The 137,759-nt window shown below is 45.4% G+C and overlaps 1 long non-coding RNA gene and 1 pseudogene across 1 annotated transcript; both read right to left on the reverse strand.

Annotated features, from left to right (window-relative positions):
* Nucleotides 1–43,226: 43,226 nt before the first annotated feature.
* Nucleotides 43,227–108,684, reverse strand: LOC120093544 (uncharacterized). The gene is made up of 5 exons (XR_015625186.1): nucleotides 108,507–108,684; nucleotides 48,082–48,240; nucleotides 44,935–45,256; nucleotides 44,682–44,780; nucleotides 43,227–44,549 (listed from the first exon to the last, which is right to left on the reverse strand). It is a non-coding gene; the product is annotated as an uncharacterized LOC120093544 (long non-coding RNA).
* On the reverse strand, nucleotides 68,421–100,665 carry LOC148004592 (small ribosomal subunit protein uS13 pseudogene; annotated as a pseudogene).
* Nucleotides 108,685–137,759: the final 29,075 nt, after the last annotated feature.

The raw sequence follows: 137,759 nt of genomic DNA on the forward strand, positions 1-137,759 counted from the left end.
CAAAGCAAAAGAGACATACAATGGAAAGCCATGCTTGAAATCCCAGTGGCTCAAAGAACAAATATAAGACAACTATAGCCACTACAACCCAGAGGACCAAGCCCCAGAAGAGAAAGGCAGTGGAGCCAACGACTCCCCTCTGTGCATAAGGCCTGCCTGAAGCTTTGACTGAGCCCTGAGTCTCTGGTGCATAAGGCAAAACCCAAAAGCCCCCAGAAGAGTGAAGGAATTGGGGTGAGGTCAGATACATCCCCGCAAGGGAACGAGGGCTGATCCTTCATGTGCAGCCAACGTCAGTGCCCAGAGCAGGGGTCAGGGAATGAAACACACCTTTTACAGAATACACTCACAACATGGTCCAGGGTTTGTGCTCTGACCTAAGATTGACCTCTACACAAAGACATGGGCAAAGGCAATGTGTTTTCAGAAGAAAAGACAATCAAAACAGGATATTCTGGCTACCCCAAGATGATCTGGAGATTAGAATGAATGTATAAGGATCCTATTCAAGGTTTGAAGTTTCCGGTACATTTATCATTTACTTATTCAGTGTGAGTATGGGAGGGCACGCACCGCAGCACATGTGTGGAAGTCAGGAGTTCCCGCCTTCCACCAGGGAGGTTCTAGGCGGCATCGAACTCGGGTGCTCGGGCTTGGATGCGAGTGCCTTTACCTATTGAGCCATATTGCAGGCCCCAGATAAGGATTTTAATGTTTCTGTTTCATTATATTTAAGACAGAAACAGGTGGATATATAATTCCGCCATCATATTTGGGTGCTTTAACACATCCCTCTCTGAAATTGGTAAAGCTACATAAAGAATAAATAGTCCACCATAGTGCCCCATGTCTTCTATCCCAATGCTGGAGAGGCAGAGGCCCATCTGCTCTAGACAGTGAGTTCCAGACCAGTCAGTGGGGAATAGTAAGATCCTGGCTCAAAGAAAGGCAGGGAGTGGGTAATCTACAGACTAAATTCCCATCAACTCTCATACTAGGAAAGAATGCTGTACTGACTTGCTAGTGTCCACAACAAAGTCCCATAGATCTGGGGTTGAAACACCAGGACCCTCTTCTCATGATTCAGGTAGTAAAAAGCTGTGGGTCAAGATGTCACTGGGCTTAAATACCTGGCTCTACAGTATGCAGGAGCTGCTTTCTGCCTGTGACTTCACCAGGTCATTCCTTTGTATCTCTGCCCTAATCTTCCTCTCACACTGACATCATATTATTCAGCCATCTTGCATTAGGGCCAACCCCAATAGTTAGATGAATAGATGGTCCTATTAACATGTCCCCTTTTCCCAAACTGATCAATTGAACCAAGAAGTTGCCCTCATACCTCCTGGGTTCTATTGACGGGTTTTACTTGTTTGTAGAAATTGACAAGTATATTCTATAAAGTTAATGGCTGACTCGTCAGAGAAGCAGGAGATGGAGAAAGTGACACATGGCTCCGTGAGCAGAAAGGTCTGCCAATGACTACTGAGTCTACACCTGCAAAAGCAGTGAGGTTTTGCTGAACTCCACCCTCATAAGTCAGTCTGCCAAAGTGTCTTGGATGCCATCAGAGGTCTCGAGACACTTGGGTCAGGGATAGTAGCTCACCCTTCACAGATACGGGACCAGGCAGAATGTCAGCATTCATGCCGATTCCTGGGGGACCAATGGCAAATACATGAGCCATGGGTTGCATTACATTACAAGAGAGCTAACCTCTTACAAGGCACTGGCAACCCCAGTTCTGTTACAATAGACAATAAGCCTAACTGGCCTTTGGCTTAGAGAATCACAGAATGATGACTGTGTACACTACTTTACTTGTAAATAAACCACCCCCTTCCTCTGGAGGGATACACTGTATCTTCCAGGACCACTCACAATGCAAACAACCTTGGGAAAAGCCTATGGAATAAACACAGTAGTCACCACTGCTAGGCCCAGCCCTTACATATCAATCATTAATTAAGAAGAGCCCCCCTCTCCCCCCCTCCATGAAGACATGCCCACAGGCCAGTCTAATGGAGGTGATTCCTCATTCCCTGGTGACTAGTTCCTGTCGCATTGACAAGAACTAACCACCACAGTCTTTACTCTCTCAATTCACACGCCTTTTCTTGACTCTTTAGATTTGCTCTTCCTGCTATTCAGACCTTAGGGAAAAGGTATTTCTGGTCATTTCCATAAGAAAATGCTCTCAAACTTACCACAGGTTTCATCTTCATTGAAAAGCTCAAGACATTTTGCTGTCCAGAGGGTTTATCAGTCAGGTCTGTCTTCCTAGTAGACAGGGAGGGTTTAGGACCTTCAGTCTTTTGCTGCTATGCCTCTTGGTGGCTGTCTGTCTGTCTGTATCTATGTATCTGTCTATGTGTCTTTCTCTTTCTCCCTCTCTTCCTCCCTTCCTTTCTCTCTTCCTTCCCCCTCCCCCCTCCTTTCCTTCCTTCTGTCCCTGAAGTAAACAGTTTTATTCCACTAGGAAAACTCCCTTGAAGGTTCAAGTCATGATCCTGCTGTTTTGCTGCAAGCCCAAAGCTGTCAACCAATCATAGATAGAAACCTTCAAAACCTTGAGCTGAAATTAATTTTTTCTGTGGCATGCTTTATACTGAGGAATAGCACATTGCCCAACAGATAGATTTCTTCAAGAATAAACTGTCATGTTTAGGCTGATGAGATGGGAGCTCCTAGCTCGTACTTTGAGATCTAACCTTTCCCAGGTGTGCTGAAGCAAGATGGCATGCCATCTCCAGCTCTTGGACTCAAGGGACAAGAAAAACAGCTCCATCCAGGGCCTGGAGAGATAGCTTAGCAATTAACAGCTCATTACCCGGGCTGGGGATTTAGCTCAGTGGTAGAGTGCTTACCTAGGAAGCACAAGGCCCTGGGTTCGGTCCCCAGCTCCGAAAAAAAAAGAACCAAAAAAAAAAAAAACAAAACAAAACAAAACAAAAAAAACCAGCTCATTACCCTCTTGCAAAGGACCTCTCTTCAGTCTCTAGCACTCATGTTGGGTGACTTATGTCACTCCAACTCCAGAAAGATGTGATGCCTCTGGATTCCTCGAGCACCTGCATTCACACATGTATATATTCATAATAAAATAATAGAAAAGATAATTTTTAATTGTTCTCTTTTCCCTTAAACACAATGCAACTTTTCTTTAAGACACAACTCTGTTTCTGAGTTTTCTCTCAAAACATGTGGTGTATATAGTGGCTTCTAAGTGAGTAACAGTGACAATGATCCTGTTGTTCCTACTCATAAGTATCACATCCTGATGACTTGAGGAAGGTTCATTCTTCAGGGAGAAGAACAAATTCCAAGTTGTTGTGGAATTCCTATACCAACCCTGGCAAAGAAAATGGGGGAAGGAGTGAAAAATGGGCGCCTGCCAGAGTTTCCCCTTCCGTGACGCCAGAAGGAATTGATTTCTTACAGAGAAAAATATCATAGGCACATGGAGTGCCTCTGGTGGATTATTTTTCTGCTCGTGTGTGTGGGTTGCCTTCTAATGTGTGTCTGTTAAAGTGACTAATAACACGCCATCAGACGGAAGACATTGCTGATTCCTGGCAGGCTCAGGTCATTTCCCCTTTCTCACGGAGCAGGTATCATGAGCCCAGCACTCACCACAAATGGGATAAGGGAAGGAAAGAGGGAAGTAAATTTTAGGATACATTATGTGTTAACTATTCTCACTGCTGTGAAAAAATACTAGAAGAAATTAATTTATTTTGATTGACAGCTTCAGAGGCATCAGTCCATCCAGGTGGAGAAGGTGTGGCTGCAGAGCACTTCAGTTATCTAGGAAGCAGAGAGACAGGAAGAGGTGGGGCTAGATACCAGCAAGGACCTCCCAGTAATCTATTTCTTCTGCCTGGTCCTAAAGCTTAAAAAAAAAAAAGCCTAAAACATACCACTGGCTGAGGACCAGGTGTTTAACACAGGAGCCTAAGGGGGACTTTTTTGTGTTCAATCATAGATACTATGTAGACTATTTCAAACCAATTTTTTTTTCATCTAGTCATTAATTCATCTCATTTCTTGTTATTCTGGAGTCCTCCATTTGTGTCAGGCACTACGTTTAGGTACTGCAACTCAGGTGAGGACAAAAATGATATTTTCCTGACTAAGAAGCTCTTAATACAGCTGGGAAGTCATCTAGAAACCATGAGTCAACACCCTTCATAGAGGTATGAACAGACAAGCTGTCCTTATGCTTGGGGGACCCAGTGAGACTTTAACCAAGAGAATGGTACTTAAATCCAGTCTAGAAGGATTACACAAGCAAAGAGGAAAGGCGGGTACATTCTGTGGTACCGTGGGGGAAATGGTGTGGGGGTGAAAGGAAAGGAACTAAATGCTGACAGAAACCTGGTGAGGGTAGTTAGCAGTAGTGTTCTGCTGAAGCTGAGGTAGAAATGGCAGGAGAGAGGGAAACACCAGTCCAATAATGAAGGGACCAGTGGGATCAGGGTGGATTTGAGGAAGCTGAAATTCAGGGCAGGGTTAGAATAAAGTGCAAAGCCAGCCTGGCTTCCTATCTTTTCAGGTTTGAAGCCAGAACCTTCCACTGACTTCTGGAAGCCAGGATTAAGGGCAGCTATTTCTGTAGAGTGGTGATGTTGATGGGCGCGGGCCCAGAGCCGAGCCTATGTCTTGGGTAAGCACAAACAGTAGGCCAGACTGTGTTGGTCCCAATTACCCACCTGGGATTCGCAGAGCTAATTAATCATAGTGACAGCTCCCTGGATGCTGTCAGAAGTAGCCTTTCTTTCCTGAATGCTGCTACTTTAACCTGCCCGAGGCAAGACTGCGCTTCTTGACACAAGAATAAAGCCTGGCTGAAAATGATGAATGCCTTTGGGGAAGAATAACATTTTGATAAAGAACCACCCAGTCAGCCCCCAGGTTACACAAGAATGCTTTTCCTTGTGCATTTTCACAGTCATCGTACAAGAAAGCCAGCTCCATCTTTGGGGCTCCAAACAGGCTAACCTAAAGGAAGCTGTCTATGAGGACAAATCAAACACACACACAGTTGGTTCTGGCATCTCATGAAGGATTATGGCTGGAGCAGCCCCTGAGGTCTCAACTTGCCTCCCAAACTCTGTATCTCATTATATCTGCTGCTGACACCCCTATCCCTGACAGCATCCCCCAACCTCAAAGAGCATGACTTGGATCCCGTCTACTCACGGGGCCCCTCCGCTGCTCAGAAAGCAGATGTTGCAAATGCTTTTGGAGCCTTTTGCTACATGTTGTCATGTTCTGATTGTGTGTGTTTGTTTACAGTTGGCCTTTTTCTTATTTGCATAAGTCTTTATCTTCTTATTAGGAAAATGCTTCTGGATGAAAAAGAAAATCAAAATGTTGGAGAGCACTCATAGAAGTAGCCAAAAAATAGTTGGGATAAGCAATATATGAATTGCGATAAATGGGATGAATGGGTAGAAATTCGGTCATAATGTGCTACCAATTTTTTTTCTTTAAAAACTAAAACCCTATATGAAAATATCTGAAAGGCAGACCAGAAAGTAATCAACGAAGATAGACTGGTGGGTTTGTGGGCCATTTTAATGGGTTATCTTTAATTGATAATCACATATAAATTGTGTGATTCAGAGAGCTAAAGAGATAGCTCAGAGGGCCTTGTGCAAGCGTGAGCTCTGAATTTGGATCCCTAGAACCCATGTAAAATCTGGGTCTGGTGGAGCATGCCTACAGCCACATTATTGGCAGAGTGTGAGACAGGTGGATCCAGGGGTTCTTTAGCCCAAACTGCTAGGACCAGAGAGAGACTGCCTTCCAAAACTATAGTGTAGAAGCAACTAAGGAGATGTCTGATGTCAACCTCTGCCTTCCACACGTGCCCCTATGGGTGAGTATATCTGCATATATATGTGTATATACAACACCTTCATGCACATGCACACATGTGCGTGCACACACACACACACACACACACACACACACACACACACAATTTTTAATGCTAAACCAGTTGTTTAGTTTACCCATAAAAGCATATCTGAGTTAGGTGTAAATATCCCTAAAATTAGCGATAACTCATAGCTAATAAGAGGTTGGATTTGTAAGTTTTCATCAGTCATAAGCGGAAGCTACCAGCTCATATTCTAACCACAAGAGGATGTGGCCCATGCTCAGCACCATGTAAAGACCAGGCCTTCAACCAAAATCCAGGTCAACCTCTAATAAAGACTGAACAGTCTGTAAGTGCCCACCCAACATTGTGGCAGCCGGGACTTGGGGCTCCTGTTTCACCAGACCCCTAGCTTCCCAGAAGGCTTGTCTCAGGGGACTTGGGTTAACAGTGTCTGAAGAACACGAGCTCTGCGTATAGAGTTTCAAAGTGGGAGAGGTATAAGCCAGCTAAGGAATATTCTGATCCCTCTATAGGAGAGAACACTGCTTAGTTAGTTACCCAGGGAAGAATCAGAGAGAGCCCAGGACCTGAGGAGCTGAGATCATTTCTCTTAAAGGTGCAGGTAATGTGTTTCATTCTTCCAGAGATGGAAAGAAAATATCCAGTCTTCATACGACACCAGGTAGCCCACATGCTCTTAAAGCTTTGAGGTTTAGCTTTCCCTGCTCACTTCTTCTCTAATTATTGGCATGACAAATGCCTGCCAGCCTACAGGTCAAGGATAGGAAACGGCTGTCCCTCTTGCACGACTACTCAGAAGGCAGTCCAGGTGAATTAGTGCTGCTGTGTGGAACACAGGAGCTGGAGTCTGAGGTGGAATCTTGAGATCGAATCTGAGCAAAGAACTTCATTTGATTCACCGGCACATCGGCAGCACGCCTTGAGAGAAATGTGTTGTCAGGATGAACAGAGAGAGTTAGCAGGTAGCCTGGGGCTACCATTGTGAGAGCTATGTGGAGAGCGGAACTTGTAGGAGTCCTTAAGACTCTGCACCCAAGGCCAAGTTCTGCTGGCACTTTTAATCCTCCTCCCATGATCTTCTCACTGCCCCTATTTAACTCTCTGTTCTTGTTTCCTTCTCTCTGATGGGCTCCTTGTGGCCCACTGTGGTCTTGAAGCTCCTGGTTTTCTCAAGGCATTGATGTTTGATAGTGAGCAATGGAAACACAGTACATCAATGGCAACACGTACTCGGGCTCGAAAAGACATAAAGTAGGTGGGAGTGCTATGGGGATGCTGGCAATGGAAAGTAGGCTACCATTCCAAATAGGATAGCATAGGATAGGATAGGATAGCATAGCATAGCATAGCATAGCATAGCATAGCATAGCATAGCATAGCATAGCATAGCATAGCATAGCATAGGTTAGGATAGCATAGCATAGCATAGCATAGCATAGCATAGCATAGCATAGCATAGCATAGCATAAAAATAGAATACAGGGCTGGAGAGATGGTTCATCAGTTAAGAGCACTGGCTGCTCTTCCAGAGGTCCTGAGTTAATTCCCAGCAACCACATAGTGGCTCACAACCATCTGTAATGAGATCTGATGCCCTCTTCTGGTACATCTGAAGACAGTGACAGTGTGCTCACATACATAAAATAAATAAATAAATAAATAAACCTTAATTTAAAAATATTTTAAATAAAAAATAGAATACAATAATAATAGAACAGAATAATAATACAAGAGAAGAGAATAATAACAAAACAGAGGAACAGAATAGAATAGAATAATCATAATAGAATAGAATAGAAGAATATGTCACTCACTGCAAAGATAAATCTGAATAAAGAAGCTAAGGAGGCTTCTTTTTTTTTTATTAACTTGAGTATTTCTTATTTACATTTCGAATGTTATTCCCTTTCCCGGTTTCCGGGCAAACATCTCCCTAATCCCTCCCCCTCCCCTTCTTTATGGGTGTTCCCCTCCCCATCCTCCCACAATATCCGCCCTCCCCCCAACAATTACGTTCACTGGGGGTTCAGTCTTAGCAGGACCCAGGGCTTCCCCTTCCACTGGTGCTCTTACTAGGATATTCATTGCTACCTATGAGGTCAGAGTCCAGGGTCAGTCCATGTATAGTCTTTAGGTAGTGGCTTAGTCCCTGGAAGCTCTGGTTGCTTGGCATTGTTGTTCATAAGGGGTCTCGAGCCCCTTCAAGCTCTTCCAGTTCTTTCTCTGATTCCTTCAACGGGGGTCCTGTTCTCAGTTCAGCTGCTGGCATTCGCCTATGTATTTGCTGTATTCTGGCTGTGTCTCTCAGGAGAGATCTACATCCGGCTCCTGTCGGCCTGCACTTCTTTGCTTCATCCATCTTGTCTAATTGGGTGGCTGTATATGTATGGGCCACATGTGGGGCAGGCTCTGAATGGGTGTTCCTTCTGTGTCCATTTTAATCTTTGCCTCTCTATTCCCTGCCAAGGATATTCTTGTTCCCCTTTTAAAGAAGGAGTGAAGCATTCACATTTTGATCATCCGTCTTGAGTTTCATGTGTTCTATGCATCTAGGGTAATTCAAGCATTTGGGCTAATAGCCACTTATCAATGAGTGCGTACCATGTGTGTTTTTCTGTGATTAGGTTACCTCACTCAGGATGATATTTTCCAGTTCCAACCATTTGCCTATGAATTTCATATATTTGGTTGTGAGCCTAGCCTTTAACGGCTGAGCCATCTCTCCAGCCCTGAATTTCATAAAGGCATTGTTTTTGATAGCTGAGTAATATTCCATTGTGTAGATGTACCACATTTTCTGTATCCATTCCTCTGTTGAAGGGCATCTGGGTTCTTTCCAGCTCCTGCCTATTATAAATAAGGCTACTATGAACATAGTGGAGCACGTGTCTTTTTTATATGTTGGGGCATCTTTTGGGTATATGCCCAAGAGAGGTATAGCTGGATCCTCAGGTAGTTCAATGTCCAATTTTCTGAGGAACCTCCAGACTGATTTCCAGAATGGTTGTACCAGTCTGCAATCCCACCAACAATGGAGGAGTGTTCCTCTTTCTCCACATCCTCGCCAGCATTTGTTGTCACCTGAGTTTTTGATCTTAGCCATTCTCACTGGTGTGAGGTGAAATCTCAGGGTTGTTTTGATTTGCATTTCCCTTATGACTAAAGATGTTGAACATTTCTTTAGGTGTTTCTCAGCCATTCGGCATTCTGAGGAGGCTTCTTAAACTCTTAAGTAGCCCAGCGTCCTCATCCATCCAGCGCGGTCAAGCTCCTTGTAGTTTGCAAACATTGAATGCAGTTCATGGAAACCAGCAGCATCATTCCCAACCCCAGAAAGGTCCCAACAAGCACTCTTCTCTACCTTCTTCCTCTGCCTTGGGTCCCTAAGCATGTTTTCTTATCCACAGTTTCAGGATTAAAGCCCCTTTAGCATTTCCTCCTCCCCACTATTTTGTTCTTGCTCCCCGTGCCCTACACTCCCACATCAACACTTCCCAAACCTTCTTGTTTGATTGACTTTAAAGCACCAATCCTCTCACTGAATTGTGACCAACATCATGCTCAACGGTGAACCTTCATCACCAGATTCAATTAAAACCAGTGTAGGAAGTAGATGTGGAAGACGTGAGAGACTTGATGGATGGCATTTCTATTGTATCGTGTCCTTACAAATGTCCTAACAGATGTTCAGAAATACAGAGTGGACCCTTGTCGTCTCAAGAATATTGATTGCAAGAACCATTGTTTTTACCAAAGTCTAAGGATACTCAAGTTACATATACCAAAAAAAATGCAGTCTTTGCATAATCTATACACACCCTCCTGTCTTCACATAAACTGTACACACTCCCGTGCATGCTTTAAATCACCTACAAGAGTTCCAACATCCAACGCAATATACATGCAAGACAGATAGTTGATACGCTGTATTCATTAGGGGATAACAAAGTCACCTACAAGAGTTCCAACATCCAACGCAATATACATGCAAGATAGATAGTTGATACGCTGTATTCTTTAGGGGATAACAAAGGGAAACTTGCACATGCTTGGTCACAGGCACAGTTATTGTGTGTCTGAATTAGGTTGACTCCACAAATACAGAACCCCAGAGACAGAGGGCCGGCTATACGTACACACGTTTACATGTCTTAAAATAAGGGCCATGATTCACTGTTCTGTGGACTGCATCTCTTGCCGTGATGTTTGAATGTTTCTGAAATACCATCAGTGCCAAGACATGCCTTCATTTTGCATATCACTAAGACATAGCAAGTGTTTCTTATTAAAGCATGACAATACTCTCCACTTCTCATTTCTTTACATATGTGCGTGTGCTGGGAAGTAAAGCCAGAATGGCTCACACATTCTCGGCATTCACTCTGCCGCTGAGCTAGATCTACAACCCTTCAAGTCAATTGTTTGAGGCATGGTCTCTCTCTGTGTAGCCCTGGCTGTCTTGGAATAGACTATGTAGTCCAGGCTGTCCTCAGACTCATAGAGACTCATCTACCTCTGCCTCCACATGCTGGGATTAAAGGTGTGCATCACTGGGCTTGGCAGGAACCTTTTTTTTTAATTTTTGAGAGAGCCCCATCAGGCAACATCAATCACTCAGTTTCCCTCTCCTTGAGCCCACCCTCCTATCTGATTGCTCCATGTTAAAGGGTATTCTGGAATTTTCTGCAGCTTGTTCTTTCATCCCAATACCTGTTGCTCACTTTGCCATCTCTCGCACTGGCATTCTGATGCTTGCCCAAGCACAGGCAATGGTGGCTGCATCTGTCTAGGGAGAATTGAGGCGATTACAAGTTACTGTTAATCACCAGATGTGTCCGGTTGCAGCAATGTTAAGGTGGTTTAAGTATGCATCTTAGGAATACAAGAAATATATTATAAGTGTTCATAAGGGCCTTCAATGATCTCCTGCATGCCTGGCTTAATCCCTAATGTATAGTTCTGGGGGACAAATTATGAACACAGGAGGATTAGGTTTAGTATGGATCACACTTTGTTCTATGCAGCCTGACTCGGATAAATGTCTCCCAAGAGCGCATGGTTTCCAGGTGTAGTCACAAGCCTACGGCACTCAGATGGGAGGAGTTACATCACTGACGGCACGTCTTGAATGGGTGGGTCCTTCATGGTCTTTCGTGACTCCCAGCTGACATGGTTTGATCATCTTCCTCCACCAGGAATTCCCACACAGGATAAGCTACCTCATCCCAGGCCCAAATGTGACAGAGTTAACTAACCATGGACCAAAGCCTCTAAAACCATGAGCTGAAGGAAACTTCAAATCCTTATAAGTTGATTCCCTTGAGTATTTTATTATTGTAGCCAAGGGCCGACTAACACACGCTCCGCAGGGATCCAGCTACCTCACTTCTACAACTCCGTGAGCATTTAGTATTGTTGGTTAACGAAGAAAATGAGTGAGGGCATAGCAAAGTTAAGATGCACATTCAGGGGATGCAAGTAGTAAATAAAGGAATCATAAACAAAGTTATTTCGATGCTAAAGACTCTAAGTGCAAGCTAAGCTTCTTAGACTGTAGCAAGGGGAAGAAACCATGAATGAATGAATGAATGAATGAATGAATGAATGAGTGAACGAGTGAAGGACGAAAGGAAGGAAGGAAGGAAGCCTGAATGACCATGGGAAATTGGCTCAGCCATTTCCCGTACAGACTCAACCCAAGAGGGATGGGAAATCTTTCCTTTGGGGTCCCAGTGCCCCATTCCCCCTCCCTGCATGCTGTGCTATACCTAATAAACACGCCAAGACTCTGGGTTGCCAGCAGTTATAGGCACCCGCCATTGGAGTGCACACCACCACCTGATTCCAGACGTCTGTGGCTGCGTTTCCTCATCCCTTTGCTACCCCTAGTTAGAGTCCCAGGACCCAAGCACTACAGGTTACTGTGTCAGCCATTCTACAGTGGAGTTCCAAGAAGCGTCTCTCGTTGAGCCAATCATAATCTGGTGGACATTAATGACGTTTCTACTACTTAGAAGGCAGCAGGATCATTCTCGCGATTGCCATCAAAAGTGACCGTTTCCCTGGGATAATTTCACAGACAGGTAACTGTTAAGTCTAAGGTAGGAAAGCCTGCAGATATCTCAATATCTGTGCCAATGTGTTCTCCACACAGAGACTTTTAACCATATTCCTGTCGATGGTGAGTGACAGACCCCGCCCCTCATATAAACCTCAGGTATTATTGACTTCATTTTTAAAAATAAGTACTATAAACCAATTCGGTGAGAAGCAAATGAAAAGTCAGGATTGAGAGATTCTCTTAGGAGTGAGGGAAGTGGCTCAGTCAGTACAGAGTCTGTCATGCATGCATGAGGAGCCGATTCAATCCTCAGACCCTACGTAAAGCTAGAGACGTGTGTCTGTGGTACCAGTCCAGTGTTCCGGTGAGATACTAAGAACTCCTGGAACCCTGAATGCCAGTTAGCCTGGCATACTCAGCCCCAAACAAGAGACCCTGTCTCAGACAAGGTGGAAGGCAAGGACTGGCACCTCAGGTTGTTCTCTTAGCTCTACACACAACTGTGACACGCACACATGTGTGCAGACATGTGCATGAGAGCGTGCATGCACAGACACACACATATGCATGCACACAGAGCTTCCCTGCTCTTTCTCTCTGTCTCTGTCTCTGTCTCTATCTCTCTGTCTTTGTCTCTCTGTCTCTCTGTCTGTCTGTCTGTTTGTCTGTCTCTCTCTCTCTCTCTCTCTCTCTCTCTCTCTCTCTCTCACACACACACACACACACACACACACACACACACCCAGAGTCCTTAAAAATCACATAGTCTTCTCCCCAGTCGAAGGATGCTCAGCTTCTGAGCTGTCTGTCTGTCTGTCTAGCCCTTGCATCGGGGCCTATCTCAGCTTTCCCTGTGATCAATGGTTCTCAAAAATGGGTGACACGACTGTGATCTTAACCCAGGAGCTTGACTCCAGCCTCTGGGCCTCCTGAGTGGATCTTTCTGGGCACAGCCCGGGCTGCAAAGATGTGTCGGAGCCACCGTTTGGCAGATTCATCCATTCCGTGATCCAGCCTGGCTTCAGAGAGGGTAACAGTGAGTCCACTGGGCACCATCCGATGTACGCATCAATGCATACTGCATGGAGGAGCACCATGAAAGAAGGAGCATGGGACCGGGAAGGGAAGGGGCAAGAACAGAGCCACCTCCAGTGCCATGTCACCTGTCCACAATGTCACCTGTCCACAGCACTGACTCCCTACCTGTGCAAGTACCTGGTAAGGGACAGTCGGGGCGCACACTTGCTGAGCATGTAGCTAAGGTCAGGCACTCTTCTGAGACTAATGTTAATATATTATATATAAAATATATATAAATCTCCCTTCTTGTAACCCATTCTACAGGTGAGGAAGCAGACACAGCAGTTAAGTCCTCTGCTCACAGCCACACTCAAACAGGCTTAGAGATCCGTGCTGTTGCAATGCTATGGAAAGCAATCAGTGTATTACAGTAAACAAAGCAGAGAGAGAGGGAGAGGGGGGAAAAGAGAGAGACAGAGACAGAGACAGAGACAGAGACAGAGAGAGAATCATGCGTGTGCACGCACACACACACACACACGTACACACACTGGTTCTCATGTAGCTCAGTTTACTAGATGAAAGGAATAATAAACACCCAAATCTAGAGGAAAGGCTCAGGGCACAAGACAATAGCTGGACACTTTCAGACAGCAGAACTAGTGAGGGCAGCAGCCACAACGTAAGACCACAAATGAACAGTCATGGACACGTAGACAAATGGTGTCTCGGAAACAGCGGCATGCCAGGCATGCCTAAGGATAACGGAGATGTTTGCACACTTCCTCATGGATGAAACTGGAGGCCACTGGGATTTGTGAAATAGGCCAGCTGTAGGGCTGGGGAGACTGGCAAAATGCCTGCTACACCACCACAACTATGAGGACCAGAGCCAGATCTCTGCACCCATGTAAATGACAGACATAGCGATGCAGACTTGTGATCCCAGAGATGGAGAAGCAGAGGCGGGCAGATCCCTGAGGCTCCATGGGCAGACAGCTTACCATACATGGCTAATTCCAGGCCAGTAAGAGACTCTGTCTTAAAAAAAAAAGGTGACTGACTCCTGAGAAATGATACTCTGGTCTGTACACCATCCCAGGACCTCCGTCCAGGAGGTGGCTGCAAGGCCTTGTTCCTTACTTAGCAGGAAACCTGTGTCTCTTGTCATGTCCTTGAAGGTAAAAGGAGCAGCTGAGTTCCTCAAGCTGGCCTTGTTCTTTATCACAACAGAGCACCCTTCCATGCCTGTGTGCCTTGCTATATACCTCTCTCTGCAGAAGACAAAGAAGGAATGGGGCAGGACTGTGTCCTCTCTCTTCCGGTTAAGTGCTCTGAATGCGTGATGGCACCTAGCACATGGAAGTGGTACCCATAAACACAGCTACCCTTCATCCTTGGCTGAGCACTGAGAGACAAATGCGTGTTGGGAGCTGTTTTCTCCCGACTTCCTATTCAGAACCTTGGAAGTGGGTTCTGGTGCTGCCTCCTTTCACAGAAGCTGAGGAGCCACGAGAGGGCTCAGTGGGGAGAGGCACTTGCTGTCAATGCCTGCAACCCACATGGATGAAGGTGAGAACAGATTCCTACAGGTTGTCCTGTTACCTCCACATGTGAGCACGTCACACTCTGTTTCACAGGTAATAGACTATACTGGACACCCATCAATGAAATGTACACACAGAGACACACACATATACACACACATGTACCCACACAAACACATACACATACACACAAATACACACACAAAAACACACATTCACACATGTACACACATATACACACAAACACACACATACACAAACACATACAAACACACATGTTCATACACACACATACACACATAAATACACACATATACACACACATACACACATGTACCCACACAAAAACACACATACATATATGTATACACACATATACACACACATACACAAACACATACAAACACACATGTTCATACACACACATACACACACAAATACACACATATACACACACATACACACATGTACCCACACAAAAACACACATACATACATGTACACACACATATACACACAAACACACACATACACAAACACATACAAACACACATGTTCATACACACACATACACACACACAAATACACACATATACACACACATACACACATGTACCCACACAAAAACACACATACATACATGTACACACACATATACACACAAACACACATACAAACACACAAACACACACATGCACAAACACACATGTTCACACACATATACATACACAAACACATGTACACACACATGTACCAACACAAACACACGTACACACATATACACACACAAACACACATGTTCACACACACACATACACACACACATTTTTGTTTGTTCATTCATTTTGGATAAATCAAGCGACCCACTGGCTCCCAGCTCTCCCACATGCTAGGATTCAAGCTCCCCAATCAGATGCATGACTTTCTTATTGCTCGTTTGTGATTCCCCCCACCTCCCTCCCTTTTGCTAAGGTAAATACACAAACGTCCTGCAGACCAGAGAGCTGAAAGCACTTGCCCAAAGTCTCACAGGGACCCCTAGCCTGTCCTGAAGCTTCAGGTCTGCTGCTCCTCTCGTGTCCCTCCAAGTGCACAAAATCCTACTCCATGAACAAGGAACTCAGTTTAGTGACACATCCTGAGGTTGTAAAAGCAGAAAGACAGAGTAATCTTCAGAAACCAACACTCGGGGCTCCAGGAAGATAAGCCTGTCGGGCACCTTGAATCGGGCAGGTTGGCCTGGTGCTTCTCATCCTTCCCTCCTGAAATTATGCCACCGACAAAAGGAAGGCTGGGGCTGCCCCTGTCAGAGAAATGCGGCGTGAGCTGGCACTTGCTGGCTGTAATTTACCAGTCTAAGTAATTCCTCCACACACCCCGTTATCTGGGAGTCGGGATAAAGCCTGGTGTCTGTGGCCCCAAGGCCTGGTGTTTATCAACACAGACAGGATCACTTCCAGGAGGACTGATTTCCATCTTTCCTCGGGAGCTTTCCTTGTCTCTGGATAAAGATAACAGCTAAATCCACCCCCTGGGATTAACGTGAAGCCTGGGTGAGTTATTAGGTGAAAAGCGCCTGGACCAGTGACCGGTGTGTGCTGCTGGTATGTCGCCGATCAGGCCTGCTCCTTCCACACAGTCAGCATTAGCATGCGAGACTGAGAACAGGGGCAGCTGTATCTATGCCCTGATTAGAAACGAGGAAGGAAGAGGGCAGAGGTGGAGGCTTCTTTTACCCTTCAGTTCCTCAGTCTGGTTCCTCATTAAGGGGAAGAGATGGGCTAGACTCAGGAAGCAGATGCTGCTACAAGGCCTGGTAGCAAACAGTTTGAGGTTAGGATACGATGATCTTTTTAAACTCTACAACTGTAGATCTACCCTAAACAAACATCAGCCGTGTTGGCAAAGATGAGAGAATTACCAATAGGTGAGCAGGCACCGGCTAAAAGCAAAAGGTGCTGCAGCAGAAGGTGGGGTTTGAAGAGACATTCTGCAGCTTGGAAATCCCCAGGCACAATGTGTGATATGGGATAGAGCCTTGTGCTCTGTCCTGGTGCCAGGCAGAGGAGAGTCAAGAAGGTGATGGCCATTCCAGTTGTACTGGATACACATCAAAGAACACTTATGACCATATGTATAGGTATCACGGCCCAGGTGTCCCCAGGGCTCAGAAGTCCAGGAAAACATCCTCAAAGCGCAATACAAGTATTCTGGATAAGTCTCAAGACATAGAACTCAGGATCCCCGAGCAGCATCGCGGGTTTGTTCCGTGTGTGTGTGTGTGTGTGTGTGTGTGTGTGTGTGTGTGTGTGTGTGTGTGTGTGTGTCTCGGATTTCCATCCACGTGGGAGAAAGTGAAGGGGCTGTAATGTTTCCTTTCCACAACCAGGGCGGACATGCAGACCATTCGGAGGCATAAGCAGCACTGGAATTCAGTGAGGGCCTTTTGACAGCCCCTGAAATTTATGTCTGGCTGGAGTGAGATAGCGCCCCTCATATTTAAACAGTTTTGGTCAGAGGAGAAAAATGTAAAAAGGGTCCCTAGCTAATGAGGCCCCGGCCTTCCTTTTATGGCGCTTTAGTATGTAATTAGAGTTGGCTTCGTGTAAACCACCAGCACGCTCGGACTTTTAACAGCCTTATGGATGTCAGGAGGGAAAATAAATAGTCCCCTGTTTGTACTTGGACCGTGGGTGAATTATTGTGATGAACAGCTTGGGCGCAGCAGGTGTGACTTCTTTGGGCTTCCCAATGGCAGCAGGCACTGATAGCGCCAAACTGATGATGGAAGAAAAACCCAGTGAAAAATCAGACCGCAAAGTAAGTGCCGGAGCCCGACGGGGCTGGACTGAGAAGCACACAGACTTCTCAGGGCTTGGGACTGTGGAAGAAAGTAATGTGTATCCAGTTGGAGGAGCGCCTACGGGCAGAGTAGGGACGGAGGTCTCAGAGATGGTATAGTGGCTTTAGAAAGGTCTCAGAACCACTCATGGGTTCAGAATGGGATTCTAGAACTCCGAGTCTGGACCTGGTGCCAAACCCCTAGTCCCTAGTGCTGGGTTAGCTGTGGGACTAAAACGCATCGGGAATATGAGTGGGTGTGGCCAGAGCAGTCAAGTAGTCAGAGTGTTTTCTCCTCCTCGTATCCTTATTATCAACAGAAGGACACCGTTTTCCTGTGGAGCGAGAGCCCCTGAATCACTGGGAAGCCATCTAAAGAACACAGTGGCAGTTGTGAGACTAAGATGTAAAGAAAGAATGAAATTGCAGGGGTGGGAGCCTGGAATTATGGGAGTCTGGAACTGCGAGAGCCTGGAACTGTGGGAGCTTGGAATTGTGGGAGCTTGGAATTGTGGGAGCTTGCTTGTTATAGCGTCTAGCACTGTCTTACTCACTATATCTAGATGTTAGATCTTAACTTTGATATTCCCTCTCACTGAGAGTCTCCCAAACTGTGGTAGAAGCCCCTGTTACTGCTCCCAGACACCCCCATTCTGATTCACTCGGTGACATCACCATGCTGTGCTGTCACCAGTTCTTCATACAACTCCTTCTCTACTGGACAAATGTTTCTAGGGTCAAGACTGTCTTCCTCTTGGCTGGATTCTGTGATGTGTCACCCTGTGGAACTAGAGCCCTGAGCATTTCTTCAGCTTTTTGAAGCTGTTTCCTTCTCTTTCGATTTGAGAAGACTGATGTGATCATTTACATGGCTTTCATCTACAAATTTATGCACATTATGCATCGAAGGGTGCATAAATACGATTGACACAGGTACCTATTTTAGTTTTCCTCTGCCCTTCACATGGGGAAATGACCACGTCCACTTCACATGGTTCTGATGGACTTAAAACCACCAAGATTTGTGTCATCAAGCCCCTTGGAAGTCCCCACCTCTCACCACCTCAGAACTGGGACAATATTCCAGAATGAGCCCTTAAATGAAGGGTTTATCTCCTTCAACATAATGGTTGGTCAGGGACAGAAACAAGACTCAATACAAGCCTTTTCCTGGAAAATTATTACAAACCAATAAATAATATGTAAAATACATGTTTTTAAGTGTGCACTGAAAAATGTAAACTTTTTATCTGCCCTTGTCTAGAGGTCATGCTGAAATGATGTATATATGGGACCCCTAGTGGCACTCTACCCATTATTAGAAAGAGAATGTCTGTAAAATAAGCATAAGCTTAAGGCCCAAAGGGAGTCAAAGTCAGATAGATGAAGAAGAAGGGGAGAGGAGAAATGGGAAGAAGAAAAAGGGGAAAAAAGAAGGGGAAGAAGGAGAGAGGAGGAGAGGGAGGGAGGAGGAAGGGGAGGAGGAGGGAGAGGAGGAGGAGGGAGAGGAGGAGGAGGAGGAGGAGAAGAAAGAAGAAGAAGAAGAAGAAGAAGAAGAAGAAGAAGAAGAAGAAGAAGAAGAAGAAGAAGAAGAAGAAGAAGAAGAAGAAGAAGAAGAAGAAGAAGAAGAGGAAGAGGAAGCGGAAGCGGAAGCGGAAGCGGAAGAAGAAGAAGAAGAAGAAGAAGAAGAAGAAGAAGAAGAAGAAGAAGAAGAAGAAGAAGAAGAAGAAGAAGAAGAAGAAGAAAAGAGGAAGAAGAGGAAGAAGAGAAAGAGGAAGAAGAAGAGTCCAATAGCATTTAACAAGATAGAGCTACCTAAAGCCAACCACCAATGAGCTTCCACATGCTTTGAATTTACAAACTGACTAGAACTTACACCAAATCTTAGATTCTCTCATCTAAATCTAAAAGGCCCAGAGTCGTGGGAAAGAGTAGACTCTGAGGGTTCCAAATAAGGCATAGCCAATGTGCACACCACTGTGTGTGTAGTGTGCACACAATCAGCTGCTGACTTGATGTCAACAGTACGTAAAGTGTGTGGCTGGGGCTGGGGGGATGACTCCGTTGGTGCCAGGCAGGGTAGTGTGTGCTTGTATCCTCAATGCTGGTAAGATAGGCACAGAAGAATCTCAGGGCTTCTTGTCCAGCAGCTTAGCCTAATAGGAGGGATCCATGACCAAGAGAGAGGCCTTGCCTCAAAAAACCCAAGGTAGATAAACCTGAGAAACAGCACTCAACCCTGGCCCGTGGGCGCCGATGCATGTACGCCCACACACTTGTGCACACGGCTCAAATGCCTGTCACAGAATCTAAGTTGTGTACTTACAATGTTGCTTATAAAAATGAATACATTTCAAAACATTTGCTCCATTGTGAGCTATAAGAGCAAGCCTGGAGAGCAGTTAATATAATTTCAAAGGACTGGAGAGCCCTTGGTGATATGAGCACTTGTTTATCTGTTATTTCCACGAAGTATAAAAGGAAGGCAGTTTTTAACGAAGTTGGACTGATTTTCCTTGGAAAGCTGAATTGAGAGTGGCCTGTGTCACCCTACTATCCCTCTTTTCATACACTTAGGCTTTGAACTGGCTCGTGTGTTTGAATACCTGGCCCTGAGCTAGTGGCACTGTTCAGGGAGGTTGTGCAACCTTTTAGGCACAGTCTATTTTGTAGACATAGGTGAGCCCTGAGGGTGACATAGCCTATTCCTACCTCTGGCCCAAGATTTCTGCTTCCTGTATGCCGCTATGATATGCCAGTCACCCCCATAATCCTCCACCACTATGAGTAAGCCAATCACCATATCACCCCTGCTATGGTAGACTGTACCCGTGGTAATGTGAGTCTGCCCCAGAAATAGAGATACCTGCTTGTGCCTCTCAGGGACCGTGTTCATTTCTACCTTTCTGATTCTCAAGTGTCTCTTATCCCTCCAGTCCTAGGGGATCTCCCTACATTTTGTTTGGATGCTTCCCTGCAGTTAGTTGACATTTTTCTGGCAAAGAAACTTCCCTAGTTTGGCCAGGGTAAACGTGTATCAGATACCATTACATCTGGGTCGTCAGTCAACTGCACCCACTCCCAGGAGTTTCCTCCTCTGCTGCATCTGTATGGAAGGCCAGCCCACCATTTGTAGCATCCTGCAATCGACCTACCTTTAGGCAAAGAGTCACAACTATTTTGCAGATATATAGAATAGCATCCTGACTCTGTTGAGAGACCCTCTGTCAAACTTAACCATTCTGAAATAGGATTTCAACTCACCCTTCACATGCTCTCTCTGGCTTGTTGTGTTTTTTCACTACGTAAATTACTCCTCAGACAGGTTCCACTTCTACCCGGACAGAAGAGCTCTCTGTTGGCAGCTTAAAATATTGGTTTGTCCTTGTTTCTAACCATAAAGATTTAGAACCTCTTGGCCATCAGACCCTTGACATGCTTGGCCTGGAAGAACCCTTATGCACAGCTTTCGTGGAGCACCAATTTGTTCCAAGAGAGACACTGATCCTTCATTCTCTTCCAACTCTGCACTCCTTCCTCCATTAAGGATGTGACAGCTCCTTTGAAGCTTCTGGCCTCCCCTAGGTCACATGACACTGGATGTTAGCCTGGTCTTTGCTTCTTCCAGTCTCTCCCAGAAAGTTATTGCCAAGGAGAGCAATCTAGAGTAGAAAAGCCTCTCTGCATCTCCAGGCTCCTTCTGGACATCTGGCCTTCCTCAGGCAGCTGAGGTGGACAGTCCACATGGCAACCAGAAAATAGGAAACAGGCCTGAGCCCGGGTGGTCTGCTGCTTGTTGCCCACTGCTGGCTAAGGAATATAACCACTGGCCATGTAGCTGTCCAGCAGAGACCAGTCAGTCCCCAGGGCAAACAGTGGCAGCACAGACTCCCCACTTGGTGGCCAGTATACCTGCCTTCTGGCCATAGCAACCCCCAAATGCTGCCAGAAACAAGGGACACAGGAGACTGTCTTCACTGGCAAAGCAAGGGGTGCAAGTGTCTGTCTTTACTGAGCCAGTTCGGCCACAGAAACTGCCTGAAGACAGAGGGCATAATTGGGGGAAATCTTTGAGCCTGAGAATCCACATCCAACCCATCTTCCCACAGTAGTTGTCACCGAGATGCACACAGGCTGAAAAAGAGGACTGTGCAATGGCTGGCTGGGTGCAGAGTGTCTAGTCACAGTACAGAATGCTTGGGGTAGGAGCTCCCTAAGTTTTCCAAGGTTTGGAAGTTGAGGTACTTGGACTTGACTGTGTGATAATAGAATTTTGGGAAATAGGGTGCGTGCCGGGGCAGCCCTCTCTCATTGCCAAGTAGGGAGAAAGTCATTCCATGTATTCTACTTGTGTTTATTGTGCCTCGCTGGGTACCAGGCAATGTCCTGGGTGCAAGAGATGAAATGGTGAATGGCATTAGATCCAGTCCCTCAGCTTAAGAAGATGGCAATATAGTAGGAGACATGAAGGGCCGGTGGCTGGATATCATGCAAAGTGAGAGCACTGTGTAGTGAGACTACATCTCCAGTCATCCTAATATAGTCAACAAAGCCCTCCAGGAAGGCCTCTACATGACTCCAAATCAGACAGGACTTGGTAGGATGAGGGAGAGTAACATCAGAGAGAGGGATAGAGAGAGAGAGAGAGAGAGAGAGAGAGAGAGAGAGAGAGAGAGAGAGAGAATATGCAAGGCCCCTAAGCAGAAGAAAGTGCAGACTAGGGAAAGTGAAGGCACCAGGATGTACTGGCAGGAACAGAGAAAAACAGGTAGAGAGTGGAGAAACAAGAAGAGACCAGAACCAGAGGCAGAGGCTATCTAGGAAGCGCACTAAATAGATTTGTACTTGGCAGAATGTGAAAATGATACACAAGACCCCCATGCTGTTCATTCTTCCCCCTGGGCTTCACTGGGCAGGACTACAAACATAATGGAGTACCAATTCTAGGGCCACAGTACACTGAGTAGGGCAGTTGCAAACACATTAGGATCACCAATCGGCAGTCTTTGACTTAAAGGACAGGGAGCTTATTCAGGGCAAGATTTACGTGATCGGATGGGAGACTCTCCTCTGGTGACATGGAAGGGAGAAAGAGTTGTTTTGGAAGGTGTCTTGAAGGTGGCCCCTGGTACTGAAGATGGGCTCTGGTGTGAGCATCTAGCTTCCAGGACCTCTACCCCATAGCTATCAACAAATGGATCTTGTCACCGGCTTGAAATGAGGATCTGAAGCAGCAGGTGAGACCAGAAAGTGGATTGTGTTTAAAGTTGCAGGCAAAGAGGGTCTCATAAAATCCTGAAATTCCTTCAAGGCACCTTCCTATTGGCAATGGGAATCACACAGGTTCTCAGTAATAACGCATCTCAACTTCTACGGCCGCTTACAAGTGTCCACACCTTCCTGATCCACAGTTCACTCCTGAGCCTTACTGTAAGCCTTACCAAAAGCAGCCATCAGTAACCATGCCACAACCCAAGCATTATACTGCGTTACAATTCTCTTTCTCAAGTTAATTAGTACGTTGGTTTGTTTGTTTACATTCATTCTACCTTAGTTCTTCAGAGCACAGACCGGGTGCGCTCAAATTCTTTGCCGGAATGTAATACAGATGCTGTTCCAGTTGTATTTTCTTCTATTGTAATGAAATACTGCCCCAAAGCAACTTGAGGAAAGGGACGATTGCACCTTACAGGTTACGGTCCATCCCTGAGGCACTCCAGGTGAGAGCTCAAGGCAGGAATCTGGGCCCTGGGTTTTGGATATTGACGTAGCAGAAGCATGTGGAGGAAGAGAATCATTAACATCACAGTGGACAGGAAACAGGGAGAACACCTTTTGTTTTGATTAACTGTCCCATGACATGTAAGAGTCCTTTAAGTAATATCAACACATAACATTTACTAATGGTATTGGTTTGGGTTGTTTTTCTTACAATCTATACTCACTTAGCCCCCGCAGCCTTCTCCTGTGGTGAGACCTCAGGTTCTCATGCACACCTAGGCAAACCTTCTACTGCTTAGCTACATCCCCAGACCTCGGCTTTGCTACTTATGCCTTTTAATACATACGTTTTAAATTTAATAAACTCATTTAACTGGTGTTTGTTTCTTTATTCTGAATTGCTTTGGAGTTTTCTGTGTCCCCAAGGCTACCAAGGTGCTCACCCTTGCTTTCTTTGAGACTTGAAACGCAAGGGTTTTCAATTTTACTTGTTAGGGCTAATATCTCTCCCGTGTGCTTGGTATGACATCAGAGCCATATTTTTACTCTTTCTTTTCATGAATATGTGTAAGTATGATGACACAGCCAGGTGTACAGAAACACCTAAAGGGACCACAGGGTCGGAGACCACCACTTTTGCTTGGCTTGGTCTTATTTCCATGGTAACTACTGAAATGAGAGTGACTCACACGTAATTCAATGGCAGTGAGGAGGCTCCTGCAAAGTGACCAAATGCATCGCCACCAAGGACAGGAAGACTATGGATGCAAAGGACGGAAGACAGTGGACCTGAGGTAGGAGGCATGCTGTGTCTCCTCTAATGAGTGAGAAGAGGACTGTGGAAAGTTTGCAGCCATTACTGTCACACATAGAAGCATGAACCAGAGTGTAGGGGCTCCTGGGACACTAGTCGTTCTCTCTGAATTCACAGGTCTGACACATTGCTTTGCTCTGTCGTTTTAGTGCTTGTTATTGTTTTTCTAACATTATGCAGTCATTGCATTACACACACACACACACACACACACACACACACACACACACACACATTTACCCAGGATACTGGTAAAACAGATAAGTAAGATGGAAATCAGACAGGCAGAGGAGTTATGGAAACGCTATGCTTAAGTGCATATACATTAGCATAAGTTGCATATTGGGAAAGAGTTTCTAGGAGTTACAGGTGAGGAAAACCCACATCAAACTGAGGCTAAATAAGGTTTAAAGACGTTTTCTGTGTCGTAAAAGGATTTGGAGGTACTTGGTAAAAGATTGGCTTGTCATCAAGGGTCTGGATTTCTTTCATCTTTCTCCCCTGTATCTTGTAAAGAGTTGCAGCCTCAGAATCGATGCTGCAGTAACTCCAGTCAGAGCCTCCAAAATTCTAGACACAAGAGGGAGCAAAATACAAAAGCTCCATGCCTCAGTCTAGGGCTGCAGGGTTCACTGAACAACTTCCTGTTGCATATCAGATCAACCCTCCAAGCAAGCTGGTGAGTTAGCTTTTCACTAAACACACCTATTCCCGAGCGAAACCTGGTGTTTGTAAGCACAAGGACAGAACCAATGTTGGGTAGACAAACGGCAATAGGCACCCCTGGAAAAAAAATTGTGAACACCAGACACCAACTGGAAGTCCAAGAATAAGGTCGTAAAAGGAGTTGTGTGATGAAGTTATACATGGTTGGATGTGTGATTTCCTCTATCGTTTTCCACGTCTTGGTCAACTTTGATTAGGGCAATATAATTGATTGATGGATTGATATTGATTGATTGATTGATTTGGAAAAAGTGATTTCCTTCTCAAGCTTCTATACCAGTAAACAAGACAAGAGGACACCCCCACATAGGAAGTGCATCTGGAATTCAGCCCTTAGCAAGGAATGGCTGATTGAGAGAGATATGTGGACCTTGGCATGCATGATCTTGAACTTGCCCCTGGTCAACATCCACTCACCTCTGTTCAACCTCAGCCTCACACTTCCCATTATAAATCCAGACCCTAGCAAGCCGGACACGCTGGAATTTCAACCCAGCTGCGTCCAGAACCACTTAGTTTCTGTTTCCCCCTCAACAACCCTGATTGTGCCCAGCATAGGAGTGAACTGGTCTGCTTTGGGTACCTCATCCAGCCTCACACAGACTTTAACTACAGCCCCAAAGACTCCTGTATGATCTTTTCTTTACCAACGTCTGTTCATTTTATAACTGCTCGCTCATTCACAGCCATCAGGCCCCATGTGGCTATTTCAATTGAAATTAAAAAAAAAAAAAAGTTACTGTCAGCTTTTCATTTGCATGTTTGAGTTGGGGGCCGGGGGTCTCAATGTCCAAATTGGATGGCAGGAGCACTGACTGTTCCCATCAGTGCCACAAATACTGAGCACTGGAGGGCAGGGATCATGCAAAGCTCACCCAGGTACCCTCAGTAGCTGACACCCCTCGAGGCCCGCACTGATTGAATGGGAAATGAACGCACCATGCAGTACATCAGATCTAACAGGCTGATACTGGGTGGGAAAGGCATCTGGCGGGAGATAACTTTTCAGCCAAGTCCCCTAGGTAATTATACGAATGGGTGGGTCAGGAAGAGCAGGGCACTTCAGAAGAGGAACTGACATTGACCAGTGGCAACTTTGCAGGGAATTGGAACCCGCCCGCTACTGTTCCCAGGCCCCCTTTCCCCTGCCAGCTAAAAGTCATTTGAGGCTGTGCTCTCTTATCAGGCTTCCTCCAGTGTGCACATAGCCTGCCTTGGGACTGTAAGGTCTGATTTTGACTAATTGGACTCTTGGCAAATTGACAGTCGGGCAATTTTTAATTTTTTGATTTTTTTTGTTTGTTTGCTTCATTGGTAAGTTTTGCTTAGAGGTGAAACTAGAGGGCACCCCAAAGAATCACAAAGAGTTTTCCTTGAGATTTCCAGCCACAGTGCCCAAGTGGCTGTGAAAGTGGGTGTGTCCTCCTGGTCCGGAAGCGCTGAAAGACATCTGAATTCCTCATATAAACTGTTCAACCCCCAGGCAAAAGATTCCCAGCCACGCCCCTCTGAGTTGCTCCATATCTAGACTCAAGAATCACCTCTTTTTTTCCCCCCTAATCTACTATTCACCCAGACTTATAGGTTGAAACCAAGCCCAACCATTCGCCAGTTACATGAGACCTCTGAGCCTAAGTTTTCTTTTCTATAAAATGGGTGTAAAAAGAGAGTCGGAAGCATGAAACAAGCTAATGGAGGCAGAGTCCCATGGTAGCCAACTGCATGTGTCAATTTAGCTAGGTCATAGGGAAAGTTCATGTCCAATGTAGGGAGGGAAGCAGGCCACACTTCCCAATGACAGTGGATATTTGTAATCTGCCCAAGGTCTAACAGATTGAAAACCCAGAAATGTGCTCTCTCTCTCTCTCTCTCTCTCTCTCTCTCTCTCTCTCTCTCTCTCTCTCTCTCTCTCTCTCCCTCCCTCCCTCCCTCCCTCCCAGCTGGCACAGCCCTCTTCTGCCTCCAGACATGGAATCCTGCTAGAACCTATGCGGTTGGCTGTCCTGTTTCTCTGGCTCTCAGCCTCACACTGAAATGATGCTGCTGGCTCGCCCAGATGTCTACCTTATCCGTGTAGATCATGGAACACAGCCTCTGTAGTCCCACAAGTCAGTCCCTGTACTTACCACCCATCGGTTCTGTCTCTCCAAGGAACTCCGACAGACGTGCTGCCTACTCCAGTGCCAGGCCTCTGAAAGGCACTGTGTAATGGTTTGTTACATGCATGAATAATGATTAAAATGTTCTCATTTTGCCATATCACAGATATTTCTATAGTTAAGCCATGCCAAGGCTTGAAGGAATAATGATAAGAACAATCATCTTGATGTTTAGTCTCAAATTCTGGGAAACGGCTGAGGAGCATATTTAATATATCCAAGCGGACCTGACCACTAGATTTTCCAAGCATCCTTCAGTCCCTACCTGTTTACAGAGACCTCCTGGCTGGCATCACTCCCCCTACCCCACTCCTAACTTAACTTTCCAGTCCCAGGGCTGACCTGCCCCCCACCAGAGGCTCTTCCCAGTATAATTCAACCCCTTTGGTCATCTGCTTCTTTTGTACCTCTGCCTTCTTGTCTCTTGCACCTCGTCTCCCTCTCTCCCCACTCCCTTTCCCTCCCTGTCTTCTCACACAACTCAGGGTCCCGTCTGGACTCTCCCAGGCCTGTGCTCTCCCACATCCATAATAAACTTTCTCCTCCACCATACCTAGGAGAGCTCATGTCCTTCCCTTCCCTTGTTCTTCTTCCCTCATTCACATATTAGCTGCTAGTTGTCAAATTCCTCTCAACACTAATCCTTTTTTGTTTGGTGAATTTGGTTTGGTTTGGCTTTGGTCTTTTTGGTTTTTCAAAACCAGGCTTTCTCCGTGTAGCCATGAATGTCCTGGAACTCAATAAGTAGACCAGACTCACAGAGATTCCCCTGCCTCTGCCTCCCAAGTGTTGGAGACTAAAGGCATATGCCATCACTTCCTAACACCTTTCTAACAATTCAGAAGTGTCCCCCTCATTACCTGCTATTTGCCTCCTTCCTTTCCTGATCACTCGATGCTGGGACTAGTGCGGTGGCCCCTTGTCTGTTCCACCCATGTCTGGCCCTCCATACGGCACTAAATCCACTCTCTTAAATAGCAAATCAGAGCCCATCTCTAGCATACCCGATACCTGCCAGGGGCTGCCCATCAGACAGGCTGAAAAAGCCAGATCCACAATCCATCCCCAATAACAACTCTTCAGAGGTTCACTCTGTCCATTCAAGTGTGTGCTGTCATCATCCCTTCACCTCGCCAAGAGTAAAGAACTTGTCACAGGCTGCCCAGCAAGTCGGTGACCCCACTGAATACGAGGACCTTTATCATAGAGGTACTCGGCCCATCTGCAGGCTGGAGGCCTGGGAGGGTCCACACTGTTCTCTCTGTCTGGCTCCCTAGAGGTACCTTTCAGAAAGGAGAGCTCATGATGTCCTCTGGTAGAGTGTGTTCTCTCTACTCCTTAGAATGGCAAAGAACTCAGCCCCCAGGGAGCACTCCCATAAGCTTCCCTGTCACCCTCCACCCTGTCTCTGCCTGATGTTCCCATGACCTTTGTCTCCCTTTCCCAGAATGCTCTTAGCCTTGTCATGAAGGGCATGCTTCACCGTGGCGAGCATCCACCTCAGATACCTAATGTTCTATGACTAATGACCGAGCTGGAGCGACTTGTTAAGATATGCCCCATGGATTCTGTGTTCCCTGGTCCTCCTACAGGCCAACTTGGGAGTTAATCTGCTCCAACCTCCAGAATATAGCTCCTGCCACTTTGGTGTCTTCTGGCTACTAATCATCTAACATTTTAAGCTGGCATCACATGGATGGGATTCATTCACACCTTAACCTTTTGAACACCTGCCTTCTTTGGGAGGACTCCCTACTATGTGAACTACGAAACCAAAGAGAGCTTCCCCTCCTGTCTGACCTGAGAAGAGTTAGCAGGGTGCTTAAGCTCTGGCTATGACTCTTACGCAGGCCACGCAATGGCATGGAGAATCCAAGCTCTATGACACATGTCAAGGTTTGCTGCTGAGACCCTGACATCAGCCACGGAGATGGACCACTTTCTGCAGAGGGCCTTTAGCTGTGTGTGGCCTGACTGCCTCCAGGGTGTACTTCCTGGGTATGTTCTCCCGTTTTCTACAAGTTTTCAAAACTCGGCCATTACCTTTGAATGCCTTTTCTCGTTAAATCTGTTGCTTTCATCCAGCAGCCTTGAGTGGTACCCACAGAGAAGCAAGCTCGGGAAACACCAAGACGGCACACAGAGCTCCATACAAAATTCCCAGACTGTCCTGACTTGAGTTCGTTGCAAGCTGCAAAGGCTAGAATGACAAAGGTATCTTGAGTTGCTTACGGAGAAGATCCATGACAGAGATCTTAAGAACTGGGAGCCAGCCAGGTTCTTGAGTCCTGCAGACTTATGTACATACCATATACTCTAAGGCCACATAGACACAGCCTGAACACACAAGCAATTCATTGCATACCAGGGCCAGTCTAGTAGGGCATTGCGAGGTGTTCAGAATCCCTTAATACACAGCTAGTGCCAGGAAGACAGGGAGGCAAGCTGGGGGCAAAGGTGGCTCTAGGGAAGGCTATGTCAGAGCTTCCTCACATGTAGCAAATGCCTTGTGGCTTCTGTAATTTCAGAGTCTTGGAGAAGCCCCACTGCTTATCAGATCAAAGGGGCACAGAAAATCGGGCTACTGGTAGACTCTTCCAAAGCCTTCGACCTCCCTGTCTCCCTCCTTCATTGAGTCTCGTAGTTAAGTTGCACGCATGGGCATTAAATCATTTACTTTCAAAGCAATTCCCAAGAAGGCCACTGTTTATCATCTTCATGTTGTTTATTTCGAAAATGAGGAAGCTTAAACTCCAAGAGGCAGGCAGGTATAAAGAGCTGAGACCAGACCCTCCTGGCCCCAAACGTCACATTGTTTCCACTAAGTAGGGGCTGTTTTCCTTTCCAGGGCAGTTGTCAAGAGCCCTCACCATGAAGGGCTGACAGCTAGGTCCTCTGACAGTAGAATGGACAGGAAGTCCATGGTGACTGCAAGTGATAGATGTATAGGGGTGGCTGCCCATGAGATTTGGGTATGTCAGAACTGGGCTGGGCTGCTGCCGATGCAGAATGATTTCTGACTGAGATGTTTTCTCAGGAAGTCCTGGTAGAGACATTATTCCAGGAGGAGGGAGGAGGAGGAGGAAAGAGGAGAGCGAATGAGAGCAGAGAGAGAAGGCTAGAAAAAGACAGAGAAGGAAAGGATAAAGGAGGGAAGAAAGAGTTGAGTTAAGGCTTTACCTTCATTTGTATCTTCATTCCTGTTCTGAATGGAATTTTCTAGAAGCAACAAGCCTTTCAAGATGTCAGCCTCCCTTCAACTTCCAGCTGTGGCAAAGCCCCTTGACCATTCATATACATCTGCTGGGCAGGAACCTCTGAGGATCTGTTCAAGATAGCACAGCTGTGTATAAGTAGGAGATGGAAGGGCTTTGACGCCCTGAAGAGAGCATCCTTGAAAATGAGTCAGGTCTTGTGCAATTTGCTTCCTTTGGAGTCTTCTGAGGGTCCCACCCCCACCTTGTCCACCACAGCCCTAGGAGCATGCCCTAAGGGGCCAACATTGTATAGAAAGAGAACCTTCACGGAGCAGCAGAGCCGTCCTGCCGGTGGGTCATCTCCACTGATGGAAGAGCCATACCCAACCTGGACTGTGGTTAACTTGGACAAAAACACAGAAAAATATGTTTGTTCTCCCCGCCCCCACCCCCCAGTGATGCTGATCTACGCCAGGATGGGATTTCTGCAAGTCTGGCCTCTTGTCCCACATGTCACTACTCCCTGGACAGCCAGAGCAAAGTACATGACTAGTAGCAAGGAGCCACTGAGGTAGAGGGTTGGATCTCAGTCTCTCTGTCTTCGTCCTAAAAAGTATACGGTTTGGCAAGTTTCAAGCACCCCTCAGGCTGGAGGATCCCATGGATCAGTCTATGGTTCTGTGGGAGGTCAATAGCATAGCCACGTCAGACTCTTGCTGTGGGTTACTTGCTTTGGTCACATGACAGACTGTGTACCTAGCTCTTTCGTCTCGGTTCAGAATCAGGAGTGAAGGAAAAGATCTGCTTGTGTCCTTGGAAAATTCAGGGAGCAAAACACACAGCCAGTATTTTTAGTATCAACTCTGCCTTTGTTCAGAGACAAACCTCTCAGTGAGAAAGCAAACAACAGGATTTCCATCTCCTGGGAATCGGTCACATGTCGCTTTTACCACTACAAGTGGCTTCAAGAGCTGCACCTGTCTCACTCACCCTGATGTTTCCTCACACTTTAGCACTTGACCCCCATCCCCTGTCACATACCCGCATGACTTCCTGACTTCTTAGCAGATCAGCTCCACCTTCAGAAGCAGCATAAAGAGGTCACTTCCAGTACAAAGAGAGCCTGTCATAAATAATGTGGGACTCCCCATTGTCCCCTTGTCTCAGGCCAGGGTCTTGTTAGGTCAGCTTGGCAAAGGTCTGCCAAGTACTTGGCAAGTGAGAGGGTCTCACCCATGAGCCTGCTTGGTCTCTGGGGTATTTACAGATATTCCCAGGCATTGGTGTAAATGTCTTAAAAGAACAGAAGGCATCCAGGGCAGGCAGCATATATCTCTGTGTGCACACAGCAGGATGGATAGCTGCGTGAACACATGAATCTTGTGTCTGTTCCCTCGACGCCTTCTATGGTGCAGTGTGACTGTTTCCAACTAAGCTTAAACCACTAGGTTTGTGAATTAGCAGGGAACTGAAAGGAAGGGATTGGTTGCCACACAATGTCTGTCAATAAAGACTTGTGCAGATGATTGGCTGGAGATGGGAGGGGAGAGTTGAATGCATGTTTGCATAAGACTTTGGAAGACATTGAGGAAAGCCTGACTGAGTAAGGAGCATGGGGTCCTTGTGGAGATAATGGGGTTACTTAGAACACCTCAATGCTGCATTTCCCTCGATACTAACATGACTGGGGGATACTTCCCAATGTCATTGTGTGCTGTCACTCATGAGATCAGCCTGAGTGAGCCTGATGCCCCTCTGGCTTGCTCCTCTGCACTCTGTGTGTTTCTGTGTGTGTTCTCCAGTTTTCCAAGGTAAGAACAGGAGCTGTCACATTTGCAACTCAGAACTTGGCTCATGGTAGGTGCTAAGATGATATCATAGAATGGAGACACTTTTCTGTTCAGAGTGGAAAGTTCCTCTGTCCCCTGGGACTCCACTGTTACTCCTCTAATATATATAGCTCCTGTGGAAAGCCTGCTGTATACTTCCTGTTGAATTGCTGATGTTCCAGAGAAATACAGGAATCTACCAATCCTCTGACATTTCCATCCCAAATGAGAGAAGAGAAACCCTATAAGGGATTCCAAACACTTTTTAAAAGCAGTTACCCCCCTCCCACTGCCCAGCACACTGTCGCTTAAAGGAGCGAGCGCATATTATTTCACCCCTGACTTTGTCGAGAGCTCGTAAGACAATCAATAATACATGGAATGTCTCCACAGTCAAAGTTTGTGTAGTGTGGGCAGTGGTGTCCAGGGTTCTTTCTTTTTTGCCTCAGGCAAATTCATAACCAGATGACGTGAAGCCCACATGGTCTAGAATGGAAGGAAGGGCCCCCACACTCAGGCTAGCAGCATACAAGAAGCCAGGGTAAGCAACCTGCGCGGTCACGGCAATGTGTAAGCGGGTCAGCACCTCAGAGCTAAAAAGACTCCCTGGAGCAAGTGGAAACTGAGGTGAGCCTATGAGGGAAGCACTAGAGTTAGCTGAGAGTGGGCTCAGGGCCTGTGGTAGAAGAGCAGTCTCATGAGAACACACAAGAGGAAGCATGGCCCACTTGAGGAATGAGGGAAGGCAGTCATCATGTCTACACATGGAACAGGGGTAAAAGTTGAAATATAAATATTCTTCAAGTTTTCATCCAAAGGCAAAAACATACCACTGAAGAGTTCCAACGGAGAAACGTTTAACCAGCTAGACATCGAAAGACAGCAGTCTACCACGACTGCTGCTGATGGGTGATGACTAGGGGATGGGGGAGGGGTAAAGGGGAGTGATAAGAGGCTTGGTGAATGGAGGGATGTAGGGTTGGCAGAGGAAAGTCAAAACCAAATGCTAGCTGGAGAGACTAGGAACATGGCATGGATGGGCTCTGGTTTACTCTGGTCAGGGGATCTGGGCATGCTCCAGGACAGACATTATGAAGGGCATCCTCACACTGAGTCCATGAACCTGCTGTTATGGCTCCCATAGAAGTAGCTATGGGTGGATAAATAATAGATTGCTTAACACACCTACCCTGGCTTCCGCGAAAGGTGATAGAATGCCTGGTAGTGCATTCAGATTCGGGCTGTACCGCAAAAGACCCACCATGGCTATACCCCAAAAGACCTACCATGGCAGTAGATATCTGGGGAAAGTATAGAGAAGGAAAAAGGTATGTTGTCTGCCCAACTACGGTGTGAGCGTTTATCCCCAGAACTGAGATCTCTCTAGTGAGAGAGAACAGTCATGTGCCAGCCTCTTACTCCAAACATCCACCTTTATTTATTTTTGGGATCCTAACAGTGGTGTGGGATCAGCTCTGACACACAGAAGAAGCGATAGAAAGCAAAGCCACCATGATACCATGTTTCCCTATTTTCCCCTAAGGTTCCTCTGCAGGGCTATGCTGATGGGAGTTGTTGTGTTTTATAAAGAGCCAAGACTATGTTTTATAGAACACAGTATGATGAGGTGGGAGGGGTGCCTCAGTGGGCCCATACTGACACATCACTTTCCTCTAAGGTACCAGTCATACAATGGGTAGAGTATAGATTAGAGTTTATTTGGGGGCATGGGAAGGGGTTAGAGGGGAGTAGAGGCAGAGGCAAAAAAAAAGGAGACTGAGGGGAAAGAGAGAGTAAGAGAGGAAAAGAGAGACCAGCCAGGAACACATGGAGTCGGGGGGGTGGGGAGGAAGGGGAGAAAAAAGGGTTAGGGAGAGAAGAGAGAAAGAGGAAAGGATCAGAAACAGCGAGGAGGGGCCAAACAGCCTCTTTTATAGCAAACCAGGCCTACCTGGCTGTTGCCAGGTAACCGTTGAGCGGAGCCTAGAAAGAATGCCAGCATTCCTCCATTTTGGTTTAATTAAAAAAGGAGAAATTAGAAAGAGGTTATGGTGAAGCAGGCATAGGGTCACTGTGGTCTTTAGCTGCTTCCTGCTGACTTTGGGGGCGATAGAAAACCTAAGGAAATGGGGATGGGGATGTTGATCCAATCTTAGGAGAGCGGGCTGTTTTCTTGCTGTCCATGGTCTATGGAACCATCTGTGCATAGGAAGGAGCAGGTCCAGTAGAAGTGAATGTCGGTGAGAGTAGACTGGAGCTTCTGTGGGTTGCTTCTTTGGAACTGTCCTCTCTCTCCCTCTCTCCCTCTCTCCCTCTCTCCCTCTCTCCGTCTCTCCGTCTCTCCCTCTCTCCCTCTCTCTCTCTCCCTCTCTCCCTTTCTCTCTCTCTCCCTCTCTCCCTCTCCTCTCTCCCTCTCTCTTCCTCTCTCCCTCTCTCTCCCTGTCTCCCTCTCTCTCCCTCTCTCCCTCTCTCCCTCTCCTCCCCCCCCTCTGTGTGTGTGTGTATGTGTGTGTGTGTGTGTGTGTGTGTGTGTGTGTGTGTGTGTGTGTGTGTGACAATAAAGTTTAGTAGGTTTGGGAGAAAAATTTTTTCTTAGGTGTACATTTGAAACCCCCTCAGGTCTTTGTGGTCGTGATGAGAGGAGCCCCAATCCCGGGGAACAAGAGAGGAGTCTCGCCCTCACATCAGGTAACAGGTAGAAACAGGCTATTGAGTGGCAGGTGTACTTTTCCAGATGGAGTCTGTTTGGTCTGTGAAAGGTGGAGCTGAGTAGGTTTCCTGGAGCTTATAAGTTTATAAACGAGGTAAGTTGTTAACAGCGTGAACAACCATTAAGGTGAGCTCAGGGACGATAAAAATCCTTCTATGGAGCAGATGGAGCAAGAAGGGCTTTTTCCTTTGTCTAGGAGACTGGGCATATATAAATTTAGCATAATGAGAAACATTTTAAGTTTAAAATTATACGACAACTAGAGGAAACTCGAAAATTTGCTGACCTTGTGAAGATAATGGTTGATCATGTAGTTTAGCAATGAGAACAACCTGAAGTCTATAGTTAAAAGGCAACCAAAGGGAACTTATGTTTCTGATTGTGACAGCTGATAGCATAGATAGCATGAGAAACACTTTAAGTCTGTGGTTAGGGGACAATCAAAGGAAACTTATGATTTGGACTTGCGATTATAAAAGGTGGGTTGTATAGTGGAATGTTTTATTAGAGATAGGCTAATTTCTAAGAACTCTATTGGTTAATGTTGGGACAGTGGCCTGATAAAGGCAGGAAATGTGAAACATTTAGTCACTGGAAACTGAGTTTAGATAAGGAAGTAGCAGCTTGCATCTGTGAAAGCTTACATAGGAACTCATGGATCCTTTATTGCGAAGCCGGTGAGCAAGGCAAGTCTGTCTGTTTGACAAGAGAGCTGGCAGTCTTAGCTAGTTAACAAGTTGACTAATTAGCCCATACAGTGGTGGGTTACCTCGGGGTAAGGAGCTAGAGGTCTGTTTTCTAACTGTCAAGCTGTCAATGTAATCAGAAATCTGGGAAGAAATAAATTATATTCTAGATGCTGTATGTTAATTAAAATGACAGAAGTTAGTCTATTATCCAGTACCTAAACAGTTCCCCTGTGGTCTCCATGGCAACTTGAGCAGAGTCAGTCTGACCATCAGGGCCAGAAGATGAGCTTTTTCCTGTGGGATAAGAACATAGGAGAAATGGCCCACCTTGTCTTAGGAAACATGAGACATTTAACTCTCTGGGTGTCCTCTGTTTGTCCACAGTTTAGGCCAAGGACAAGTTAGCACAGTTTAGCAGACAAGACAATGAGGCAGTGTTTCCCATTGGTTATCATACCACAATCCAGGCAGTCTTGTCATTGTGCCCACATCTTCTCAGAGACTTGGTATGGGGGTGGTGGGGGTGGTGAGGGAGTCACTGTTAGGCTTTGGGAGCCTCTGTCATAGTAAGTTTAAACATTTAACATTATATTTAGCAGATTTCTGACAGGATTGAGAACTAGTATCTATTATGCATATCTGAGTTAAACAATCTGTGTTTGTTTTTACTTATTTGTTCTGCATGTATCTGTTAAACGAAGAGGTTACATTATAACTTAATGACAGTAGCAGAAACAAGGCTAAACACACCTTTAAGACCGTGATCTTTAACCTTTTTTACTGTTGTAAATCTTTAAATTAATATTAAAATCATTATTTTTTTATCAAGGCAAGATAGAAATCATATCTTAATTTAAAAATGTCTTTGGAGTCAGACTGTTCTAAAGAAGGCAGTTAAGTGGGAACTGCCCATAACAAAAATGGCAGATAGTCATGAGACTGACTTTAATCAAGGTGGCACTGAAGCTATAGCCAGTCATGTGACCAGCCTTAGCTAAGATGGTGCTGAAATGATAGTTCCACCTGTGTAGGAAAGTCACGTGCTATTCCTAAGCATGGAACCGCAGAAGTGTTGCTATGTGTCAGCAGAGACATATAAAGAGACAAATAGACACGTCTTGTCTGGTGGACAGTAGGTCTCTCCCTATCACCACAGGCAGCCTCTGTCATGGTGGCAGGTCTGAGCTGTGCACAGGGATTTAAGACTGCCCACCGGAGCCAACAGCAGGCAGCAGTCATGGCGGCTCGGGGTTGCGGAAGCCTGAGAATGTGGGTGCCTGCAGCTATGCTCAGGACTGCCTACTTCCCAGCAACTCTGTTCAAGTGCAGCATGTCGTGTGTGCTATGGGGTCAAGTCGCGTAGGGAGCAAGAGAGCGGCCAGGAGGGGTGAAAAGCAGAGAGCAGAGTATTAAAGCAGTTGGGAGCGAAGGTGGGGGAAAGCCTACATCGAAATTGTTCTAATTTCTCGATCGCTTGAGAGAGTTCTAGAAGGTTTTTGTTTGTTTCTTTTTTCTTTTTTTTTTTAAGCTCTGCTAAGTGGCCGTTTAGAGTTGTTATCTAGTGGGCATTGGGGCCAAATTTAGCCTGTGAATTTGGAAGCCTTGAAGACCAGGAGGCATCCCAGCTGGGAGCCTGTAAGTGAAGACATTCCCTTTGAGTGAGAATGGAGTTATCCCAATGGGGAGCCTAGAGGTACAGACGAAAGCAAGATACAGGCTATTAATACTTTTGCTTTCAGAGTCCCAAGTGTTGGTATTCTGTCTAAGCTCCACCCCCACAGCTACCTGGCAACAGCCAGGTATGCTCCACCCCACAGTTGCCTGGCAACGGCGAGCTGTGCCTGACACTGTATAAGGGGCTGCTTGGCCCCTCCCCTCTCTATGGCTCTTTGCTCTCTTCTCTTCCCTGCTCTCCTCCTTTGTCCCTTCTCTCCCCATCCCCTCCCCCACTTCCCTCCATGTGCTCAAGGCCGGCTTTTGTTCCTCCCCTCTTCTACTCTTCTCTCTTTAAGCCTTTCTACGTGGAACCATGTTGGTTTGGTGTGCTCTGTCTGTACACGGGCTAAGATTTAAACCCCAACACCAAGGATAAGTTACTAGTTAATAACGAGCAGCCAGGCTACATTTACCAGGTCATCACGAAGTAACCTAGTGGTTGAGCTGCAGGCCCAGTGCCCAAGCTGTGGGCTCAGGGCCAGAGGGAAAACAGTTTATCTAGGCCTAGGATATTCCAGCAGCACAAGAGAGAAACCGTCTTCGAAACCATCTCAAAGGGAGAAAGCAAGCTCTCTCAAGGGTAGAGGTCTTAAAACAAGACTGTGAATATGGGAAGCTTACCAATTTGCCAGGGTTTGGATGGAGAGTTCTAGCGACCCAACGGGTGGAAAGCCCATGTGGTGGCAGGAAATATGAACCTACGAGTTTCTAAATCTGAGCCGTGGGAAATGTGAACCTGCGAGTTTTTAAATCCAAGTCACGGCACCAAGTGTTGTTTTATAAAAAGCCAAGGATATGTTTTATAGAGTGTGGTGTGGTGAGGTGAGAGGGGTGTCTTGGAAGGCCCGTGCTGAGGCATCCTCCCCCCCCACCCCCCCGCAACATACACACACACTGAGGTACCAGCCATATGATGGTGTACTATAGAACAGAGTTTATTCTGGGGAATGGAAAGAGGAGAGGAGTTGAGAAGGGAATGGAGGCAAAGAAAAATAGGGGACAGAGAAGGACAGAGAGAGAGAAAGAGAGACAGACAGACAGACAGACAGACAGACAGACAGACAGACAGACAGAGAAAGAGGAGGCCAGTCAGAAACACATGGAGAAAGAGGGAGGAGGGGGAAAGAGAAAGAGGGAAAAAGGGGTCAGGGGGAGAAAAGAGTCAAAGAGATAGAGAAGGGGCTGAGGGAGAGAGGACGGCCGAACAGCCTCTTTTAAAACAAGCCAGGCCCACCTGGCTGTTGCCAGGCCACTGTTGGGCGGAGATTAGAAGGAATGCCAACCGAAGTCCCTTCTGGGGCCTTGCAGTTCTGTCTGTAGACCCAGCCCCCAACCCGGCAGCTCTCCACCTCTCTCTGCCTCTCTCCACAGTAGAATGTCTGCCAGTGTCCCCCTCCAGAAGTATACCTCTTGGATCCATTCCAAGCTCTTAGAAAAAACTGGCACTTCATCAAGGTACTTAAAGAAGGCCTGGGAGAGGAGAAGTGTGAACACTGAACACTGGGCTATACAATCCTAGAGGCACTTTCTATACAGGGCCTATGTGAGTAGAGCCCTGTGGGATTGTGGGTGATAGAAACCAGCTAGGGGCTCGAGACCTTACCTTACTGGAGCTCTTCCAGTCACTCTGCAAACACACACAGTGGATACTCGCGTCTTTGGATCCAGTACCAGTATCCAGTACCATATACCACCAGCATTCCAGTCTCTGGCCTACAGTGTTTCTCAGGGACTGAACTCACACCACATATTTGTCATAAGAGGAGAAATCCAAAAGGAAAAAAAAGTAAATGTCAAAACTAAGGAGTCCAGGCTTGACAAAGGAGCCAGAGAAAACTAGCTCAATAGCTAAGGTTTCCAGAGAGAGAGACACACACACACACACAGCCATAAACTCTGCCAGACCCAAGGTTTGGATGGCTCACCCACCCACCCCTCCTGGAGTTTAATGAGGATCCTCTGGCAAGCCTGCCAGCACCCCCTTTCTTCCTCCCCTTCTCCTCACCACTTTGAGTCCTTAATGACAAGCCCAAACATTCTGGGTCCCTTTCCAGCCAGAGGCTTCTCTGTTGACATGTATCTCTGGGCCACTCGATGACATGATTATAGAAGAAACAAAGGAAGTGTATTTGTAATAAATCTTGAACCAAAAAAGAGACATCATTAAAAAGTTGGGTTTCTTTCCAGTGGCCTTGGCAGGGGAAAGCAGAGATGTTTGCACATTGGTCTCAGCATCTTTAATTAGCCCTCCCTGTTTCTCTGTTCCATGGACTGAATTATAACTCACAACTATCAAGGGGATTCTTAGGGTGAATCCTTGCCCCGTAGTTTGATGATATTTGGGAGTGTGGCCTTTAAGGGACAACTAGATCATGATGGTGGATCCTCGCCAATGACATTATTGCCCTTCCGTGGGGAGAGATACATACAAGAAGAGGTGAACTCTGTCTCTCTCCATCATGTTAAGGTTTCGATGAGAAAGCAATATCTACAAACCAAAGGCAGCAGCCTTGCTCCGGAAGCTACTTTGACTTCTTCAGTTTTCTTCAGTCCCCTTCCTTGCCTGTTCTCTTCCATAGACTCTCTTCCCGCATGACCCCTACACCATGTTACAGCATGCATAGGTGTGAAGAAGCTTGCCAGATTCTGGTGCCTTAATCTTGGTCTCTCTAACTTTCAGACCTCTAAGAAACAACCGTGTTCTCTTCACAAATGTCCCATTCTTTGGCATTCTGCTGTAGCATCAGCAAGCAGGCCAACAATACACTGTGCACGGCTGCCCTCTTCTAGCTACAGTGGATTTCTTTGAAAGAGAGAGTTGAGAGGAGGTCTACTTATGTAACCCAGATTGGTACTGTACTCACTATGTAGCCCAGGCTAGCCTGGAACTTGAAATACACCTGGCTCAACATCCCATTTGGCACCACTGTCCCAGACTCTGGGACATGCCCCAATGCTCGCATGAGCACTGTAGACATTTCACCATGAAGATCATTCGGCCTTGGCAGAGAAGGGAAGCTCGGCTCTTAGCTACTCTCAAAACATCATCTTTCACAACTGTTCAAGTAAGCATGTGCTTTTAGCTACATACAAAGGTACCTGCTAAGGATACTGGGATAAACAAAATATTACTGGAGAAGCTAAAGACACCTTCGCAAAGCTCAGTCTTCTACCCGTGCTTAAGTTCTGAGGGCAAAGTCCAGGTCTGGCTTTGTGCTAACTGACTGACACGTGTCATATCACTGAATCCTTCCGGCATTCTAATATATGGAGAATATCCTGCTTGAGACTCTGAGCTTCAGAGAGCTGAGGTAGCCTACTCAAGGCCACACAGCCAAGGCACTGGGGACTCAGAGAGAGAAACTTCTGTCTTTTTCTAGAAGAAGCTAGAAGAAGCCCAGAAAATTAGGAAGAACCATTTGTTCCTTTTCTGGAAAAAAAAAAGACAGTCAAAGAGAAAATTGGATATCTAGGTATTGGGGGGTTTGGAGGGTGTTGTTTGTTTTCTGGGGTGGTACTGGTACTGGTGGTAGTGGTGGTGGTGGTAGTTGTTTGGTTTGGTTTGACTTGGTTATAGTTTTGGTTAGGTTTATTTCCCTTCCTTCCTTCCTCCCTTCCTTCCTTCCTTCCTTCCTCCCCTCCCTCCCTCCCTCCCTCCCTCCCTCCCTCCCTCCCTCCCTCCCTCCCTGCCTGCCTCCCATGGCTTAAAGAGATGAGTGAGCTGTGTGGCCTGAGAGGAGACTCACTCTAAGCTTGACAAGACTAAGGTCATGTACTATGGATTCCCTGAGACTGGGGACTGTGGTATAAAACTCTCCAAGCACGGAGACCTTGAGCACAGGCTGAAAGTAGTCAGGATCATAAACAGGCAGCCAGCAGGTGGGGGTGACTTCGCTGAGGCCCTGGTTGCGCTGGTCGGTGAGAGATGAGACGCCTTCTTCAAGTCGGTGCATGCTGACCAGGAGCGAGCGTTTTCCACTGTCAGGCCAAGCCCTTAGATTTCACTGAACCACCTCAATCTCAAGGATTCCTTACATTCCCACAAAATAGAGAAATGCCCCTGTAAGAAGACAGCTCTCACTACATATGGATTTCCTGCCAGACATGGCAGGTGGAGAACAAAGCCAGATTTATTTGCCTTGGGAAAATAAAGAAGAGGTGAGACCGCTCAAACTCGAATATCGCAGGGTGAATCCACACAGGTTCCAGCTGGTGCTGGGAATTCTGTCCCAAGCTCGCTCAGGAGACCACGGGGCCTCCAGGTCTCTTTTCCCTCTAAAGAACCATCACTCCTGCCTTGGTGTTGATAAAGGCACCAGGCAGGCAGCTGGCAAGCACACAGTAATTAACTCAGAGTGTGCCTGCAAGACAATCACAATAATTTATGTTCCTCCAGCTCCCGCCATCCCCCCTCGAGCCTCCAGATTGCATGGCTATGACTCACCTCTCTGCTGCTCTGGGGTGGCTCTGAACTTGCCTCACACCAAAGTCTAGGCAGAACAGTTTTTCAGAAAATTAATAAGGTAAAAAAAAAAATCAAAACACTCAGCTAATTACAAGTGAAACACTCCCTGTCACTCACAGGCCAGCTGACCTCATGCTTGGGCGGCAGAAATGTGATAAAATTCCCAAGTTGACCCCTATATATTTTAAAGTCAGATGGTTCAGCTATGATCCCACAACCCTGTGTCCCAGCCAGCATTTAAAATATGACCTAAGAAGGGATTGGTGACAGAGTGGGTGCTTTGGGGGGGGGGGGTTCATCAGAAGTCCATTTTCCTATGAGGTCTTATCCTTCCTGTGGCGCCTTGGCAAAGTCAGCTGACTGTTCCATGGCAGTACCATACTTCCTCAGGGATAAGCCACAGTCTTTCCAATGCCAAAGGCTCCCCTATCTGTCCTAGACACTTGACTCCTGACCATATTTGCTACCACATTGTTATTCAGTCACAAATGTCTACTTGGAGGCATGGTACCACAGTAGCTATGACTGTAATGTTTGATTAGGAAACAATATGGGTTTGAATTCCATATCTCCCCAGGACTAGCTGCAAGAACTAAGGCTTATTATCTAAGCCTCATTCCTGCAAATGCAGCATGGGAAATTTCTTTCGGGAATCCGGATCTGAGTGTGTCTGAAAGGAGAAGAAACCCCTGCCAGAGATAACAATGTACGTGTTACACCCAGCACCAGAACCACAGTTGGGAGGATATGTTACCACTAGCAGAACAAAGGCCAAGACTGGAAACGATGGGGGTTGGAGAAAATTAAACCCAAAACAAGGGAGACCTGGTATCTTAGTTTTATTTCCTTTTGCTGTGATAAAATACTCTGATATAAGCAATTAGGGGAGAAAGGGTGAATTTAGCTCACAATTTTGGGGAAGTCAAGGCATCAGGACCTTGAAGCAACTGGTCATATCCACAGTCAAGTCCAGAGAGTAATAAATCAATACATGCATGCTACTGACTAGTTGGCTTTCTCCATTTGTAAGCAGTCCAATACTCTGAAGCCAAGGGAATAGTCCCACCCACGGTGGGCAAGTCCTCCCACAACAATGAAGATAGTTGAGATAACATCCCACAAATACTATCAGGGGCTCTTCTCCTGGATGACTCTAGATTGTGTCAAGCTGACAAATCAAACTAAGCATTAGCTCGGCTCCCGAGTACAAAATTAGGATGAGAGGAAGGGGAAGTGAAGTTTTCAAACTTGAGTATGGCAAGAAATAGAAAGGAAGACATCAGTCTAGGAAGGGAAATGATGAGTCTAGTGCATGGGTGGCAAGAACATTTGTCATTTACTTTGCTGGTGCCTAAAGATTTGCACACAAGACTTCAGTCAAACCCAGAAGTAATGGTCAAGGAGAACCCCAGTGAACATGACAGTTGGGATGGGGAAAAGCCCATGAGGCGTCAACTCTATACCAGGAACTACGGGCAACTGAGGAAAGCTGGAAGCAGGAGAGATAGCCCTCTCCAGGGAGGGGCACACTGGTTGTCCAGTGTCAAATGCCTCAAAACACATGTACAAGGAGCATTGTGTGGATTCAGCAGGTTATATTTGGGGATATATATGTATATACAAGTACATACCCAAACTTGTAAAAATAGGCCATGAATTTGAGAAGAATAGAGAGGGTATATGGGACATTTGGGGGAAAGGAAAGGGAACAGAGAAATGTTGCAATTAAAATATAATCTCAAAAATTACACACACACACACACACACACACACACATATATATATATTTCAAAAATCAAGGATATGTAGAAGAGACAGATTGCTTTGGGTCTTGTTTTATTTTGGGGGGTCCCCTCAAACCCATCATTCCTTCACACTAAATGAATTCTCTACCCATCTCTCTCCTGCTGTGGAGGACAGGGTGTGTCGTCCTAGCCTCACATCTCCATTTATGTAGTCCTCATACCTTCTTATCTGCACAGAAGGGAAACAAGGCTATCAGGTCAAAATTCACTGGGTCTCACACACCAACAAGCAACGCCTCTGGTTGACTGCATGTGGAAACCTGTACCAGGCAAAGTCCAAAGTCAAAAGACTTGAAATCTGTGTTTGGTGCCAAGCCAAAAATCTCAAGCACAATCACTCTGTCCAGGAGTCGAAAGGTGTGTGGATATCGGTAAAGGGTGAGCTACTGAACCAGGATCCACAGAGCTAGCAGAGTGTAGTGTAGGATGTCTGCCAGCCCTTGTCAGGGTAGGCGGGACTCGCTGAATCTGTCCCACTAATGCGTTCACGTTTTACTGTGTGTCTCACCCTACTAACAACCAACAAAGGGAATCATTCTGAAATGTCTAGACAGGCTCTTGGCTCTTAAACATTGGTTAAGTGAATCCCAAAAGAAGTTGGGTTGTGTAGGAAGGTAGGAGAGAAACTGAGGAAACAAAGGTCAATACTTTCTAATGAGAAAGGGACTAAAGGATTTGATATCCAAAAGGCAAGATGAAGTAGTGAGGCTGCTAGGGGAAGCCTACATATTTGGGAAGACTGTATCTCTTCCTTTTTAACTCCCCTCCCCCTAGTACATCTGCTTTGAATCCCTTCTCAACTACTGGTCTCCAACCCAGGCAGGAGAGATATACATGATGGGTGACATAGGTCTGCCACTAAGCATCTGGACTATTTCTATCACAATGACCAGGTATCTGACAGAAGCTACTTAAGGGAGGAAGGTCTTCGATTGGTTCACAGCTCGGGGGATTCATTTCATCCTAGCAGGGCTCCATGACAGCGGGCGTTTGTAGTTGCTTGGAAGGATCAGGAAGCAGCAAAGCCCAGACCAGAAGCAGAGCTGGGTTATGGTCTTCATGACACGACGGGTCAATAACCCCTACCAAAACAGAATCTGTGGCTGGGGAACACATACTGGGGGGAGGGAAGGATTTCACAGCCAAAACCATAGCAGGTCAGGAAGAACAGCAGCAGTCTTCTCTGCCTTCCTCTTGCTTTCTTTACATACAAGCTCTATAACACTACCTCTAGCCCCTGTGTCTTTCCGGAACCTTGAGACCAACTCCATTCAGACAAAGTTGTCTGTCTTCCTTCTTCACCTGCCCATCCCATTTCTGTATTCTTTCCATCTTGGTGCTGTCAATAGACACAAGCCCATGCCTCTCAACTTCCCCAGCATACCTCAGCAGGTCATCTATCCATCCCAGCCCAGTATCCAGCTGGTGGCAGGACCATCTCTCTTGCTTTTCTCAGTGTGTGTGATCTTACCTCACATTGAAGGGATGAGAGCAGAGATACGGGTTGGGGCACTGCTGGGGCAAATCCTTTGACCAGTGTGACAGGGAAGTCTACTTTAGATCCGGTTTCCTGGGGGCAGAGCCCGAGACAGGGATTTGAGTGGGTGTGCATTACAACAGAATCAAGGACAGCAATCAACGGAAGGAAAGAAGGCAAAACTAGCCCAAGATGTGGGTTCAGCTGGCGTCACACTGAAACATGACTCCCACGGGGACCCATGTACCAGGCACTGTGTTGGAGCCCACTTTGAAACAGGATGGACTCAGATTGCAGGGGTCAGCTGAAGAGGTTGGCGTGGCATACAGTCTTCAAAGCCAAAGGACTGTAATGCGCAGAATCAAACAGCCAGAGAAGCAGCCACTGTGAGTCCTAAGCAGGCAGTCTGAGCATGGCTGGAGTATGGGGTCTGTGTGGGGCTCCACTCCAGACAGCCTTAGACAGGCTTAAAAAATGGATCTTGGTGTGGAGACGTGGGGAGATGACTCAACCTGTTAAGTATTTGCTTTACAAGTGCGAGGAGCTGATTTGAATCCCCAGAAACCACTCTGAAAATAAAAAAAATAAAGATATAAGCCAAACATGATAGCATACATTTGTAAGCACTAGGAAAGTAGGAAAGTAGAGAAGGGGAGACCCGGGGGCTTGCTGGACAGACAGTCCAGGCTACTTAATGACTCTAGGCCAGGGAGAGACACTGTCTCAAAATCCAGCAAGGTGGATGGTACCTGAGGAACCACTAAAGGTGTACTAAGTACACAGGCATGAAGTATACACACACACACCACACACACACACACACACACACCACACACAGAGCACACATACACAGCACACAGCACACAGCACACATACACACACCACACACACACACCACACACACACACCACACACACACACAGCACACATACACACACACAGAGCACACACACACACAGCACACAGCACACATACACACACCACACACACACATACACACACACCACACACACACACCACACACACACATACACACACATATACACACACATACACACACAGCACACACACACACAGAGCACACAGCACACATACACACACCACACACACACATACACACACACACCACACACACACATACACACATATACACACACATACACACACAGCACACACACAGAGCACACATACACGTACACACACACACCACACACACACACAGCACACATACACACATATACACACACAGAGCACACACACAGCACACATACACACACCACACACACATACACACATATACACACACACATACACACACAGCACACACACACAGCACACACACACAGAGCACAGACACACGTACACACACATGTACACACACACACACACGTACGTACGTATATAAACAGATAAAGAAACAAAAACAAAACAGGGGCCTCTCCATGTGACCAAGCCAAGATCTACTGAGATTCCCAGCCCAGTTTAAATTTCGGGTCTCAGCTAATAGCTCAAGTTCACTCTGCCCTCCCCCCTTTATTCCGTAGTGTTCACTCCATCCAGACCTCACCCTGATAGGATTTCGTCCATGTAGCCCGTTCACAGATACTGCCTTGGTCTCATCCTCACATGAAGCACCATGAGAAGCATCCTGACTTCACTTCTCCGAAAGAGAAGCCAACAAAAGGACAGCAGGGCATACTCTCCATTCTCTATGAAGGCTCTGGGGCAGGCGGCGCTCCTCATCAGGCATCTCTCTGGAAGCCTTCTATGGGCTGTGGACCCAACGAAGGGAGTGGGTGACAGGAAATTTTCATTCACGGGGATTGAGAAATGTTTAAAGTGGGAAATGTATAACCTTTCAACTAAACTCTATAAACTGGTTGAAACTGCCTCAGCCAAAGGAAAAAGAAAAAATATCTGTAGAAAAGCAGCCTGTGTTCCCCTTCCCCAGATGCTGCTTCCGGCATCCAACCAGGTCACGTGGGGTCAAATAAAGAGGAAAAATAAATGCAGCTTTGTGAAGAAAGCTGGGGTGAAGGAAGGCCCACATGTGAAGGAAGGGGGCCCGAGGAAGAGAAAGGAAACGGGGGAGGGGCAGGAGTAGCAGAAATCAGGAGCGGTAAATCAGATTGGGATTGGGGTGTGTACAGATGGGGCCGGATGAGGGAGGCACGGAGGTCTGGGGACCACTGTGAAGCAGGAGGTTAGAGAAGGGAGGTCTCCTGCAGGGTCCACCCCCATCACCATATTCAGGTTGCTTCAAACAACGGACACGACATAGAGAACAAGGGAGGTCTCAGGGTTGTGTCTCATGACACTTTCAATGCTATGAAGGGTTGGTGAGGCACGAGGTACTCAGATGCCCAAGAGGCCAGGACTCTGCACAAACACTCTCCCACCAGAAACGGGAGATCCCATAGGCAGTCACTGTCTTCTTCAACAGTGAGTCCAGCTCTTCCTGGATGGGGGAAGGGAGGGGTCAGAACCCCCCAGTCTCTTGACTTAGACAAGCCAGAACCTCTAGGCCTAGGAGAAACCTAGACTGCAGGCTCAGACCATAAAAAAAATCAGCTGTGGCTCCTTGGACAAGCAGGTGCCTGACACTCTTTCTTGTTCTGACACATCCTGATGTGCAATGGTGAGATCAGCCCAGGGTCACGACCTAGCCCAGCAAGGTAGAACATTCTAGCGACAAGACCTCAGGACCAGGAAACATGTCAATTGACAAAGTGTGTATCATGCAAACTGAGACTGATCCCCAGAAGCACATACAAAACACAGTTACAACCCCACTGAGGCTTACGAACAGCCAGATTACCCCGTCTCAGCAAACAAGACAGATGGCTTTTGATGAACAGCACCCCAGATTGACCTCTGGCCTCCATACCTGTTTGCATACACACACACACACACACACACACACACACACACACACACCATACACACCATATATACACCACACATACACAGATACCACACACACACATACACACACACAACACACACACCATATACACACACATATACCACACACACACCATATACACACACACCATATACACACACATACCACACACACACACCATATACACACACATACCACACTCACACACCATATACACACACATACCCCACACACACACCATACTCACACATATAGCATACACACCACACACATATACCACAAATATACACATACCACACACACACATAATATACACACCACACACACCACACACACCACACACACCACACACCACACACACACACACACACACACACACACACACACACACACACACGCAGTTTTCAGGGTCAGCCCTCAAAGGGAAAGTCAGATGAGGTGACTATCAAAGCCATGTTTCGCCATGCTAGACACTAACTTCCCCCTTACCTCATTCATTCATTTCCATACTGCATAGGTTCAAGGGTCTGCTGCAGAATTCAGGCCTCAGGGTGAATCAAGGCTCAGTTTGCACAGTTGCTCTACCACTTCCTAGCTGTGTGTGCTTGGGTAAGTAACACAACCTCTCTGTCTCAGTTTTCTCATTTGCTGCAAAGAGATAACAACAAAAATGATCTTCCTGAGTTGTAAAGAATAATGAGGTATGGAATCCTGTCCCAGAATAAAAACAGAGTAATACTGAGGGAATTGTGACCTCTGACCTCATTATTAGTCTCTGCTAGGTCTCAAATCCCAGACAAATGGCTAAATGAGATGCCTCTTTAACATATCAAAGTGGACCTAGCCACCAGGTTCTCCCAGCATCCCTCAGTACCCATCCTTACCCTCCCCTCTCCCCTAAACATTCAGCCTAGGAACTGGGCTGCTCCTTCCCCTGTGGCTCTCCCTATGTAACCCAGCCACTTGGCTGTGACTGTCTGATTTCTCCAATCCCCCACCACTCACTCATCCCAGCTCACTCTGGACTCTTCTAGATGTCTCTGCCCCTGTCTCTGCCTCTGTGTCTCCCCTGCCTTTGCTTTCCTCACACCTTCAATAAGCCTTCTCCATCATACCTAAGAGCACTCATCTCATTTTTTTTTAAAAATTTTTTTCTCATTCTGTATCATTACTACTAAGTTTTAGTTGTCCCTAATTTCAAGAACAGTCCTTCGTCCTAAATCATGGCTCTTTCTGTGTGGGAGAGGTCCCAGTTCATTTCCACTTTTTCTATGCCCCTCACTCAGTCCAGTGTACCCCTGGACAGGAAGTGACCACTTTATTCTGGTAAGTTTGGAGAGGAAATGTACCCGCATCTCAGTGTCTTTCTGTTTCCCTTGGGTGCAGCCAGTTTGCCCACGAGGCCTTTGTCTTTGCCCTTCCTCACAGCAACTCTCCCTGGACCTCTCCTGGCTGAAAGTGAGCTCAGTCATCTTACAAGGTTGGGAGCTATGGACCAAGAAATCCAGCAGCCACAAAGGGCAGCCATTATTCCCAGCATCACTGAGATTCCCAGCATCCCAGTAGCAAAGGCTAGGGTTTCTGATAGGAAGAGAAGTGGCCAGCCCCCTCAAAGCCCAACAATTAGAAATGATTCCACTTGTGTTCGGGCGTGAGACCTCTAGCTCCTGGGTTTGATGAAACAGTTCAAAGGGAGAACTAATTTCAAATCCAGGGACTTCTTTCTCCCCTGGAATTCCACCAGCCCCCCTCCCCCATCACCACCCACACCCCCTCACCAACATTCCAAAGCCTTGATTTCGAACAGAAATTTACAGTTTCATCACATAAAAGACAGAAGGAGGGCTCTCTGCCCACGACTTCTTCTTAACCCCTTCGTCTCCCACCCCCAACTCCTCTAAGCCAAGGTTAGCAGGTTTCCATTACCGCTGCCTGCTCTCTGGGTTTAGATGTCCCTCCCTGCTGAATTCCAGATCCTTATCCAGGCCCTCATGCAGGACAAGACTTCTTTTATGTGGTTTTTGCTTTATGGGCTCCTGGGGCGAAGCTACCTTCAGTGAAGGAGGAATGTCTTTGGCTGCCTGACGATCCTGTAGGCTGACTCTTGTTTGGAAATGGTGATTGCACGAGGCAGAGAGATGCTGAGATTAGGAGGGTTGGGGGCTGTCAGAGCATTCCAGCTCAATAAATCAATCCCCTTTTAATTGTGTCCCTGTCAGCCCGCATTCTTCTCCAGACGGGAGGGCAGGGGGCTTGCTAGCAGAGTGATTCCCCTGTCTGCTTTGTGTGCTGATTGCCAACTAGATTAAGCAACTACCAGGACAGCTGGAGAGGGGGCCCCCAGGTCCTTCCCAGTCCCGAGGAAGATACCAAAGGGGTCATAAATATGCTGATGTCCAATTTGGAGCTTCTGTGAGTACCACCTGGGAATTCACCTCTGTAAACAGCCAGATCCTGGATGCTCTGGGAGAGACTGATGGCCACACTCGCTTTGCATATTTTAATGCTTTTTAAGGGGACAAGCAAGTAAATTGCTGGCTTTTGCTATTGTTTTTGTTGGTGGTGGTGACTCCCAGAGTCATTAGATCATAAAAGGTTTCACTTCCCTTCCCCGTCGGTGTCCCTACCTGTCCTGCAGCAGGCATGTGCACTCTGGTGGCAGCAGGCGGACACCCACTGTGCTACTCACACACACTAACTGACTCCCAGGTAGCGAACAGTGTTGAATCTGAAGGGAATGTTTCAGAGCTTCTATTCGCATCTTAGCCTGGCTTTAATTCGCAGGGCTCACTGGAACCCTGTGGAAATGGAGATTCCAATTCAAGGATTCTGGAGAGGCGCCATCTCTAACGTTCTGAAATGTGGCACTGGGCGTCTCTGGCACCGTTCGCCTTCTCTGGGGACAGCAGTCTCTCAGGGAACTTGCTGATTCAGCAGGCTGGCTAGAAAATGCCAGAGGTCCACCTGTCTGCCTCCCTCTCCAGGGCTGGAATTACAAGCATCACCACCAAACCAGCTGTTTTACGTGGATCTGAGGATCAGACTCGGGATCTCAAACCATCTTGCTTCACCAATCAAGCCATCCCGCAACCTGCATCTCTTAACCAACTCCCAAAGGCTGCCCATGCACAGACCAGACTTTGAGTTCCAATGATCTAAAATTAACTTTTATTTCACCTGGGTGGTCTTTAACATTGCCTTTTCCCACAGGGCTCTGTGTCTTCACAGACCTCACCTTGTTATTTCAGTACGTCTACTTCTCACCATTATTTCATGAGCCTTGCGTGCTCTGTAGCTGGCACAGCTCAGCTCTAACCTGGGCTGTACAGCATCGACCTGACGATAAAACTGCATCACATACCTATAGCACACTGGGCTCTGGCAATACATTTTTTTTCACCCCCAGGACTTCAGCATTGAACTTACAGTGAGCCTCTGTGGCAGCCCCGACGTGTACTTGATACCAGTTCCCTCCTCTTCGAAAGGATGGGGACAGGCATCCTGCTTCTGAGAGCTGCTGTTGAGACCTGAGCCAATGCGGGTCAGGATTTCAAATGTTACTGTTGCTGTAACAAAACGCTCTGAACCAAAGCAACTTAGAGATGTCTCTGTCAGGGTTGCTATTGCTGTGATAAAACACCATGACCAAAGAGCAAGTTGGGGAAGAAAGGGTTTATTTAACTCACGCTTCCATAGATCGCTCTTCATCCTCTAAAAGAAGTCAAGACAGGAACCCAGCGGGGCTGGAACCTGGAGGCAGGAGCTGATGTAGACGCCATGGAGGGGTGCTGCCTGCTGGATTGCTCCCCGTGGCTTGCTCAGCCTGCTTTCTGACAGAAAGCACCAGCATAGGGATGGCACCACCCACAGTGGACTGGGCCCTCCCCCATCAATCACTAATTAAGAAAAAGTCCTTCAACTGAACCTATGGAGGCATTTCCTCGATTGAGAGTCCCTTCTTTCAGATGACTCTAGCTTGTGCGCCAAGTTGTCACAAGACTAGCCAGCAGAGAGGGGAAAGGGTCCCCTCTTCAGTTTCAGTTCCTGGGTCATAGTCTATCACTGAGGGTATCAGGGCAGGGACTGAAGCAGGAACCTGAAGTAGAAACCATAGAGGAACACTTTTTATTTTCTCCATCCCAGTCTCATGCTTAGCTAGCTTTCTTACATAGCCCAGGGAATGGTGCTGCCCACAGAGGACTCAACCCTTTCACATGAATTAATACTTAACACAGTCCCCTACAGACATGCCCACAGCCAATACGATCTGCGTAAGTCCTAAGACCCCCCCTTCTCAGATATTGTAGGCTCCAGTTAATAGTTACAGATAACTAGGACAGGCACCCAGAATATAGCAAACAATTCAGTGTTAGCCATTGGTGTCTGCTATCATTACCACAGGTGCCTTGCTTTGAATTTCACATCCTTAAGAGAATTATTACTCTATTTTAGTAATGATTCTGAGAAGCCAACAGAGCCCCTTCTCTAATCTCAAGCCCCATATGGCCTTCCAGAGAGGGTCTTTACATGGGTCCCCACAATTTACAAAGCTCCTGTGATCTCTCTGCAGGGCATTCGCCCTATCCTATCCATCCCCTTCTAGCCCTGGAGCCCCAGAAGGTCTAGTAAGAAAAAGGTTCCAACAGAGTCCCTCTGCTTCTCTTTCCCAAACAGGCTCTAAGTAGATCCACCCAATGCATTTACTTTTCTGTTGCTGTGACAAAACACGATAAGCATTTAAGGGAAGAGGGATTATTTGGGCTCTGTTGGGGTGAAATTCCTTACATTGTATTAAGGCGTATCTCTGTATTTTCAATCGTTGGTTCTGTACCCACAGAGAGCTGAGTGCTGGCAGGATTTTGGTGCTGTGGCCCAAGTGTTCTATTTTGTAAATGCTCACCCTTCCTCGCTTGCCTAATGGCAATCTAAGAGAAGTAGCAGGTGCTGTCTCACTGCTAATTCGTTGTAACAAAGATCCGACAGCCAATATCTTGCTCAGGAAGTATGAGGGCGGAACTTCAGTCAGGGAGCACGATGCAGGGGAGGCCAGAGAAGCAGGAGGTTTAGAAGCAGACGTGAAAGGGAATGTACACAGAGCGGAGCGGAGCAGGGAGCTACAGAGCTAGTCACGTAGTGGGTTGCAGGCTACTTGGGTTAAGTATAAACAGTAGACGGAAGACCACCCCAGCAAAAGGTCTAAGTTTTAAACTACAGTGGAAGTCTCCGTGTCGTTATTTAAACCACCGGTGGGGTCCGAGTCGGTCCAGCAATCGGGTTCCCAGTTTGAAGATACGGTCTGTGGTGGTTTGGATGAGGATGTCCCTCATGGGCTCAGACATGTAAGTCGTTGGTCCCAGTTAGCAATGCCATTTGAATGGGCTGTGGCCTTGTTGGAGGAAGCCTGCCACCGAGCGTTTACAGGCAGCATTTGGAGTTCACTCTCTCCGCTTTCTGCTTGTAGTTTGAGATCTGAACCCTCAGCTTCTGTTCACAGCCACCATGTCTGCTCCTTACAGCCAGGCTTTCCCTGCCACTTCGGACTTCAGCCCTATGCAACCATAACCCCTCCCCCCAACCATTATTTCTATAACTTGCCTTGGGTAAAGTATTTCATGTAGCAGATGAAGGTGGCTCTCTGTTACAGCCTGGGAGCCTGAGGCTGCTTGCTTGCACCCAGGAAGATCGGGAACTGGAGCAGAGCCAGTTTATAAACCTCAAGATCTGGTCCGCCTCGCAATCTGCTCCCTCCAGCTACACTTTACCTCCTAAAGGTTCCACGACTTCTCCAAACAGTCCCCACCAAGTTTGCAAACACTTGAGCCTAGGTATGACATTTTATACCCAAACCAGAATACCCAAGGACCTTAGACGTTAGTTACAAAGTCTCCACTGCAGCATCAAGATAACCTGATGCCCCCTTCCGACACTCCCTTCCATCTAGAAGATTTTGATGGGATTGAGCCCCTCTTCCCCCAGCACGGCCCAATTGTGAGTGACTACCATATACACAGGGACGGTCCAGTGCATGTTGGGACCCTTACTCTCTCTCCCTTCTGATCTCCTCCCAAGCATCCATTGCTGTGACCACATCCAGACTTGACTGCAGGAGAAGCAACCCCCACCTCAGAAATCTTAAACAATTTGCTTTCTTCCAAAGGATCCCATTTCAAGAATTACCTGGGCTGTCAGTCCAATGTATAGCTCCTAACTCCACCTGAGACTACTGATTAAGGGACTCTAAGAGAGATAACATTTTAACTTCCTGTTTAGCACTCCCCTGGGTGGCATTTATGCTTGGTTGAATTACTACCTAGGAGTCCAACCTTGGCACCGTTCTCACCACACCTGTCCTTCAAACCCACAGAGTCCTGAGTTTGAAGTCCATGAAGCCTCTGTTTCCTCGATACCAGCCCCTTGGGTGTGCATTTCCTTTCAGTCCAGGATAGACCCTCATACTCCACCATTTCAGCCTTCTTAGCAATTCAGTTCCCTTTCACCACTGGACTATCTTCCCCCAGCAGAAACCCAGCCATGGGTAGAGCCCCCTGCTTGCCTTCCCATTAGGGCTCACTGACTCATTTGCCCGGCCAGTGGGGGCGGGGGGGGAGAGAGAGAGAGAGAGAGAGAGAGAGAGAGAGAGAGAGAGAGGAGATAAATTATGAATATCTGCCCCTGATTAAGTTCATAACTGAGTAGGAGAAAAGCATAAAATTATTATACTAATATATTACTCTAAATTCAGAGCTGGAAGGGATCACAGGACACTACACATGTGTGGGAGAACAAGTAGGATAGAACAAGATGAGGACATCTGACCATCTTGGCACACACCTATAATCCCAGCACTCAGGAGACAGAAACAAGAGGATCAGAAGTTCAAGTCATTCTCAGTCTTATCTAAAGCTCCAGGCCAGCCTGGGCTACATGAGACCCTAAGTGGGATGGGATGGGGGAGACTAAGGTTCACCTGCATGGATGATGTTTCTCAGATGAGCCTAAGGAAAACAATAACAAGCAAGTAAACCCAGGACAGGGGAGACGTATTACAGGGCAGTGGTCAGCACAAGGAAGGGCGGGGCTTAGAGGCAGGCAGAGCCAGTGTAGGCTGCACCGCAAGTCTGCTGAGGCAGGAAGCCCACTGGATAGAACCTGAGAGCATTTCCCAGACAAAACCTCAGGATAGATGGGCCCTGTGATGTGAGATGTTCCAAACCAATGTGACAGGAAATACCAGAGGTGATGCCACAACATACTGGGGAATTAGGGCTGTCTATCTCTTTCTCCCCTGTCCGCCCTTCAACTCCCTGCTAAAATACACCAGAAAGTGCAACTCACTAAGCCAGACCTTCCTCATATCAGCCCCGTGTTACTTGTAACAGAAGGAAAAATTCCACCCTCGCTGTGCGTCACTAAGAGATTGGGCAAATCAACGGAGGCACATTTAAACACAGTCTGCTCTCAGTATCCATGGATGGTGGCGGGCAGGGCTGGTTTCAGGACCCCTGTAGAAACAACACCGAGGATGCTTAAAGTCCCTTGTACAAAATGACCTAAGACCTCCATGCGACCCAGGCACACCATCCCATACACTTTAAATCGCCTCTTGAAAAGATGACTTCAACAAACACAATGTAACTGCTAGGCAAACGCTCATGATACTCCATTGTCTAGGAATTGTGACCAGAGGAAGTGTGTGTGGTGTATGTTCATACAGATGTAATGCATTCTGATTTATGAACTCACCCAGTCCGGAACCCTCAGACAGGAGGGATGGCGGTGCAATCTGCCATCAGTCACCAAGATATTCGGGTTCTCTTAGCAACAATATCGTAAGAAAATCATCACAACTTAAAAGTATTCTCAATGAAGCAAGTTCATGTATGCAGAGTTACTTCTATGTTTAAAAACAAAGTAATGGGGCTGGGGATTTGGCTCAGTGGCAGAGCGCTTGCCTAGGAAGCGCAAAGCCCTGGGTTCGGTCCCCAGCTCCGAAAAAAAGAACCAAAAAAAAAAAAAAAAACAAAAAAAACAAAAACAAAGTAACATGTATTCAATAGTGTGATAGTAATATAGTCTCATCATAGAACAGTCCTGGAACAGCACACAAATGGTTGGGTTCTCACTTTTCTGGCCCTCATCTTTTTTTTTTTTTTATTATTATTAACTTGAGTATTTCTTATATACATTTCGAGTGTTATTCCCTTTCCCAGTTTCCGGGCAAACATCCCCCTCCCCCCTCCCCTTTCTTATCAGTGTTCCCCTCCCCACCCTCCCCCCATTGCCGCCCTCCCCCCAACAGTCTAGTTCACTGGGGGTTCAGTCTTAGCAGGACCCAGGGCTTCCCCTTCCACTGGTGCTCTTACTAGGATATTCATTGCTACCTATGGGGACAGAGTCCAGGGTCAGTCCATGTATAGTCTTTAGGTAGTGGCTTAGTCCCTGGAAGCTCTGGTTGCTTGGCATTGTTGTACATATGGGGTCTCGAGCCCCTTCAAGCTCTTCCAGTTCTTTCTCTGATTCCTTCAGCGGGGGTCCTATTCTCAGTTCAGTGGTTTGCTGCTGGCATTCGCCTCTGTATTTGCTGTATTCTGGCTGTGTCTCTCAGGAGCGATCTACATCCGGCTCCTGTCGGTCTGCACTTCTTTGCTTCATCCATCTTGTCTAATTGGATGGCTGTATATGTATGGGCCACATGTGGGGCAGACTCTGAATGGGTGTTCCTTCAGTCTCTGTTTTAATCTTTGCCTCTCTATTCCCTGCCAAGGGTATTCTTGTTCCCCTTTTAAAGAAGGAGTGAAGCATTCACATTTTGATCATCTGTCTTGAGTTTCATTTGTTCTAGTCATCTAGGGTAATTCAAGCATTTGGACTAATAGCCACTTATCAATGAGTGCATACCATGTATGTCTTTCTGTGTTTGGGTTAGCTCACTCAGGATGATATTTTCCAGTTCCAGCCATTTGCCTACGAATTTCATAAAGTCGTTGTTTTTGATAGCTGAGTAATATTCCATTGTGTAGATGTACCACATTTTCTGTATCCATTCCTCTGTTGAAGGGCATCTGGGTTCTTTCCATTTTCTGGCTATTATAAATAAGGCTGCGATGAACATAGTGGAGCACGTGTCTCTTTTATATGTTGAGGCATCTTTTGGGTATATGGCCAAGAGAGGTATAGCTGGATCCTCAGGCAGTTCAATGTCCAATTTTCTGAGGAACCTCCAGACTGATTTCCAGAATGGTTGTACCAGTGTGCAATCCCACCAACAATGGAGGAGTGTTCCTCTTTCTCCACATCCTCGCCAGCATCTGTTGTCCCCTGAGTTTTTGATCTTAGCCATTCTCACTGGTGTGAGGTGAAATCTCAGGGTTGTTTTGATTTGCATTTCCCTTATGACTAAAGATGTTGAACATTTCTTTAGGTGTTTCTCCGCCATTCGGCATTCCTCAGCTGTGAATTCTTTGTTTACCTCTGAACCCCATTTTTTAATAGGGTTATTTGTTTCCCTGTGGTCTAACTTCTTGAGTTCTTTGTATATTTTGGATATAAGGCCTCTATCTGTTGTAGGATTGGTAAAGATCTTTTCCCAATCTGTTGGTTGCCGTTTTGTCCTAACCACAGTGTCCTTTGCCTTACAGAAGCTTTGCAGTTTTATGAGATCCCATTTGTCAATTCTTGATCTTAGAGCATAAGCCATTGGTGTTTTGTTCAGGAAATTTTTTCCAGTGCCCATGTGTTCCAGATGCTTCCCTAGTTTTTCTTCTATTAGTTTGAGTGTGTCTGCTTTGATGTGGAGGTCCTTGATCCACTTGGACTTAAGCTTTGTACAGGGTGATAAGCATGGATCGATCTGCATTCTTCTACATGTTGACCTCCAGTTGAACCAGCACCATTTGCTGAAAATGCTATCTTTTTTCCATTGGATGGTTTTGGCTCCTTTGTCAAAAATCAAGTGACCATATGTGTGTGGGTTCATTTCTGGGTCTTCAATTCTATTCCATTGGTCTATCTGTCTGTCTCTGTACCAATACCATGCAGTTTTTATCACTATTGCTCTGTAATACTGCTTGAGTTCAGGGATAGTGATTCCCCCTGAAGTCCTTTCATTGTTGAGGATAGCTTTAGCTATCCTGGGTTTTTTGTTATTCCAGATGAATTTGCAAATTGTTCTGTCTAACTCTTTGAAGAATTGGATTGGTATTTTGATGGGGATTGCATTGAATCTGTAGATTGCTTTTGGTAAAATGGCCATTTTTACTATATTAATCCTGCCAATCCATGAGCATGGGAGATCTTTCCATCTTCTGAGGTCTTCTTCAATTTCCTTCTTCAGTGTCTTGAAGTTCTTATTGTACAGATCTTTTACTTGCTTTGTTAAAGTCACTCCGAGGTACTTTATATTATTTGGGTCTATTATGAAGGGTGTCGTTTCCCTAATTTCTTTCTCGGCTTGTTTCTCTTTTGTATAGAGGAAGGCAACTGATTTATTTGAGTTAATTTTATATCCAGCCACTTTGCTGAAGTTGTTTATCAGCTTTAGTAGTTCTCTGGTGGAACTTTTGGGATCACTTAAATATACTATCATATCATCTGCAAATAGTGATATTTTGACTTCTTCTTTTCCGATCTGTATCCCCTTGACATCCTTTTGTTGTCTGATTGCTCTGGCTAGAACTTCAAGAACTATATTGAATAAGTAGGGAGAGAGTGGGCAGCCTTGTCTAGTCCCTGATTTTAGTGGGATTGCTTCAAGTTTCTCTCCATTTAGTTTAATGTTAGCAACTGGTTTGCTGTATATGGCTTTTACCATGTTCAGGTATGGGCCTTGAATTCCTATTCTTTCCAGGACTTTTATCATGAAGGGGTGTTGAATTTTGTCAAATGCTTTCTCAGCATCTAATGAAATGATCATGTGGTTTTGTTCTTTCAGTTTGTTTATATAATGGATCATGTTGATGGTTTTCCGTATATTAAACCATCCCTGCATGCCTGGGATGAAGCCTACTTGATCATGGTGGATGATTGTTTTGATGTGCTCTTGGATTCGGTTTGCCAGAATTTTGTTGAGTATTTTTGCGTCGATATTCATAAGGGAAATTGGTCTGAAGTTCTCTTTCTTTGTTGTGTCTTTGTGTGGTTTAGGTATAAGAGTAATTGTGGCTTCGTAGAAGGAATTCGGTAGTGCTCCATCTGTTTCAATTTTGTGGAATAGTTTGGATAATATTGGTTTGAGGTCTTCTATGAAGGTTTGATAGAATTCTGCACTAAACCCGTCTGGACCTGGGCTCTTTTTGGTTGGGAGACCTTTAATGACTGCTTCTATTTCCTTAGGAGTTATGGGGTTGTTTAACTGGTTTATCTGTTCCTGATTTAACTTCGGTACCTGGTATCTGTCTAGGAAATTGTCCATTTCCTGAAGATTTTCAAGTTTTGTTGAATATAGGTTTTTGTAGTAAGATCTGATGATTTTTTGAATTTCCTCTGAATCTGTTGTTATGTCTCCCTTTTCATTTCTGATTTTGTTAATTTGGACGCACTCTCTGTGTCCTCTCGTTAGTCTGGCTAAGGGTTTATCTATCTTGTTGATTTTCTCAAAGAACCAACTTTTGGTTCTGTTGATTCTTTCTATGGTCCTTTTTGTTTCTACTTGGTTGATTTCAGCTCTGAGTTTGATTATTTCCTGCCTTCTACTCCTCCTGGGTGTATTTGCTTCTTTTTGTTCTAGATCTTTTAGGTGTGCTGTCAAGCTGCTGACATATGCTCTTTCCTGTTTCTTTCTGCAGGCACTCAGCGCTATGAGTTTTCCTCTTAGCACAGCTTTCATTGTGTCCCATAAGTTTGGGTATGTTGTACCTTCATTTTCATTAAATTCTAAAAAGTTTTTAATTTCTTTCTTTATTTCTTCCTTGACCAGGTTATCATTGAGTAGAGCATTGTTCAATTTCCAAGTATATGTGGGCATTCTTCCTTGATTGTTATTGAAGACCAGTTTTAGGCCTTGGTGGTCCGATAGCACGCATGGGATTATTTCTATCTTTCTGTACCTGTTGAGGCCCGTTTTTTGACCAATTATATGGTCAATTTTGGAGAAAGTACCATGAGGAGCTGAGAAGAAGGTATATCCTTTTGCTTTAGGATAGAATGTTCTATAAATATCCGTTAGGTCCATTTGGCTCATGACTTCTCTTAGTCTGTCTACATCTCTGTTTAATTTCTGTTTCCATGATCTGTCCATTGATGAGAGTGGAGTGTTGAAATCTCCCACTATTATTGTGTGAGGTCCAATGTGTGTTTTGAGCTTTAGTAAGGTTTCTTTTACATATGTAGGTGCCCTTGTATTTGGGGCATAGATATTTAGGATTGAGAGTTCATCTTGGTGGATTTTTCCTTTGAAGAATATGAAGTGTCCTTCCTTATCTTTTTTGATGACTTTTAGTTGAAAATTGATTTTATTTGATATTAGAATGGCTACTCCAGCTTGCTTCTTCTGACCATTTGCTTGGAAAGTTGTTTTCCAGCCTTTCACTCTGAGGTAGTGTCTGTCTTTGTCTCTGAGGTGTGTTTCCTGTAGGCAGCAGAATGCAGGGTCCTCGTTGCGTATCCAGTTTGTTAATCTATTTCTTTTTATTGGGGAGTTGAGGCCATTGATGTTGAGAGATATTCAGGAATAGTGGTTATTGCTTCCCGTTATATTCATATTTGGAAGTGAGGTTATGTTTGTGTGCTTTCATTCTCTTTGTTTTGTTGCCAAGACGATTAGTTTCTTGCTTCTTCTAGGGTATGGCTTGCCTCCTTATGTTGGGCTTTACCATTTATTATCCTTTGTAGTGCTGGATTTGTAGAAAGATATTGTGTAAATTTGGTTTTGTCATGGAATATCTTGGTTTCTCCATCTATGTTAATTGAGAGTTTTGCAGGATACAGTAACCTGGGCTGGCATTTGTGTTCTCTTAGGGTCTGTATGACATCAGTCCAGGATCTTCTGGCCTTCATAGTTTCTGGCGAGAAGTCTGGTGTGATTCTGATAGGTCTGCCTTTATATGTTACTTGACCTTTTTCACTTACTGCTTTTAATATTCTTTCTTTATTTTGTGCATTTGGTGTTTTGACTATTATGTGACGGGAGGTGTTTCTTTTCTGGTCCAATCTATTTGGAGTTCTGTAGGCATCTTGTATGCCTATGGGTATCTCTTTTTTTAGGTTAGGGAAGTTTTCTTCTATGATTTTGTTGAAGATATTTACTGGTCCTTTGAGCTGGGAGTCTTCACTCTCTTCTATACCTATTATCTTTAGGTTTGATCTTCTCATTGAGTCCTGGATTTCCTGTATGTTTTGGACCAGTAGCTTTTTCCGCTTTACATTATCTTTGACAGTTGAGTCAATGATTTCTATGGAATCTTCTGCTCCTGATATTCTCTCTTCCATCTCTTGAATTCTGTTGGTGAGGCTTGTATCTACAGCTCCTTGTCTCTTCTTTTGGTTTTCTATATCCAGGGTTTCCATGTGTTCTTTCTTGATTGCTTCTATTTCCATTTTTAATTCCTTCAACTGTTTGATTGTGTTTTCCTGGAATTCTTTCAGGGATTTTTGCGATTCCTCTCTGTAGGCTTCTACTTGTTTATTAATGTTTTCCTGTGTTTCCCTAAGTGTGTTCATGTCTTTCTTGAAGTCCTCCAGCATCATGATCAAATATGATTTTGAAACTAGATCTTGCTTTTCTGGTGTGTTTGGATATTCCATGTTTGTTTTGGTGGGAGAATTGGGCTCCGATGATGGCATGTAGTCTTGGTTTCTGTTGCTTGGGTTCCTGCGCTTGCCTCTCGCCATCAGATTATCTCTAGTGTTACTTTGTTCTGCTATTTCTGACAGTGGCTAGACTGTCCTATAAGCCTGTGTGTCAGGAGTGCTGTAGACCTGTTTTCCTCTCTTTCAGTCAGTTATGGGGACAGAGTGTTCTGCTTTCGGGCGTGTAGTTTTTCCTCTGTACAGGTCTTCAGCTGTTCCTGTGGGCCTGTGTCTTGAGTTCACCAGGCAGCTTTCTTGCAGCAGACAAGTTGGTTTTACCTGTGGTCCCGAGGCTCAAGTTTGCTCGCGGGGTGCTGCCCAAGGGCTCTCTGTGGCGGCAGCAACCAGGAAGACCTGTGCCGCCCCTTCCGGGAGCTTCAGTGCACCAGGGTTCCAGATGGCCTTTGGTGTTTTCCTCTGGCGTCCGAGATGTATGTACAGAGAGCAGTCTCTTCTGGTTTCCCAGGCTTGTCTGCCTCTCTGAAGGTTCAGCTCTCCCTCCCACGGGATTTGGGTGCAGAGAACTGTTTATCCGGTCTGTTTCCCTCAGGTTCCGGCGGTGTCTCAGGCAGGAGTCCTGCCGCTCCTGGGCCCTCCCCCACGGGAGCCCAGAGGCCTTATACAGTTTCCTCTTGGGCCAGGGATGTGGGCAGGGGTGGGCAGTGTTGGTGGTCTCTTCCGCTCTGCAGCCTCAGGAGTGCCCACCTGATCAGGCGGTGAGGTCTCTTTCCCACAGGGTCTGGGAGCAGAGAGCTGCTGCGGGCCCGGGATCCGCGGGCCTGGGACCTCCGGCAAACACAGGACGTGCCCGGTCCTAGATGAACTCTGCCTCTGTGTGTCCCGATCTCACCAGGCAGCTCTCTTGCAGCAGACAAGTTGGTCTTACCTGTGGTCCCGAGGCTCAAGTTTGCTCGCGGGGTGCTGCCCAAGGGCTCTCTGCGGCGGCAGCAACCAGGAAGACCTTTGCCGCCCCTTCCGGGAGCTTCAGTGCACCAGGGTTCCAGATGGCCTTTGGTGTTTTCCTCTGGCGTCCGAGATGTATGTACAGAGAGCAGTCTCTTCTGGTTTCCCAGGCTTGTCTGCCTCTCTGAAGGTTCAGCTCTCCCTCCCACGGGATTTGGGTGCAGAGAACTGTTTATCTGGCCCTCCTCTTTATGTGATCATAAGGCTGATAGTTTTGAACTTCTGCCTAAACCTCTAGAAAGTCCCAACTCCTTTACCAGCCCAAACTTCAGTATCTATTGGCCTCTTTCCCATCACCAAGGTCTCTCACCCTACCCAGGCCTTTGCATGTATTTGCTACTTATAAAATACCTTTCCCGTCGTCCCCACTCATCTGTGTTACTTTTGCATCTCTTCAACTTTCCCTGACTGCAGGAAGTGTCTTATGACCAGAGTCATAATGGACACACACACACACACACACACACACACACACCACACACATACACACACACACACACACACAGGCACACACTTGTAAACTCTACACGACTCACTAGCACACATAGAACTGATTCATCCCTCAGCTCTGCTAGGGTTTATGCTTCCTCCGGGAGGAGCCAAGTTCATTTTGCACACTCCTGTATTGTGTTAGCTACCGTTTGCTGTGTAACGAGTTGTCCCAGCACTTGGTAGCTTCGAGCAAGAAGCATTTGCAAATAGTCTCCACAAATCAAGAGATCAGAAGCGACCTGTGATTCTAAATCTGAGTCTCTGGAGGGATTGCAGGCTTGAGGCAAGCTAGGGTTGTAGCTCCCAGAAAACTGAGATCAGAGAGCTCATGTTCACAGGGCCGAGGCTTCAGTTCCCTGAATGGTTTGTGTCACAGCAGCCAGCTTCTGCAAAGGGAAAGCAAACCAAGAAAGAAAGCAGGAACTTGAGGAACATTCGCTAGCTCTTCTAGTCCTTAGTTTATACATTAGAAAGTAGAGAAGTCAGGTCACGCAGACAGGTTCGAGCGTGGTATAAGAGGCTTTGAGTGACGCAGTCTGGCTCTAAGAATAACATTGGCATGTTGCATTGACTCGATTTAAGATAGTTTGGACACAAACGAAATAGTTGCTTCCTAAGAGCAGCATAGGTTTTCCTCAGTTAGCTTATTTCTGGTGCACGCCGAAGACTAATAGACTTGCCAAGCATCAGTCAGTCCCCCATACATCTAGCGTTCACACAGACCTCAAAAACAATCTCAGCACTCTGCGGCACCCACGCCGTTAACCAGGGGAGGGCAGCCAAAGACATTTTGGCCTCGGAATGATCATCTCGTGACCAGGAGAAGAGCCTCAGGTACCCAAGGTCTACCATCCCTGTTCATTGCAGGCACCTGCCCCAGTGAGACGAAAAAGGACCAGAGCGTTCCAAGTAAGGCTGATTGACAGCTGTGGCCGGGTAGCGTGATTTCACCAAAGAACCATTGTACAGCTGCCTTCCCTGGACTACAAGAGAGCTCGGAGGGAGACAGCCCAGCAATGAAGTCACCACAGAGGCACCAGGCACAATAGCACCCTTGTGAGACACAGCCTGTGATCTCATGAGTCCGGAGGCACTGAGCCGTGGTCCCTGCCCAGCGCAGCCCTACCCAGGTGCAGCCAGCCCGGCGCAATGTGCAGTGACCATGAGATCACACGGATCCTCTCCTTCGAATGAGCTCAGAGCCAACAAGAAGAAGCCAGCAGTGTTCCCCAAGGTTGAACTTTTCAATATCTCCCTGGGGTTGAAAATCATCACGACAGAACTTGAAGGCTTTCCTACTGAATTATTATTTGTTCCGATTACAATATAAGGGTTATTCACATTCTGTTACCTCACGTATGCCAAGAGACAGTCCTTTAATATTGTTCAAAACATTTTCCTCAGACTAGGAGATGGATCAGTACTGGAATCAATGTCTGCCCTTGCAGGGGTCCTAGGTTCAATTCCTAGCACTCACATTAGCAACTCACAGTTGCCTGTAATTCCAGGTCCAGGAAACCCAATGTCCTTTTCTGGCCTTCGGGGGCACCACGCATGCATGTGGTACACAGATAGGCATGCAGACAAAACGCCCATACACATAATATTATTAAACAGAAATATTTCCCAGTCTTATTCAGAGAGAACTTAAGACAGACACCTATGATGTGGCAAGGGCCCATAAACTGAGTTGTGGGTAAATAAGAGAAATAAAGACTGAACCCAATCACAGAAAAACACACATGGTATGCACTCATTGATAAGTGGACATTAGCCCAAATGCTTGAATTACCCTAGATGCACAGAACACATGAAACTCAAGACAGATGATCAAAATGCGTCTGCTTCACTCCTTCTTTAAAAGGGGAACAAGAATACCATTGGCAGGGAATAGGGAGGCAAAGTTTAGAACAGAGGCAGAAGGAACACCCATTCAGAGCCTACCCCACATGTGGCCCATATATATACAGCCACCGAATTAGACAAGAGGGATGAAGCAAAGAAGTGCAGGCCGACAGGAACCGGATGTAGATCTCTCCTGAAAGACACAGCCAGAATACAGCAAATACATAGACGAATGCCAGCAGCAAACCACTGAACTGAGAACGGGACCCCCGTTGAAGGAATCAGAGAAAGGACTGGAAGAGCTTGAAGGGGCTTGAGACCCCATATGAACAACAATGCCAAGCAACCAGAGCTTCCAGGGACTAAGCCACTACCCAAAGACTATACATGGACTGACTGTGGGCTCCAACCTCATAGGTAGCAATGAATAGCCTAGTAAGAGCATCAGTGGAAGGGGAAGCCCTTGGTCCTGCCAAGACTGAACCCCCAGTGAACGTGATTGTTGGGGGGAGGGTGGTAATGGGGGGAGGGTGGGGAGGGGAACACCCATATAGAAGGGGAGGGGGAGGGGCTAGGGGGATGTTGGCCTGGAAACTGGGAAAGGGAATAACAATCGAAATGTAAATAAGAAATACTCAAGTTAATAAAGAAAAAAGAAATATAGACCAAAAAAAGAAATGAAATCATATGGAGAAAGTTAAATGAAATCATATACAGAAAATGAAGACTGCCCCACAGAGTCTTTAACTTTGGATGGCTCTACACTGAGCTTCCTGTTGGCCAAAGCGAAGAAGAAAACCCAAACAAATTGAAAAGTAAACATCAGCCTGGTTTCCACCAGGGAGCTTTATACCTCAATAACTTTTAAAACAAACACTGGGCATGCGCACATGTGTGTATGCCATAGTGCGTGTGTGAATGTCGGAGGACGGCTTGAGGGAGTCCACTCTCTCCTTCCGTTGTGTGGGTCCCAGGGATTGAATGTCAGTCATCAGAACTGGCAACAGATGCCTTTACCCACTGAACCACCTCAGCCCTCATCAGTAACGTAAAATTACAGTGTTGGCGAGATAAAGCCAGTCAGTTGCAGAGTAAAATAAATACAGCTCCTGGGGGGGAAACTACTAGTAAGATTCGTTATTAAGTGGATGCTATAAGGTTGTGACCAATTCCTTGCGAAAGTCTCAGGTTCGGGTCGACAGTTTGCTGAGTTGTAAAAACTAGGATTGGCAAACTGACGTCCATTAGCCAGCGATGGCCCTCAGCCTGTTATTGTAAGTGGAGTTTCAGACTTAATTGCGCTCAGCTGTTTCTTCCTATGTATTGTCTACAGCTGTCTTTGTACTGTAAGGGCAGAGTGGAATTGTTGCAACAGATCTTACGCAGCAGACACACCCTAAGGTGGCCTCCCCTGATCAATGCCCTGAAAGGTGGGAGAACCCGTGGCGTGCTTCTGAGCAGTACACTGTGCCAAAAGTGACTTGATTCCGTGCCCTCGGTGAAGTTGATGCTGCAATTTGGATATAGAGTGTTCCCTCGGTGGCCCGCGTGGGAATGATGTGACCAACAGCCTGTGTTGGGTGACAGACCCTTAAGAGGCAGGTTTTAGTGGAAGGAAATTAGAGCATCGGGAAAGATGCCTTTGAAGGTGAAATTGAACCCCCCCCCCTCTCTTCCCCTCTCTCTCCCAGCCATCATAATAGACTGAGCTGTCAGAGGCCCAAAGTAACAGGTCCAGGTGACCATGGATTGAAACTTCTGAAACCACAACGTGATCTTCTTCTCTGTGACCAATTGTCTCAGGTGTTTTGTCTCATGGGGAAAACTGACTGACACACTTGCCTTATTTAAGGCTCTATTTCAGCAGATTGGAGAGAGAGGGGATGAGGGGAGAGAGAGAAAGGAGAGGAGGAGGAAGAGGAAGAAGGGGAGGAAGGAGTCATAAGACACTGCCTCAAAAAGATTGTTAAGATTTAAAATAGCTTTAAATCACAATAGAAGTCCTCTGCCCAGCAAAGGAAATAATCGACAATTTAAAAAAGCTTAGCAGTCGGGAGAAAAGATTTGCAAACTATGTATCTGATCGGGGTTAATATCTCAAATAAACAAGAAACTGGACAACTGAGTGAAAATAAAATCTGATTAATGAATGATCAAACGTGGTAAGGAGACAATCTTTTTTCCAAAGAAGACATAGAACCAGGCAACAGGGCTAGGAAAAAATGCTCAAAATCATTCATCAGGAGACACCAATGAAAACCACTCAGAGACATCACCCACGTCTGTCAGGGTCTCTTACCAAAATGATGAAACGTGAGAAGCGTTGGGGACTGTTTGGAAGAAAGGGAGAACTTGGTTACTGTTGGTAAGAATGTAAATTAATGCAGCCATGAAGAGAAAGGGGTAATGTTTTCTTGAAAAATTAAAAAATAGTACTCTATGACCCAGAACTCCTACTTCCGGGGATATAGCCAAAGGGGAAATAGTCAGCATATTCTATGATACCCATTCTTCCTTATATATAACTGGGCTTTTCACTGTAGCCAGGGCGTGAGCTGCACTTGGGACACAAAAGAAGGAACAGTTCAAGTTCTAGGCTAGCCTTGGGAAAAAAAATGGGAAATAACTTAGATATCCATCAGCAGATAAACTGATCATTCGGCTGTGGTATAAATGATAAAGTATTACTCAGCCTTAAAAGGAAAAGGTTGTTGCTGAACCTGGGGACATTATCCTAAGTGAATGAGTTAGACCCAGAGAGACAAACACTCCATGATGCCTTTCACACGGGAATCTAGCAAAAGAGAATCCTGTAAGAGTGAAGAGGGCGGTGCTGCTTGCCCGGGGCGGATGCTGGGGGAGGGCGCCAGTCAAGCTATACAAAGTTACAGTTACATGGGATGAGTCTGTGTCCAGCTCTGAGCCAAACAGAGCTCAATAACAGATGGATGAGCAGCATACAGTGGAGCTTCCTGAGAGAGTGGACTCCAAGGGTTCTCTCCCAAGCACTGTGGGAATGGAGGGACAGAGACAGGAGAAACTCAAGGACGCTTTGAGCAAGGGAATTAACTAAAGCCACTGCTGGCTTGAGTGTGTCCCAACTAAAGATTCCCCAAGCTCAGACTCCAGGAATGCATTTGCAAGCTGGGTTGGCTATGAAGTAGCCCTGTGTCTAAGAAAGAACCTTGAAAGGGAAAAAGGGCTCCGCAGAGTTTGTTACTCTTAGAACAAAGAAGACATTCTTGAACAGAGGGGCCTCCACCTCTCCCGGAACCCAAATCCTAAGCCAGCACAGTCTCTCTCACACACAGCTAGGAGAAGAAAAGGATACTCTTTTGTCTTCCAAGACAGCCAGTTATGGAGGAACCGCAGTCCCAAAGAGAAGAGACCCAGCACCTTAAAGCAAGCCGCCCAAAACCGAAGGCTGAGAACCAAACAGAAACATACAAGACTTTCACCTTGGATTTCCTGTGATGCACTGTTTAGATGGTGAGGGAAAACCATCCCTTGCTGTGATAAAACGACCATCTATTGCTAACCAAAGCCAACCTGGGGAGGAAAGGGTTTATTTGGCTTACAGAACAGAGGCCATCAGCAAGTGAAATCAAGGCAGGAATCTGCAGTCAGGAAACGAAGCACAGACCACTGAGCAACACTGCTTAATAGCTTGTTCCCCATGGTTTCCCCAGTTTGCTTCCCCCCTCCACAGGCAAACTATTTATTAACAGCAAAGGCCCAGAGACTCATTTCTTCTCGGATACACCCACACTACAATCCCTGCAGCCAGTAGTTTTCGTGTGCTGGCCTCGGACACAAAGGCCCTAAAAGTGGCGCAGAGCTCTATGGGCTCTAATGTTCTCCAGCCACTCCAGGTACTCACGCGACTTACTGTCTAGACCGTTGGCCAGAACCTGGCTGTACTTCCTGTCCTTCTCATCCATCTGTCTGTTCAAGACCCAGCCTGGGATCTTGTGCTGTCGTAGATTCTGTGTGACGATCACACGCTCTACCTCCCCTGTGCGTTCTCCAGCTCTCTTGGTGAGGTCAATGTCTGCCTTTCTCAACGCACGCCTTGAGCGTCTCTCTGCCCCACACCCTTAACGGCAGTGAGGGCAAAGGCTGTTTTCCACCGCCCATCGAAGTTAGTGTTGAGAATTCACAAAATATCCTGGAACTTCTCAGGGATCACTAGAGACGCGGCAGAGGCACAAGCGACCGCGCGTGGGCCTCCTGTGGAAGCCCAGCTTGCATTTTTATCTGTCCAAATAGCATCTCAGGTGTGGTGCCATTCAAAGTGAGCCCACTGACTTCCCTATCAGTCATCAGTCAAGAAAATATCCCGAGGGCTTGCCTGGGGGCCAATCTGATGGGACATTTTCAAAATTAAGATTGGCTCTTCCCGGAGTTGGAGATTTAGCTCAGTGGTAGAGCGCTTGCCTAGCAAGCGCAAGGCCCTGAGTTCGGTCCCCAGCTCCGAAAAAAAGAAAAAAGAAAAGAAAAGAAAAAAAAAGATTGGCTCTTCCCAGATGGCCTGAGCTTGTGTCAAGCTGACTAAATGAGTAAAGAAATAAATTGAAATAACCAACACAGTAATTCAGGAATGTTTGAGTCGTCTCCAGTTAAAATTCTAAAAGGAGTAAAACTCAGATAGGGATTGGAGCCCACAGGTTTGCACGTCAGGTGATTGTGAGCTTGGTGACAGAGCTGCAATCCTCAGGTGATCCACTCCGCCGCATTTTCCTGGGGATATCAGAGAATCCTGGAGTTTCCACTGAAAACAGAATGAGTGGAGAGATTCTAAAAGGATTTTTTAAAAGCCAGGGATGAGGGAAGCAAAACTTAAAAACATAGTCTAAATTTATGTTTTACTGCCAGCAGTGACCGTGAAACTGGACCCGGGTAAGAACAGAGTGTGATAGCAGTTAGGGCTTTCATAAACATACGTGAAAACTGTTAGGAATCACCTAATCACATATAAAAAGAATGACATATGGTGGGGGGTTATCATAGCAACAAACTTTATTTTACATTTAGAATCAATCACTATAACTCAATATAATTCACCTCAATAACTCAATAGGGGAGAGAAAGTATAAAGACAGCAGGTGCTGATGAGGATGGTTTTATTTTACTTCATGTCTATGGACATAGAAGTCAGAGGACAGTGTTCAGGAGTGAGGCCTCTCCCTCCACCAGTGGGTTCCAAGGATCAAACTCAAATCATCAGGCTTGGCAGCAACCAACCTTATCACTGAGCCAGCTCACCAGTCAAGAAAAGGCTTGCATTAATATAAAGGTGGTATTCATACACACACACACACACACACACACACACACAAACCCAGAGAGACAGACAGACAGACAGACAGACAAAGATAGACAGACAGAGACAGAGAGACAGACAGACAGAGACATAGACAAAGAGAGACAGAGAGACAGAGAATGAAAATTCGAAGCTAACACCAAAAACATCATTAAACTCCAGTTTGCACTATATCAGAAATCAACTCTGGGTGCACTGTACCTTGAATACGTAAGGTGAAGGCGTGCAACGTTTCACAAGTAACCTAAGATCCTAAAAACATACAGAAGGGGGAAATGACCAAGTGGAAGAGACCCTGCTTGTCAAACACTCTGGCAGTAGGGAGGGGGGAGCTACAGAGCTGGGGTGGAGTGGGGGACATTTGCCACACATACTCCCAGTAAAGGACTCAAATTCAGAATATATAGCCTGGGAAAACCCACAGTGGAGGGAACAGTAGATATTCCAGTGGGAAAAAAAGACAGACTGACAGGGAGACGACTCTGCTGGTACTAACTGCTTGCCATCAAGCCTTATGAAGTTCAATCCTAAGGATGTGGGCAGTGTAAGAAAATCCACTCATGCAAATTGTCTTCTGACCTCCACAAGTGCCCAGTGATTTACACACACACACACACACACACACACACACACAGAGTCACCACACATGATAGATAAATAGATAGATAGATAGATAGATAGATAGATGATAGATAGATAGATAGATAGATAGATAGATAGATAGATAGATGATAGATAGATAGATAGATGATAGGTAGGTAGGTAAATGATAGATAGGTAGATAGATGATAGATAGATAGATAGATAGATAGATAGATAGATAGATAGATAGATAGATAGAAGATAGATAGATTGATAGGTAGGTAGATAGAGAGATAGATAAATGAATGTCTAGATAGATATATGATAGATAGGTAGATAGATGATAGATAGATAGAAGATAAAGACAGACAAATAATATGCAAATGACTCCAATAATGATTTCACTAAAAAGAGTGTCCAAATGGCAGATTGAAGACACAATGAGTCACCCGACAGAGAGTTCCTGAATTTGTAACATTGTTCTCCAATAAATGAAATCCCAGCCCCTTAGAGAAAAAGCTGAGTATAAGACTGGACAGAAGCAACACAGCACTAGCCTAGATGATTATTTGATTCCAGAAAGTGAGAAAGTGCTTTAAAAGGAGGGTGGACCATGGCTCCTTAAAGGGACAGAAGAAAGCCATCCTGGAAGAGTACCAATGGTCAATGCTGGCGAAAATAACTAATAAATAACCTGGGTTGTGTTATCAGCCAAAGTATAAAATACTGAGATGAATGAATGAATGAATGAGATTAAACTCATCTTCCCTCGGAATAATTATAAATAAATATACATTCTCCAGCTCCAACAAGTGGGATCAAAACATTTCCCTTCCCTTCCACTTAAGAATGAGCCAGACTTCATGATTTCTTTCTACTCCAGAATAGCACAAGAGAAGTCATGACTTTAGATGAAGCAATGGGGAAATGTGAGCTTAAGTAGTGAAGGAAATTCAATCGGGAAAGCCACGTGAGGGCTTCCTAATCCGGTGATGTCATTGTGGTTTCCTTGATTGCAGTGTAGTAAGATAAATACCTCACCTCTGAGATACTCTTTCCCCAACCTCTAACTCCCTTCTACTCATGAGAAAACCATGAGACAGATGCAGACTACGGGATAAATTCACTGGATAAGTTCACCGATGTTTCTCAAGGCCATCAAACAGTGGAAGCTGAAACATTTCCCTAGGCCTGAGGAGACCAGAGAGAGGACCACAATGGCAGAACAGGTCAAGTCTAAATAAAGGCTGGAGTTTAGTTAATAAAGAAACAGCTATCTACTCCTTAGCTCCCCAAAGCTAATAGGATAATGTGGGTTGCCAACAAGTAGGAGAGACTAAGTGTAGGATCTGTAATGCCATTCTCTGTAGATCAAATTACTCCTTCACAAGAGTTTTATTTGAAAACCTAAATTCTGCCTCACCTGTATGATAAAGGCTAAAACTAGAAACAATAGATTAGCGTCTGCAGTGTATCATGTGCTGAGAAGGACGTTAGAGCCCCTGGAACCTCGTCCTCTACAAATCGAAGCATGGCACAATACTTCAGAAAATTCTTCATCTATGTCTAGTAAACATGGATGCATGCATATCACAGCACAGGTTATAGATGTTTTTGGATATCTTGATTGACTCTGGCCCCACCTAAGAGAGACATGCCTCTGATTGAGTCTATGAGGTGAATTTCCAGGAAGAATTAACGGGTGCAGAACCCTCCACCAGAGCATGTAGTGTCTTCTGGCCACATAAATAGATATTGGTCTGAAGAAGTTTCACTGTCGTCAGAACCCAACTTCTCTGGCTCTCCAGTGCAGACTGAAGGCTGGTGACCCCAGGAACCCTCCAGCCCTTTCGTGACAGGACACTGAGTCATCCAACCCTAGTGACTGAGCATCACTGGGGTCTCAGACTCTCCTGCAGGAAGATGGCCATTGTGAACTCGCTACCCAGCTGCATCTTGTAAGACAGTCAGTCTAGCACATGCCCTTTTGTAAGACACACTCGTGCTTCGAGTTCTGTTCCTCTAGAGAACCGTCCTAAGACAACCGTTCCCTTCTTTTCTCTTTCTGCCATTTGTTGAGTATGTGTTGTACGGCACTACACAGCTCATCGAGTTCTGAACCACAGTGAGATTGAGAAAATGATTGCAACTCAAAGCAGTGCAGATGGATTCTACAAACATGATGACAAGCAAAGAGGTAAGTTTTAAAAAAATTAGTCAAATCCAAAGTATCCGTGTGTGTGTGTGTGTGTGTGTGTGAATGTGTTTGTGTGTGTATGTGTGTGTATGTGTGTGTGTATATATATTTGTGTGTGTATGTGTGTATGTGTGTGTATGTGTGTATGTGTGTGTGAATGTGTTTGTGTGTGTATGTGTGTGTGTATATATATTTGTGTGTGTATGTGTGTGTGTGTGTGTGTGTGTGTGTGTGTGTGTGTGTGTAATACTTAACTGTATTCAACTCATGGCAAAAGCAATCAATGCCACAGAAGCCAAAGCAGGAGCTGCATGTGAAGGGAAAGTGTAATGGTTAGAGTGAACCTTGGAAAAGGTTTGGGGAGCTGGCAAAGTCCTCCTCCCTGATGGGGGGTTCCTGGTAACACTAGGTGTTCATGTCACAAAAAACACAAGCCTTTCTACCCTTGACCACAGTCCTTGATGTATGTTCTACTTCAGCCAAAAAAAAAAAAAATTTCTGGAAGCTGAGAAACCACACACACACACACACACACACACACACACACACACACACACACACACTTCAGACCTGTTTAATTTTTGACCTAAAGCATATCACTGCACATACATCCCTCCATTGTTTGATGTGGAGCCAAGGCCTTCCTCTGAGAGAGGGTCAGCTGACTGCAGCTCCTTGTCATCATTTTATGTAAACCACACCTAGAATACCTCATCCACAGTTTCCAGCAGGACGTTCTTGGAAGTCGAGCGAGACCTTCAAAGGCCCCATAAAGCTACCTAAGTGCAGAATGCTGCTAGGATTTTATGATTTTCCGCAGTCTTTCATTGTCCCATCCACACCTAATTCCAAAGTAAGTTCTGTCTCAGTTCTCTTTGATCTCTTCAACCTGGTGTTCCCAGAAACTGTTCCCCACCCCTCACCCCCACACCCCACCCTGCTCTCTCTCTCTCTCTCTCTCTCTCCCCTAGTCCCTTCTGAAAGACACCATGTTCTATTTCAAAAATATCTCACCAGATAACCAACAGGTGAAATTGACATAAACAAGTCTGCATCCATATGCAAACGGACCTCACTAGACCCACACACTCTCCATTGACTGGAGCAAGGACCTGGGTAAGAGTCTTGGAAGCCAAGCTGCACAGAAGCAACTGCCTTGATACAATTGTGAGTTCATTCACTCTCTTTGCAGAGGAAATGACCGTTAATTCATTTTCACATTTGCCAAGTGGAGAAGACCCCTCTTGAGATTATCTATGCCCCTGAACTCCTAGACATTAACCCTTGATCTTCCTGGGGTCATCTTTCAGCTCATCTGCTATGGTGACTCCTTTAATGACTTTTTTCACAGAGGAATCTCTGTTCCACTATAGTACAAATACCGGGCAGAGCAGATGCTCAATAAACGCATGGTCAGTAAACAAGTGACTAGTGGGTGCACGGAGGGTTTTGGTCCCCCGAGCAAAACTCAAGCTTCCATATTTTGTCCTATAAGACCCACCCTGCTCAGAGCCTCCTTGTCTTTCAGTGACTTCATCTTCCACACCCTCAGCGCATCCCAAGCCACTTGAGATTGCTGAACATGTCATTGGACATCCTGGCCCCATTGCCTGAGTACTCTTTTTCCATGGCCTTCCATATAGATGCCCATGTAAGACCCAAGTATTTCCTTGAGATCAAAGCTGCGCTTGTCCTATCACGACAGAGGTCACAGAGGGTCTTATCTTCTGCCTGACAAATCCTGTTACCGCCCTTCCTCGTTATCCACTTGGCTCTCCTGCAGACGGCACAAGAGCAAGACACGGGTCCGGGATCCAGTCATTTTATTTAGCGTCATAGTCTTAACGTCTAGCTTAGCCTTGGCACATAGTTGGTATTTGACACAGATATGAAGGTAGGACTGAGCTGGTCTACTTTGCCTGTGCTGTTTGATATTGCTGGAGTCCTATCAGATTACCCTTCCGAGATTTACTCTAATACCCACCTCATGGTGTCCTGTGCTCGTTGAACAAAGTCCCCAAGAGAAAGGAGTCTGGTACACAAAGTGCTCCCTAAAGGGAAGCTAGGAACACGCAGAAGTGCCCACACCAAGATCGGCATGAGGTCACCTGTGTCCTTTCAGGTACCGCACAACTGTGCTATGATGAGAACCCACCCCTGGGAAGGAGAGACTCCAAACACAGGAGTAGAATGAAAGTCTGAACAGCCACTGTTCCTCTGCCCCACCTCCTTCCGTCATCCCAATTTCTCTGCTCTTCCTACCCTTCCCCATATCCAGGCTCCATCTCTGTGGGTAATTTGAAATTAAAATCCCAAAGTTATTTTTTTTTATAAGTAAGAACAATCACTCCCCCAGTCTGCTGGCACAGCATCCTGACAGGGGGCTGGCAATAGCCAGTTCATAGTAAGCCCTGCCAGGGGACCAAGCACATGTTTCTAAGAATAACTCAGTGTCCAAGAATTCTGCCTGCTCTATCGAAAGTCGGGGCCAGCCAGCAGCTGGTTTGCATTAGCAGCGCGGAGGATGATAGTACCCCACTTTACTACAGCGAGGCGTGTGCCCCTCCCTCCCTCCCTCCCTGTGCTCCCATTGGAGACTGCCATTGAGTGCACAGTCCTCATTTACAGTCTTGGAAGTGCCAGGAAGGAGTCTGGTTAGAGCAGACTGGTAAACTGCAGAGCAGACTGGGTTTGGGCCCTTTCATCTCACCTCTGAGCCATCCATCACAGTCCCCGCTGAATATCATCTGGAGTGGTCCCAGCCGTATAAATAAGTACCCCAAGGCCACAGGAATAGTCTATGCAGATGAACTCCCCTGCCATTGTCTTGACTTCTGTTTTTCACTCATTCATTCTCTCACTCGGTCGCGTCTGACCAGAATTACTGACTATAACCCGAGAGCTAGGAGGTCTCAGGAAGGCATCTTGATCTGTGGTGAGTCTTGGGAAGGACAGATGGGACTACTCCCCTGAGACATCAGGGTACACTTGACAGCATTGGCTGAATCATAAACAGAAGGGGGAACTCCTGGATTTTAAGGAGACTGCAAAGTGCCTTGCAAGGCACAAAAGACTCTCACAGAGAAAAGGCTGGCCCAGCCCAAAGCTGTCAGTACACCTCCCTCGAGAAACACTCCGGGAAGAGACGGAGTGTGCAATCTTTCCATCCTCCTCTGACTCCTCTTTCGTGGCCCATTGTTTATGAAAGCAGACCTTCTCGCTCTTCGCCTCTATGTATCTCATCTCCAAATATTTAAAATAGAGAGGATGGGTGGTGGTAGTGAAGGACCAGGAGGAAATGCTCCATCTCAGCCGTGTTAGCTATGGAAACGTGAGTGGTTGACGTTCCTCAGATCCCTAGTTTCCATCCCTGAAGGGATGCTCCTAAGAGCTGGCTGTTACGTATGTGACTGCCATATGCCCCAGTTTCTGGTATTGTTAAACATGACTGAGCAGTGCAATGAAGAGACCTTACCCAGAGCACCGCATGAACAGTCGGGGCTGAATACCCTGTAGATTTATGCGTACGATACCCTGCATTCTGTTTGCCATTTGGCAATCTTGAACTATCAATCTCTTCTGCCTCCTTCTTCCCATATCCCTGACTTGTCTCACTGCTGTGACAAAATACCTCACAAAAGCAATTCGGGGAAGGAGGGGCTTAGCTTGGCTCACAGCTGAAGGTTACAGTGTGTGGAGGTCTGAATGAGAATGGTCCCCACTGGCTCCGAGGTTTGAATGTTTGGTTCCCAGTTGCTGGACAGTTTAGGGAGGATTAGAAGGTATGGCTTTATTGGAGAAGGTATGTAACTGGGGCTGGGCTTTGAGGCTTCAGAAGCCCACAACAGACACAGTCTCACAGTCTCTCTCTCTCTCTCTCTCTCTCTCTCTCTCCTCCACACACTGTGGATCCTGCTGCTGCAGTGCCATGCCTGCCTACCTTCCCACCCAACTCCCCACCATAACGGTCATGAATTCAGCCTCTGAAACTAAGCAGGACCCTAATTAAATGTTTTCTCGTATAAGGTGCCTCGGTCATAGCATCTCTTCACTACAACAGAACCAAGTGACTCTTGTTTCTTAGGTTGTCTTTCTTCTGATCCTGTGAGCCTATCAGAGCCCATGGCGCACAACCTTCCCCGTCCCTTCAATGGAGAAATCAATGTGGTTCTGGTCAAAGTTCTTCCCTCTCTAAAAGACTGAGTTGAAAAACAAAAACAAAAAAATAACAAAACGAAAACCCAAAAAGAAAACCAGGATACAGGGCTGGGAAGAAGGCTTAGTTGATAAATCACGGGACCTGACTTTGGTCCTGGGCAGAGCAGTTGGTGACATACATTTATAATCCCAGTACTTGGGGCTGGGGGCAGGGCAGGAAGAAAGCAGGTAGATTCGACCTCGGCTACTTAGTAAATTCCGGGCCAGTGGAAGAACCTTTCTCAAAGATGAGGGGCACCTGAGGAACAACATCTGAGGTTGAACTATGGTCCCCATGTGTTCATGAGCATTCCCATGTGTGTGTGGACTAGGTAAAGATTGCTTTCACCAGAGTGGATAGCCAAAACCCAACATCCAGTACCCTGCCACATCATGTTTGTGTACATGCCTGGGTGTATGCATATGTCTCTCTCTCTCTCTCTCTCTCTCTCTCTCTCTCTCTCTCTCTCTCTCTGAGTGTGTGTGCGTGTGCGTGTGTGTTTGCTTCTGTGTGCCTACATATGTATGTATAGATATTTGTGGTATCACTCTGATCTCCTGAGTGTGTGTGTGTGTGTGTGTGTGTGTGTGTGTGTGTGTTCACCAGCTCAGAAATCAATCATCTGTACTCAAAGGTTAGGGCCTTGGGCCTTTAAACTGAAGGTTTTCATTGGCATTCCCTTTCCTCTAAACCACGCCCCCAGTTCTCAGGACTGCCAGCTCAGAGGGAATGACATCACTGGCCTTCCTGGTTCTCCAGCATGAAGAATATGGATGTAGAATTCAAAGTGGTTTCTCCCTGAAAACCACTGCTTCACAAGATTCTTCTCACTGTAAATTTACTCTACTATGTAGCTGAATTGCCTTTTATGGTATATTTTTGTTTGTAAGAGGATCAGAATTCAGATCAGGGCTTGGGAGGAAGTGGCCAAAGTGTCCCAGTCTTACTTGGCAGGCAGATTTGCAGGCTCCAGGGTCACTGAAATAGGAAGCTCCCACCTGGATTATTCTGAGAAATCTGGGGTCCTCTGAAAAGGGATGGCGGCCTTCATCCCCTCAGTTTACATTCTTTAGGATCATCTATTCCAATGGTTCTCTCCTCCTCATAGCCTGACTTCACACCACCAAATTCAGTAATGCTGAATTCCCAAAATACGTGTGTGTGGTGGAGAATTTTGTTTGTGTTTAATATTTGAAGGTCCGTCATTAAAAAAAAACTTATATGTAAGGAATCAAACTCGGGGTCTTGGCACAAGCTAAGCAATTCTCCCTACCTGATATCCAGTCCCTCTGGCTTTAGAAATGTCTCTCTAGTTTTCCCCAGAAGCAAGCCAAGTTGAGGAACTTTGCGTTCATCCTATTGAAAACAAGAACGCATTAAACCAGACAGTACTGATTCATCAACAATACCTCTTAGGTGCAGGGTGTACAAGGCCTGCTACTAAAGAAACAATAAAGAACACACTGCTCTTCATATCAAGAGAATTGCCATCCAAAATGGCCGCTCAAAACAAAGTTAATGGTATCTCAGCCAATTATAAACAATGGAAACACAATGAGAGCCACAAACTTTCAAGTTTTTTCATATATATGCCACAAAAATTTAAAAAAGAGTAGGTGAGCTTAATTTTAATGCTATTTTAATTTAACTAAATACATTCAAATTATTATTGAACGTGTAATCACTAGAACGAAATTCCCAATGAGATATTCTGCATTTTTCTCAACAGGTCTTCAAAACCCAAGGGTAATTTACTTCTCCATTTATATTTCAGTTGCTCCATGTGGTCCAGACACATGCGGTGAGGAGTAACCATGGTATTGGATGGCAAAGACATCAAAGGTGTTAGTGGCAAATTCGGTTCTTAATGCTCATACAGTCCTATGGGCAGGGGAGGAAAAGTAAACATCTGTCTTCTTAGATGCCTGCTCTCTGTCCCTCTGTCCTTAAGTGGTACCCTGAATCTCCTCCCCAGAGAGACCCATCCTAATTTATATGCATCTTCAGTGGTGTTGAGGCCATTGCAGATTCAGACCATTCTATAATTCTGGATACAACCAGTTGTCCAGAGTGAGTCATAGGATCCAGTGAGAGCCACTCCTTTGTTTGGATGGAGGAGAAACTGAGTCTTTAGGACTTGTATGAGAAGAAGGCCTGAAATGCCAGATGTCTTGATGAAGAAACTGGGAATGAAGTCATCATGTTGGAAGGTAGAGAAAGATGGAGAGAAATTCAGTTCTCATGGCATCAGCAAAGTTCCAAGGGTAGTCCTGGGCTTTCCAGTTGCTTGGATTAATAAATCTGATTAAGTCAAGTCAAGCTGAGTTTGGGGGCTTGCAGACAAGAGTTCAGTAAATGAGAGGGAACTTCTGTTCCATTCCCCCAAATGGTTATATACAGTTAGTATAAGGTGGGTTTATTTTTTTCTCCAAAAGTTTTTCCCACTCATGCAATAATCACTTGAGAAAAGAAGCTACTGACCCTAGTGGGTCCCAACATCCTCTGCTCTACATGTCTGAGGAGGCAGCATCACGACTCTGGAAGAGCACTGTGGTGTGGTCCTTACCCCATGTGTCCCTGCCTTCTTGGATTAGACACAACCAGGAATCTGCTTTCTGTCCCAGCTTCTCCCTGAGCCTGGATGCCTGATGCATGCCAGTAATACACTCACAACTGCCTGAATTTCCCCACCATGATAAGGCATGGGTGCTAAACGATTTTTATACAAAAGAGAGCCAATACACATCCTATCAGAAACAGTTTCCATCTTTCCCTGAGTCATGTCCCTACAGAAAATTATAATATTTACTTAAATTTTTAATCTCTAAACTTGACAAACATTAAGAAAGGACCTAATGAAGGGCATAATAATAGATCTCCAATATACAAACATGAATATGAAACTCAGCGAGACAATATCTAGTTTGTGGAAATGAGTGCTGAAGTGAAATTTAGGAATTTAAAAGCATTCAATGACTAGGTCTGGGGATGAATGAGACAAGAAGGGCAAGGGAGTAAGGCCCTAATACCTGTTCCAACGGCACATCCTCAATGGCCAGAAGACTTACCCCAAGACCCCACCTCTTAAGATTTAAGCGTCTCTCAAGAGAACAGAATAGATGGAATTGGAAGCAAAGCCTTCAATGCACAAACATTTAGGGAAAATCTAGGATCCAAGCTATAGAACGATATAATATGGATAAACCTTCAAATCACCATGCTAATAAGTGAGATAATTCAGCCACAAGATATGGTATATTGTCATTTATAGGACACATCTACAATAAGAAAATTGACGGAGACATAAACCCCAGTAGTGGTTTCCTCAATGGAGAATGGATGCTAATGGGAATCGAGGGTTTATTTGGATTAGCAAAACTTACCTGGAATCAGTGGTAATGAATACTTGACTCTAAACATATACTGAAAAACCAATGGAATGGACATTCACAGGGGTGAAGTTCGTAGTGTGTCGATTATAGTTCAACCATTGTTATTTTTTAAAAAATACTCCAAGGAACTGAGGACCATCCCTAAACTCACTTTATCCCAGGGTAGCCAGGGTCAGATCTTGTGAATCTTGGGTGAGGAAACCCATGCTTTGTCTTATCTGATTTTGGCCTTCACCAAAGAACTGACTTGTTACACTGGGATTTTAGTCAGGACATCTGGTAGACCATAACAGGCCACCCAACTCCATAGGTAAGTTCTGCGGTAGCCCTCAGTTAAAACGGCCCAACGAATTCCAGAACATATTGACTAAACCGTTTCTTCTGAGGACATGGATATCCTTGGCTCTGCCCTTGTGTGAGGTGATTATTTCTTCTTTCATAAAGCAATTTTTGTTCTTTAATAGCTACAAGCTTTGTGTTCCCAGGAGAGATGCCGTGCCTTAAAATTTTGATGCATTTCAGCTGTGAGTCAAGGGACCCTAGTCCACGTTCAGTACACTAACCAGTAACCAAAATAAACATCCCAGGAGCCAGCATCCTGAGGTTGTCGCACACTTGGGAGGTCACGAGCTATCCATGTCAGCGTGTGTTTTCCCTTTCAAGAAAAGACTAGCGATGTATATGTAAAGTAGGAATGTTACATGATCCACCCCCACCAGTGGTAAATATAGGATTAAAAAGTGGTTTTGGAAAGAGAGAAGAACTGGAGACTGGGGAGAGGGTTCAGTCACTAAAGTACTTACCACATAAGCAAAAGGGTCTGAGATTGGTCCCAATAAAATAGAAACAAAATACAAAAGACACCATTTGCATATGCATATTATGCCAGCATTGAGAGAAGCCAAGATAGGAGGATGATTAGAGCTCACTGGCCAGTCTGTCTAGCTGAAACAGTGAGCTCCAGGTTAGTAAGAGACTTCGTCTCAAAAAATTAAGTGGGGCGCAATGGAGGGAGACAGCCACATCAACCTTTGACCTTCACATACATGAACACACACACACACACACATACACACACACACACAAACATGTACTTGCGCGCACACAAGCACATGCATATGCCACACAAATAATAAATACCTCAATTCATAACCAAAATTAAATGTTCGAAAAGTGAAAGAAAAGCCAAACTAAGTTCAGTATTTCACCTTGCATTCCTCCCATCCCAAGCTGCCTGTCTGCAGCTCAGCCTACATCAGATGTTTGAGGCTCAACTCTCCCCGCCCAACCCCAGGCTGGAACCCCATCCAGAAAGGAGAGATCAATGCCATACAGATGTGTTGATCCCCTCTTGCCTGGATGAAAGACTTCTTTCAAGTATTGTGTGTGTGCGCGTGTCTTCCAGGCTGCACCTCTGCTTGCTCAGGAATGCCACTTGGCAGATGGGCCAGGGCTGCTCCTTAGCTATCCTTCTCCTGTCAAACTCAAGCTTTTGTTCTCCCTGCTAAGGCTGACAGGTGCATTCTCGGGTAGATACATGCTGAAAACACATGGCCAGTGAAGGCCACTGGGCTTCTGGACCAAAGCACACCAATGACATTGGTACGACAATTCCTGTGTTTCCCTGAGGACCTCAAGAATCCAGAGATGCAGCTAGGATAGGGAGAAGTTGGTGCAGGTTATACCCTTTCACAGAAGAAAAGGAGGAGGTGGAATCCCACTGGCTCTCATGTCCCTACACCTCCTTTGTTTTATGGGGCCTGGGTTATGAGATTAAGCTGTACCAGGGCTTGCCAGACTTTCAAATCTGTGTCTCACATCCGCCTGCTAGTAATATAATGCTTCTCTCTCTCTCTTTCTCTCTTTCTCTCTTTCTCTCTCTCTCTCTCTCTCTCTCTCTCTCTCTCTCTCTCTCTTCCTGCCTTCCTCTCTCCCTCCCTCCTCTTTCTATTTCTCTATTCCTTTCCCTCCCTCCCTTTATCTTTCTCTCTATTAAACACTTCTCTCTCTTGTGCCCTTATCAAACCTCAGAGACAAACAGGTCCAAATCCTCCCCTGATTAATGCTGGCCTCAGATCCTCTCTTGCTAGGGCTCTCTCTGGGGTCCCAGATTATTTTAATTGCACCCAGGCTGCCTGCTATAGTCTGGGCCACTCACTTAACAGCAGGGAAATCTGGGCTCTTGCTTTTCTGTCCTCTTAAAAGGAATTCAACCCCAAATCCATGCCAGGCAGAGATAAGTAAAGCATGGTACTCCTCCCAGGAAGACAGACCTCGGTGTACTCAGCCCTGCAGCTAAGAGACTTGTGGGTACACTAGATGGAAGGCCTTGTCATCTGCATCCCATGGATCAGGAACAAGACTCAGAGACACAAAGCAATTTGAAGAAAACAAATGATGGGCCCAAAATCAGAGCCCTGCCACAGAGGCTCCAGAACTCCCAACTCCATGTTCGTTCAACCTTAGCCACCAAAGAATGTAGGGTCCTAGTCTCAAAGTCAATTGCCCCTTCTAAGGCATGAGGACCATAAAGAAAAAATAAGAGTGTCTCCCAGCTCTGATCATAGACATCATCCTAGAATCACTACCACTTGTCCCTAGATGGTGCCTTGGAGGATCTCTGGAATTCTGGTCCAACACTGTCACCTGACAGTTCAAGAGTCCAAGTCCCAAGGAGATGACATGCTCCTACTGCTGTCTATAACAGAGCCACCATTAAAGCCAAGGCTCTGGCCCCTGAACTATACAACAACTTGCTGGGACTGTTTGAAAGGCAACTGCATAAACCCTAGAGTCTCTTTCTTAGCTTTAACCCTCACCCATGCTACAAGTGTGCCCCGTGACATCACCAGTTTCTTTAGGCTCCTCTGCCTTGCTTTCCTTTGCACACACGTGGATGTAACCAGAGTACCTGTTAGAGGAGGACGTGTAGAGGAGGTGACACATGAAGCAACCAGGATGACGCCTGGTGCTCAGTAACTAGTGATCAGCCTGCTGTTATCAACCCAGCACAGCAGCTCACCTTTCCACCAATACATCCTCAACAAGCAAAAACAGGGAACAGGAGAGGAGTCACACAATTAGCTCGGCTGAGGAAAGCGTCGCTCCCTATCTCAGGATGACAGAGATTAATAGAACCAGGAGATCGTATCGCATCTTGGAGAAAGAATTCTAAACAAGGAGACACAGTGCTGAGCCCTGGCATCTCTCACTGCCCTGCCCCCACTCATATTTGCCAACACAGCACCCTTCAGCATGTGCACGCATAAACCAGGAGGCTAAGACTGAGATTTTGTTCTTCTTCTAAGTGAGAAATCGCCCATTCTGTGGCTGTCAGGATGGCAGCCATTAGTGGAGTTTGCTAGTAGGTTAATAAAGTATCCGAATCCCCAGATGTGGGGAGATGCTTAGGTGCCTTCAGTTCCCAGCTGGACTTCTCTTTTCCCTCTCACCGGGCCTGGCCCTTGAAGTCTTATATTTCCTTGAATTCTCAGGTAGCCAGTCCGTAGAAAGGGAATTCAGAGGGAAAAGAGTCAATAAATGGCAGTGCAATTCCAAGGCAACGAAAATAGATGGTCATATGTCTCTCATAGGACCTGAAGACAAAGCTTTAAGCACTGGTCACCACTTACACGTCTCACATACCGCTTGTAAAGTGTATGTGTTTGGGCCATGAGAAAGGATGCTTTAATCAATTCTACTTGGCTTTTGTCTGTAAATGCAAAAGACCAGAATGAGGTGGTAAGGGAAGACCAAGCATTAAATGGCTTTTTCAAAATGGCTGCTAGTGGCTGGGGATGTAGCTCAGTTAGCAGAATGCTGGCCTAGCATGCACAGAGCCTCGGGTTCAATTCCCAGTGCTGCATAAACCAACTATGGTGGCATCAACAATTACCACCATCACCATCACCGTCTTTACCATCATCATCATCACCATCATTACCACCACCATCATCACCACAACCATCACACCATTACCAACACCATTACCACCACCACCACCACCACCATCACCACCACCACCACCACCATCACTACCACCACCACCATCACCACCACCACCACCATCATCACCACAACCACCACCATCACCACCACCATCACCACCACCACCACCATCATCACCACAACCACCACCATCACCACCACCATCACCACCACCACCATCACCACCATCACCATCACCACCACCATCACCACCACCACCATCACCATCACCCTCACCATCACCACCACCACCACCATCACCACCACCACCACCACCACTACCACTACCACCAGCATCATTATCACTGCCATGATTAGAACCCACACCAACCATCACCTCTACCATTGTTCTACTACCATCATCACCACTACTGACGATGAAGACCATGAGCATCACTACCATCACTGTGGCTCCCCGATCCCCAGTTAAATACATGATTGTGAAGGCCAGCTGTAGTTCTGAGGGCAAATAAAGTGGAAGGAGGAATGTGGGTGAAGCAGAAGAATCAGTATGAAGAATCAGTGCTGCATGACATCAGTATAGATTATATGAATGTCCTGCAAATGTTCTTTAAGAACATCTAAAGCCAGGGAGAGAGGAGAGAGGAGCTGAAGAGAAGAGAATGTCACATCCCATCTGGGCAGGTGATAGAAAGGGATCTGTGGCCAGGGGAAGCTAGAGAATGGGTTAAATAATTGTAGAGCTGGTGTTAAGGCACAGGACTTGCAGTTAAAATAGAGAGCTCTTGTGTACACTATCCTGGATTCTCTGAGTGGGTTGGCTGGCCAGAGTGAAGATTTTAGTAATAAACTCAGCCTGGTCTATAGAGCTGTACAACTTGAGTTATTATTTGTGGCGGGAGTCTACCTGGATACAATTTCTTTTGATCTTAAAGTATTTTCCAGAAAAGCAATTTTTTTCATCTTGCCAAGGTGAGACTTGTCTAGTCTGGAACTCAGTCTCACCATCAAAGAGTCCCCCTTTTCATATCCTAGTTTCTAAGGGAGCAAGGAAACCCTCAGCTCACCACACTTCAGTGACCTTCAGCCCCCAGAAGCACACGAATGTACTATTTACAAAGGTATGACCTCATCCCTGAGAGCTCTGCACTCAAGGCCCATTCACTTAGAGACCCTTCTTCCAGTTATGGGGATGAAGACTTCAACATATGAATTTGGTGTTGGACCTTCTCATGGAGATCCGCTGTTTAAGCAACTAGCCACCAGTTGAGTTCATTTCCTCAAGGGAAGAGACCCTGAGGTCTAAGCTAAGCTAATCTATGTACAAGCTATAGCGTCTCAAGCAAATAAATTGACTTCTCCGGGCCTTGGCTTCCTTGTCTATACACAGAGGAGATAAAGCTCGATACTTCACGGAACCAGTGTAAAGACTTGGTGAGCTCCTAATAGGTAAGAGCTCAGACTTAAGCTTACTTCTTTCCAAAGTATTTAATGTTCTGGTGGCAGTAGTAGTAGTAGTAGTAGTAGTAGTAGTAGTAGTAGTAGTAGTAGTAGTATTCACTCAAAACATGTTTATTGCAGGATGAGATAACTCACGCTCCAAACCTTGAAAGTTCAGGGCTTACCTGACCCACAGGATGAGGTGCTGCTTGGTAATTAACTGTAATCATTTTTCCCCACTAGCCTTCCAAGCCTTGATTCAGAGTTGGGTTATCCCGGTCCACACTTGTCAGCAAAGCCCCTGACACACACGGTAGCTGCAGACAGCCAAGAGCTCCCTACACTACAAGCCGCTTAAACTGATTCGGGTGGTTCAAATCTTCTACCTACATCAAGCTCACAGAGCACCCTTCAGTTCCAAGCACACACATCAGGCAGTTCACAATCACTTGTGACTCCAGTTCCAGGGGATCCCAGATGAAGTCTGACAGTATCATCTTCCTATGCAGAGGAGACGCCTTTCTAGAGAAATCCACAGATTTTTCCACAGCATCTCCTAGGCCTGCAAGTTCACCACCAGCACCTCACAGATTGGTCAACCGCCATTTTTTTTTCAGAGCCAGAAAACAGAACTCAAGGAATTCAGTCACTTTCCGAGTCTTCTCTGCTAGTACATGGAAAAGTCAGGGTGCCAAGCTTGACACACCCCCTCCCCCATCTCAGAGTGAATGCCCTCCCTGACAAGATACTTTTGCCAAGGGAGTCAGGGAGCGCATGCGTAAGACAATGTCCTCCCTGGCCTTCTTAAAGAATTCGCAGGCTTCGATCAGCCGTTTCTTTAAGGAAGGCTGGACAAGCACAGAGCAAATAGCAGAATGGTCGAGGTTCTAAAAGTCAAATTTCTGCCATTCCTGCTTTGGGGGTTTGTGAAATCCCTGGTGACCTGTAGCAGATCCCATGCATTCCAGGAGCGTGTAATGAAAACAGCCTGGTCTCCCCAAGTGACTGGAAAAGAACGGAGCGGCTGGCTCTCTCGAAAGTCGAGAGTTGTGTTATTTCTCAGCTCCTCGCGGAATCAAGTCAGGCTGCCTCGCCCAGATGAAATGAGGGGCCACCATGGCGGGCGCCCTTCCTTTGGGCCAGATTCCCATCCTTACGAACCTCCATGAGAGAGGCTCTTGGGAATGGCTCGTTGTTTGGAATTTAAACATCCCGACTTCACCTAGACACAGAGAACTATTTTTTAGGTATGCCAAGAATTAACCAGCGAAGGCGGCCGTCTAATTGTACGTGAAACAGAAGCTAATAGTATCAGCAGGCTGGCCGACTTCGCTGATAGCGTGAGGCTAGAAAGGCGTCAGAAAGCGATCAATGGGCAAGCTTTGAGCAGATCTACCTGAGGGAAATGCACTCCTGTGGCCGCTGTCCCCTTCATTCACACCTTCTAGGCAAGAAACCCAACTTTCTGTCTGTGTTCACCGTGTGAGTGGAGCATCTTTGATCTCCCAGATCAGCAAGAATCCCAAAGGGAAGCAAGTGGTGGTTTTGATTATTATCTTTAAAGTCTAAAATTCCTTAGGTGAAATTTGGTATGAAATGCATCCACGCAGTGGGGGAAGGTGGGTGACTGTGTCAACGTCTGGGCCTCATTAAGGCGCGGCTATTTTCAATAGGCAGAGAACTGGAGCAACCAAATTCCTTGATAAAGCTCGAGATTTCCAGGAACTGCTTGCAAGGAAAAAAAAAAAAAAGGCAGTTCTTCTGTCTGGTTTTTCTACACAGCACATCGCACCCTGAGTCCCCACTCAGCCAGGCCTGCAGATAAGAGACATCATCTGTTTGTCAAACTGCCTTTCAAGTTTTAGCTCTGTTCACTGCTTGGTGTTGACCTTTGGGGTACACTATTCAATTTATAATTCCTTTCCATTGGCAGTCTGCTTTTGACCTCTACAGTAGGCCAGGGAAGAAGGGGAAAAGATAATGCTACCCTAACACTAGGGGAAACTGAGGCTGAGAAAGAGCCTGTGGTTTGGGTAGAGTGGTGTTTTTTCTCACCTTCAAGAAGCAGGCATATCAGGGGATGGGATAGTCCACAAACTGCTCCAGAGTCGCTAAGGTCTCCTAGGGGGTGCTAACAGTTTGCACATCAAGGTGATCAGAGGCAGTTAGGGGAGCAATGCAATTCTATGAACAAGGTTCCTGTGCTGAGTCACACTGCTTAGGTACTGGTTATAATAAATCCTGGACTCAGGAGATGGCTCAGTCAGAGAAAGAGCCTGCCGGGCAAGAAGGAGAGTCTGATTTCAGATTCTCAATACCCAGAAGCCAAGCATGGTGCCTGCTCCCAATCTCAGTGCTGGGAGGCAAAGACATGCAGATCCCTGAGCTAGCTGGCTGGTCTAGACTCCTTAATCAGTGAGCCCCAGGCTCAGTAAGAGACCTGTCTCCAAAAATAGGATAGAAGAGACACCAACAAAACCTCTGCCCTCCACACACGCGCGTGCGCGCGTGTGCACACACACACACACACACACACAAAACCACATACACACCACACATACACAAAACCACACACACAACCACATATACAGCATATAAACACCAGACACACAAACACATACATGTCACACATATACACCACACATGCAACCTCACACATCACACACACGCGCACACACACACACACACACACACACACACACACACACAAAACAATGCAACACAGACAAATCCTATAAAATGACTCTTAGGGTTCAACTCCATCCAGTCCCTGTTGTCTTTGTTCACTTGTTCTAATCTCTTCAGGTTTCCTTTTCCCATCTGTCCAGAGGAGATCCCTGGCAAGGCCACTTATAGGACTGTTCTCAGAAATGAAGGTGATCTCCATTTTTTAATAGGGTTATTTGTCTCCCTGCGGTCTAACTTCTTGAGTTCTTTGTATATTTTGGATATAAGCCCTCTATCTGTTGTAGGATTGGTAAAGATCTTTTCCCAATCTGTTGGTTGCCGTTTTGTTCTAACCACAGTGTCCTTTGCCTTACAGAAGCTTTGCAGTTTTATGAGATCCCATTCGTCGATTCTTGATCTTAGAGCATAAGCCATTGGTGTTTTGTTCAGGAAATTTTTTCCAGTGCCCATGTGTTCGAGATGCTGCCCTAGTTTTTCTTCTATTAGTTTGAGTGTATCTGGTTTGATGTGGAGGTCCTTGATCCACTTCGACTTAAGCTTTGTACAGGGTGATAAGCATGGATCGATCTGCATTCTTCTACATGTTGACCTCCAGTTGAACCAGCACCATTTGCTGAAAATGTTATCTTTTTTCCATTGAATGGTTTTGGCTCCTCTGTCAAAAATCAAGTACCCATAGGTGTGTGGGTTCATTTCTGGGTCTTCAATCCTGTTCCATTGGTCTATCTGTCTGTCTCTGTACCAATACCATGCAGTTTTTATCACTATTGCTCTGTAATACTGCTTGAGTTCAGGGATAGTGATTCCCCCTGAAGTCCTTTTATTGTTGAGAATAGTTTTAGCTATCCTGGGTTTTTTGTTATTCTAGATGAATTTGCGAATTGTTCTGTCTAACTCTTTGAAGAATTGGATTGGTATTTTGATGGGGATTGCATTGAATCTGTAGATCGCTTTTGGTAAAATGGCCATTTTTACTATATTAATCCTGCCAATCCATGAGCATGGGAGATCTTTCCATCTTCTGAGGTCTTCTTCAATTTCTTTCTTCAGAGTCTTGAAGTTCTTATTGTACAGATCTTTTACTTGCTTGGTTAAAGTCACACCGAGGTACTTTATATTGTTTGGGTCTATTATGAAGGCTGTCATTTCCCTAATTTCTTTCTCGGCTTGTTTCTCTTTTGTGTAGAGGAAGGCTACTGATTTATTTGAGTTAATTTTATACCCAGTCACTTTGCTGAAGTTGTTTATCAGCTTTAGTAGTTCTCTGGTGGAACTTTTGGGATCACTTAAATATACTATCATATCATCTGCAAATAGTGATATTTTGACTTCTTCTTTACCAATCTGTATCCCCTTGATTTCCTTTTGTTGTCTGATTGCTCTGGCTAGAACTTCAAGAACTATATTGAATAAATAGGGAGAGAGTGGGCAGCTTTGTTTAGTCCCTGATTTTAGTGGGATTGCTTCAAGTTTCTCTCCAAATGGGGTTCAGAACTAAACAAAGAATTCACAGCTGAGGAATGCCAAATGGCTGAAAACACCTAAAGAAATGTTCAACATCTTTAGTCATAAGGGAAATGCAAATCAAAACAACCCTGAGATTTCACCTCACACCAGTGAGAATGGCTAAGATCAAAAACTCAGGTGACAACAAATGCTGGCGAGGATGTGGAGAAAGAGGAACACTCCTCCATTGTTGGTGGGATTGCAGACTGGTAAAAGCATTCTGGAAATCAGTCTGGAGGTTCCTCAAAAAATTGGACATTGAACTACCTGAGGATCCAGCTATACCTCTCTTGGGCATATACCCACAAGATGCCCCAACATATAAAAAAGACTCCACTATGTTCATAGCAGCCTTATTTATAATAGCCAGAAGCTGGAAAGAACCCAGATGCCCTTCAACAGAGGAATGGATACAGAAAATGTGGTACATCTACACAATGGAATATTACTCAGCTATCAAAAACAATGACTTTATGAAATTCATAGACAAATGGTTGGAACTGGAAAATATCATCCTGAGTGAGGTAACCCAATCACAGAAAAACACACATGGTATGCACTCATTGATAAGTGGCTATTAGCCCAAATGCTTGAATTACCCTAGATGCCTAGAACACATGAAACTCAAGATGGATGATCAAAACGTGAATGCTTCACTCCTTCTTTAAAAGGGGGAACAAGAATACCCTTGGCAGGGAATAGAGAGGCAAAGATTAAAACAGAGACAGAAGGAACACCCATTCAGAGCCTGCCCCACATGTGGCCCATACATATACAGCCATCCAATTAGACAAGATGGATGAAGCAAAGAAGTGCAGGCCGACAGGAGCCGGATGTAGATCGCTCCTGAGAGACACAGCCAGAATACAGCAAATACAGAGGCGAATGCCAGCAGTAAACCACTGAACTGAGAATAGGACCCCCGTTGAAGGAATCAGAGAAAGAACTGGAAGAGCTTGAAGGGGCTCGAGACCCCATACGTACAACAATGCCAAGCAACTAGAGTTTCCAGGGACTAAGCCACTACCTAAAGACTATACATGGACTGACCCTGGACTCTGACCTCATAGGTAGCAAGGAATATTCTAGTAAGATCACCAGTGGAAGGGGAAGCCCTTGGTCCTGCTAAGACTGAACCCCCAGTGAATGTGATTGTTGGGGGGAGGGTGGCAATGGGGGGAGGGTGGAGAGGGGAACACCCATAAAGAAGGGGAAGGGGGATTAGGGGGATGTTTGCCCGGAAACCGGGAAAGGGAACAACATTTGAAATGTAATTAAGAAATACTCAAGTTAATAAAAAAAAATAAAATAAAATGTAAATAAAAGATATCTAATAAAAAAGAAAAAAGAAAAAGAAATGGAGGTGATGCGCTCAAACTCTTAGACTTGGGCCTGTCACTAGGAGGAACTTGCTGATGCTTGTTCTTCTTACTTACTAACTGCACTGGCCTCAAGACCTAACTACAGTCCCTCCTCCTCCTCCTCCTCCTGCTCCTCCTCCTCCTCCTCCTTCTCCTCTTTCTCCTCTTCCTTCTCTCTCTCTCTCTCTCTCTCTCTCTCTCTCTCTCTCTCTCTCTCTCTCTCTTTCCCTCTCTCCCTGCCTTAAGGTTCCTGATCTAAACTGGGAATAATAAGTTATTACTTGGAAAAGTATGAATCACCCAATGATCCAGCAATCCCACCTATATGTGTATTTCAAGTTCAAAGAGTTGAAATCAGCACACAGGAGAGATGTGTGTGACCCTGTGTTCACTGAAGCATCAATTACAAGAGCCGAGATATGGAACCAGACTGTTTCCATGAACAGAGGGATTAGAAAACAGAGGAAGCATAGGGTTCATACACAGTAGAATACACAGTAGAAAGTCCTACATTGCAGCGACATGGGTGAACCTGGAAGACACTGTGCTAAATGAAACAAGCCTGCACAGAGAGACAAAGGCCACCCGACATCACTTATTTGTGCTATCAAAGGAGTAGAAGACGGGGCGTGGTGGCCCACACTTTTAATCCCAGCACTCAGAAGACCACTACACAAGGCGAGCTACGTGAGTTCAAGGAGAACCTCATCTACAGAGTAAGTTTCAGACAATACAGGACTATGATGCTGTCCACCCACACACACGCAAAAAAGTTGAGCTTCTCAAAGTAGTTATCAGAGGCTGAGAAAGTCTGATGAATGAGGAGACATTCTGTCAGACAGGAGAAGTACACTGCGGTGATCTGCACAGACAATTGTGATCCATGGATGTTTTCACAATAGAAAAGTAGTAATAGGTACGAAAGCAGATAAATTCACTAATGAGATTGATTCGCTCATTCAGCTGTGTAAACATCTATCAGACATCATGTATACCTCATGAAAAGGTAATTATCGACCAAAGCTAACTGTTTAAAACGACCCCCAGTGCTTTGTAAAATGACATTATCATCTAGAAAGTTTGCATGCAAGATCAGAGATAAAAACAAAACTAAGCAATACAAACAAACAAAAATCTCATAATGTGTCCAGAAGACTTATAATTCAGCAGCGGGTAGTAGATGAGCCAGGGGTTCAGTGTCCTTATGCCTCAGGCTCCAAACAAAACATACAATAAGTATGCAGTTGTTTTTTAACAACTTATGTCACACACAGACACACAAAACTGTCATGTTGTACCTATTTGGGCCCTAGCAGCTCAGAGACCCTTAGATGTCAGTCACAAGAAAGACTGATGGTGGTCTCCGAACTAGCTAATAATTACTAGAGTCTCTTCTGACCCGTGACTCCTCCTAGAAAAGTCCCAGGCTTTTGTACCATGCTTGGTACGATACCTGAAATAAGCTCATTAACAGAAGGTTTTGTTAAGACATTTTTTAAAGCTTTTGAGACAGAAACTTTCCATTTAGCCCAGGCTGGCTTTCAACTCACAATCCTCCTACCTTAGCTTCACAAGTGGTAGGATTATAGGTCTGTGCCACTATCCATAGATAATCCAAAATCAATGAATTTTGAATTAACTGTCTCCTCCCTCCAACTACAGCTAGGCATGAGAAAGGAAGGAGCTATATTTATTTAGCTCTCTCGGTAACAAATTGACCTGTGACTTCATTCTTTTAGAAAAAAAAAAAGTCCCTTAGTTAATTTGTGAGCAAAGCTATGGCAGCACCTGGGATTGATGCTTTTCTGTTGCTGGAATAAAACATCCTGACTAAAGCAGCTTAGGCAAGAAGGATTTACCATGGCTAACAGTTCTGGGGTAGAGTTCATAATGTTCTAGTATCTGTCCATTACCACAGGGAAGCCATTGTGCAAGAGTTGAAGTGTTCAGTCTCACTACACCTAAGTCAGAGACAAAAGATGATGAATGTTTGTGCTCATCTCACTTTTTCCTTTTCATACAATCTAGGATCCCATCCTAGGGAATAGTGCCACCCACAGTGGACAGATCTTCCCACCTCAATTGACCAAACCAAGATAAACCCTCACAGGAGGTTATGCCTGGAGGTTTGTCTCCCAGGCGATTCTGGATTTTGTCAAGTTGACAACTGAAATTAGCCATCATAACTCAACCTAGAGTCTAGGGTGATGGCTCAGTTAGTAAGTGCTTGCTATTCAATCATGAGGACCTGATTCAAACCCCCAGGATCCAGTTTTTTTTCTTAAAAACAAACAAACAAACAAACCAGGAAGAGTGGCATGTGCCTGTAATCTAAGAATCAGAAAAACAGAGACAGGAGGATCCCTGAGATTTGCTTGACAGCTAGTCTAGCTGAATCAATGAGCTCCACATTTGATGAAAGATGTTGCCTCAAAAAATAAGATGAAGAGAATCTAAGGAAGATACCTGATGTCAACCATCAGCCTCTACAGGCATACACAGCACCCCCCCCACACACACACACATGCATATGCACACTCACAACACATGTACACAAATAAATAGGTAAATACATCATTTTTTTAAGGATTCAAACGTAAAGGAGAAGGCTGAAATTTCTAAAGGAAATGTGGAGGGTTACATCCAAGATCAATTGTTTGTGTGTTTCTCAAATGAAACACAAATTATAATGCTGGATTCAACTTTTAAATTAAGAACTTTGTTGCAGACAGCTGAACAGCAGTAGATGACCCTTTTAGCTGACCAAGCTGGGTTCCCAGAATATACCTGGCAACTCACAGTTGCCCATACTTCAGCTCCAGGGTTTTAGCTCCTTCTTCTGGCCATTTAAAGCACTGCATGTACATGTTGCACATACAGATGAGTAGGTACACACATACACGTATGTGAAAATAATTACAAAAGCTCAAAGGGACTTCAGTATCAAAAATTCAGTGAACGAAACCTCTGTGTCAACTAACTTAGGAGTCAAAGATCCCCTGAAGGAAATAAAATTACTAATTTATAACTAAAAATGTCTGACATGAAAAGGGCAAGGGGTGGGAACCACAATAGGAAATGCTAATGAAACCAGCATTTCACTGAGAAGAAAACCACAGATATAAGAAGGATAATCTGAGCGCAGTAGTCATCAGAGGATGAAAATCAAACAAAGACTTTTGCTCTCTTAAAAGCTCTCGTAGAGAAAAACCCTTATACACAGACATCCAAAACACAGACAAGAAAGTTTACACCAATTCACAGCAGAAGAAAAGTCAGGAAACCATCCAAACACAACCGTATTAGTCAGGGTTCCCTGGAGAAATGGGATCAATGGAATGCATATAAAAATAGAAAACTTTATTTTAAGAAATTGGCTTACATGATGGTGGGATCTAGCAAGTCCAGAATGCAGGGTGAACCAGCAGGCTAGAGAACAAGGGAGAGGAGACGCTAGGGTTCCAGTCCAAAGACCATCTGCCAACAAAATCCTCCTGTATTCCACTTGAATTTTCATCTGAGCAGATAAAAAAAAAAACCAGGCCCAGATCCAGGGTTTCAAATTGGCCCATCCCAACATCTACCCCATCAATGAACTGTTGGAACGCATGAAGGGACTGCAGATTCAAAACGACAGGATCTCCATGACACAGGGCAACAACAGGATATCCCAGAGGAGTCCCGGTTAGGATCCAGTTCTGATGGTGGAGCCGAAGCCCGAGGCCTCGTACCAGACCGGTGATTCATTGCAATGAACATCTGCAAGTGAAGACATGTGGATAAAAGGGTACACTGTGGGACACACTGTGACACACTGCAGTTTTCACAGCCAATCCTTCTCTCTGTTGTAGAGGGAAGCTGCAAGGTGGAGGGCAGGATGAACAGGATTAGGGTGCATGATGTGAAACTCACAAAGAACCAATAAAAGTTTTGTTTTGTTTTGCTCTGTCTTTAAAATAGACCCATTATGGACAGAGATATACCGTGCTTTACTCAAAGCTGGCTGATTCAAACGTGAGTTTCATTTCAAACAAACATGCTCACAGAAAGACCCAGGATAAAATTCTACCGCATACCTGGGCACTGTGGCCCAGAACGTATGATTCGTGAAATTAACTGTCTTTAAAAAAAAAAAAAAAAAAAAAAAAAAAAAAAAAAAAACAACAAAAAAACCCTTCATGTCTTTGCAGCACAAATGATCTCTAAACCAAACTGAACCTTTCTCCTTCATCTCATATACTCTTAGGTCCAAGACTGAGCAAAACCAAAATCAAATGGAAGAAATTCAAAAATAAATAAAACTAGACTGTCTCTTACATGTGTGTATGGTAAGATATAGCTAAAGGCATGAATGACAACAAAGTCAGCAATTCCAGGGTTCTGCTTTTGTTGTGGGGTAAATAGGTTTGATACTAACGATTGTACCCAGGATATCACACAAGCCAAACACAGGCTGCACCACTCACGTACAGCCCCAGTTGATCGCACTGATCTTCAGTAAAGAGTCTGGGCTGAGATCAGGGACAAGCACACGTGTGTCTTTCCTGGAATGAGTTAGATGGTGGGTTCGAGTGGGCCCAGTTTATTTTTCAATGTTACGACTTCACAGTGGCAGAGACAAGGTTCAAATTCACCAACCCGCTTCATTATTCCACCAGGAAACGCGCCCAAAGGAACGAAAACCTCCAGCCCTTAGAGATTTAAATAGAGATTAAAGCAGTTGATACCGAAGATGGAAGGAGGCTGAAACACTAGATCACCACAGGGAGCACGGTTCCCGCCCAAGACTGCTCTTGACCAGTCTTGTTGGTTCTGGGTCTAAGACTTCTGTGTAATTAGCCTAATGGAGGTAGAGGACTACAGTATCAGCATCTCGGTGTCTTTGATTTGCTTTCGGAAGACATTCTGGCAAAAGCAACTTAAAGGGGAAAGGGTTTCCTCTGGCTCTTGGTCCAAGGGTGCCATCTATCACAGCAGGAGAAGTCAAGGCAGCAGAAGCCTAAGGCGGTTGATCACGTCATGCGCACAATGAGGAACCAGAGAGAGAGAGACAAGTGTATGCGGCATTCAGCTTGCTCTTCTGGGGAATAGTTCTGCCCACCGTTAAGATGAATCATCCCGAATCAATTAAAGTCATTAAAACAATCACCAGAAAGTATGGTCGGGGACCCAGCTTCCAGAGGGTTCTAGATTCCACCAAATAGACAATTAACATTCACCACCGCGCTAGCTTAACCTGATGCCACTAATAAAAACTTAAGAAACAATTTACTCGGTCATATTTTTTTGTGTGTGTGTGTGTACTATATACAGCATGACACACAGTTTTAAAAAAATCCTTTTAAAGATCTGCTTCCCTAAAGGGGACCAGCAAAACCAAACGAAAGACGGTAGGTCCTAAAGGGAGTGTTCTGTGACAGCTAAGGAGATAATGGGTAGGCTGGGAACCAAACTCCAACCCTCTACAAGAGCAGTACTCTTAACCCTGAGACACCTCTTAGGCTCTGGAGCGGTCTTTAACTGTGGACGAGGGAGCCTCTTAGTAACCCTAACATACACCAGCCCGTGCACTAGGAAACACAAGCAGTCTTCCAGCCTCAGGAGTGTGCAGTCTGGGAGAGTTGGGAGTTAAAGGAGACTTCTACTCTCTAATGGAATCAACCATGTGTCTGTTCAAAGGTGAGGGGCCTCTGCTCTGAGCCTCATGGTCCAAGGTCAAAGCTCTTGTAATGAGTGAGTGGGTAGTTGAGTGAGTGAGTTAGTTAGTTAGTTGTTTTTCATGGTCTCATGAAGCCCAGGAAAGAATGTAGCCAAGGCTAGGCTCAAACTCCCAACTTCAACTTTCAAGAGCTGTGGTTAAAGCTTGAACTTCCATGTCCAGCATTATGAAGGTCTCTTCGCTGGCCCAGCCCAGCCCTTATGGAGGCAGCTTCCAAAAGCAGTTGACCCATCTCTGCTCTCCATAGCTAGGAAACTGGGTTCCTCCTTGGCTGCATCCAAGGCACCACCATGTTTTGCTTTGGGGATGTCTCAGAGACATGTTTTAATTGGAAAGAAAGGGTGTTAAGGATAAAGATCCTAAAGATGCTGGCTGGTGACTAGGGTAGCAGCTGAGAACTACCGCTGTTCCCAAGCAAGAAGGAAGGTTTTCACAGGCAGGGAGAAGCGAGCGGAAGGCAACAGTGAGCTGGACAGAGCAAGCATCGCAGCTGGTACACTGGGTTCCCAGCTCTCATTTGGCCTCCCACTCCCTCATGAGTTACGATAAAAATAAACCCTTTCTCTGGCAACTCATTATAATAAGTTGAGAAAGCTACCACATTGAATACCCTGTCCATGCACACACCCCTTCCCTCTTTCTCTACCTTCTCTAACAGTGTGCTTTTGAAATATCTTAGGCATAAAGTATAACAAACCGAAGAAGAAATGGATGCTGGAGTCCAGTGAGCAGGACATTTGAAAATTGCTATATGCTTACATGCTGCTAAAATCATTAATAGGGATACTTCTGGGACAAACGGCACCAGCTACGATGCCCTTACCCCATAGATGCTTCAAGAGAATGCCCTTTGCTAACAGAATGTTGAAAGTGTCCCTCATCTCCTCATTCCTCATGGGAGAAACCCCGCCAGGCACAAGATAAGGTAATACCCAGATGTTCCCAGGGATAAACTAGCCATTGCTCTGTATCTGACTTGGGGAAATCTCCTTAACCCATCAGATTTCTTTTAAGAAAGAAAAGAAAGGAGAGAGAGAGACAGAGAGAGACAGAGAGAGACAGAGAGAGAGAGAGAGAGAGAGAGAGAGAGAGAGAGGAGAAAGGTAAAGTAGCCACCATTCTTATAATACCTTAGGCCCCTCTAAAATCCTAGTAAAATACCTGCTGTGTTTTCTGCAGAGGGCTGACTGGTTTTTCCAAAACAGGTTTCGGCTCCTGTTTCCTTAACACCCTTTCTTTCCAATTAAAACATGTCTCTGAGACATCCCCAAAGCAAAACATGGTGGTATAGGTTTATAATATCAGCATTGAAGAGGTAGCGGTAGAAGGATCAAAAGTTCAGCTACATGGGATGTTTCAGACCTGGTAAAATAAACAAACAGAAGAGCTCGGGGATACAGAGCTTGTGTGGTATGCAAAAGCCCCCAAGTTAAAGTCCCAGCACCGAAATAATAAACCACAAACAAGCTCTCACCTGAGACTTTATGCTTAGATAGATGATAGATAGCCAGATGATAGCTAGATAATAGAAGGATAGATAGATAGATAGATAGATAGATAGATAGATAGATAGATAGATAGATGATAGATAGATAGATAATAGATATGAGAGATAGATAGATAGATAATAGATATGAGAGATAGATAGATAGATAGATAGATAGATAGATAGATAGATAGATAATAGATATGAGAGATAGATAGATAGATAATAGATATGATAGATAGATAGATAATAGATATGATTGATAGATAGATAGATAGATAATAGATATGATTGATAGATAGATAGATAGATAGATAGATAGATAGATAGATAGATGATAGATAGCCAGAAGATAGATAATAGAAGGAGAGATAGATATAGATAGATGATTGATAGATAGAAAATAGATATGAGAGATAGGTAGGTAGATAGATAGATAGATAGATAGATAGATAGATAGATAGATAGATAGATAGATAGATAGATAGACATAAATGGAAGGAATGGGAACAAAAACAGAAAAGAAAAGAAGAAAAATGGCCTAGAGGCCATTTCTGGGGCCTCTAGGACAAGTTCCTTCACATCCTGTATTAACATTTAGAAAGTCTCTCTTTTCTGCTTCTGCACATACAGTCCTTGACTTTGGCAGAGGTAAAAAATCTATTCCTGGTGACTGTTAATCCCATGGGCCAAAAATAAGACCACTATCACAATTTTTTGAGCCTAATTTGAAGTAAGTTTTATTAAATACTGGCCAAGCCCATACCTAGGATTCCCAGAAAATGGTGTCAAATTACATTAGGCAGGGCTTATAAATACAAAAGTCACAAGGTTACTTCCCCACCTTCATCCAGCCAAGTTAGCATAGACACTTCCTGTTTATGTACCTCCCACCTACATGTGATCAAGCACATCCTGTGCAGTTGGGACAACAAACCTTATTTACTGAAGTGTAAATATACAGATTGTTATCTTACACAAACTACAGCCCCCAGCATTCCAGGAAGTTACCTGCCTATGGGCAGGTGAGGCTTACAGGTTACAGCCATTTTGGTTTTATAGATCTCTTACACATAGTAATTAAAACTTAAAACAAAACTTTTACCCTTACAGGGTCCCGTGGCACTCTACTTCAAAATGTTGGGAAACTCGTGTCTCTGATTCCGTAGTGCCAGCTATAGTTGGAACTATAACTATTGTCATGAACACAAGATGGGTAGGACATACTGGGTGAACGCTGTATGCACCCCACATACTGGGTGAGTGCTGTATGCACCCCATTTACAGGAAGGAAACTGAGAGATAGATCATGTGGAGTATTAGTTATTTTTCTCGTTGCTGTGAACAAATATCTGATGGGAAGCAACTTAAGGAAGAATTCATTTGGGCTCATGATATGAGAATCCAGTCCAGTGTGGTGGGAAATATGAAAGCCAGGTGGCTAAGTCCAGGATAGAAGGAGCAAGAACTGCTCGCTTACATCTCTGAAGAGATGAGAGCAGAAGAATGCTAATACCAGCTCTCTCTCTCTCTCTCTCTCTCTCTCTCTCTCTCTCTCTCTCTCTCTCTCCTTTTTTTATTATACCCAAGCCCCCAGCCCATGGGATGATGCCAACCTCATTCTATATTTGTCTCTCCCCTCAATTCTTTCTGGAACACTCTTACAGATACACACAGGGGTATATTACAATCTCCCAGGTCATTCTAAATCCAGTCAGGTTAACTGTGTGGTGGAGGATGTACAGCACTGAGGACACAGGGACATGAGGACACGAGGCAGCTGGTCACAGTATTCGCAATCAGAAACAGTGAGAGATGAATGCTGAGTTTCAGGTCAGTTTTTACTTTTGACACTTTTAGTTTTAATTTAGCCCAGGGCCACTGTCCATGGGATGGTGCTTTTCACACTCAGGGTGTTTCTCTCCACTCAGGTCAAACTCCTCTGGAAACCCCCTCAAGAGACACACTGAAAGGTGTATCTCCTAGGTGATTCAATGTCCAGTCAATGATGGATAGTAACCATCACAGAGCCCCTGTGCTAGCACAACTTCACAATCACCAGCATCACAGAGCCCCTGTGCTAACACTTATAGCTAAACAGTCACCAGCAGCAGCAGCATTATTGCCACCGTTCTCATGGCAAGTCATCGCCACCTTACTCACCATTACCAAGATCTGCCCATCTTCCTCATGATAAATCATTGTTGTCACTCCACCCTCTGCTTTCACGGAGTAGAGAGTAGACATCTCTACTACTCAAAGCATTAACACCATCATGACCACCATTCTAATGACTGACACCTTGATTAAAACCCTAACTATGACCAGCAACAACCCTGTCATTATTTCCATCTTTAAACAAACCATCACCATCATCGTCACACTGTCACCACATACACAACAGTGTCTGCTGATTCTGCAACTGTGACCACCATCACACGACCACCATCACATGACCACCATCACATGATCACCATCATTACCAACCTATGACCACCATTAGCACCATCACCACTACTCTGATGGAATCCTTAATGCACATGTACTGTCATTACCACAACTACTACTAATACTACATCCACACCCTTCCTCCTCAGCGTGCGTCCAAAGCCTGGCACTCGAGTTTTATAAATCTTATAATAATATGTACATTTTGTCTGTCCCACTGAGTGTTACCTCCTCAAAAGCAAGGACACAGACTTGTTCATTTATGTATCTCTTCACACAGCAATGGCGTGAGTCAAGGCATTAATGAACTCTTCAATAAGTACTATAAGGAGAGATCATGTATGCCTCCCAATTATGTCATGAAGGGTATTTTTACTATGTATCCCTGTTTTAAAGATGAAGACTCTGGGGTTAAATAACTTGCCCAAGATCACAATTAGTGAGTGGCTGAGCTAAAGCATGGACTCCAGGGTTATTGTTGCTAATCTCCACAGTATACTTTGTCCCAGCTTTTCCTGATATTTCTAGCTGTGAGAGAGATCACAGAGGAAAAGCAGATACCTCTGGGGAACCTCAAAATCTCCGGAATGTGGCTTGCCTAGGTCCTGATTGGGCAGCTTGGCAACTGAATTGGCTACGTCCTGACCATGCCCTCCTTTTAAAAAGAAATCCCCTCTTCTCAGGGGACATCTTAAAGCCTGGGTTAAAGGTTGATTATTCTAGCTTGTTACTAATGAGCTTCCTGTCTTCAAAGAAGAAAACAAAGGCTCTCCAATAAACACAGCTCAACAGCTGATTCCCAAGGCGGGAAATGCCCAGAATTCCTGAGAGAGTTGTGTTCGAGTGTGCGCTCTTCACGCGGGCCAGAATAATGGAAGGAAGCTGTCAAGGAGCTTGATGTGGGGGAGGACTACAAACACACCACAAGATTGGGCCTCTGATGCTGCCAGAGAAACACCACCCCTGGACTCCGTGTGACCAGGAGTGGACTCCAATAATGCCTTCAAAACATCCTCTCCCTGTTCCGGGCACTGCAAGGGCTAGGAGGAGTTATCTGCAAAAAACATCTTTCTCAAGAATTCCCTGTGTGTGTGTGTGTGTGTGTGTGTGTGTGTGTGTGTGTGTGTGTGTGTACACAACCTCCCTAGTTTTTATTCTGAGAAGGGTACCCACTGGCCTGGAACATGTCAAATAGACTAGGCTGACTGTCAAGTACGCTCAGGGATACACGTGTCTCTGCCTCCCTAAGGCTGGGATTGCAAGAAAGTTCTCTCAACTTTTCTTTCTTCTCTTTCCTGCCCACTTTCTTCTTCTTCTCCTTCTCCTTCTCCTTCTCCTTCTCCTTCTCCTTCTCCTTCTCCTTCTCCTTCTCCTTCTCCTTCTCCTTCTCCTTCTTCTTCTTCTTCTTCTTCTTCTTCTTCTTCTTCTTCTTCTTCTTCTCCCCCCTCCTCCTCTTCCTCCTCTTCCCCCTCCCCTCCTCCTCTTCCTCCTCCTCCTCCTCTTCCTCCTCCTTCTCCTCCTCTTCTTTTTCTTCTTCTTCAGTGGGCTCTAAGGATCAAACTCAAGTCCTCAGGTTTACATGGCATGTACTCTACTGACTGGCCATCTTCCCAGTCCTCTCACTACAAATATAGAATTAAACTGTATTATAATGACCTTTCCAATTAAAAACAACAAACAAACAAACAACACACACACAAAAAAAAATCAAAAACAAAACGGCATGCATCAAGATTGGCCAGACCCAAAGTTTATACGTTGCTGCCTCTTTTAAGTCAAAAACTGCAGCCAAGGCTCCACACTGACCTTGTGCAGCTTTGCATTCTGAGGGAGACTCCTGGGAAGCTGTGATCCCCACTGTTCTCCTTGCCCTGCTGGGACCCTGTAACGTTTTCATTTATCGGTGTTAATTGTATGCTGTCTGGCGCACTCGGCATTTCTCTGCATTGTATCAGCTGATCTCCACACAGCCCAACCAACCAGGTGTGAGAACCATAATGAAAATGGTAAAGAGAAGGGAAGAGGAAGAGAGGAAGGGGAGGGGGAAGAAAAGGGGGAGGGAAAATGGGTTAAAATCAAGAGATTTTGGCTCTGTTCTAGACTCTGCCACTGAGACATGAATCAAGTCTATTCACTCCCATCTCTGGGCCTCAGTTTCTATGGTCGTAGAGCAGACTGAAGAAACTTTTCTTTAAGGTCCCAGCCAGTTCTGGGGAACCCACTGTCAGCCCTATGGGATAGGACCCATATGTGTTCTATTCCCTGTCATCTGGAGTCTACTTAGCAGGAGGGTGTGCACATAAGCATATGCAGTTGGAAAAGGCAGATGCAGTATGTGGAGATGGAAAGAGAAAAGGTGGCACAGAGTTGCCGAAGGATGCCATCAGTTTTCCTTCCCTTATAGTAGAGAGAATCTTGACAACCCACAGGACTTAGTACTATTTGGCCTCAGACTCCTGCTCCTCCTGCTTCTAACCCCCAAAGGCTACTGTTACCAGGAAATGCCTTGAGCCCAGCTCTGTCAGATCATACCTTGTATGAAGGAACTTCCTGAGTACTCAGGAAGATGAGGAGCCAGGTTTGGAAAACAGTTAGCCAGTCACCCTTTCCCTGCTCTGCACTGCACAGATCCCACCTAGAAACACCCATGGTACCACCCCTTGCTCGACTCCAGCTCAACTCTCCTGTTTTCAATCATTGAGTTCCTACAGTCTCCAGTCACTACCTGCTGGTTACTAACCCTGGGACCCCACACAGTGTCATGCAGCCCGTGTCCTGCCCCGAGTTCTAAACCCCGAGAGGCACTCTGTGGCTTTCTACTCCTCCTCTGGCTAAGACTCTCAGCCAAATAGGAGGGACAACTTTCTCTAAATTGAACACCAGTGCCCCATGCATACACTAAGAGTGCTCCAACCTTAATCCCAGACAAGAATAATTAACATCCCCCTAAGTGGACAAACACTTAGGAAAAGACTTCTGACCAAAGTACCATTCCAACTACCTTTCTGAAAGATTTGCCAAACAGAGAACGTAGGGAAAGCTTTCTCTCCAGAGAGAGGAGGCATTAAGAAAACACAGACATGTGAACGCAGCTGTTCAGTCTAAGACAGAACCAGTGGATTCTTCTGGTTGAAACTCAGGAAGGTAGAATGGTGCTGAATGCTGGAAGTTAAGTTCCTGCTTAGTCATTCACTTAGCTCTAAGCACCCAGTGGCTTCCAGGATGAGGAAGATACCTTGAAGAGTTTAAAAATAATGGCTGAGAGATGACTCAAGAGGAAAATAAGACTCCTTCTGCCTAGGAGGTCTAGGGGTGAAGTTCAAAGTATGGTACTAAGAAGAAGGTTCCCCAAAACAATGTGAACACCTGACTTTTCTCTGAAACTTCAACCAGTGGAGACAGTGTGCACAATAGGTATGGAGCAGGTAACCACTTATGGGATTAAGCCAGAAAGAAGCTTTCACATGTGCATGTTAGACATTACCACAGGGAGGCTGTCTTAGTCAGGGTTTGTATTCCTCCACAAAACATCATGACCAAGAAGCAAGTTGGGGGAGGAAAGGGTTTATTCAGCTTACACTTCCACATTGCTGTTCATCACCAAAGGAAGTCAGGACTGGATCTCACACAGGGCAGGAACCTGGAGGCAGGAGCTGATGCAGAGGCCATGGAGGGGTGCTGCTTACTGGCTCACTTCCCCTGGCTTGCTCAGTCTGCTTTCTTAGAGAACCCAGGACTACCAGCCCAGGCACGGCACCACCCATAATGGACTGGGCCCTCCCCCCTTGATCACTAATTGAGAAAATGCCTTACAGCTGGGACTCGTGGAGACATTTCCTCAAGGGAGGCTCCTTTCTCTGTGATAACTCCAGCTTGTGTCAAGTTGACACACAAAACCAGCCAGTATAGAGGCAGAATGGAAAAGGTAAACATGTGGAAACTTATTTGGCTGTGGTGCACCCCATCTGGAGGAAGACAAGGAAGAGCAGAGGATAATAATATTTAAACAAATCGCTGGAGGTATGGGTCACTTGCTAAGGGGCTTGCCTAGCATGGACAAAGCCCTGGATTCAATCCCCAGCACTACATAAAGCAGGTATGGTGGTACATGCCTGTAATTCTAGCTCTCAAGAGGTAGAGGCAGGAAGATCCAAAGTTCAAGGTCGTCCTCAACTATGCAGTGAGTTCTGGGCCATCCTGGGCTAAATCGTTCCCCATCTCCAAATAAAAGAAGTAGGAAGATCAGGAGATGCTTGAAAAGCTGTATTTCTGCCACTCAGTGGGAAAAGAGTTCAGAAATGGCAATTCTTTCCGGATCTACTGTGTCAGAACTTTAAGAACCTAGAAGACCTGCATGCATATTCCATTTTAAAAGTCATTACTGATCTCTTGTTCTTTCTCTTCTCTTTCTCTCTTACCCTCTTCCCCCTCTGTCCCTTCTCTCCTTATTCCCCTCCCCCTTCTCTCTCCATGTGCTCATGGTTGGCCTCTACTCCTCTACACTCTCTCTCTCTCTCTCTCTCTCTCTCTCTCTCTCTGTCCTATCTCTATCTCTCTCTTCCTTTCTCTGTCTCTACTACCTCCTGAATTCCCCTCCGAGGGGGAGGAGGAAGAGAAGGAGGAGGAAGAAGAAGAAGAAGAAGAAGAAGAAGAAGAGGAGGAGGAGGAGGAGGAGGAGGAGGAAGAAGAAGAAGAAGAAAAGAAGAAAAAGAAGAAGAAGAAGAAAAGAAGAAAAAGAAGAAGAAGAAAAGAAGAAGATGAGGAGGAGGAGGAGGAGGAGGAGACAATGATGGCACATGCCTTTAATCCCAACACATGGGAAAGAGGGGCAGGCAGATCCCAGCACCAGCACTCGGGAGGGCAGATCTTTTTAAGTTCAATGCTAGCCTCATCTATAGAGAAAGTTCCAGTATAGCCAAAGCTACACAGGAAAACACTGTCTCAACATACGATAGATAGATAGATAGATAGATAGATAGATAGATAGATAGATAGATAGATAGATAGATAGATAGATAGATAGATAGATAGATGAGAGAGAGAAATGGTGTATGGATAGATAGATGTATAGTATGATGGTGTGAATATGCCTGGTTCAAGGAGTGGCACTATTAGGAGGTGTGGCCTTGTTGAAATAGATATGTCACTGTGGGCATGTGCTTAAAACCTTCACCGTCACTTCCTGGAAGTCAGTCTTCCACTAGCAGCCCTCAGGTGAAGATGTAGAACTCTCAGCTCTGCCTGCACCAGGCCTGCCTGGATGCTGCCATGTTCCCACCTTGATGATAAAGGACTGAACCTCTGAACCTGTGAGCCAGCCCCAATTAAATGTCCTTATAAAAGTTGCCTTGGTCATGGTGTCTGTTCACAGCAGTAAAACCCTAAGACAGACAGACAGACAGACGGATAAGAATTTCTGTGTGACAAAGCAAGTCTATGAACCCCTGAGGCCAAATGGATGACTTGAACAAGGTAAAGGTCTCCTTGAAATGCCTGTGAATGGAGGGTTAGCTGTGCCCACAAGAGTCCTCCACTGCCCAATGCATTATCTGTGAATTAAAATAAGGATGCATAGGCTGCCTTACAATCAAAAGCCCACCATACAGAACTATGAATGTCCCTTTTCTGGTGTGCATCTGAGCTACAAAAACATGAGTTTCAAATCCAAAAGTGATTCTTAAAGCAGTACCTCCCTATGATACATAGATAGATAGATAGATAGATAGATAGATAGATAGATAGATAGATAGATAGATAGATAGACACAGACATATAGAGATAAATATTGTTCTCCTTTATAAATTATTTGAGAATGAGGTTTTAGCTGTCAACATAAGATTTTAGAAGACACTAGACTCTACAGTTTATGGAATTCCATCACATTGAAATTCATATCTCCTCCCACCTCCATGACAATGCCATGCTAAATAACACTGTATTATTAGATGATGGTGATGTTCACCTTATAATACAGTTCAGTGGGGTCCCAGCACCCTTATCTCCAAGCCACCTTTTTCCCTCTTAACTAAGCACAAGACAGAAAAAGGAGCATCCTCTCATGGTGAAATGGGGGATAGGGTGGCATTACAAGCTAATAAGCTAGCTTGTTCCTGTTTTCATAGAAAGTAACAGGAGATGTGGGGCTCCTAGGTGAGAGTAGAGAATGTGATGACTCCAAGCTCAAGAAACAGAAAGAGCTATAGTACAGTGTGTCTACACAGGAGGGTTTGAAAGACACGAGAGACTCAAAGACCTAGGTGGATGCTCTATAAACAGAGGAACTGCATCTCAACTGAGGACCAAGGCACTCACTGTGTGCACAGTGAGCCCTAACCTAGCCATTCCTTGCAACAGTGTGCACCACAGACAAAGCTCTGAAGTGGGGTATGGGTCACAGAAACCAAATATAATGTATTCTTGATGCACCTAGTAAGTAAGACATATAATGAATCTGAGATTGGCTCCCCCACAGAGACTAATGACAAGGGATTCAGAACATACATTCAACACGTCTCTTTCTGTTCAAAGCCCAGTTTGCCCTAAAGGTCACCCTTGACCCTCCTGGTTCAATTTGGACCTATTCAGAGGTCTTCCTGAAGACCAGAACTTCTAGCTTCCGTCCCAGATTTCAGCCAGGGAACTTAATCTACCTGCCTATCCCTTTCAGTACCCCTCATACCCACACATCATCATGATGGAGGGACATGTCTCTGAATACACTGAAGTCTACCTGAGCCAAATTATGTGTGTAACAACTGTCTGTTGACAAAATTAGAGATGAGAGGCTCTTAACTGAATCAGGCTCCCAAGCCTTAGGTAACCTTTAGCCCTGACTTGCCCTAGCAGCTAACACACAAGTACCCCTGGCACGCATCTCCATGAAGAGCAGGAAAAAACCCAAGGCATAATCAGAGAGCATCAGATGGATACACTTGAAAGGCATCTCTCTAACCAAGAGCAGTGACCTAGTCACCCCATCTACGCTACTGGGCTCTCCTGATGGTAAATGTGGTTGGATGCAGGGAAAAGCTTCTTCAAAAGGAAGGAGAAATACCTACTAGTCCTCTCTTCAGCCTTAGCTGTGGTATAGTCAGCAGGGAGCCTCCGGAGAGCTCTACAATATCTGCATCTTTGCACCAACAAAGAAGAAGGAAAAAGAATTAGAGAGGAACGCTGAAATAAAGGTCCTCTCCAAATGGCTACATTCTCCAGTCCTCATTTTATTAAACATCTCCATGTCATACTTCAGGGAAAAAAATTTTAACCCCTGCCCTCACGGCCCACCCCAGGCAGTCATTCATTCTCTCAGCACATTACCCATGACCCTCCTTCCCTCCCCATAATCTCTACCCTCCTAATCTCACTAGGAAACCCGGCTGGGTGGTGACTGCAAGTTCCTTTATCTACTTCGGTAATGTGTATCCCAGAGTGCCTCAGAGCCTGATTCTGCCTGCCTCCAACCTGCAATGCCAAGCAGAAGAATGACCAGCGTGGAGCCACCCTGACGGCCACAGAAAGGAAGTGCTAACACAATGGCTTACCCACGGTGCTCACATGCAGCAACAGGAGTTTTCTCCTTCCCAAGCCTGGCTCCCAGATCCACACAATTCCCACGCCTTTCAGTGGAGTGACGTTAGGTGAATGGCCAGGCCCTTGTCTCTTTTATAAGAGTCTTTTATTTTTATAAATGCGATAGATTTACTGTCAGCTCATTGTGCCGGAAAGAGACCTACTAGCTATAGAGAAGAGTGTGTGGGTTTTAGAATCACAGGATGTGGGTTTTCATCTCATTCTATTCTTCCTCAGTGGCTGAGACATCATCAGAATTTTGAGCTCCAGTTTCACGCCTGAAAAGAATATATACCACTGGCCTGCTGTGGAGATCCGAAGGGAGAGTGCATGAACAACACCTAATAATACATGGTGGCTCCAGGGGCTAGGTGATCTGCTAAAGCCTAATGAGGCAGAGTCTCACTATATAGCCCTGGCTGTCCTGGAACTTCCTCTGTAGACCAGGTTAGCCTTGAACTCACAGAGATCTCCTACCTCTGCCTCGCAAGTGCTGGCACCACCAAGCTCAACTATAGTACTCTTACGATACAACAAACAAAAAGACAGATGAGGGGAAAGGACTTGGGGTGACATCTTGACATAAATTTCTTTGAGGAACAGTGGCTCTGTTCCTCATGTCCCAGTTGAAAGTCACTTGTTTTACTCTGGGTATGGGACTCCCAGACAGGCTCTTCCACCACTGCTCTGTCCCAGCCAGGGCCACAGTTTAAGTCACCACAGTCTGGCACTAATGGCCTTGAAACCACAGAAACCTTGAGCCTTAGCGCCACAAGAAGATATACAAGTGACCTGTCAATCAACACACGAAGAGATGTTCAATGTCGCTGCTCACCAGAGAAATGCAAATCAGTGCCACAAGGTACGCTTTACAACTTCTGAGATAGCTGTGATCCAAAAGGTACTAACAAGGGGCAGCAAGACCCTGGAGAAACTGGAGCCATCGCATGCTACTGGTAGCTGTGTGACGTTCTGTAGCAGCCATGGAAAACAGCCCAACGGCTCCTCAGAATGACCTGGCAGTGTCACTCCTGCATATACACCCAAGCAATACAAGACCACATTCTCAAAAACAAGCTGGCAAGAACCCCAAAGCAGAAACAACTCAAACATCCTTCATGAAGGATGAAAGAATAAATAAAACACACCAATTATACCAAGAAACACATCATTCTGCCATAACAAAAGTCCTGGTTTCCTTCTCTGTGGCTGTAATAAAACAATGACCACAAGCATCTGGGTAGGGAGGGTTTATTCGACTTACAGCCCAGTGTCAGTCATCCAAGGGAAGATAGGAACCTGGAAACAAGAAATGAAGCGGAAACCATGGAGGGTGCTGCTTACTGATTGATTTGCTCCTCAGAGCTTGCTCAGCTTTCTCTCTTACACAATCCAGTGCCACCTGCCCATGGTGGCACCACCCGTAGTGGGCTGGGCTCCTCGTATTTATCAAAAATGCCCCACAGAAATGTCCACAGGCCAAACGGATGGAGGAGACTCCCCAGCTGACACTCCCTCCTCCCAACTATGTCTAGTTTATATCACGAAGAAAAGTCCTAGGCTCAGATGGACATGTGGAGGGTCTCTGTCACTCACTGTTAAAGAAAAGCGTGATGATATATGTTTATTCAGTCTCTATGAAGGTATATGTGTCGAGGCAAGAGGAATGAACTTCTTCATGTAAGAGTTTGCTCCATGGGGCTGGGGATTTAGCTCAGTGGTAGAGCACTTGCCTAGGAAGCGCAAGTCCCTGGGTTCGGTCCCCAGCTCTGAAAAAAAAGAACCAAAAAAAAAAGAGTTTGCTCCATTAAGGGACTCAGTCAGTAAAATGTTCAGTGCACAGGCTAGGTTCTAATCCCCAGGACCCACATAAAAAGCCAGTCACAGCAATGTGTGTCTCTAATCTCAGTGCTAGAAAGGCACTGGTGAGAAGTTCCCCGAGGCTTGTGGCCATGGCCAACTAGTCCAAGTTGTGATCAAATCAGTAACCCAGGTGAGAGAGAGAGAGAGAGAGAGAGAGAGAGAGAGAGAGAGAGAGAGAGAGAGAGAGAGACAGAGAGAGAGAGACAGAGAGAGAGAGAGACAGAGAGAGAGAGAGACAGAGAGAGAGAGAGACAGAGAGAGAGAGAGGTCTCAAACATTAAGGTGCTGATCTAGTAAAATAACTCAATGGATAAAGACATTTGTAGCTAAGCCTGAAGACCTAAGATGGGCTGTCCTCTGACCTCCATATGCACACCCTGACATGTGTTCCAGGGCGAGAGACAGACAGACAGACAGACAAACAGACAGAGACACAGAGACTAATTCTAGCCTATGAAACCCATAGAGAAGAGTATTTCCATTTCTCTGAACAATACCTGCATGTTGTAACTACAGTCTTCCCTTTTCTTAGCTGGCCACTTATCTCTTCTGCCTACCTCTAGGATGTGGTCTTCTCCCCACCCCCAGCACCTAAGCTAACAGAGCTTGTGGCATGTGTAGGTGCTCTGCTCCCTGCTGACCATGGAGCAGCCCTGAAGGTCACCGCCCTAGAGGAAGATGCTTGGAATGGAGGCGGTAGGCTCACAGGAGGTGCTGCAAGAGAAGCTAAGCATGATAGCTACTCACAGAGAAGCTGGGCATGACAGAGCTCACAGGAGGATCTTGAGTTCACCCTGGGAACATAGCACACTTCAGACTAGCCTGGGCTATAAAGAGACTCTGTCACAAAAGAGCTAAAAACAAATCCAGCAGAGAGAGGTATGTCCATTAGAATCTCTTCTCCATTTTCCAACTAACTCCCTTTCTTCTGCACTGGCCAGGACATTCTTACCAGTTTCCTTACATTCTATCAAGACTGGGAGATTCTGGCTGTGAAACCAATGTTCGCGGCTCCGGCCATGTCCTGTTGACCCTGCTGGGGAGCGGCCACATTAAACAAAAGCATCTGGCACTTGAGGCTGCAGTGCAAGAGCCACCTCCCGAAAGCCATGCATCATTTAAACTGGCTTAAGAAGAAACACAAAGGTCCAGACTCACACAAAGACATTGAGTAAGTTAAGCAAGGGAGACAAGAATGCCTGACTGATGGGGGGGGGGGGCCTCCAGGGACCCCAGTCAAAATTCCCCATCAAAGACACAAACAAAAAAATCAATGTTGAATGGATTTGGACAAACAGTTCTGCCAGGATGCTCCAACAGTGTCTAAATACCAGTGGCAGACATGGAGAATCAGTGGTCTTCTGAGGATCAACCCTGGGCTGCCACGGCTGCCAAGACTGCCAAGGAACCAGATACCCTTAGCTCAATCAGCCAGTTCCCTGCCTCTGGCTCCAAGACCTCCTCCACGAAGGCCACTGGCAGCCTGAGTCACCCTGATGCATCATTTTAATCCGCCTACTAGAATCATGCCAGCAGCTACCTTAAGGGCAGTTGCTTCTTAACGCTCTATCCTACTCAGCAGAGAAAACAGACATGACATACTTGTGCCCAAACGAAACAAGCCAAGGTTTTGCCCTTAAAGCTCAGAGCACCTGATGGTTAAGAAAACAAAATGTTTCTTCCGCCATGCTCCTAATTCTGTTCCTCATTAGCTGTGGGATACTACAACCATCACCTCCTCTACATCATTACACCCCTGCATGAGAAAGAGGCATTGCCGGAACAGAATGGCAGGGGTGTTTGTGCTCTGATATTAACTCCAAAAGTTCTATCATGTCTGCTCTAATGCAGTTCTCCTCGGGGATAAGGGAAAAATTACAATCAATCAATGATTTCTGCAATCAATTAGTAATGTCTGCTGTGGATCTAGAAAGGAGACTTCTAGACTGTTCACCTCCTTTGTCAAACCTCCCCATTAAGCAGAGGAGGAATTTTCCTATTTTCATTCAGAGAATGGCCATCAATACCAAAGCTGCTTAAAGGAGGTCTGAGCAGAGATGGATCTCTGTCTTGGACTGGGCTCTATGGCTCTTCCTCCCAGTCATTGAGAAAGTGAGATAAAGTGAGTCTGGAGCACCCTGTGTCTCCAAAGAGGATGGTGTGGGAAAACTCTGCTAATTAAAGTTGAGTCTACCATTGTTCAGATAGCCTTCTGGGACTCCATACAATATGGAGGACTCCCTTCATTGGGAAGGCTTCTCTTGACCTCTTCTGAGGAGTCAAAAAACCCCACACTTCTACCTGCAGAATGTCACATAGCCTTTGTTAAGATTACAGGCTCAACTTCCTTTCTCCTGACAAGAATTCGTTCACCTGAGTTCTGAGATGCTGAGACTCCTGAAATGCTTCCCCCATGCTAAGGAAGCATTCCGGTACCCTAAACCTTCAGCCCTCAGCTCTATCAGCCAGTCCCCTGCCTCTGGCTCCAAGGCCTCCACCACTAAGACCCATTGGCAGCCTGAGTCACCCCATTGGTGACATTACCTTTGCCCATCTTGGATATTTCTAACCCCCTTCCCTGTCCCCGAATTATCTGAGCCAAGTAAAGTCGATATGCCTCCCTGAAGCTGGTTCCAGTGTGACTTACCCACCATACCACTCACAGAGCTTCTGAACCTGTCCCCTCCCTTGTCCTCCTACCTCAACACGCCCTCTCCCCACCTCTTACCCCTACCCACCCCCTACCCCTCTCTGTCATCTCTGTTCCCTTTGCCTGAGTGGACAGATATCTGCCAACCATCACAAGGGCAGGTAGAGCCACACATGAGGAGAAGAGGAAGAAGAAAAGGCTTAGGTGAGTCAGGAAAATGAAGCATTCAGACCCATCTCCCATTTGACAAGAATGTACAAGGCAAGGGTGAAAGAAAGCTCTAGCTAGAGTCAGCATTCCTTCCACAGACAGACCTAGACCTAGGCAGGATGGCAATGAGGCGGTGCATGATAATTTGGGAAGCTAAGAGCTTTGTCCTTGGCTATACACTGTCAGTGGGAAGAAATGGGTGTCTTGTCTACACAGCTACAGGCTGGGGAAAAGCAGCATTTTTAACTTTTGAGGCTTTTTTTTTTATTTACACAGATCATCTTTCAAACACAAGAATGGCATATGGTGCTCACAGTAGGAAAGGCCCCATTATGTAACAATCCAACCAGGGGGAAATCCCCCCAGACCTGCAAGGAACCATAAATTGGACCTGAACTTTTGAAGCCGATTCTGTTTTATTTTGTTGGTTGGCTGGCTGGCTGTGCTTCTTGTAACACACACACACACACACACACACACACACACACACACACAAATACAATAACAAGAAGCCTGAATCACGGGGACCTGATGCTATCTGCTAGGTTTGGCCCTGTTTCTACAGCCTCCCTGCCTGTCTGTGTCTGAGTGAAAAGAAAGTAACAACTGTGTTATTCTGGGTCGGGAAAAGGGCATTCATCTGCATTAGCACATTAGCAGATTAGCTGGCTTCCAGGAGCCTGCCCTGAGGAAGGAAGTCCACATTTCAGGGGAGGGTCGAGGGTCAGTGAGGTCCTGAATGAGAGGAAAGAAAGTCAGATATCTAAGCATGCTGGGAATCTGGGTGGTTGGCTAGGTGAAGAAAGGGCCTAACATGGCCAAGAGACCTGGAAGGAGGACAGCCATTATGGGTGAAAACTGTCTCCATGTTATCAAGAACCAGCCCACAGCACACACTTCTGCTCAGTCACATCCTGTGGACTCCATTGGCCATTCTTTGGAGTGCCTGTTAGAAAGGTTTCAACTTGTTTGTTCATGGAGACTATAGCTGCCTTTTCTGTTTTAAAACATATACACACATATTACGCACCCTCAGGGAACTTGGCCCAGCACAGCAAGATCCTATAGAAAGACCTTTTGGGTCAAGAGAGTTTCAGCCTGGAACACTGGTGTTTAGATTCCTGGGAGCTTAGGTGGGCCCGTTGCTGAGAACTTGAAGATTCTGGCAGGATTTTGTTTTCTTTCCACGGGGTAGTTCCCACTTTATGAAAGGAGAAATTCTTAGCCTCCGTGTTTATAAATGTAATCACGACCATCACTACCAGCTCCCCCAGCCCACAAGAAAGAAAGGTTTGTACTGTCAGAGGCATAAAATCCAGGAAAGCATTCTCAGTAGGTAACTCAGTTCTCTGATCAGCAGGTCAGCAGGGCTTGTAAACCTTGACTTTCTCTCCGCACCACGCTGAGCAAGGCTCGCACAGAGGAAGTGGAGGCTCGGCCCCCATGGGCAACAAGCAAATTCCCTTTGTTCAACAGAAATAAATACACGAAGTCCTTTCTATAATCAAGACATTGTGCTTTTGGAAGCAAGAACAGAAGGGCTTTAGACGAGAGCCCTATTGGCAGGAAAATATGTAAATACCTAGGAAATAGGAGGACTTGGGGGAGGCAGGGGAGGCCTTAGAGAAAACACTCAGAGCTGTGAATACAGAGAGGAATGACCGTCCAGCTGAGATAGCCAAGGAATAGATGCCACAGAGGACATGATGATGAAGTTGTAATGGAGAAACAATCTCTAGGGATTAGCTTTGTCTCCAGCAAACATGGCCCCGAGACCCATGGAGCCCGAGTTCCAGAGGGTAAGAGCTTTGAACAAGTTTATTTGCATTCCTGAGTCTCTGTTTTCCTCTAGTGTGAATTGGGGTCAAAGCCATCCACTCCCAGGCATAGGTACAAAGATTAAACAAGGTGATTAATTGGGAGAGTTCCTGGCATAAAACATGCTCAAGAAATGTCACTGTAATTAGTTTCTAAAAGATGAAAATTTATGAGACTGATACAAGATGGCCAGGCAGGAAGTCTTGATTGGCCAGTAGGGGAAATGGCTGGTCAGATGCTCAGGTCTAGAAAGTTTGATCTGCTGCCAAAATCATCAGGGTAAATGAGTCCACTCAGAAGGGCCCTCTCACAGGATCCAGATCAAAGCTGACAAAGGGGGCTCTCACGGGGACAAACAAGAGAGTCCTTTGGCCCAAGTCTCGTTGTCATAAAACCCAAGGTTTAGACTTCTGACATTGCTTCCAGTTGAGTTGATGCATAAAATCACAGAGCCTCGCCATCCAGTGAGACAAAGGTCGTCACAGGGTTGAACATGTCTCTTCCCCTTGAATACATCAAGTGCCTCAAAATACGGAAATGATTCAAAGCTTGTCCTCTGAGGCTCAAGGGCAAGCTGAGGTGATCTGAGGTCAAATCCCAACAGGGAAGCCTGTCTGCTTCTACCCAGACTAGCCTACAGCTGCACTGTAGTACCTGACGATAGAACGCAGCACATTCAAAGTTGTAAGAACCAGAGGAACACAGTGGCTACCAAAGACCAAATAGAATCTAAGGCCTTGGAAGACTATCGAGATTGAGGAGTCAGGACAAATGTTTATCCACCATGCCAGTTTAGAGCCAAAGTGGGCTGTTTCTGGGCTCTGCATGCCTTATGGTGGGACATTGTTTCCCTCCACCATCTCAGAAAGGTCTGCTGTTCCTGCAGAGGGCCCTTCCCCCACACCGAATGTGTTGGGAGTGGCAAAAGAGACAGAAGCCTGACTGAGAAGTGTGGATACCTCTAGGACAATCACACAACACATAGCAAAGCCTGTGCTAACGGCAGAAGCTCAGCAATTAGAGCATCCTGTGATTCGGTCCCTTGGGTGTACTCAAGGAGGTCAGGCAAGGACAAGGGAGCAGGACATCAGAGGTAGATAAGAACTACTGTCGGTCTTGCCCGAGCACAGCCCGGGTGCTTAACACATGTTAACTGACTGGAAGGCATAGCACAGGTTTAAGCTGTATCCACAGAGGAGCCTAGAAAGAGGTAAAAGAGGTTACTGAACACTATTCCCCTGCGCTGCTGGGCCTGGCTTCCTAGTTCCTCAGCTGTTCTATGACAACTCCCCAGGGGCAAAGGTAGACTCCAAACCTCGTTCAGCAGAGATGCAGATAACTTCAGTCTAGATGAGCAAGGGCCCTACAGACTATGCTGTGAGGATTTACACCAGGTAATAGAGGGATGATAGATAGATAGATAGATAGATAGATAGATAGATAGATAGATAGATGATAGAAAGATAGATGATAGGTAGATAGATATAGATAGATGTTAGATACATAGATAGGTAGATAGATAGGTAGATAGATAGATAGATAGATAGATAGATAGATAGATAGATAGATAGATGATAGAAAGATAGATGATAGGTAGATAGATATAGATAGATGTTAGATACATAGATAGATAGATAGATAGATAGATAGATAGATAGATAGATGATAGATAAATAGATAGATAGATGTTAGATAGATAGATAGATGATAGATAAATAAATAGATAGATAGATGATAGATAGATAGATGATAGATAGATATTAGATAGATAGATAGATGATAGATAGATAGATAGATAGATAGATAGATAGATAGATAGATAGATAGATGATGGATAGATAGATGATAGATAGATAGATAGATGATAGATAGATAGATAGATAGATAGATAGATAGATGATAGATAGATGATAGATAAATAGGTAGGTAGATAGATGATAGGTAGATAGATAGATAGATAGATAGATAGATAGATAGATAGATAGATAGATAGAGGTAAAGATATAGATATGATAGATGATTGACAGACAGACAGAGGATAACAGACATGTATATTCACATTTATCCCTTGTCTCTCCAATACTCTGGTCCTTGGGTTTCCAGACAGTTACTAGTTTCCTAATTAGTGAATTAAATAAACCAAACTGTATGATACATGAATCTCTTGGGTTTTTTTTTTTTCAAGTCAACTTTTAACCTTCTGAAATTTACATTTTCATGCCACACACAGAGATCAGATTTTCTCAAGGGGCCTTTTAAAGGGACCCATGTGATTCCTGGCTGAACAAACACATCCCAACAATGCCTTTTAAACTCAAATATGCCACTGGGCAGCACTGACCCTGGTCCCTGCCTCCAGCACAGACACATCAGAGCTTTGGGCTTTGCTCCCCAACTGGATATATGAAGTCACTGAAGAGTCTTCCTTTCCTGCCTCAAAATTTAAAAAAAAAAAAAAATGTCCTAAGCCAGAGTGAAGTGAACCAGACCCCTGGAGTTCGCCAATTCTTTGGCACAAGGACAACATTCCATACAAATACCCTCATATTTTTCTGCCCTGCAAGGTGTCCCCAGAGGGAAATGGTGGAAAGATAAGTGAGGGGAAAGGCTGGAGACCTTGGACACACACACGCTCACACACACACACACACACACACACACACACACACACACACACACACACACACCCGGCATGCTACTGCTACCTCACTGATCAAAACACACAGAACATCATCCCACCTCACTCTACTGCTTTCTGACGAAAGCTATCAGGAACACTATTGCCTTCGGAATCCCAGGGGAAGCCTGCTTCTACTGGGTACAGAATGAAAGGCTGTTGCCCTTGGGCAGCCGTGTTGTTCCCTTTACTGCCCAGGAATGAGCAGTAAAGGAGCCACTCCATTCCAGCAACCTCCTCTCTCCATCTGGTAGGATCTCAGTGTGGAGTGACGGCAGACGGAAGATGAATAATTTATACCTCCCAAAGAGCATTATGATATGGGGACTGGGTGTGAGAGGAACTGAGTAGAAGCAAGGGGATGGATGGAAACCCTGTTTCATGAGTACAGAGTGTCAAGAAAGCTGGGGGTGGGGGGTGGGGGGTAGCGGGGTACACTCAAGGGAAGGAGTAATTCAGGAAACCAGAAGGGGATGGACACAAGACATGTCAGGAGGTCAGATGATCAAGAACTGTTGATAAACTGCATAGGAGTAATAAGGAAAGGAGGCTCAAGACAGTACTTGGACTTGAGTAACTGGGTGCAGGGAGGTAGCATTGGCTGGGAATAGAGGCATGGAGGAGTATATTTTAGACAAGAGAATGCAGTGGGGAGAGAGGGTGGCCTCCCAGTTCCTGCTACAGTTGGAAGTCCTTGGAACAATATGGACAGAGTTACAGAGTGTGCATTAAAGTATCTTCCAGATCCATTTTATTTAGTAGTCCTCCACCATCTCTTAAAACCTTTGCATTCTAAAAGGTTCCTTGGCCTTTTGCACACCACAGCTAAGTGCCCAATGGCGAGTCCCTTTGGGGTTGCTCTGCACTTGTGCCCCTGGCGTGTGATTCACTACGACAACACAGCAGAATCCCGGAAGTTTGTCTGTTAATAAAAAGCACAGTTGTGTACCTTTCTCCTAGTGACATTCATCATTCGATAATGTAATGCATTTTTGGTGGTGGACAGGTACATAAAAACGTATTGAATAGTAAAGGTGTAAAATTTAATGTAAAGCTACAGAGTTTCCATCCCAAATGGCTATTATAACTGAATAGACGTTTACTGAAATGTATAGACTTGGGGTAATTTGGGGGTCTGGTTAATTTTCGTTTCATTTTGGGGTGTGGTCTATATTATTTGCAAGCTTTTAATAATAAAGTTTATAAAATTTACTTTAAATTAAAATTACATATATTAAATGGTGTGTGACTCTCAAGGAACACAGGCACGCACACATAGGCATGTGTGACTGTGCACATATGACACACACAGAGACACACATATACATGAGAGAGGAAGGGAGGTAGAGAGACAGAGAGGGAAGGAGGAAGGGAGGAAAGGACAGAGAGAGAGAGAGAGGGAGAGAGAGAGAGAGAGAGAGACAGAGAGAGGAGAGAGAGACAGAGAGAGGAGAGACAGAGAGACAGAGACAGAGAGAGACAGAGAGAGACAGAGACAGAGACAGAGAGAGTCAGAGAGAGAGAAAGAGAGACAGAGACAGAGAGAGAAAGAGAGGAGAGAGAGGAGAGAGAGACAGAGAGACAGAGACAGAGAGACAGAGAGACAGAGACAGAGGAGAGAGAGACAGAGAGAGAGGAGAGAGAGACAGAGATAGAGAGACAGACAGAGACAGAAAGAGAGAGAGGAGAGAGAGACAGAGATAGAGAGACAGAGACAGAAAGAGAGAGCAAGAGAGAGAGACAGAGAGACAGAGAGTTTGTGAAAATGTCTTGGCTGTCAAAGGGTCTCAGTAAAAGCAGCTCCAGAAGCTCCACCCTTGAAGCAGGGCTGGGATCAACTATTCCCCTTGCTTCCTACTGAAGATGCCACGACCATTCTCAAAGCATTGAGCTGCGTGGCAGCTGTGCCTCATTAGCCATGACTGTGACTCTGTCCCTAGCCTCTGAAGTCCCAGGTGCCTACAGTAGCAAGAAGTGAGGCTTACCCTAATGGGTCTTTCCAAACACTTAGCATGGTATCAATAAATGGCTGCCATCCAAAACGAAGGGACGCCTTGCACACAGGGGTGACTGTGTAGATGTGGGCGGCATGGGAACTGATGAATGAGGAGAAGAGCTGAAGAAATGGAAGGCGATTTCTTCACGTTGTTTTGGGGGTTTTTTGGTTTGTTTGGGTTGGGTTTTTTGTCTGTTGGTTGTTTTGTTTTGTTGCACTGTAACGCTATCTATAACGAACGGTTTCTCATTCAATGTTCTTTGGCCTGTGTTCAACCTCTTAGATAAATACTAGGTCTCGGGGATCCAAAGACGAAGCAGACACAGTCCCCGCCCTCAGAGCCATCATCCCATGATCTGGAAGAGCAAAGCAGCCTCGGCCGTAGCCAATGTAATCGTCTCCCTGCAGATGAAGGTGCAGTGTCTGGGGTGAGGATGGGGAGAACTCACAGAAGCCAGCAAATGAGGAGGCAGTTACTCAGCAACCCCACAGGGGGATACAAGCATCACAGGCTCTGGTTCTAGGATGTTTGTGGTGTTTTGTTTGTTGTTTGCTTGTTTGTTTGTTTGTTTGTTTTTGTTTAGGGGGTAGGTCTCCTGGAAGTCACATTTAAGTCATACCTACAAGAGTAGCTATTGTAATCAATAGATATTATAAAATAAAACACCTGTTATGGGGTGGCCAACCATTGAAGTCTGAATAGGGATGAGCAGACATGTGAAAATTAGGAAGCCGGAGGTGGCTGGAGAGATGGCTCAATAGCTAAGAACACTTATTGCTCTTCCAGAGGACTCAAGTTCAGTTCCCAGCAAGCAAACTGGGCGGTTCAAAATTACCTGTAACCCCAGCTTCAGGCATATCCAATGCATCTGCCCCACCATGGGTGCCATTGGCACACATGCACACACAGGCACGCATAGGCGCATGCATGCACATGAGCACACACAATAAAAAAATAAAATTAAAAGCTGTTAAAGTACAAAGTGCAAATGATTGATCCATTTCACCAGTTTAAGAAAGGAACGTAAGTTATCTGTGTCTTAGCCCTGAGTTCTTTTGGCTTTGCTACTGTGGGAGTGTGGTGGCGTCCCCATTATCCAAAACTTGGAAACACGGCTCTCAGGCTCCACCTCAGACCCACCAGATGGGCGTCGGTATCTTACTACAGATGATTCGTGAGCTCTTTGGAATCAGAGAAGTCTAGACTCCGCCTCACAATTTGGGCTACAGGTTAGAAGCTGCTGGAACCTGTGCAAATAAAGTTGCCCAATCCAAGTTTGGAGATTAACTGCACACTGCCAGTTTCCCTGGTTTATTATCTCCAGCGCAGTGTCAGCTCAAGCCCACGGTGTTTGGGTGCCTCCTTTCCATGACAGGCAGCTCCTCGCCTTCGAGGGTCTCCTGTCACCGAAGACGCATTCATTGTGCCAACCCCCTTAGTGTGGGAGAAGAGGGACAAGTGACTTCATTCTTAACACAAAAAGGCACCTGGAAAGGTCCTCATCAGTTTCTGCTGCTTTGGCAAAACTCCTCAGCTGGGGTGGTTTCCAATCGATTTAACTTTCCTCATTTGTTGTTCTGAAGGTCAGGGAAATCAGATTGAAGGTCCAGCAGGTCCAACAGGTCAGCAGGTCCAGCAGGTCCAGCTGGTCAGCAGGTCAGCAGGTTCAGCAGGTCCAGCAGGTCCAGCAGGTCAGCAGGTCAGCAGGTCCAGCAGGTCCAGCAGGTCCAGCAGGTCAGCAGGTCAGCAGGTCCAGCAGGTCCAGCAGGTCAGCAGGTCAGCAGGTCCAGCAGGTCCAGCAGGTCCAGCAGGTCAGCAGGTCAGCAGGTCCAGCAGGTCCAGCAGGTCCAGCAGGTCAGCAGGTCAGCAGGTCCAGCAGGTCCAGAGTCCTTGAGAGCTGCTCCTACTCCCAGGATGGTGCCTCTTGCAAAAGAATTGTGGCTCTGTGTTTTCACCCAATGAAGCAAAAGCGAGGAGAGAGCTGCTGCTTCATCCCTGGCCCATTTTATAAAGTGCTAATCCCATTCATGAGGGTGGAGTCCTCACAATTTAGATGATCCCAGAGGCCACACTCCTTCCTAGTATACAGCTAGGATTTAGCTTCATCATCACTTGGGAGGAGCCAGCATCATTAAACTAAAGCAGAATGTTTGCCCAGCATGTGCCAGGCCTCAGGTTCTGCCACCAGTGCTACACCATACAAAACAATAACAGGTGTCACTTCCACTTAATTTGTTCAGCCTTCAGTCTGACTCTCCTCACTTGAGGAGTTTGAAGCCCACTGCCATGTTGTAAGCCGCCAAATGGAGATGGCCTTGCCCACAGAACTCCAGTCAGCAGCCATGGGACAAACTACAATAGCCACAGGCACCTGAATTCTGCCCACAACTCCAACTTAGCAAGGAAGCGACCTCTCCCTCAGCCCTGCCTGGCTGACCCTGGGATTACAAATTTACAAATGGCCCTGGGTCTGGGGACAAGCTATACCACACCTGGATGCTGGCCACATGAAAAGAAATGTTGGGAAATTAAGTATTTATTACCTTAGGACACTAAATTTGGGCTATATGTTTGTAGTTAAATCATATAAGCCAAGGGAATTATTTGGTGCATACAATCACTGCAAAACTAAAACTGACTATATACCAAAAAACAAATTTAAAAAAAAAAGATTAAACCATTCACAGTGCTTAAAACATGACCTGGTCTCTGAGAAGCACTGTACACATTTTACGATTTGGTGTTTGTAGAAAGCAGTGGTGGCCCTTTTGTCTTCTGAAAATGATGACTCCTTTTTTTTTTTTTTTTTTTGGCTCTTTTTTTCGGAGCTGGGGACCGAACCCAGGGCCTTGCGCTTCCTAGGTAAGTGCTCTACCACTGAGCTAAATCCCCAGCCCCGACTCCTTTATTAGTAAGTGGTCCTAGCCATCTCTCCTTTCTCAAAGCTTTCTTCTCTACGTTCCTTCTATTCAGCCGCCACCCTAGTCATATCCTGTTGTCTCGGCTGTGGCTGCTCCTTCTTGCCCTGAAAACAAATAAACAAAAGCCAGCTGTCCCATGCTTTGCAGTGGACTGAATGAGAATGTCCCCCACAGGCTCAGGCATCCGAACACTTATTCCCCAGTAGGTGGCACTGTTGGGGAAGGGGATGCAACCTTGCTAACCGTATATGCAACCACACCTGCCTTCTGTGTGGTTTGTTGATTTCAGCCAAAATATGTCCTTTGTTTCTGTGGTCCTCAGTTCATTTCTGTATTTTTTCTATCAAGAGATGGATTTTCAGAAGTGGATTTTATTTTTCAGAAGTGGACGGGGACTTCCTGAGAAAGAGATGAGACCAACATCTAGAGTATACATTGGATATAAGGTAGCAAGAAAAGGCAAGGTATTGGAAGATAGCTTGAAGAAGGAAACATTCCCCAAGGTGAGAGGAGAGAGGGAAATCTGGGAAACAGCGGGAGAATCTGTGAGAAAATGTGAGAGAATTGAGAAGACAATGCACCCCATGTGGTTGGTAGTGCAATCAGGGTGTCCTTACCCACAGGCAAGGCTTTCAATCAAAAGGGCACAGGCACAGCACTAAAGGATTTTAAGCAAGAGGTTGGCAATCCACAGCCCTTTTGCCAGATCTAGCCCTTGGCCACTCTCAGGATCAGAGTCTCACCCAACCATTCATGTACTGCACATGGTTCCTTTCACACTGTGCTGAAGAGCTGACAATCTGTAATAAAGACCAAACGCTCTAGAGGGGAAGGTGTTTTCTCTATAGCCCTTTTTCAGAAAAGGCTACCCACTCTTATCTTTCACAATTAGACTCCATGACCATATAGGTCCTCTACACAGACTTCTGCTGCTAGTGGAAAATGTGTTAACACAGGAATAGACTCACTGTGGTGTGTCCTTTTTTTCTTCATACCAGACAATACTAGAAATGATTCCTCTGGGCCTGCTTCCTGCCTGTGTGCTCACCTTCTCCCAGCAATGATGACTCAGGGTTTGGAGCAAGTGTGAAGATGACCTTGTACAATCAAAGGCAAAAAAAGTCACAAAGGAGTGAAAGATGATACTGGTTTCAAAATGAATTACCATATAGTTCTTTCTTGAGTTTATTACTCTCTCTCTCTCTCTCTCTCTCTCTCTCTCTATCTATCTATCTATATATATATATATATATATATATATGCATATATATATATACATATATATGTGTGTGTGTGTATATGTATATATATATATATATGTTATGTTTGAGCACATATATACAACTTTACACTAATGTATGTGTGGGGGTAAATGTATATTACATGTATTGATGTATATAACCAAAATTATTCTCTACCTAAGGTTGAGAGCACAGGTATTGAGATAGACAATGTAAAGCCAGAGAAGTCATTTTCTCATGAAGGCTGGCCGACATCCAAATACAGAATTGTCCTCACACCCTAGAATCAGTGAGAGTTCAAGGTCCTCCACAGTATGAATCAAGCCTCCCAACCTTCCGCATTGTCGCCTCTGATGCCAACACTATCCTTCAGGCCATAGATACTCTGGATCCCATCACTACTCATTTAGAATGTTAAACTACATCTCCATCTGTCCCCCCCCTCAACCCCCAACTCCAGAAAGACACTTTAAGGAAGACGGAGAAGCATTAGTGCATCTTAAAGAGGAAGTCCCTGCACCAACAAGAATCTGTCTTCAATCCACCAGACCACCAAGAACTTTACAAAATACAAGGTTTTGATAGAGGAACTTCATGTCAAAGTATTTTTGCTCTGTGTGAAATATTAAAAGAACTGTGCTGCTGGGTCTTTTTATTCTGTGCCTCTAGCTTAGAGGATGAGACCAAGACCCATCCAGTTCCATACATAGATCATAGTCCATCCACCTTCATAGACCACAGACCAATCTACTCCTTGAACCTTGGATATATCCATTTCCAGAGACCATGGTTATCCACCCATTTTCATAAACCATGACTCCATCCCCTTTCATAGACCAGGAGCTGTACATCCATTCATAAACCATGGGCATATGTACATCCATGACACTCCCCTTTCCTTTTCTCCTCACAGCCAGTCACTGCATACAGGAAATTTTATACTTTATTTCTTGAGTCCACCCTCTATGTGAATTTTAACTATGACCACCTTCACTCAATGGTCACTCTCACCTGGCTTAGTGCTCCTCTAACCAATCTTTCTGACTCAGGTCATGCCCTCTACCGTCTATACTCAACCAACCTGATAAAGATATCTTTTTTAAAAACATACTTCCCCAAAGGTCTTGCCAGACCCTTTAATATCCATAGAAAGCTCGGTTCTTATTTGACCTACAGAGTCCTCCATTGCCCGCCCCCCCACCTTCTCGTCTTCCAGCTGTCTTATCCCACTTCTTTTCCCTTTACTCTCCAAGTCCCTGACACGTTGGCATTTCCTCCCCCGCCCCAGAAGTCATTATAATAGAGCCAGTTGAGAACAGGGCTTCTGGAACCACACACTAAACATTCCACTTGAAACTTGGCTTCTCCTGACTGTGTGACTTTGAGTAATTTCATCTTTGTGTGCGTGTGGGTGTGGGACACTGGGGAGACCCATTTCTTCAACTGGAAAATGGTGTTAACAATAAGTCATGCTTTATAACACTCGCATTACATGGCATGATTCATGAAAGTCGCCCAGACCAATTCTTCGACAATAACGATTTTGCCTTCTCCCACCGCATGCAATTACTTACACCCACCCTGTCACCCTGTGGCTTACCCAGTTCTTTGCCCTTCAAACATTCACTCCAGTGTCTTTTGGGATCCCATGATAAGCCCAACTTGAGCTCCCCTGTCACAGAGTACAGGGTCTAATTGTGTTTTTCTTCCAGAGCTGCTCTGAACGTGTAAAACCTAAATCTTGCCTCATTCTATTACCAAAGCAGTTGCTTGTCCAATTCTGAATGTGTTTAAGCCCTGAAATTACATCTAACTGACTTTCTATGGACCTCCAACTTCAGCATTATCATAGACACACTGGGTACAATGTGCAAGGTAAACAGCGATTGAGTCATTAACAGCCAGCAGCTGACTGAAGCTGTGCCATCGGCTTTCGGTAACATACACTGGTGGTGTGGACACAATGGTTAGATCTCATCTGATTCTGCCAAGAATAGTCACTATGACAACCTCACAAGACGCTGTAGAACTCTTAGTATTCTCAAATGAGTGAGAGATGGTACAGATCTAGGGGGTAGGGAGAGCATCTTAAATGCTAGAGCAGATGCAAATGCGTGACGTGAACAGACAATATCCAGCACCTTTGATGCCATTGAGCTCTTCACAACAACATTGGTGACGTCCTGGCAGAATTCTATTCTCGGCAGATTATCTAAGGGCCAAGAATAAAGATGATGAAAAGGCAAAAACATTCTCTCTCGTCGGCATTGGTGGTGTGGTGTTCATTCCTGTATTCCCCAACATTCAGTTAGGGGACCCTACGGTAAGAACTGCCTCATAAGTACTGATCAGTAGACATGTGGATGGTTTTTAGATACTTAGCAACCAGACAGCTGCTCTTTAGACTGGTGACTGTGGCTCCTAAAATGTAGCACTGCTTCTAATTAGTAAGTTAATTAATTAAATGCAAAATAAAATTATGTCATTTGCAGGAAGAAAAAGTCACTTAAACATCAATTAACGTGATTGTTATCCCTATGTGCTGGTCTTGTTTCCTGGTAGTCAAATCCCCTGACTTTCTTCTCTAATCCCCTCCCCGAGTCTCACTCTTCATGTGTTGAGTAGAACGTGGAAATGTTTCATCAGAAGCCACAATACTGGACATGCGACTCTCACCTGCCCATTCAGAACGTTACATCTTCCTGAACACAGTTAGTGCTTGGGCAGTGACTCAAGCCAGGGAAGCAGTCCAGCTGAACTAAATCTGGAGACTTTGGCTTAAGCCACCAGGAAGCATTGGTTAGAACTGGACTCTTTCCTCTGTAGAGTTGGGGAAGGAGAGGGCAAGACAGGAAAGGCATGAGGACCTCAAAGTGGAAGTCTCTCAAAATTCAAACCCAGAGGCAATTGGACAAAGAAGAGGACGGACAGGTGTTACATCTTTGAAACTCCTGGATGAAACCATGATGCAGTCTAGGGTTACTGATTGGGTTTGTTTTCTCTGCCAACTAAAGAGTGAAAAGGAGGGGGGGAGGGGATCTCAAATGGACTGGGTCTCCGTGGAGAAATCTTGAACAGCACAAACAGGAGCAGGCAGAATCAGTAGGTGACGAAGGGTTTATTAAAAGGTCCTCTGCAAAGCAGAGGGAGACTCAGGAACTTTTAATGCCACTGAAGAGTTTTTTTGTCCTGTGAGTTAGGGTTGGTCGATTTGAAGAGAGACCGAACGATTGGCCCATAACTGTTGTGTCAGGTGTCCTAATCCTGCCTTCAACTTGTTGAACCAGCCCCTCAGCACAGGGCCTGATGGTGAGAGACAAAAGCCTATAATCTTTGCTCTAAGCTACCAGGCTTTTGTCTCAAGTCAGGAAGGTGAGGAAGAAGCTGCCATCTTGGATGTCTGTCACCTTCATTACTTAGCCAAGGCCCCTCTCCCTAGCTGTCTGCCCACCAGGATGTCTGCCTAACTCCAATTCTCTCTGACAGTTCTGAACTCACACTGCCCCTGTGCCATGTGACCCAACAAAATCTTGTTTTATTTAAACTATTTTGAAATGGTACTGGAGGCCTTGACTAATAACCCTCTAAATTCATCTGAGCTTTTCCCTTGGTTTGGCTTATGCTAAGGACCTGTACTGCTCTGTGATTAGAATTTAGTACTTCAGGCGTCTCCAGGTCACAAAGACCCCCAGGGTGACATATGAAGAAGTGGTGACTGAAACTCCCAAGGCCTAAAGGGTTAAAAGTTAATTGTATCTGATCCCAAACACCTTCAGTGAGAAGTCACCCTCGTGCCACTGTAACATCAAATTATCTCCCATTAATTGGCCCCTATTTCTCTTCAGTTCCTCCTTGCTATTAAATATTTGTACTGGCATTTTAGTCAGGAAGAAGTTAGTGAGCCTAATTGCTCAGCCTGTACTTAACTGACAGCCCTCTTACCAGATAACTCCAGAAAGAAAACAATGGGGGGCTTAACATTGCTGGAGGAATGTCAGGTATGTGGTCATAAAATCTAATCAGTAGAGAGCAGGGAGAGCCTGAGATGGGACTGCTAATCTTTTCTGGGGCTCAAAACATGAAGTGCTTCCAGCATTAAACTCTTCGCATGGTTTGGGCACTCTTTTTAGACTGGTTAAAAAAAATGGCTTTCATACAAATATAAGCAGGACACATGCCTCAGATTTCAGTGTATCCACCAATTGACAGAGGTGTTGAACTGGTTCAAAGGAGACCTCAAAGAGGAGATCCATATGCAGGACATCAACAAGGCTAATGAATGCATATCTGCAAAGGACTTCAGTGACCAGAAAGAGAAAATTGCAACAATGTCAGTAACTACTCAGTACCCAGGGCAGTAGTGGTCTGTGGCAGGGCCGGTGGCAGGGGAGGGAGTCAATGTTATCTGGAGCAACTCACCTGATCCTGGTTCAAGAGTGCTCTAAATTCTGTTATCATTTTTGGTGAGTTCTAGGACTTTGTAAACAGTAGATCTTCTGTAGCTATCTAGTGCAAGAGGTTGGATCCAGAGTGTTCTCCAAAGACCTATGTGTTATAGGGTCAGTTGTCAGGTTGACATTGTTGGAAAACAGTGGAAACGATTAAGAATTTAGGGTGAGTGAGAGATTTTTAAGTCACTGATAGCCTCAAAACTATTTGTGGGACCTGGTGAGTCCTACGTCTGGGAGGTCTCACTCACAAAAACATGGAGACGGAGAGCAATGCAATAGAAAAAGAGGTTTAATGATCCAGTGCACTGGGGTGGCCCTGTAATTGGGACAGAGGCAACCCCCAGTAACAAAAGTACACACCTTTTATACACTTGTGGAGGACAGTCTTTGGCAACAGCATGAGTTGGTCCTTGAAGACGCATATTGACCTTTACACTCCTTAATGGAGAGAAATCTTTGGCATGCAGATGGGAGACTGCTAAGGGCCCTTCACTCTTCGAGGTTAGCTCATTTCCTGGGACAGTGTGTTATCCTAAATTCATTGGACAGGGTATTAAAGTCCCAGATTCCCTAAGGCAGCCATTGTCACTGAAGTTTGAATCTTACAAATCTCTTTCTTTTGTTCTCTAGTGCTTTGTGTCCTGGCCATGAGATGGGCAGCTTTGCCTCACCATGGCCCCAGAAGCAGTGTGACCAGTCATCCTCTCTCTCTCTCTCTCTCTCTCTCTCTCTCTCTCTCTCTTTTCTTCTTCTTCTTCTTCTTCTTCTTCTTCTTCTTCTTCTTCTTCTTCTTCTTCTTCTTCTTCTTCTTCTCTTTCTCTGAAAAAGCATTTACTTGAACTTTATTAGCTATATTTTAGCTACAGAAGCCAGAAAGAATTTTAAGTACCACCACTTTAAATTCTAAACACTGCACAGTAGGTTATAAACCAGCCTGCCTCCATCTTAGGGCTGAAAGACACCTTATAGTAAAGACAAACTAGGTTCATTCCTGTTCATAATTAAATGTTTCTCATGGGTTGGGCTTCCCCAAACTGTAACCTTAACACAAATGGTTCTGTGCTGCCTGTTCCAGGAAAAGATAAACATGCCTTTGTTTCAAAAGGTTATATGACCACCTGTTGTTATGACCACCTGTTATGACACCTTGTTATGACCACCTGTAATGACCACCTGTTGCTATGACCACCTTGTTATGGCCACCTATTGTTATGACCACCTGTTGTTGTGACCACCTGTTGTTGTGACCACCTGTTGTTGTGACCACCTGTTGTTATGACCACCTGTTGTTGTGACCACCTGTTGTTCTGACCACCTGTTGTTATGACAACCTTGTTGTGACCACCTTGCAATCATGCCTTTGTTTCAGGAGGTTATGGACACTTTGTTGTGTTTAGGTTCTGATTCTATAACCCTACCTATTTGCTTGCCAAATCCCCCATTAGAAAACCCCCTACTCTACTCCTGAGCTATAAAAATCCTTATTTTCGGGGTTGGGGATTTAGCTCAGTGGTAGAGCGCTTGCCTAGGAAGCTCAAGGCCCTGGGTTCGGTCCCCAGCTCCAGAAAAAAAAGAACCAAAAAAAAAATCCTTATTTTCCCCATGTCCAAGGCTGATATCTTGAACCCTGCCTTTGTGAGCAACAGCTTGTAAAAAAGACATGAATAAAGCTTGCTTTAATTAATTTGGCCATGTTTGAGTCAGTGATCTTTCTTCTCCCATCTGTGTTTAACATAAGGACCGAGAACAAGCATCAAAAACTAGAAATCCATGGTAAACATTTTATGGTTTTGAGTCAATTATCTCAGTATTTATTACAGGAACTGAAAGCTACCTAAACAATGCTGGAATTTTTTATCTCTAGACGTAAATAAGTGCTGTCTACCTGAAGTCTTCCCTCAAAAGAAAGAAAGAAACAAAGAAGCAAAGAGACAAAGAGATAAAGAGATAAAGAGAGAAAAAAACAAAAGAAAAAAGTCTTTGCTGCAGTTGTTAGCATTCTATCTAAGCTCTGCCCCACAGTTACCTGGCAACACCCAGGTATGCCTGACACTATAAAAGGTGCTTCTTGCCCCCTCCTAACTCTCTCGTTCTCTCTCGCTCTCTTGCTCCTCTCTTGCTCTTGCTTTCCTGCCCACACTCTCTCATTCTCTGCCCCTACTATCCTCTTAACTCCCCTCCACATGCCATAAATAAACTCTATTCTATACTGTATTTCAGGGGGAAGGGATGCCTCACCGTGAGCTCACGGAGGCGCCCCCTTTCCCCATACCTCACACATCTCCATAGAACATATCCCCCCTCTTTATCTTTTTATAAACACATCAACAGTCATAAGCAAATACATTTCACTGTTTCTGATCTATACACGTCCCTGTAGTATGACTTCTGTTATTAGCCAGTAGTGGAATCTGGCAACACATAGCAAAATCCAAATGTCATGCTTAAACAAAAGACATCTGCAAAGTTCAGCCTAACTCTTAGAGGAGTAAGGTATACTAGACTAAGATATAGAAAGTATAATATATGCAGTACAGTAAGAAGCTGTAGAATAAATATAAAGTGGGAATGGGGGAGGTAAAAGCAAGGTCTTCATTAGAATTGGTGAAGGCCCATAGTGTAACAGCCAAGAAGTGATAGAAGTATTAAGGTGAGAAATTTATAACAGGGCAAGACAGTGCAGAGGCTCCTCCATCTTTTATTCTTGCTGAGGCCATTTCAAGTTTTCAGACTGCCAATATCAACCAGAATTTGATCTCCTTGTTGAAACATTCCATAGAAAATTACCCAACTCTATTCTAGGAACTGGAAATCAAGATGACCCTGCTAACATCACTTCTGTTAAGCTGTCTGCTTGTGCAAACCTCCCCCTCCATCTAATCACTTATCTTAGCTTCTGTTAAACTGCTTGCTTGAGCAAACTTCCCCTGCAGTGTGGAGTGAGATACCAGGATGTATTTTTGCCTTTAAAAGTCCCTTATTCTAAATGCTCAGAGTTATATTTGTGTTCCAAATAAATAAGTATAGTCCCATATTGCAGTAAAGACATTTAATTGGCTATAATCTGTGTCTAGTGGCCATTTCTGGTGGGCTTCCTCTAACAAATTCAAAACAAGAGAGTCAAAGAAACCTTGGGGAGTTGTGGTACTAGATAACAGTTTCCATGGAGAGTTGTCAATATGACTGTGCTGGTGAAGACAGAACATTAGCACTAAATCATATGACTGTAGATAATATAGTGTGGCATGGAGTTCTTTCAGTCTAGGCCTATATGGTTTGTATGTGAAATGTTGTCCCAAAAGTCATGGACCAAATGTCTCAATTGCCAGTGAATATTCAGAAATGGGACTTCCATGATGGGATTGAATTATGAGGGTTCTGACTGAATTAATGGATGAATCCACTGCTAGATGTATAGTTTCATGGTGTTAATGGAGGATGGCAGGAAACTAGTAGGTAGGACCTGGTTGTGGCCAGTGGCTCAGTGGGGACATGCCCATAAAGGTTTGGATCTTTTGTCTCCTCCTGTTTTCTGGCTATCACAAGGTGAACTGTCCTCCTCAGCCGTGTCCTTCTGCTAATGAGAACTGCTAACATCAGTTCTGCCACACCACAGGCCATGGAGCTAAGGAACTAACCATGGGCCAAAGCACGAGCCAAAGTATAACTAAAATAGAACTCCTACCTTTACATTGTTTTTCTTAGGCATTTTCCCCCAATACCAGACAGTTAGGCTAACATGTGCCAAATGTAAGGATAGATGCATTCTGCTCGCTCAGTCCCATGGGGCTAATTCTTAGCCTGAGTTGAACTCTGGACATTACTGGGAGGGAATTATCAACCTGGATCTTTAACGATGCTTGGACTATCATCACTGCATATTAAAACTGCATTGATATTTCCATGCAAGACCTTTACCGATGACTATAATTGGATCTTTACCGATGCTTGGACTATCATCACTGCATATTAAAACTGCATTGATATTTCCATGCAAGACCACAGTAGGGTTCTGTCTTGACTTAGATGTCTCAACTCTTTCTAATGACCATCCACCAGAATATTTTATCTAGGTTTTATAATTCTTGTGATCACATTTGTGAACGCAGTCACACAGGCACATTCTGAACAAAGGATTATAGTCCAAAGACTCCATAGAACTGAGTATACAGTTGCTACCTAATTTTTAGATTTCTTTGTTTTCCTCTCATGTTATAAAAGTATCCTTTAATGGATTTAATTATGACAGTTCTGTCGGGCAGTACAAGGTCCTCCTCAAGAGGTCACATTACAGCTAACCATCTCTGTTCTTTACCAACACATATGCAAACTCATTATCCTCGTGGGTAAGAAGTAGAGTTGTGTGGAGAGGGAAAAAGAACTTTTTCTTAAGTCTCTAATGTTCGGTAACTAAGTTTGTGGATTAATCAGTCAAAAGACAGTTCAAAAGAACAAAAGGAATAGCATTTCATTTGGTGAGAATATTTCAATTTGTATAAACAGTGAGAGATATTTATAGAAATGAAATTGAGACTCACAGAAGTACATAAGTGAGAGAGGTCATAAAACTCTTTGTTTCTTTTGTTTTATTGAAAGAGAATCTCACCCTGTAATTCAGGCTGGCCTGGAACTTGCTATATCCAAGGTTGGTGTGTGTTGTACGCACATTCATGCATGTGTATAGGTGCATATGCCTCTGATCGAAACTTGCAGAGATCAAAGATCAACATGAGGTGTGTTCTTCTTTGCTCTCCACTTCATTTTTTGAAGCAGAATCTCCCACCAAAACTGAGCCTGCTGGTTTGGCTAAATCATCTAACTGGTCAATGCCCTATAAGGCTTCTGCTGACTCCCAGCTCTGGTGGCACAGATGAAAACTTTTACGTAAAGGCTAAGGGGTCTGAACGCAGGTTCTTGTGTTCGAGCAGCAAGCAGTGTGTTCACTGAACCGTCCCTCAAGCCCTGCACAGCATTGTTCAAAAGCAACTAAACTGTGTGTGAGAAACAGCAATGTAAAGCAAACTGGGGCTGTGAGAGCAGGAAATTGTGTCTTGTACATGATGGGTTGGACCACTTGCTGCGTAAGGTTTGATGTGCAGATGATAAACCTGTCCTTTTCCAGGTATAGGGGAAAGAGGCACATGGGGGTAAACAGATGGAAACCTATGTTACTTTTACAGAGGGAAACCTGTACTTGTTTTTAGGCAAAAACTGGGAGGGTGGTGAGTTCTTCCTCTATGTACTGTTTCCCCATTGCCTCACCTCAAAATATCCCTGAAACCAAAGTGCCTTATTTTAAGTAGTACATGTCAAACTTCTTTTTTGAAAACTCAACTGGTATAAGTACTTAGTTGAAACAAATCTGTTGTGTGTAGTAGCTTTTGCCACTCCAGCCTGGTCTCCGGAAATGGGCCGCACTACCAGCCCCCACTCAGCTTCCCTTAAATCCACGAATAAAAAACACATACAGGTTGCTTATTTTCTTCCTCCTCTTCCTCCTCCTCCTCCTCCTCTTCCTCCTCCTCCTTCTCCTTCTTCTTCTTCTTTTTCTTTTCTTTATTTACATTTCAAGTGTTAACCCCTTCCCAGTTTCCCCTCTGGGAACCCCCATCCCATCCCCCAACCCCTGCCTCCTGAGGGTGCTCCCCAACCCATCCACTCCCTCCCTCCCTCCCTCCCAGGTTGCTCATGTCAACCTGCCTTCTGACATAGTTGCTGGGCACTACTCTCTGCTGCCTGGAAAAGCCTACCCTTATTAACATTCTTTTTGTTTTGTTTTTTTCTTTTTTTTTCGGAGCTGGGGACCAAACCCAGGGCCTTGCGCTTGCTAGGCAAGTGCTCTACCACTGAGCTAAATCCCCAGCCCCTTATTAACATTCTTATCTCTGCACCTCTCTGCTGCCCTGAACTTGCTCAGTTACACCCCAGTCCCTGCTAAACACCTCCATCCTCCAGCCTGCAAGAGCTGCCAGTCCTCCCAAGCTCTCACATGGCTGCCTGGACTCTCTCTCTCTCTCTGAAGTCTGGAAAACTGTGCCTCTCCTCCCTGGCTTCTGTCTCTTTTCCTCCAGGGGCCCAGAAGTCCTGCCTATTCCTTCTGCCCAGCGATTGACCCATGGCTTCTTTACTAACAGATCAAGAACGAATTGGGGAACAGGACAGCATCAGAACCACCCATACATAAATCAACCAGAAAAAAAGTCTCCCTTCATCTTTAGATTTTTTTAAGATGGCATTACATTGATCTCTCTTTCTCCCTCTCCCCATCTCCCTCCCCCTCCCCTTTCCCCCCTTCTCCATCCTCCCTCCCCCTCCCCCTCTCCCTCTCCCTCTCTCATTTTCTTCTCTGCTTTGGCAGGTCAGAGCATTCCCTTTCCCTTGCCTTTAGCAACAGAACCCTTTCTTTAAAGTTGACAAAGGCAGGGGTGTCCTATAGACTTGTCCTTGTTGATTTTGCTTCTCCCCTAAGACCTAAATTTTTTTCCAGTCTTTGCTCTGGTTTTGTCCTCAACTGTCTTCAAAGTGCTCACCAAGGTGTTCAGTATGTCCGTGTGTCACTGTATTTACTGGGCTCCTGTCCGTGGGTCCTGTACTGCTCTGTACCACCATAGCTGATGCCAGTTTCTGCTCTGGGATGTAGGAAGAGAGCTGAGTCGGTCCCCTTCAGAATCTCTTGAACACTGTCTAAAAGTAGAACCAGCCTGTCTGAAGTCTGCCAGGAACTCCTCTCTGGGCCTGGATTAAGTCTGATCTATATTTACAGGCAAATCTTTGGGGATGAAGATGCAAAGACCTTTTCAGCATTTACTGCCTTACTAAAGCCTCTCCTGGTTTCCCATGATGTTTAAGGTCCTTTAAATCATCCTTGAGAGTATCCTCGGCTGCTCTGAGGTTCCCACAGACACACAATCCTGGTAATGCAGATCAGTAAGTCCTGAACCACACACTGATAAAACTACCTAAGTCTCTCTGCAAGTTTCTCCCCATCCTGTCTGGGCTTCGGGGAGTTTTTCTGACAATGGCTTTAAGCTTGAAAACCAGCGTTTGCAGTCCACAGAAAGGCATTTGGTCCGTTCTTTGGGAAGCTTAACTTTAAGAGACAACTGTGTTTACAGGGATTCTGGAGGGATGAGGGGGATGAGGAGGAAACCAAAGGGCAGGACAGAGGCAGAATGAAGTGGAGGAGTGAAGGATGAACGTTGGGAGTAGGATAACGACCGTGATTAAGTTCAAACTGTGATTTAAGAGGGTCTAAAAGAGAGGCAAGTTAAAGTTACTTCTATGGCTTTGGCCAAGGGATCTGAGGAGATTTTTGGAATCTGGATTTTTTGGATTCCTTAAGGCAATTAAGAAAACCATTACCGGTTTGAAGTTTGATCTTCTTCTGAACTGAGTTTCCCAGTCCCCTGGGCCAGCTTAAGGAACAGGTTTACGGAGAGCCAACTCCCATCCTCTTCCCAGCTAGTTTCCTCAAACACGGCAAGAACAGAGACAAACAGCAGCACAGGAACAAACCAGGTTTTGACTGAGGATTTGGGGTTTCTCTGCTTGTTTGTTTTTCAGACATGGGGGTATAAGGAGAGTTTCTCAAGCTTGAAAAATGCAATAAACTTGGGATCAAAACAAAAGTCCCCACGAGTGTGAGATCTATGTTCCCTCGAATAGGGTTTTGATCCATCACACTCTGCAAGACAACTGTGGGAGGGCAAACTATGATACCCCAAAATATGCTCTTTCGACCCAGAGATTAGTTCAAGAAGTTTCACATAGAGAAAAGCACTAAGCCAAAAGGGTGTCTTCAAAAAAGCAAGTGTGTCATAGGACTGTATCGGTCAGGAAGCATCTGCATCAATCTTTGTAGCCTTGCCCATTAGTCTTTGCACATCCTATAATTCCAGCAACAGGAAGGCAGAGGCAGGAAGATCGCAGGGTGACATCAGTCCACCATCTCAAAAGATGCAACTACATAAAAAGATTCACCTCTGGATTCCAAGGCTTCACCTGCTGCACTTAGAAAGTCCTGCACCCTTCACTCTGGGCTCCATAGATGCTGTCAAGTCTAAGGTGTCACCTTGAGATCTAGAGGAGTTTGTTTGTCTGTGGGTGTCTTCTCTGTGTGTATAAGGGGTACGTGTTATTTCATTTCTGTTTCAGCTTTGTTAATCTCTGTTTTGTTACAGGGAACTCCTGCTAAGAACTCATAAAGAGTGGAGAAGAGAATTCTTTTTCCTCCCCACCCCCATTTATTCAAAAAGCTCCCAATCAGGAGACTCATGGGGCTTCCAGGAAGCACTGTGCCCCTCCAGGACATTGGCTAATGTAGTAGGACCATAACCTCAAATGGAGCTCGGTGCAACTCCCGGACTGCTGAAAGCTGCCTTGCCTATATCACCAAGGCAAAGTCTGGCTGAATCCGAGCTGAGCCAAACACCACTGCATCAGAAGTAAGCGGTGCTGTGCGGAGCTTGCTTCCACGGAGTCTCGGGAAAATGAAAAGATGAGACCAGGGTTTACCGAGCTTTGGAAGTTCAGTTTCGGGCAGGTCTTTCAAAGGCTTGATGAAGACTCTGTTAAAACCATAATGCAGCAGTACAACAGTATTAGCAATTAAAGGCAAAGGAACCCAAACACACGCTCGCTATTTCCTGTACACTCTCAGAATGAATGAATGACCAAACTATTTGCTTGGGAATTTAGTAGTTATGCAAATAAAATTGGGGGACAGGACAGTCACTGGGTATGCCCAACCTGCCTGCATTACAGCACCATGTTGTCATTGGTAAAATCCATACTTGAGGACCACACAGTTGAATTACCACCCACTCACCACGAAAAGATCTGTGATAAGCCTGTGATTTTTTTGTGTCGGGCTATATTCATAGCTAACCAGGACATGTGTGGTTGAACATGTCGGGTTCTAGGGATACAGAGTCTTAGTTCCTTCTACTAGGCCTGGTTCTGTTCTACTTAATGAATTAGATGAGTATTTTTCATTTGTTTTATATCTGCAGTTAGAGCCATGATGGTGCCATTTGCAAAACTCATTAATGGAAGATATTGATGACAGTTGGAATTCCCACTGAGTGGACATAAGTCGAGTTGCCTGCTATGTCTGTAGGTCCAATACTAAATCACACACGTTCCACAGGTGGTTAGACCCTGAGGATTCTAACACGATGAGTGTTATGATTCTTTAAGGACTTTAGTGGACTGCACTATAAAGTGGGAGATGAGGCCTCCTTGGAGGTAGTCGGTCTCGAGTGGCATATCCTTTGGGGATTATCTGTTGCTTTGGCCCTGCCTGTATTCTCTCTCTGCTCCTTTCATGCCCAGATATGAAACCACCTTCCTCCCTCACACACTCCCAAGTCCATGAGACTCTTCCTTGAAATCTACC

Source organism: Rattus norvegicus, chromosome 7, assembly GCF_021556685.1.
Source record: "Rattus norvegicus strain SHRSP/BbbUtx chromosome 7, alternate assembly SHRSP_T2T, whole genome shotgun sequence".
NCBI lineage: Eukaryota > Metazoa > Chordata > Mammalia > Rodentia > Muridae > Rattus > Rattus norvegicus.